Source organism: Oncorhynchus masou, chromosome 6 (genome assembly GCF_036934945.1).
Source record: "Oncorhynchus masou masou isolate Uvic2021 chromosome 6, UVic_Omas_1.1, whole genome shotgun sequence".
Taxonomy (NCBI): Eukaryota; Metazoa; Chordata; class Actinopteri; order Salmoniformes; family Salmonidae; genus Oncorhynchus; species Oncorhynchus masou.
The window spans coordinates 67101696-67209395 of record NC_088217.1 but is presented as its reverse complement, the minus strand read 5'-3'; the positions used below and the strand labels follow the sequence as shown (position 1 = coordinate 67209395).

General features: G+C 45.4%; 2 protein-coding genes and 2 pseudogenes across 2 annotated transcripts; 2 read left to right on the top strand and 2 right to left on the bottom strand.

Moving 5' to 3' along the window:
* Positions 1–2321: 2321 nt before the first annotated feature.
* LOC135541668 (carboxypeptidase B2-like) lies at positions 2322–13613 on the bottom strand (annotated as a pseudogene).
* Positions 13614–14702: 1089 nt separating this feature from the next.
* Positions 14703–21660, top strand: LOC135541667 (GDP-Man:Man(3)GlcNAc(2)-PP-Dol alpha-1,2-mannosyltransferase-like; annotated as a pseudogene).
* Positions 21661–22093: 433 nt separating this feature from the next.
* On the top strand, positions 22094–32154 carry LOC135542473 (secreted phosphoprotein 24-like). The gene is given in 7 exon segments (XM_064969431.1): positions 22094–22138; positions 22141–22207; positions 22621–22748; positions 25156–25278; positions 26158–26265; positions 31568–31619; positions 31793–32154. Coding segments are annotated over 7 exon segments (624 nt in total). The 5' UTR covers positions 22094–22108; the 3' UTR covers positions 31909–32154.
* A 1893-nt stretch (positions 32155–34047) lies between these two features.
* On the bottom strand, positions 34048–107308 carry LOC135541666 (ras-associated and pleckstrin homology domains-containing protein 1-like). The gene is made up of 17 exons (XM_064967983.1): positions 105856–107308; positions 85950–86035; positions 69970–70092; positions 69116–69221; positions 68293–68915; positions 66794–66868; positions 62028–62105; positions 57049–57208; positions 52875–52996; positions 52477–52542; positions 52210–52353; positions 48116–48226; positions 46623–46721; positions 46194–46326; positions 45406–45542; positions 38584–39597; positions 34048–38545 (listed from the first exon to the last, which is right to left on the bottom strand). Exons 3-17 carry the CDS (start codon positions 70090–70092, stop codon positions 36080–36082), a joined length of 5457 nt encoding a protein of 1818 aa, XP_064824055.1. The 5' UTR covers positions 85950–86035; positions 105856–107308; the 3' UTR covers positions 34048–36079.
* Positions 107309–107700: the final 392 nt, after the last annotated feature.

The following is a 107700-nucleotide window of genomic DNA, read 5'->3' as shown; positions in this document are numbered from 1 at the left end:
CAGGTTGTTGTGGCTGGTCTCTACTTGGTCTCTCTTTAAGTCAGGCTGTTGTGGCTGGTCTCTCTCTTTAGTCCGGTTGTTGTGGCTGGTCTCTAGTTGGTCTCTCTTTAGTCAGGTTGTTGTGGCTGGTCTCTAGTTGGTCTCTCTCTTTAGTCAGGTTGTTGTGGCTGGTCTTAGTTGGTCAGGTTGTTGTGGCTGGTCTCTAGTTGGTCTCTCTCTTTAGTCAGGTTGTAGTGGCTGGTCTCTAGCTGGTCTCTCTTTAGTCCGGTTGTTGTGGCTGGTCTCTAGTTGGTCTCTCTCTTTAGTCAGGTTGTTGTGGCTGGTCTCTAGTTGGTCTCTCTTTAGTCTGGTTGTTGTGGCTGGTCTCTAGTTGGTCTCTCTTTAATCAGGTTGTTGTACTCATCACAGTAGACACATAGGCCTATGATCCCAGCCAGTAGGACACACTGCAGCAGCTCCAAAGGGTCTCTTCCGTCAAATGAAAATATACTGAGGCACACATTGCTATTATAACATCAATCTGACAGATGTGTTCTTCTCTTGCAACCTCATCTTTATTTTTGTCTCAGCTTTGGTTACATGTTCAGTTGCTATTTCAAGCTCTGAGAATTCAAATATATATATTTTCTTCTGGTAAGAGATTTGATGTCTGTGTTTTGTATTGTTACATGAATGATGAGCACCAGCTCCAGCCATCTTGCTGGGCTTCAATGATCTCTCTGACATACACTACATGACCAGAAGTATGTGGACACCTGCTTGTCGAACATCTCATTCCAAAATCATGGGCATCAATATGGAGTTGGTCCCCCCTTTGCTGCTATAACAGCCTTGACTCTTCTGGGAAGGCTTTCCACTAGATGTTGGAACATTGCTGCGGGGACTTGCTTTCATTCAGCCACAAGAGCATTAGTGAGGTCGGGCACTAATGTTGGGCGATTAGCCTGGCTCGCAGTCTGGGTTCCAATTCATCCCAAAGGTGTATGATGGGTTTGAGGTCAGGGCTCTGTACAGGTCAGCCAAGTCCTTCCACACCTATCTCAACAAACCATTTCTGTATGGACCTCGCTTTGTAAACGGGGGAATTATCATGCTGAAACAGGAAAGGGCCTTCCTCAAACTGTTGCCACAAAGTTGGAAGCACAGAATCGTCTAGAATTTCATTGTATGCTGTAGCGTTAAGATTTCCCTTCACTGGAACTAAGAGGCCTAGCCCGAACCATGAAAAACAGACCCAGACCATTATTCCTCCTCCACCAAAATTTCCAGTTGGCACTATGCATTCGGGCAGGCAGCGTTCTCCTGGCATCAGCCAAACACTGATTTGTCCAATGGCAGCGAGCTTTACACCACTCCAGCCAACACTTGGCATTGCGCATGATGATCTTAGGCTTGTGTGCAGCTGCTCGGCCATGTAAATCGATGTCATTAATGTGCTAACATTGCTTCTGAAAATAGACTATTTTTACGCCCTACACGCTTCAGTGGTACCGTTCTGTGAGCTTGTGTGGCCTACCACTTTGCGGCTGAGCCGTTGTTGCTCCTAGACGTTTCCACTTCACAATAACAGCTCTTACAGTTGACCCGGGGCAGCTCAGGCAGAAATTGAACTGACTTGTTGGAAAGGTGGCATCCTATGACGGTGCCATGTTGAAATTCACTGAGCTCTTCAATAAGGCCATTCTACTGCCAATGTTTGTCTATGGAGATTGCATGGCTGTGTGTTCTATTCTATACACCTGTCATCAATGGGTGTGGCTGAAATAGCCGAATACACTAATTTAAAGGGGTGTCCATTATTTTGTATATATAGTATATTGCCCACATACTTTTGGTGATGCAGTGTATGTTCCCTGCACTGCTCTAGTCTGCGTGTGATTTATTGTGAACTATTTTACATTTTCAACTACAATGAACAGGAAATCAACACACTCTGATCACCTTATAACTCCTGCCAACCTTAGTTTCCCACGGTGCATTGTAGTTTTAAACATGCGATTGAAGAATTGAAGTCAATATGTATTAAGAGGAACCCCTGAAGTGACACATACAGCCATGACTGAGGTTTTTGACAGTTCGGCTTGCACGTGACCGGCCAACAATGGCCCTAAAGGGGTCCTTTATTCGGCCTGTATATGACAATGACATCTGTGTGAAGAGTATCCTGAGCAGTGCAATGATGGTATGTTTTCTTGTCATGCTTCAAACTGAAGGGAAGCCATTGGAAAACATTGGCATTCTCAGAAAAGGCCAGAACATCAACATTTAAATATCTAATTTCATTATTGTTTTCTGTTGGAATATTCATATTTGTTACACCATTAGAAGCCTACACACGGAGAACTGTCAACACAACTACAGTTTTAAGCTTCAAAACTGTAGGAGGATGATAAGAATAAGAAAGGAGCTGAAAGAAAGATTTCATTCGTGTCTATGATTACTTCGTACAAAAACATGAATGCTGTGCTAGAGTGACACTAGGCTGGACTGGCGGTCTAAGCTGCTGCCCGTAGAACACAGTTTGCTGCAGCATGGGTTCGATTCAGACCCATTTGCTATTTCAGCACTCTCTCCCCCATCTTTCCTCTCCTCCAACAAACAACTATTTATGTAATGATTGGGACTGCCCCACATGATGATACAATTTACAATCATGTTTGACAGACACGCACCCAAAACAGACTTTGATAAAAGGGATTACTTTGGACCAAATCAGACGTGAAACTGCTCGGGTTTACACTACCAACTTCTCAGGGGCATCAAAGGGTTAGGGTTGGATTTGTGTTTTCTGAGAGCGATACTCTTAAGAGCGAGGAGGGATTCATTGCAGGCCTTGGAAATGAATGATGGCGGTAGGAGGAAACCATATCGACCACGGTCCTCCAGCTCAAAGGTGAAGGAGTAGTGGATGCCCAGGTTGTAGGCCCAGTCGTCAGAACCTCCAGGGGCTAAGTCTGGAGAAGGACGAAGGAAGAACAAGGAATTTAACTTGTTTTGTAGTGACTGTTTATAAAGCAATAACTTATAACAGCTTTACAAAGCAATTGTCAGCATTTTATTATAAAACAGCCTGGTCTCATAGACTAGATGTAACATAGTGAATGTAAATTTGGGACACACAAATTAGTATATGTTGTGTTTGGTATATTTACATAAGTGATGGTTGCTTAATGCAAAAACTAAAGTAAGATGGTTGGTCAGGGTGGATTGGTGGGCTAATGAGAAACTTTTCAACTACTTACTACTTGTTTTCTACTTTGCAACTACTTAGCATTTTAGTTAACCCTTCTGTCAGGACCCGGTTACGAACCTGGGTCTCCGGAGTGAGAAACAGTCACTTAACCAACTGAGCCACGAATAGTCAGCAGAACCCAGAAGATGAGGCAGACACAGCAGTACTTAAGACGGTGTATTTAATAAAGTAAAAAAGGAGAAGTCCTTCAATACAAAATGGCAAATCCAAAAGGTGGTAGGTATAGAACAAAAAAGCCTCAAGAGATACTCAAAAACAAAAACAGAATTCCACAAGAGCATCCACCGGAAACGACAAGAATACACAGAACACTAGGGCTGGGTGCTAACATACAAACACAGAGCACAGAACTGAGGGAAACTAAGGGTTTAAATACAATCAGGGAAAACGAGGCACAGGTGCAAATAATAATGGGGAACAAGGGAAAAAACATAAGGTCAAAAAGCACAATGGGGGCATCTAGTGACCAAAACCCGGAACAACCCTGGCCAAATCCTGACACCTTCCTCCTAACCCTTTCAGCTAACCATTCCCTAACCCTAACCTTAACTCTTTAACCACATTCTAAAAATATTGTACATTTTGCACATTCGTAACATATTGACCATTTTGCAAATTCGTAAAATACAGTACCAGTCAAAAGTTTGGACACACCTACTCATTCAAGGGTTTATGTTTATTTGTACTAGTTTCTAAATTGTAGAATAATAGTGAAGACATCAAAACTATGAAATTACACATATGGAATCATGTAGTAACAAAAAGTGTTTAACAAATCTACTACATTTACATTTAAGTCATTTAGCAGACGCTCTTATCCAGAGCGACTTACAAATTGGTGAATTCACCTTCTGACATCCAGTGGAACAGCCACTTTACAATAGTGCATCTAAATCATTTAAGGGGGGGGTGAGAAGGATTACTTATCCTATCCTAGGTATTCCTTGAAGAGGTGGGGTTTCAGGTGTCTCCGGAAGGTGGTGATTGACTCCGCTGTCCTGGCGTCGTGAGGGAGTTTGTTCCACCATTGGGGGGCCAGAGCAGCGAACAGTTTTGACTGGGCTGAGCGGGAACTGTACTTCCTCAGTGGTAGGGAGGCGAGCAGGCCAGAGGTGGATGAACGCAGTGCCCTTGTTTGGGTGTAGGGCCTGATCAGAGCCTGGAGGTACTGCGGTGCCGTTCCCCTCACAGCTACGTAGGCAAGCACCATGGTCTTGTAGCGGATGCGAGCTTCAACTGGAAGCCAGTGGAGAGAGCGGAGGAGCGGGGTGACGTGAGAGAACTTGGGAAGGTTGAACACCAGACGGGCTGCGGCGTTCTGGATGAGTTGTAGGGGTTTAATGGCACAGGCAGGGAGCCCAGCCAACAGCGAGTTGCAGTAATCCAGACGGGAGATGACAAGTGCCTGGATTAGGACCTGCGCCGCTTCCTGTGTGAGGCAGGGTCGTACTCTGCGGATGTTGTAGAGCATGAACCTACAGGAACGGGCCACCGCCATGATGTTGGTTGAGAACGACAGGGTGTTGTCCAGGATCACGCCAAGGTTCTTAGCGCTCTGGGAGGAGGACACAATGGAGTTGTCAACCGTGATGGCGAGATCATGGAACGGGCAGTCCTTCCCTGGGAGGAAGAGCAGCTCCATCTTGCCGAGGTTCAGCTTGAGGTGGTGATCCGTCATCCACACTGATATGTCTGCCAGACATGCAGAGATGCGATTCGCCACCTGGTCATCAGAAGGGGGAAAGGAGAAGATTAATTGTGTGTCGTCTGCATAGCAATGATAGGAGAGACCATGTGAGGTTATGACAGAGCCAAGTGACTTGGTGTATAGCGAGAATAGGAGAGGGCCTAGAACAGAGCCCTGGGGGACACCAGTGGTGAGAGCACGTGGCGAGGAGACAGATTCTCGCCACGCCACCTGGTAGGAGCGACCTGTCAGGTAGGACGCAATCCAAGCGTGGGCCGCACCGGAGATGCCCAACTCGGAGAGGGTGGAGAGGAGGATCTGATGGTTCACAGTATCGAAGGCAGCCGATAGGTCTAGAAGGATGAGAGCAGAGGAGAGAGAGTTAGCTTTAGCAGTGCGGAGCGCCTCCGTGATACAGAGAAGAGCAGTCTCAGTTGAATGACTAGTCTTGAAACCTGACTGATTTGGATCAAGAAGGTCATTCTGAGAGAGATAGCGGGAGAGCTGGCCAAGGACGGCACGTTCAAGAGTTTTGGAGAGAAAAGAAAGAAGGGATACTGGTCTGTAGTTGTTGACATCAGAGGGATCGAGTGTAGGTTTTTTCAGAAGGGGTGCAACTCTCGCTCTCTTGAAGACGGAAGGGACGTAGCCAGCGGTCAGGGATGAGTTGATGAGCGAGGTGAGGTAAGGGAGAAGGTCTCCGGAAATGGTCTGGAGAAGAGAGGAGGGGATAGGGTCAAGCGGGCAGGTTGTTGGGCGGCCGGCCGTCACAAGAAGCGAGATTTCATCTGGAGAGAGAGGGGAGAAAGAGGTCAGAGCACAGGGTAGGGCAGTGTGAGCAGAACCAGCGGTGTCGTTTGACTTAGCAAACGAGGATCGGATGTCGTCGACCTTCTTTTCAAAATGGTTGACGAAGTCATCTGCAGAGAGGGAGGAGGGGGGGAGGGGGAGGAGGATTCAGGAGGGAGGAGAAGGTGGCAAAGAGCTTCCTAGGGTTAGAGGCAGATGCTTGGAATTTAGAGTGGTAGAAAGTGGCTTTAGCAGCAGAGACAGAGGAGGAAAATGTAGAGAGGAGGGAGTGAAAGGATGCCAGGTCCGCAGGGAGGCGAGTTTTCCTCCATTTCCGCTCGGCTGTGAGCTCGCAATGAGTCGTCGAGCCACGGAGCGGGAGGGGAGGACCGAGCCGGCCTGGAGGATAGGGGACATAGAGAGTCAAAGGATGCAGAAAGGGAAGAGAGGAGGGTTGAGGAGGCAGAATCAGGAGATAGGTTGGAGAAGGTTTGAGCAGAGGGAAGAGATGATAGGATGGAAGAGGAGAGAGTAGCGGGGGAGAGAGAGCGAAGGTTGGGACGGCGCGATACCATCCGAGTAGGGGCAGTGTGGGAAGTGTTGGATGAGAGCGAGAGGGAAAAGGATACAAGGTAGTGGTCGGAGACTTGGAGGGGAGTTGCAATGAGGTTAGTGGAAGAACAGCATCTAGTAAAGATGAGGTCGAGCGTATTGCCTGCCTTGTGAGTAGGGGGGGAAGGTGAGAGGGTGAGGTCAAAAGAGGAGAGGAGTGGAAAGAAGGAGGCAGAGAGGAATGAGTCAAAGGTAGAACGTGGGGAGGTTAAAGTCGCCCAGGACTGTGAGAGGTGAGCCGTCCTCAGGAAAGGAGCTTATCAGGGCATCAAGCTCATTGATGAACTCTCCGAGGGAACCTGGAGGGCGATAAATGATAAGGATGTTAAGCTTGAAAGGGCTGGTAACTGTGACAGCATGGAATTCAAAGGAGGCGATAGACAGATGGGTAAGGGGAGAAAGAGAGAATGACCACTTGGGAGAGATGAGGATCCCGGTGCCACCACCCCGCTGACCAGAAGCTCTCGGGGTGTGCGAGAACACGTGGGCGGACGAAGAGAGAGCAGTAGGAGTAGCAGTGTTATCTGTGGTAATCCATGTTTCCGTCAGTGCCAAGAAGTCGAGGGACTGGAGGGAGGCATAGGCTGAGATGAACTCTGCCTTGTTGGCCGCAGATCGGCAGTTCCAGAGGCTACCGGAGACCTGGAACTCCACGTGGGTCGTGCGCGCTGGGACCACCAGATTAGGGTGGCCGCGGCCACGCGGTGTGGAGCGTTTATATGGTCTGTGCAGAGAGGAGAGAACAGGGATAGATAGACACATAGTTGACAGGCTACAGAAGAGGCGACGCTAATGCAAAGGAGATTGGAATGACAAGTGGACTACACGTCTCGAATGTTCAGAAAGTTAAGCTTACGTAGCAAGAATCTTATTGACTAAAATGATTAAAATGATACAGTACTGCTGGAGTAGGCTAGCTGGCAGTGGCTACGTTGTTGACTTTGTAGGCTAGCTGGCAGTGGCTGCGATGTTGACACTACACTAATCAAGTCGTTCCGTCGAGTGTAATAGTTTCTACAGTGCTGCTATTCGGGGGCTAGCTGGCTAGCTAGCAGTGATGATTGCGTTACGTTACGTTAAAAGAACGACAATAGCTGGCTAGCTAACCTAGAAAATCGCTCTAGACTACACAATTGTCTTAGATACAAAGACGGCTATGTAGCTAGCTAGCTACGATCAAACAAATCAAACCGTTGTACTGTAATAGTTTCTACAGTGCTGCTATTCGGGGGCTAGCTGGCTAGCTAGCAGTGTTGATTGCGTTACGTTACGTTAAAAGAACGACAATAGCTGGCTAGCTAACCTAGAAAATCGCTCTAGACTACACAATTGTCTTAGATACAAAGACGGCTATGTAGCTAGCTAGCTACGATCAAACAAATCAAACCGTTGTACTGTAATGAAGTGAAATGAAAATGTGATACTACCTGTGGAGCGAAGCGGAAGTTAGTTGAAGTTCTGTTCGGTAGAGGTTGGCTAGCTGTTGGCTAGCTAGCTAGCAGCATCTCCTACGTTAAGGACGACAAATAGCTGGCTAGCTAACCTCGGTAAATTAAGATAATCACTCTAAGTCTACACACTCTAAACTACACAATTATCTTGGATACGAAGACAGCAAAGACAACTATGTAGCTAGCTAACACTTCACTAATCGAGTCGTTCAGTTGAGTGTAATAGTTTCTACAGTGCTGGTGGACAGTGGACGTTAGCTAGCTGCTTAGCTAGCTGCTGGGCAGATAGCAGTGTAGACTACGTTAGGACGACGAAATACGATAATTACGCAATTATCTTTGATACAAAGACGGCTATGTAGCTAGCTAAGAAGAAATTGCTAAGATTAGACAAATCAAACCGTTGTACTATAATAAAATGTAATGAAAAATGTAATGAAAAGTTATACTACCTGCGGACCGAAGTGTAGATGCGACCGCTCGCTCCAACCCGGAACCGGAAACTACTTACTAAATAGATTTTCTATTTGAGATTCTTCAAAATAGCCACCCTTTGCCTTGATGACTGGTTTGCACACTCTTGGCATTCTCTTTCAATTAACTGCTGTGCCTTGTTAAAAGTTAATTTGTGGAATTTCTTTCCACCTTAATGCGTTTGAGCCAATCAGATGTGTTGTGACAAGGTAGGGGTGGTATACAGACGATAGCGCTCTTTGGTAAAATACCAAATCCATATTATGGCAAGAACAGCTCAAATAAGAAAAGATAAATGACAGTCCATCATTACTTTAAGACATGAAGGTCAGTTTCTTCAAGTGCAGTCACAAAAACCATGAAGCGCTGTGATGAAACTGGCTCACATGAGGACCACCACAGGAAAGGAAGACCCAGAGTTACCTCTGCTGCAGAGGAAAAATTAATTAGAGTGAACTGCACCTCAGATTGCAGCACAAATAAATGCTTCATAGAGTTCAAATAACAAACACATCTCAACATCAACTGTTCAGAGGAGACTGCATGAAGGCCTTTATGGTCAAATTGCTGCAAAGAAACAACTACTAAAGGACACCAATAAGAAGAAAATAATTGTTTGGGCCATGAAACACAAGGAATGGACATTAGACTGGTGGAAATCAATCCTTTGGTCTGATGAGTACTAATTTGAGAGACTTTGTGAGACGCACAGTAGGTGAACAGATGATCTCCGCATGTGTGGTCCCCACGGTGAAGCATGGAGAAGGAGGTGTGATGGTGCTTTGCTGGTGACACTGTCTGTGTGTCACCAGCACTTATTTAGAATTAAAGGCACACTTAACCTGCATGGCAACCACAGCATTCTGCAGCAATACGCCATCCCATCTGGATTGCGCTTAATGGGACTAGCATTTGTTATTCAACAGGACAATGACCCAAAACACAACTCCATGCTGCATCAGTTGACCCGGCCTCCACAATCACCTGACCTCAACCTAATTGAGATGGTTTGGGATGAGTTGGACTGCAGAGTGAAGGAAAAGCAGCCAACAAGTGCTCAGCATATGTGAGAACTCCTTCAAGACTGTTGGAAAAGCATTCCAAATGAAGCTGCTTAAGATAATGCGAGAGTGTGCAAAGCTGCCATCAAGGCAAAGAGTGGCTACTTTGAAGATTCTAAAATATATTTGTTTAACACTTTTTTGGTTACTACATGATTCCATATATGTTTTTTCATAGTTTTGATGCCTTCACTAATATTATACAATGCAGAAAATAGTGAGAATAAAGAAAAACCTTGAATGAGTAGGTGTGTCCAAACTGTTGACTGGTACTGTATAAACTGAACAGAAAAATAAACTCAACATGTAAACTATTCTTTCCATGTTTCATGAGCTGAAAGAAAAGACACCAGAATTTTTCGCTACACAGTAAAATCTTATTTCTTTAAAATTGTGTGCACAAATCTTTATATCTGTCACGGATCCCTCTGGAACTGTCATTATGCACACCTGGTCCCTACCCCCTGATTAGTAATTGTATAAGTGTGCCCGTGGCTTACCATTGTCTGGTCGATTATTGTTCCCATGTCCGTTGGTTCGTGTGAGTACCTGTGCTATGTTGTTTTGGCTTTTGTGCCAGGTACAGTTGAAGTCGGAAGTTGACATACACCTTAGCCAAATACCTTCAAACTCAGTTTTTCACAATTCCTGACATTTAATTCCCTGTCTTAGGTCAGTTAGGATCACCAAATGTCAGAATAATTGTAGAGAGAATGATTTATTTCAGCTTTTATTTCTTTCATTACATTCCCAGTGTGTCAGAAGTTAACATACACTCAATTAGTATTTGGAAGCATTGCCTTTAAATTGTTTAACTTGGGTCAAACGTTTCAGGTAGCCTTCCACAAGCTTTCATCAATGCGTTGGGTGAATTTTGGCCCATTCCTCCTGACAGAGCTGGTGTAACTGAGTCAGGTTTGAAGGCCTCCTTGCTCGCACATGCTTTTTCCAGTTCTGCCCAAAAAAACTATAGGATTGAGGTCAGGGCTTTGTTATGGCCACTCCAATACCATGACTTTGTTGTCCTTAAGCCATTTTGCCACAACTTTGGAAGTATGCTTGGGGTCATTGTCCATTTGAAAGATCCATTTGCGACCAAGCTTTAATGATGTCTTGAGATGTTGCTTCAATATATCCACGTAATTTCCTCCTCATGATGCCATTTATTTTGTGAAGTGCACCAGTCCCTCCTGCAGCAAAGCATCCCCACAACATGATGTTGCTACCCCAGTGCTTCACGGTTGGGATGGTGATCTTTGGCGTGCAAGCCTGCCCCTTTTTCCTCCAAACATAACGATGTCCATTATGGCCAAACAGTTCTATTTTTGTTTCATCAGACCAGAGAACATTTCTCCAAAAAGTACGATCTCCCCATGAGCAGTTGCAAACCATAGTCTTGGTTTTTAATGGTGGTTCTGGAGCAGTGGCTTCTTCATTGCTGAACAGCCTTTTATAGATACGTTTGTACCTGTTTTCTCCAGCATCTTCACAAGGTCCTTTGCTGCTGTTCTGGGATTGATTTGCACTTTTCGCACCAAAGTATGTTCATCTCTAGGAGACAGAACGCATCTCCTTCCTGAGCTGTATGACGGCTGTGTGGTTCCATGGTGTTTATACTTGCGTACTATTGTTTGTACAGATGAATGTGGTACCTTCAGGCGTTTAGAAATTGCTCCCAATGATGAACCAGACTTGTGGAGGTCTACAATTATTTTCTGAGGTCTTGGCTGATTTCTTTTGATTTTCCCATGATGTCAAGCAAAGAGGCACTACGTTTGAAGGTAGGCCTTGAAATACATCCACAGGTAAACCTCCAATTGACTCAAATTATGTCAATTAGCCTATCAGAACCTTCTAAAGCCATGACACCATTTTCTGGAATTTTCCAAGCTGTTTAAAGGCACAGTCAACTTAGTGTATGTAAACTTCTGACCCACTGGAATTGTGATACAGTGAATTATAAGTGAAATAATCTGTCTGTAAACAACTGTTGGAAAATTACTTGTGTCATGCACCGACTTGCCAAAACTATAGTTTGTTAACAAGAAATTTGTGTTGTGGTTGAAAAACGAGTTTTAATTACTCCAACCTAAGTGTATGTAAACTTCCGACTTCAACTGTATGTCCATATGATGCACAGTGCTCGTGGAGAAGACCTTTTTTGTGTAGCTCAGATTGACATATTTGAAGGCACTGGCAGCATTCCAGACTGACTACATTGCAGAATCATGCCAGATCTCACTGGATCGTGGGATATGAGCTGACCACTTCATATATAAAATCTGACGCCCGACTGCGCAGTCGATGAGGTAGCACACGACTATCAACACCACGTGGTCAACACCACGTCTGCAATGTTGTCGTCCTGGAACGCAACCACTGACTCAATTTCGATACATCTCATTAATTGCCTTATTCTTTACCGTTGTCCATGTGTACTTGTACCCATCTGGGTTCATGACAGGCAGCACATAGATGTCCATACTGTTCAGCATCTCGGTGATGTCATTGTTTAGATTATAGAAATTCAAGGACTGAGGAAAGAGCACAGGGAAGATTCAACATTTTTATATAGCTGTCTATGTTCCAAATCAAAATAGTGGCTTTGTGATCATTACCAAAGCTAAGATGAATTTTCATTAGTGTAGTTAGACCACTGGGAATGGCTTTGATCACAGAAAAAAACTCTCAGAAAGGTATTGGAAAATCATTCAATGTTATAAATTGTTCATATGTAAGACTATTTCCCCTGATGTCAAAAACATCAAGAACAAAGTCAATATTCCTCTCATGCCAGCTGGGGTAGAACAATGACTTATTCCTTACAGTTATGTATGAATTATTCCACAAAAGAGCTTTATGTGGGGAAAATTTGTGCAGGAAACACATTTTAATATAGCTGTCTATGTTCCAAATCAAAATAGTGTGCAATTCGATTTAATACAATTCCAGAGCCATCATAAAAATGTTCAATTGTGCTTCATAACCAATGAGTTATGAAGATGCTATATAACCAAAGATCTATACTGTGTGGCCTATCAGAATAGAAAAGAGTATAAGTTGGTAGAAAAATCGGGGTTTTAGGAACATGGTACTGACATATTGCACAAACCACAGGCAGAAAGCTGGGGAGATCCACTCTCTAGCGTGAATGCCAGTCAATCCACATAGCTCTCTTTTCAGCTCTCTCTTGACGTCCAGACAACTGAAAAAGACAACAGAGAAATTCAATAATTTGATCAGTATAAAATGACTTATAAAATGACTATGACATTATTTAAAAATAGAATAATTGTATGAATCATTGCTAAAAAGGCAGCTTGGGGAACCTTGAGAACGTAGTGGGCGTTTTTCATACGATGAGCCAATCAGGATGACTTTGATCATGTCTGGGTGTTCCTGGGCAGTCTTGTTGATCCAATAGTATATCTATAAAAGAGACAGCATGATAACATTTTCATAATAAAAACATACTTGACATCTACCAGCTGGGATCACAAATGACCAGAGCCTTGTATTCATAAAGTGTTTCACAGTAGTATAACTGATCTAGGACCAGCTGCCCCTGGCCATATAATGGTACTATCTAAGAAGCATCATAACGATCCTAGATCAGCACTCTAACACTGAGACGCTGTATGAATATGGGCCCAGAATAGGTTATGATGTTAAAGTAATGTTAATGGGATGTTACATTGAGATTATGTTAATGTTACATTAAATTAAGGTTATGTTAATAACATTAGGTAATGACATGACACAGTCAGGTCTCTTATGTCCTCCAGAGAATGGTATCGATCATAATAAGATATGCTGCTTCGAGGGTCTGACGATTCATTCCTGGTCTGCATCTCGATCAGTTCCTCTCTGTTGTCCAGTAGCACTCTGAAACAAACACACATTCTTACTTACTCTTGGGGATTTCTCTGAACTATTAAAAACATTCTACATGCATTTCATAATACTGAAAGCTTATATCATGGATATGACCGTAAGGGCATAACATAACAAAATCAATATTGAAGTTTAAGCAAAGTTGGCTGGTAGTCCAAACCTGAGGCTTGAACTCAAGATCTTGCTACTGTAAACTCAACACCTTAGCCGTTAAGCCAAGAAATCTGAACTTTTTGACGAGGCAGTTAGGTGTTGTGTTAAAGTCGCTAAAATATGAGCATAGATCACATGACATACTGGCGTGGTAGGTGGTGTGTCTGCATCAGGTCTGTGACAGTCCCCAAGTTGTTGGCAGGAACAAACAGGTGCACCTTATTTCCATGGAGGGCCATATTAGAATATATTTTTGAAATCGTGGTCCAGAATCATATTACAGGGTTATACATAATGTGTATGACTGTGTTGACAGATATATCTACTATAAATCACATCCAGATATGCTACTTATTTTACTTTTTTAACATGAAGAGAAATAAAACACATCCCATGTTCTCCTTGTGCATTCAGCACCACGGACAGAACTCTTGTTAACAGGTATGCACAAAAACACAATAGAGCTCAACATTACATTTAAACTACTCAATCAGTGAAAGGAGTGAAGTCTCTGAGGGGCATTGACTAGAGCAGTGAAGTCAGGTGTAGTTTCTGACGTCACTATGCGCAGGATTGCTGAGAGGTGAGATTCAGTAAGAGATGATCTGTGCCTTGACTTGTTATATTTCATCACTGAAAATGTCTGTTCACATACATAGGTTGACCCAAACAGTATAAGCATCTTCTGAGCATGACTCCTAATCGTTTAAATGTTTTGTTCATTGAGAGATGCATAGAACCTCGCCAGTGACATTGTTTTGAATAATTCTCCAATCAGTGCATCAGACTGAAGATCGATAAGCTAAAGTTGCAGGTCAGTAGAAGCGTTATCCACATTGAAGGTGAAAGGAGAGGAAACCAACAGCATGTCATTTTCCAACACTTTGAAATCCTCAAAACGACGAGAAAACTCACCGCTCAATGCACGCAGCGCACCGATGTATACTTCTCCCGCTGGTCATCTAGTAGGGAACAGGCTAGTAGTGTTGGAAGGTGGGTGAGATTGTTGACTTCTACGGGAGGAGTAATTTTCCCTTGAAGGCTTTGACAAGGCTGTACATCTGATGTGCAAAAAGGGCCTTCCCTTGTAGTTTGTAATTCAGTTCATTCATGAAGGCCATGATGTTCACGGTGAAGGCCATGATGTCCACGGTGAAGGCCATGTCCACGGTGAAGGCCACGATGTCCACGGTGAAGGCCACGATGTCCACGGTGAAGGCCACGATGTCCACGGTGAAGGCCACGATGTCCACGGTGAAGGCCACGATGTCCACGGTGAAGGCCACGATGTCCACGGTGAAGGCCACGATGTCCACGTGAAGGCCACGATGTCCACGGTGAAGGCCATGATGTCCACGGTGAAGGCCAAATCAGCCAACCATTCTTTATCTTGCAGTTGAGGGAAATCCATATATTTTCCTTTCATTTGCAAAAACTCAGCAATCTCCGACTTCAGGTCCCACACCCTTTTAAGCACCTTCCCCAAACTCAGCCATCGCACGTTTGTTTTGTTCGGGGAAATCTGCATGACCCGACTCTGTCACTTCCAACATGAGAAACTGCCTGTGGTTGAAAGATTTAGCTCTTATGAAGTTTATCACTTCAGTGACCGTATCCACAACATGGCTCATTTTCAGAACACATTTACCGAGCACCTCCTGATGAATAATGCAATGCAGAAAAATAATGTTCTGATCTGGGTTAAGCTCATCTACTTGACCTTGTATCATTTTCACAAAGACAACGTTTTTTCCTGTCAAGTTTGGGCACCCATCAGTGGTCACACTGGATAACTTTTCAAAACTCAGTCCCAGCTTTGCCACACACTTATTAACCTCCTCCAATAAATATTTCCGTCTGTGGGAAGTGCTCGTTGTAATTTCAACGTCTGGGGTTATGCCTCGTTAGAATACTAACAACTGCACCGTGTCAAGTGCATCACTGCTCTCATCCAGGTACAAGAAATCCTTTACCTTGTCTTTCAACTGTTGTTCCATATTCTCTGTTATGCCCTCAACATGCCGTGTCACTGTTCGTCTTGACAGGGAAATATATTTTTTAAACTCTTTCTTGGCGGGGCGATGTATTGCTGCAGAGTCAATTAAACATTATTTAATGAATTCGCCCTCAGCGAATGGCTTGCTATGTTTAGCAATTTCGTGGGACAGTACATAGCCAGCTCCTGCCATCCCGTCGTTTGCAGAATGCAGTTTTGTGAAAAGTCCTTGCTGCTTTTGCAACGGAGAAAGTAACTCCTTCGATGCACTTGCCCTCTGATCAGAAGACATATTCCTATATTTCTCTGCTTCGTCTGGAAGTGTCGCGACAAGTTTTTTTTTTTTTTACCTTTATTTTACTAGGCAAGTCAGTTAAGAACAAATTCTTATTTTCAATGACGGCCTAGGAACAGTGGGTTAACTGCCTGTTCAGGGGCAGAACGACAGATTCTGTACCTTGTCAGCTCAGGGGATTTGAATTTGCAACCTTTCAGTTACTAGTCCAATGCTCTAACCACTAGGCTACACTGCCGCCCCAGTTGTAGCCTGTCAAGACAGCGATGCTCTCTTTGCACACCAAGCACACAGCTTTCCCTGATAACTCAATAAAGAAATCGTTCCATGTCCACTCTTGCTAGAATACCCTACATTCATTGTCTTCTTCCCTTTTTTTTGTTGAAAAATTCATTTTTGCGCAATGACTTTTTTTCTTTAAAAAAAAAAAAAAGATAAAATGTTTATTCATAATACAAAAATCAGCAACTTACATTGCTACATCAGACATGTCTAAAAAAAACACACGTATTAATTAACAAGAAAATACTAAAACATACAAAAAATATCAATAAAATAATAAAATTAATTTAAAAAAATAAACAATTCTAGTGCAATCATTTCTTAACAAGATAAATAAATTAAATCAAAAATATGTGTAATTTTGGTATAGAATTCTGAAATTTTTGTTTGTGTATAAAGTATTTGGCAACAAGAATAAAAAATCACAATAATTTAAATGGTCTTGCTATCATTGCAATAGTAACATATTATATTCTTCATGTCAAAAACATGGGTAGTGTTCATAATGCTAAATAAGTATTCTGCAAGGTTTTCCCAAAATGTTGACACAACTTTACATTCAAAGAACAAGTGAATCAGATTCTCACCTTGGACAACATCGAATTTCATGGATATATCTTATGTAGAATTTTAAAGTGCACTTCCTTAAATTTGCTTGGTATGCAATATTTGTAAGGCCTTAACCAAGCTTTTTCCAGTGGCAGGAATAAGCATGCTCCAGGAAAATGTTCCTCTAGACGTAAGTTGGTTCTGTGAATGGAGAATTTGTCTTATATATTTATTACAACAAGATTTTTCAAGTAAGCTCACACCTGCCAAACTTCTGGATAAGCTTTGTGATCATTACCAAAGCTAAGATGAGTTTTCATTAGTGTAGTTAGACCACTGGGAATGGCTTTGATCACAGAAATAAACTATCTGAAGGTATTGGAAACTCATTCAATGTTATAAATAGTTCATATGTAAGAATATTACCTTTGTTGTCAAAAACATAAAGAACAAAGTCAATATTCCTCTCATGCCAGCTGGGGTAGAGCAATGACTTATTCCTTACAGTTATGTCTGAAGTATTTCACAAAATAGCTTTATGTGGGGAAAATTTGTGCAGGAACATATTGTCCATGCCATTAAAGCTTGTTGGTGAAACCTAGCCAATATAGCGCGTAATCTTTCAGGAATATAATTACATTTCAGTAAAAATTGAAGACCTTCAAACTTATTAAACACACTATTTGGAATGAAATACCATATTGAATCAGCATTTATCAAACATATTTTTAGCCAGAGAGAGAGAGAGAGAGAGAGAGAGAGAGAGAGAGAGAGAGAGAGAGAGAGAGAGAGAGAGAGAGAGAGAGAGAGAGAGAGCGAGAGAGAGAGAGAGACAGAGAGAGCGAGAGAGACAGAGAGAGAGAGAGAGAGAGAGAGAGAGAGAGCTGTTTAATACACCATGACCACCCCCCCAAAAAAATTAATAATATATGTCTTTCTTTTAAAACATTTCCACATCTTGATTAACAAAATTATGTATTGTAATTTATTTGGGTTTAAACTTTATCCTTGAACTGCATTTAGACAGAAAATAATTTGCTTAAGATAGGCCTACTATTTGCTTTAGTAGGTCTACAGAATATTGTATGTATATTATGCAAAATCGGCCAGCTGACAGACAAATTCACTTTGCTACACCCAATGACGTATATAAACCCTAGATTGTATTTAGCTATTTATTGGCCATTGAGAGGCTTTGAAGCCTCTGGTCGGCCATATTGGCACTCCCTAGTAAGAGTAGTTCTCCATAGGAATGAATGGAATTCTACAGTATTTCAATTAAATGTTTCAAGGACATATTACATGTTTAAAAAATAAATAAATAGGTGGGACAGTAACATTAGTACTCTAAATGTTTTTTTTTATGTTTAGCACACATAATATAATTTAAAAGTATGCATTAAGGTGTCTGTAATAGAATACACTTTTCAAAAACGAATGTAAACATGAATAAATTACTTTCTATAGCTTCCAAAATATTTGGTACAATTGAGGAGTGCCAAGATAATTTTATACACATCACTGACTACACCAGGTGGCGTTATGCGCTCGCTTAGGTATAATAAGAACGGACGCGCTAACCTAAAATTAAAACCAAGTCAATTTACACACAAACACTTCCGGTTTAGATGTTGCGTTATTAAGCTGTCTGTCCATGATCAACTTGCTCAATTTTTGTGTGATCTAATCAGGTTGGAATCTTGTGTTTTATGTACATATTTGTTAAAATATGTTAGATATTAGTCCAGCTAACTAAACAAAACTTGCGACTGATTGCTTTAGCATTAAGGGGGTGGCAGGGTAGCCTAATCGTTAGAGCGTTGGACTAGTAACCGCAAGGTTGCAAGTTCAATCCCCAGAGCTAACAAGGTACAAATCTGTCATTTTGCCCTTGAACAGGCAGTTCACCCACTGTTCCGAGGCCGAACAAAAAATAAGAATTTGTTCTTAACTGACTTGCCTTAAATAAAGGGCACTACCCCACCATCAGCACAGACATGCTGTCAGTGGTGCGCGAGAGGAATCGTAGGCTAAGATCAGGATCAAATCAGGCTAAGGGGAATATGGGATTTGTTAATACATTGCTAATTTACAAGCACTAACTAACACGTTGCACTGCTATTGCTTTAACTGTCATCAAACCTGCATCAATAAGTGTTGTAACTTAGGTCCACTTTCCACTTTGACATCAATGCATGACTTCCTCTTGTTGTGCATGCTTCCTTTCACCTCACCTGATCCTATCACGTTATGTTTTACCCTTCCCCAACCAACCGCCCCGTATGTTTCTAGGTTCAACAACGCAGACTACATCTCCAACAACTGGGCGCAGTCAAGTTGGTCTACTACTGCCTGCTGGCGCTGCTCTATGGTCTGGCCGGCTCCTGCAGCGACGTGGTCATTGTCAACTTCAGTTGGACCCTGAACCACATCCTGACCCTGTGGCGAGCGACCAAACGCACCTACTTAGTCTACCCGCCCAGCGACACCCACGCCTTCCTCCAGCTCCCATTGGACGAGGACTCGAACCGAAAGTGCCATTCCATCGTTTCCATTGGTCAGTTTCGTCCGGAGAAGGACCATTGGCTTCAGATTCGCGCCTTTCCGGAAGATGCTGCAGAAGAAAGAGACGGGGCCGGGAGGAAGGGAGTCGCTGAGGTTGGTGCTGATTGGTGTATCCTGGTACTAAGAGGATGAGGATAGGGTGTTGATTTAAACTCAACGTGCGGTTTGAGGAGCTGAAGAGGGAGTTGGGGGAAGCTACGGTGGGACTTCACACCATGTGGAACGAACACTTCGGGATAGGTAAAAACAGAAATAGAATTACTATGATTCTATACTACTGTCATTATGTTTATATTATTAAAAACACCTGGAGTGGCTATTATTCCAATGCAAAGCGCTCGTTTTCTCTCTACATGCCCAACATTTAGTACTGTATAATCCTGTACTGAATGGAGTCCTCATACACTATTCAACAGCCCATTCTGAAATTGTAGTACATTGTTCTGTTGCAATATGCTTTTGTTAATCACCAATGCAAATACCTTGTTTGATTGCTTAACATCCTCTTTATAAATGAAAGATGAACGCAAACAGGTATTTTTACTGCACCATAGCAAGTTTCTCAAAATGGCTAGGTTGCAAGCCAGGTGGCTGTGGATACTAAAATGCTTGTCTACCTTCATCTTTCACTGTTCAATATAAATGCAGTCTTAGGTAATGCAATTATACGTCCAGTAATGTGTCTACCTAACTTTACAGCCAGCACTTACCCTGTACCCTCTGTTCTCCTCTGCTCTCAGGGGTGGTGGAGTGCATGGCGGCTGGGACCGTCATCCTGGCTCACAGGTCTGGAGGCCCCAGGCTATATATTGTGGTGCCCTAAGAGGGCGGCCAGACGGGCTTCCTGGCCGAGGATGAGGATGGCTATGCAGACGCCATTGAGCGGATCCTGGCCCTGTCACCCTCGGCCCGTCTGGAGATCCGACGCCACACCCGCCTCTCGCTTCTCCGACCAGGGGTTTGAGGCCTGCTTCCTGGCTACCATGGAGCCTCTCATGTGGACAGTGGCGCGATGAGGGGTGTGTGTGTGTGTGTGTGTCACAGGCTCATGGGTGTGTGTGTGTGTTGGTGGTTGAGGGACTAAAACTCATGCTTGTACTGCCATGGCACATTTTGGCGTACTAGCTATCCCTTTAGTTGACAAAGGATACCATTTGTGTTAAAGTGCACAAGGAAATACGTTGACTTAAATTAGAGTTGCATTTATTGACATGTCAGTCCAGGTGTCCACTCTCTGTCTAGAGGGTCTTGTTATATGTTTAGTATTTACAGTGCCTTGCGAAAGTATTCGGCCCCCTTGAACTTTGCGACCTTTTGCCACATTTCAGGCTTCAAAAGAACCAAGTCAAAGTCCAGACCTGAATCCAATCGAGAATCTGTGGAAAGAACTGAAAACTGCTGTTCACAAATGCTCTCCATCCAACCTCACTGAGCTCGAGCTGTTTTGCAAGGAGGAATGGGGAAAAATTCAGTCTCTCGATGTGCAAAACTGATAAAGACATACCCCAAGCGACTTACAGCTGTAATCGCAGCAAAAGGTGGCGCTACAAAGTATTAACTTAAGGGGGCTGAATAATTTTGCACGCCCAATGTTTCAGTTTTTGATTTGTTAAAAAAGTTTGAAATATCCAATAAATGTCGTTCCACTTCATGATTGTGTCCCACTTGTTGTTGATTCTTCACAAAAAAATACAGTTTTATATCTTTATGTTTGAAGCCTGAAATGTGGCAAAAGGTCGCAAAGTTCAAGGGGGCCGAATACTTTCGCAAGGCACTGTATGTTTTCAAGACACCATTCCATTTTTTCCAATGTGTTTGTACTTGAGGCACAACATTTTTAGTGTTCCTTCTAACCTCCTTCATGTTCCCAGTCTCAATTTTTAACGCATACAGAGAGCCGGCTGGTAGACTAGATTAGTGCACAACTGTGATTTTGATGGTATTCCAGGTTGGCTTTTTGCAGTCAAACTACAAATCTCTGAATATTGTTATAATAAGATGGGGTGCTTACATTTGTCTTATTTCACACATGTGAATTGGAAATGGTTTATTTTTCATACCCGCTCAGTCGGGGATCAGAAATTGCGGATCCCTGACTGAGCGGGTATGAAAAATAAACCATTTCCAATTCACCCATGTGAAACACAGGAGCAATTGCCTTGCTCACGGGTACATCAACATATTTTTCACCTCATTGGCTAGGGATTTGAACCAGCGACCTCTGCTACCGGCCCAACGCTCCTTACCGCTAGGCTACATACAGTGTTGATGTGAAACACTTCTCTAGACATTGTGAGATCTGATCTCTTGTGTAGTGTGACTACAAAAAAGACAACCTGGAATGCCAGCAGTGTCCGACTGACCTTTTGATGACGACCAAACTCTGATCTCTGACATCATTGAGAGAGAGGGTAGGGGCGAGCCTGTAGAGACTAACTTCACAATCCTGATGATGACTGCTGTAATAATTATATTGTTACTTAACTAGAAATACCGTTTTGTATCCTATTTTTTTTAAATGATAACATTTATAAAATACATTGTGATCTTTAGTGCAATGATAAATGATCAACAAGCATTTGAGCACAATAAACATGTGGATGACAGTCAGTGTTTCAGCTTGAATGATTCCCTGGGAAACGGACATTTTGTCCTATTTTCACCATGTAAAAACATGAATGGGACAATCAGAAAACAACTGTTGTACCGGTCTTCTTGCAAGCAAACTTGTCTGCTTTTGCTAGCACTGCCTTCGCTTACGGGGGCTATTTTGAAGGTTTTACTTGCAATTATTGTGATATGTAGTTGTTTGCACTGATTTGTAAGATTGTACGTGCGTCTGCTAAATGACTGAAAGGCAAATGAACATGTGGCAAGTTTAGTTCCAGGAAGAAGACCACTTCAAAGTAATGAGATTTCAGCCTGTAAGTCAATACTGTTGGCATTGAAATAAACCCAAAGAACTAAGGTCAGTCAGTCCTGTGGCAAGGAGGGGGGGGACAGGAGGGAGAGGGCAGGGTAGAGTCTGATCGTACTGTATTTAAGGAATGGGGGAGTTGATGATCGAGGTGCTTTGTTTTATGCTAGACAGAAGATGAAGTGGTGTGTTCTCATGCTGGCCTTGCTGCAGTCTTTGTGCTGCTCAGGTAAGTGATATACAATCCTTTCAGGTGTAGAACTCAGTTTTGCAGCTGGTTCTGATAGTGCTTCTACACATGTCTCAGTCCATTCGATTTGTCATTTGCGTCCAGTCAGGAAGTGAAGCCAGGGTCGTGTTTATTGGGCACCAAACTGAAGAAAACGAGTAAAATGGGGAGGAATAAGACATATTTATTTTTGTTTTCTGTTGCAAAACGTTTTGTTACAGTGAGCCCTAATGAACATGACCCAGTTCAAAGGTATTATGTTAATCTTTAATAATACAAATTAAAAAAAAAAAAAAATCTTGAATTCACAAAACAGGACGAGGGACCCAGGACAATATTACCTCCCAAATACCACGGATGTGAAATGTACTGTATGAGTGCTCAGTCTCCTCTTTCACCGTTGACCTCTGCAGGCTTGCCCCTGTACCAGTCAGAGTTGGCGTCCACGGCAGACAAGGCTCTCGTCGTGACCATGACCCAAGTCAACAATCTGTACGCTGGCCTTCGTCTATACCGAGTCACCCGTGGCTCTATCAAAAGGGTAAGTGTCTTCTCACCCCTGACCACCTTTTAGGATTGGCTACATTTACAGTGCCTTCAGAAAGTATTTACATCCCTCGATTTATTCCACATTAAATGTGATAAAATCTATTTAATCCATTTTGAATTCAAGCTGTAACATTTTTGTTGTGTTCCAGCTTGAATTCAAAATGGATGAAATATTCTTATTTTCTCAACCATCTACACAATACCACATGGTGACAAAGTGAAAACATGTTTTTAGAAATGTTTGCAAAATGATTAAGTACAGCAACTGAGTTAAGGACTCCTGTATCCTTAGTGACTGGGTGTATTGATAGGCCATCCACAGTGTAATGAATAACTTCACCATGCCCAAAGGGATATTCCATGTCTGTTTCTTATTGTCTTTTACCCATCTAGCAATCGGTTGCTCTTCTTTGCGAGGCATTGGAAAATCTCCCTGGTCTTCGTGGTTGAGTCTGTATTTGAAATTCACTGCTTGACTGAGGGACCTTACAGATAATGTGTGGGGTACAGAGTTGATAGTCATTCGAAAAACATTTGATTTTAATTTACAAAAAAAATTAAAACATAATTCCACTTTGACATTATGGGGTGTTGTGTGTAGGCCAGTGACACAAAATCGCAATGTAAATCCATTTTAAATTCAGGCTGTAACTCAACAAAATGTGGTAAAGATTAAGGGGTGTGAATGCATTCTGAAGACACTGTATGCTCTTAGGGCACTATTCAATCCACATTGCGGGAGTTCAGCTTAACAACGTGATTGAAATTTAAAGGCAATGTTCCCGCTTTAGTGCATATGTCGGCTCAATCGTAAATTAACTTCTATCGCAGAATCTGCAATGTTTCAGCTTTACAGATGGAATATAGCCCCTACTATAGGAATGTACTACACGGAACAAAAATATATGAACGCAACATCTGTTCTTCAATCTTCCATATGCACAAAAAGCTTATTTCTCAAAAATGTTGTGCACAAATTTGTTTACATCCCTGTTAGTGAGCATTTCGCCTTTGTCAAGATAATCCATCTACCTGACAGGTGTGGCATATCAAGAAGCTGATTAAACAGCATGAGCAATACACAGGTTCATCTTGTGCTGGGGACAATAAAAGGCCACTCTAAAATGTGCAGTTTTGTCACACAACACAATGTCACAGATGTCTCACGTTTTGAGGGAGAGTGCAATCTGCATGCTGACTGCAGGAATGTCCACCAGAGCGGTTGCCAGGTAATTGAATGTTCATAAGCCGCCTCCAATATAATTTGACAGATTTTGGCAGTACGTCCCAGAGGCCTCACAACCGCGGACCACGTGTATGCGAGTGGTTTGCTGATGTCAACGTTGTGAACAGAGGGCCCCATAGTGGTGGGGGGGGGGGGGGGTTATGGTGTGGGCATGCATAAGCTATGGACAATGATCACACTTGCATTTTAATCGAAGAATGCAGAGATACCATGACGAGATCCTGAGGCCCATTATTGTGCCATTCATCTGCCGTCGTCACCTCATGTTTCAGCATGATAATGCACAGCCCCATGTCGCAAGGATCCATACACAATTCCTGGAAGCTGGAAATGTCCCAGTTCTTCCACGCCCTGCATACTAAGCAGGTATGTAACCCATTGAGCATGTTTGGGATGCTCTGGATCGACATGTACAACTTCCTGTTCCTGCCAATATCCAGCAACTTCGCACAGCCATTGAAGAGGAGTGGGACAACGTTCCATAGGCCACAATCAACAGCCTGATCAACTCTATGCGAAGGAGATGTCACGCTCCATGAGGCAAAATGTGGTCACACCAGATACTGACTGCTTTTCTGATCCACACCCCTACTTTAAAAAAAAGAAGGTATTTGTGAGACCAACAGATGCATATCTGTATTCCCAGTCAATTGAAATCCATAGATTAGGGCCTAATGTATTTAAATTGCCTTTTATTTTTTAACCTTTATTTAACTAGGCAAATTCTTATTTACAATGACGGCCTAGGAACAGTGGGTTCAGGGGCAGAACGAGAGATTTTTATCTTGTCAACTTGTGGATTCAATCTACCAACCTTTCGGTTACTGGCCCAATGCTCTAACCACTAGGCTACCTGCTGCCCCTACTGTAACTCAGTAAAATATTTGAAAATGTTGCATTTTGCGTTTTATATTTTTGTTACGCATACATGAACAAGTCTATCTAGCCTACCAGTTCCCTCACGTGTAGACTTCTCCCTGAATGGCCTCACAGGCACCATCTCAATTCTGACAATGTTGCAAATCAAACTTGCTAACCTCTGCTCACTTGGGGAAGATAGTAGCAAGCATATCTAGGTAGGGGTTGTTACATGACTTTTTTTATTGTTTTCCTACACGTCATCACACAGATCTTAATGTGTCTTCTCTTCCAGGTTGTTCCTTTGGGATTGAACACCTATGACCTGATGATGAACTTTGGGATCAAGGAGACGGACTGTCTGAAGAGTTCTGGAGAAGACCCACAGAGATGTGCTTTCAGAGTGGGCTTCTTTGCGGTGAGACCTGATCCTCGATTATTGGCCAAAGAAAAGATTTGATTTGCCAAAAGACCAATTAGTGAAAAAAATATCCGAATTGGGCTGCCTTGTGTCATTGCAGCCTATGAAATCAGTGCAAGAAATAGATCAGGGGCTGTATGTATCTAGTACCTCTGAGTAAGGGTGATGATCTAGGATTGGTTTTCCCTTTTAGATCATAATTAATAAAAATACACTATGGACAGGGAGGACTTGATCCTAGATCAGTACTCTACTCTATACACTCCTTTGAGACTGAAATACACTGACGCAGTACAATAAATAATTTCTCCCCAATACGCAGCTGACAAAGGATTGGGACTGATAAATATAATGACCACATCTCTTTAGCAAATTATTTTCTTGACCCACAAATGTAATATCTTTTCTAAATCTAGGACCAGATGAACAGGAAAATTACCTACAAAAAACTGCAGTAGCTGTATTTTACATCAATACCGGATGACAATATGAGCAAATTGTTTGTGTTTGGTCCTGGGCATAGATTACTGTGATAGTCCACTAAAGGGTTTGTGGGGTTCATCTATAAACTGCTGTTTTTTTTCAGGACATTCTCTGTTGACAGACTCCACACACTGTTGATTTTGGCATGGGATGCTGTGTTTGCTGTGACAGACAGGGGAGAACAGAATGTCACCAAATGAGTTTCTCTCTCTGCCCTGATCATTCCAACAGGACTGGTGCCTGTTGTAAAACGCCAAAGATATAGATTCTTAGATTCATACTGCATTCATACTGTACTAGCATACTGATCAACGTGTGTAATTGTATGCCCATTTTCTTCTCTCTTAACTACCACTAATCCTCCTTTCCTCCCTTGTTCCCTCTCTCTCCCAGCCGGCCGCCTCCTGCACCGCACGTGTTCGCGTCACTGCAGAGCTCACTCAGGTTGTGTCCCTGAACTGTGGTCAGGACAGCTCCAGCTCCGAGTCCAGTAGTGAAGAGGTGAGAGAGGGAGGGACAGAGAGAGAGGGGGGGAATGCCCAATAGATGAAGAGAATATTAGGGTGTTTTCACATTATTTCCCTCTTTTAAAAGTACTTATCTCACTCTTCTTTAAAGTGAACTCTGGGGTGAAAAGAAATGACTCCGTTCGTTGTATTCACACTGCCCTTCGATTTGAATGAGGTCTCGGCTCTCTTACCAGTTCACTTCAACTTTTTTTCTGGTCTGAGTCCTCTTTGCATTCAAATTGCAATGCTTAGAAAATAACCAAAATATCCCCCCCCACACCCCACATTTACTCAATGCACTGTGGGTAAATACACAAGCCATACCATCTGAACCTGTTATTGGACAGCCAGGGGTGTCCCTGCATACATTTTGGGAGCTAATAAATGTAGTTTATAGTTCTTGGTGTGGAAATAATGATATGTTAACCTGGAGAGCTTTCTGTTCACAAAAAAAGTGAACCACCTCTTGAGATGGTCTCAGTTCGGTTTGTTTTGCGGGGTCTGAGTTCCTTTGAAGCATTGACACTGCACAAACATTTAAGAGAACCGGAAGAACCGGAGTCCCCAAAGATTTGCTGAAAGGGACCAAGTGTGAAAACGCCCTAAGAGATGCCCAATCCCAAAATCAACCCCTTTTAGGGCCTAAAGGCACTCGGGTAGATCTTTAAGGATTTAGTAGGTACACATGATATGACAACAATTCCACCAAGCCTATCAGAGGGCAAGGTTTAGTTAATACCATTCATCTGATATCTATCCAATCCCTTCAGATGGACATTGACGGATGGCCAAGAGGTCGAGGCTAAGGTTCCGTTTGGGATTGATCATCAACAGTTTATACCTGGTTCTAACTTAAGTTATTTGCCCTGATCTTGTCCACATTTGACAGGTGTAGACAATCAAGACACATTGTGATCTGATTGTGATTAGATCATCCTGGCCACCTCCAGAGGTAGTCAGATACACATTGTGTCTGGATATCTTACAAGTGTAGACAGAACTTGACAGAGAAACCATTTTAAGTCATTATTCCACCCTCTAAAGTCATTGACAGGTGCCACCATTGACTAATTACATGTCTTACAATTATATTATTTTTTAAGGTTAGCTGTGAAATAGTTTGCATAAAGGGACCAGGAAATCTAGTCACAATGCAGACACAGTGGACAGATAACAATCTATGGGGCGGCAGGGTAACCTAGTGGTTAGAGCATTGGACTAGTAACCGAAAGGTTGCAAGTTCAAATCCCCGAGCTGACAAGGTACAAATATGTTGTTCTGCCCCTGAACAGGCAGTTTAACCCACTGTTTCTAGGCCGTCATTGAAAATAAGAATTTGTTCATAACTGACTTGCCTAGTTAAATAAAGGTAAAAAAATACATTTTAATAGCATATATTTGTATTTATGGATCCCCATTAGCTGCTGCCAAGGCATCAACTACTCTTCCTTGGGTCTGGCAAAATTAAGGCAGTTATACAATTTAAACATTACAATACATTCAACAGATTTCACGACAAGCGTGTGCCCTCAGGCCCTTACTCCACTACCATACATCTACAAACACAAAATCCACGTGTATGTGTGTGTATAGTGCGTATGTTATCATGTGTGCGTATGCATGTGTCAATGTTTGTGTTGCTTCACAGTCCCCACTGTTCCATAAGGTATATTTTTGTTATTTAAATCTGATTCTATTGCTTCCGTCAGTTACCTGATGTGGAAGAGTTCCATGTAGTACTGTGCACCTCCCATAGTCTGTTCTGAAGAGACTTTTGGTGGCGTGTCTTGTGGGGTTTGCATGGGTGTCCGAGCTGTGTGCTAGTCATTTAAAACAGACAGCTTGGTGCTTTCAACATGTCAATACCTCTCACAAATAGAAGTAGTGATGAAGTCCATCTCTCCTCCACTTTGAGCCAGGAGAGATTGACATGCATATTATTCATGTTTGCGCTCTGTGTACATCCAAAGGCCAGCTATGCTGCCCTGTTCTGAGCCAATTTCAATTTTCCTAAGTACCTCTTTGTGGCACCTGACCACACGACTGAACAGTAGTCCAGGTGCGACAAAACTAGAGGCTGTAGGACCTGCCTTGTTGCTAGTGTTGTTAAGAAGGTAGATTAGTGCTTTATTATGGACAGACTTCTCCCCATCTTAGCTACTGTTGTATCAATATGTTTTGACCATGACAGTTTACAATCCAGGGTACTCCAAGCAGTTTAGTCACCTCAACTTGCTCAATTTCCAAATTTATTACAAGATTTAGTTGAGGTTTAGTGAATGATTTGCCCAAAATGGTTTGAAATATTTAGGATTAACTTATTCCTTGACACTCATTCTGAAACTAACTGCAGCTTTATGTTAAGTGTTGCAGTCATTTCAGTCGCTGTAGTAGCTGATGTGTATAGTGTTGAGTCATCCACATACACACTGGCTTTTGGCATGTGGTTAGTAAAGATTTAAAAAAGTAAGGGGCCTAGACAGCTGCCCTGGGGAATTCCTGATTCAACCTGGATTATGTTGGAGAGGTGTCCATTAAAGAACACCCTCTCGGTTCTTTTACAGGTAACTCTTTATCCACAATATAGCAGGGGGTGTAAAGCCATAACGCACACATTTTTCTAGCAGCAGATTATGATCGATAATGTCAAAAGCTACACTGAAGTATAACAGCCCCCACAATATTTGTATCAGTAATTTGTGTGTTTACTCTAAAATAGCATTGTATCTGGTCAAACACAATATTTTTGGTGATTGGTTGGCTATTTGAGCCAGTAAACGGGGCTTTACTATTCTTAGGTAGCGGAATAACTTCCCTCCAGGCCTGAGGGCACACACTTTCTAGTAGGCTTAAATTGAAGATATGGCAAATAAGAGTGGCAATATCGTCCGCTATTATCCTCAGTAATTTTCCATTTTTCCAAATTTTCCAAGTTGTCAGACCACGGTGTCTTGTCATTGATGGGCAACAATTTTTTTCACCTCTTCCACACTCACTTTACAGAATTAAAAATTACAATTCTTGTCTTTCATAATTTGGTCAGATACACTCGGATGTGTATGTAGTGTCATCTTGCCAATGAAAAACTAAAGTTGTTGGCAATATCAGTCGGTTTTGTGATGAGCCATCTGAATGAATGAATAAATGGAGCTGAGTTTGCCTTTTTTCACAATTTCATTGAAGGTGCTCCAAAGCGTTTTACTATCATTCTTTGTCATGTTATCTTTGTTTCATAGTGTTGTTTGTTCTTTTTATTCAGCTTAGTCACATTTCTCAATTTGCAGTATGTCTGCCAATCGGTTGTGCAGCCATTCCTTTTGCCTCATCCCATACAATCCCCAAAGATTTAACCGTTTTTAGTCATTTTCTTAATGGCTGCATGCTTATTAGTAACTGGGAGAACTAATTTCATAAATGTGTCAAGTGCAATGTCGGTTTGCTCCTCATTACACACCACAGATCGATAAATATTCTTTACATTAACAGGAATCACTGCAAAACCTATTCTATGACCTCTTATACACTATATTAGGCTTAACCTTTCGAACTTTAGATATGGCTACTATATTGTGATCACTACATCCGATGATCTGGATACTGCTTTCATGCACACTTCTTCAGCATTAGTAAATATGTGATCAATACATTCATTCCTGTGCTGTTTAACTACCCTTGTAGGTGGACTGATAACCAGGTTGCAGATTTTTCTTGAGTGGGCAGCTTGATGAAAGCCAGTCAATATTCACCCAGAAAATATACCTCTGTTTATCACATACATTATCAAGCATTTCACACGTTATCCAGATACTGACAGTTAGCGCTTGGTCGAAATCAGCTTCCCACCAGAATGGGCTTTAGGTGAGGCAGATGAACCTGTAGCCATATTACTTCCAACAGTATTTAACATGAGATCCTCTCAAATCTGTACAGGAATGTGGTTCTGAATATAAACAGCAGCAAAACCACAGTCATGTTTTTTTATATATATATAACCTTGTATTGCTACCCCCTGTATCAAATGCATTGTCTAAAAGTCAGAATATGAATCATCTGTTGCTAGCAAGTTGTTAATTTCATGAACCTTGTTTCTTAATAACTTATTATGGCTGGGGGGCAGTATTGAGTAGCTCGGATGAAAAAGGTGCCCGAAGTAAATGGCCTGCTCCTCAGTCTCAGTTGCTAATATATGCATATTATTATTAGTATTGGATAGAAAACACTTAAGTTTCTAAAACTGTTTGAATGATGTTTGTGAGTATAACAAAACTCATATGGCAGGCAAAAACCTGAGGAGAAATCAAAACAGGAAGTGAGAAATCTGAGGTTGGTATGTATTCAACACAGTTCCCATTGAAATCCCCTTGAGATATTAATGAAGATTCACTTCCTAAGGGCTTCCACTAGATGTCAACCGTCCATAGAAATTTGAATGAGGCTTCTACTGTGTTGTGGGACTGAATGACGTCACGAGCATTTCACATGATAGCGACCTGCGTTCCATGTCTCCTGAAGACAAAAGGAATACTTTGGTTGGAACTTTATTGAAGATTAATGATAAAAACATCCTAATGATTGATTCTGAAATGTTTCTTCGACCTGTAATATAATTTTTGGAAGTTTTTGCTGACCAGAACGAGCGTTCGGATATGTATACCAAACACGCTAACAAAAGTAGCTAATTGGACATAAACAATGGACATTATCGAACAAATTAAGCATTTATTGTGGACCTGGGATTCCTTGGAGTGCATTCTGATGAAGATCATCAAAAGGTAAGGGAATATTTAGCATGTAATTTATGGTTTATTTAGACTACAACATGGTGGCTAATTTGACTTGATTGTTCTGAGCGCCGTCTCAGATTATTGCATGGTTTGCTTTTTCCGTAAAGTTGTTTTAATTTTTAAATCTGACACAGTGGTTGCATTAAGGACAGGTATATCTATAATTCCATGTGTATAACTTGTATTATCATCTACATTTATGATGATTATTTATGTTGAATCGATGTGGCTATGCAAAAATCACTGGATGTTTTGGAACTAGTGAATGTAACGCGCCAATGTAAACTCAAGATTTTTTAAATATAAATATGAACTTTATCAAACAAAACATACATGTATTGTATAACATGAAGTCCTATGGGTCTCATCTGATGAACATCATCAAAGGTTAGTGATTCATTTTATCTCTTTCTGCTTTTTGTGACTCCTCTCTTTGGCAGAGTATACACAGAGCTAGTGTCCAGCTGAGCAATACAGAAAAATAACTAAATCCAGATTCTCTATCAACAGAACTTCACGAGGAAGAGGCAGCAGTTGAACGTGCAACAATCTGGGAACAGGGGTAAGAAAACCTAGCCTATTCCCAGATCTGTCTTTTTTATCTCCTTTGGTCCGTTGGCAAGATGGCACAAACAGCTCTAGGGACCAGGCTCAAGCAAAACTGCTTCAGTTGACACCAATGTATAGAACACACAAAATAATCACTGTGCTAACAAAAATAATGTATTGCTGCAGGCCCTGTCCTGCCTGGCTTCTCTGAGGCCACTCTCTTTCCCAGTCGCTCTTTCTCCAGACAAGTGGAGCCTCAACCGATCCCAAGGGGTGACAGCATCGGCAACCACCTGGAGTGACTCGGCACGACACACCCGGAGTGTATTCAATGATGTGAAACGTTACGAGTGTTGCAGATAGAATAGGGAATTGTCAGCTCTATACAGTACAATTCTGAATGACAACCATATCTGTTCTACACCATACATTTCTATCTGAATGTGACATTTTCCTTATCAGGCCCTGACAGTACTCGGAAAACAGGGAGGTTCTGATAGTGGCGCTGAAACCTAAAAGATCATTTCCAATTAAATTGATTACTCTTGTCTGAATGTGTCATCATTAATTTTCATGTTTTGTAAGTGGGACATACAAGTGATAATGTCTATTAATGATCCACTATCCATAGTGATTGAAAGACGCATACAGGGTGATCCTGTGTATGCAAGACATGTGGAGACCACAAGAGGGCATTCAAAGCCCATCAACACTGAACCCAGAGCAACATTCCATTTTATCAGATTACGTTTATACAGGCAGCCCAATTATTGGCCATAGAGCTGATTTGATAGTCAAAAGACCAACTAGTGGAAAAAAAAAACTATTGGGTGGCCTGTGTATAAACAGACTTTGTACAAGACATCAGGAACACCTTCCTAATATTGAGTTGAACCTCCTTTTGCCCTCAGAACAGCCTCAATTTGTCAGGGCATGGATTCTACAAGGTGTGGAAAGCGTTCCACAGGGATGCTGGTCCATGTTGACTCCAATGCTTCCCACCGTTGTGTCAAGTTGGCTGGATATCCTTTGGGTAGTGGACCATTCTTGATACACACAGGAAACTTAAGTGTGAAAAACCCAGCAGCGTTGTAGTTCATGACACTCCAACCGGTGTGCCGAACACCTACTACCGTAGCCTGTTTGAAGGCACAAATCTTTTGTCTTGCCCTTTCACCCTCAGAATGGCACACATACACAATCCATGTCTCAATTGTTTCCTGGCTTAAACATCCTTCTTTAACCCATCTCCCCTTCATCTACGTGGATTTAACAATTGACATCAATAAAGGATTATAGCTTTCACCTGGTCAGTCTCAGAAAGACCAAGTGTTCCTAAATGTTTTCTACAGTGTATATCTATGCTTATCATACCAGTGACAGGTCTACAAATGAGCTCTTCTAGAATACAACAGGACACTAAGCCTAAAAAAATGGGACCTTCTTTCCTTGAAGTGACCGATGATCTGACATCCCTGGACTGGTATGAGCAACCTTTCAATTGCATTGATTTCACTATGTATATTTACACGGTCCGGGACTTTTCATGGTTCGGGCTCGGCCCCTTAGTTCCAGTGAAGGGAAATCTTCAGCATACAATGACATTGTAGACAATTCTGTGCTTCACAGTTAGGGGAAGGCCCTTTCCTGTTTCAGCATGACAATGCACCCTTGCACAAAGCGAGGTCCATACAGAAATGTTTTTTTGAGATCAGTGCGGACGAACTTGACTGGTCTGCACAGAGCCCTGACCTCAACCCCATCAAACACCTTTGGGATGAATTGGAACGCTGAACCCCAACAATGCCCGACCTCACGAAATGCTTGTGGCTGAATGGAAGCCAGTCCCCAACAGGGGGGGGGACCAACTCCATATTATTGCCCATGATTTTGGAATGAGATGTTTGACGAGCAGGCATCCACATACTTTTGGTCGTGTAGTGTATGTCAGATCAGTGATTACTTCAAGGAAGGATGCATTAGAAGCTCTAGCCTCAATCTTTACGTTTCATTGTTTCACAACAGTAGAGATAAAGGTTAAAGGAGCAATCTGGGATTGGTACATCCAATTTTACTTTTTAAAATAATGATAGCAAGTTGATTCTTGAACTTACCACAATCAAAACTAAAAATATAAGCTTGTTTTACTCCATTGCATTCACGATAAACAATGTCGGCTCAATTTTAAAATGACCTTTAGATGGTGCAAGCGGATTGAATCCCATCCCTGGTTAATTGTTTGTGGTTAGATTGTGCCAGCCCCATTCCTTAGCTATTTAGCAAAAAAGTGTGTTTAAGTCCCAGATTGCCCCTTTAAGTTAACCAATAAATGAACCATAGAGTTGGTGATAAACAAGACAGCGATACATGGTCGAGGTATGATTACCAACATTTATATTGTGATCTTCGGGCAAGTAGAGACATTTAGTCTGCAATCTCCCCCCCCCGGCTTTTATTCATTTAGTTTCATATGGCCCCCAAAATCAGATACACAACACTTCAATAATTTAATGTCTACTTCAGTTTGACATACTGTTAACCAACAACCTGAAAAGGATGATATTCAAATCATGAAAATGCACAGGCTCTGGGGTGAAGTTTCCCCTTAGCTACAGATCTAGGATCAGCTTCCCCGCCCCCAACCTGCAAAAATGTGCAACTGACCCAAGATCAGCGTCTCGAGCCAACTTCACCAATACGGAGCAGAAGCAATGTAGATATAAGCAAGATTAATATGACAGCATGTTTTATGCGTCTAGCAGTGGCCCTCAACATTCATGGTCCACTTGAGTTCAGTACGGACATTCAGCTTTATTTGGTTATGGTCGCTATACTGTATCGATTGCTGAAAATGGTGGAAACCGAAGCTAATGCTTCTATCAATCCAATCCAGGATGGTCACACTTCGGGAGAAGAGTGGAGGATTGGGGACAAACCCTAGATTCAACTTTTAAGATGTCAGCACCTTGATATCCAGGCTTATTATGACAATAAGTACTAGCACCCCTGAAATGAAGGCATTGCTGCGAGAACCCCCCTCCCACCCCCTCTCTACACTGCACTTCGGCAGGAGAAGCAGGAAACTGCACCACACTGGGATGTTTAGGCCATAAAAACAGGATATAGAAAGCAACATTCAATTTTAATGCGAGCCAGACGGGAATTTGTGAATTAATTTAGCCAGTCAGGTCTAGTCTAATGCTACTGACAACATAATTCAATGATCAGTACCTTAAAGCAACAACGTGCCACCATGTTGAGAATAACTGAGTATATGGTAAACGGCACCTGGAGCAAAGCTGCCCCCACTCTGTACATTCTATTTCTATGATTTTTAGGCCATGTCATGTGACAATCTAAAGGCGGCAGGGGCCAATGGGAGGGGAGCAGAAGCTGTTACTGTATAGATAAACAGAAGCAGATGTTCATTAGGCACCAAATGTTTTAAAGCATGTCCCCAACGAAAATCTAAAATGTGTGTTTCTAATTGGACGAATCCAGTGAGTCCCCTCCCTGTTTCACAGTCCGTTTCTTCTGCTTGGTGCCTAATGAACCCGACTCAGATGCCGGTCAGGTCAAAGGTCAAACAAACACAGCACACAACCCACAGGGCATTCGAAAGACATACACACGACGTGCCGTTCCAGTCTTCAGTTAAGCAAAAAAAAGTGTATGCATTAAATTAAAAATTAACAAAAAAATTATTCCCAGTCACAAATGTTTCCAGTTGCACAGTCATGGTTTCGTGCCTTTGGGAGGAGAGAATCTCATTTTTTCCCCCCATTTGGAGATTCCTTCGAGAGAGTGCAATCGTCTGTGAAAAAAGGCGTCCTTCCGATTTGCGTGCCACCGAGTGAGACACTTGCAAAACATTCAGGGAATACTTAGGAAATGTCAAAACTCTGAGAATTCTTATCTCATTGGTTCAAGTTTTTCCATCTTATCCGCCTCTCTCCAACGTACTTGCAGCTTTTAAAAACGTAACTATAAAGAAAATCCTTTCACGTATTAAATAACTTCATATAAAACCAGAGGCAACATAACAATCCCTATTACAGAGGCCTTCCTTTATGGGCTGTCTCCCATTTCCCCTTTAGCTCTCGCTCTCACACACATGGATGCATGTGAAAACACACGGGTACGCACACAAAACGGGTATACACACACACACACACACACACACATAGAGCATCATGTTTTACAGCATGTCCATGCAGTACCAATGCAGAATGAATCCTAACGTCGTTATTATTGGTTTTCTGACTACGTGGCACAAACATACGGCGAAGAAGCTGATACGTGGTTTGGCGTTTCCTTATTTACATGGTTAAGTATTCACCATCATAATCATGGAACACGAGGAGTCCAGTTTGTCAATGTCCACTGACGGTCCTGTGTGATAGATAGAAGCTCCTCCCCAAGAGAGGTAAAGTAGGCATCATCCAACAGTCTCCTTTTCTACCACTCCCCTGGTCAGTGTGTCAGTTTTGTGTTGCCCCCCCTCTTGGGTGGGGCCGGTGGGGGCCCCCGCCGTAGCGTTGCATAGCCTGAGATGTTCCCCCCCGACAGCAAATCGGGCGGTGGAGGGGGCAGTGCCAACTCCATATCGTCCATGGTGCCCGCGGCGGGCTCCAGCTTGGGGCCGGACAGGCGGGACGAGGAGAGCGAGCCCTGCCGGCTCACCGACTTGCGCTTCAGAGTCCGGTTCAGGTCGTCCATGAAGTTGCCCGGCTGGGGGGCGCCGTTGTTACCGTTCCCCTTGGGGGGCGAGGTAGGCAGGGGCAGCTTGGGAGGCGGGGACGGCTGGTTCCTCTGCAGCATGGGGGGAGGGGCCTTCTTCAGGGAGCCCTTGCCCCAGGAGGAGTTGATGGTGGTGGGGGGAGGGGGACCGGGAGGGGCAGGCGGTACTTTTGGCTGGGGGTTGACCACTGCTACCTTAGGTGCCCCGACGTGGCTGTCACTGGGCAGTGGAGGAGGGGGGAAGAGATCAAAAGCCAGTGGGGGAGTGGGGAGGTAGGCCACGGCGCACTCCGCTGGAAGGGAGGGGAAGTCGGCGGTGGACTGGCGCTGCTGGCCCACTTGACCCACTTTGGCCTGTAGGGCCAGGTTGGCCAGGTTCAACTTGCCTGGCTTGGGGGGCGCCGGGGGGCCGGCCTGGGAGGAGGAGGGGTCCTTAGAGGGAGAACTACCCAAGGACACGGCAGGGAAGGATGGGAAGGTGGAGGGGGAAGAGGAGGACTTGGGGGCGAACTTGCTGAGAAGGTTCCTGCGGGACTCCTGGTATTCAGCCGAGGAGTTAGACTTGATGCTGGAGGCCTTCTGGGGGGTGGCGGGCGGGGGCTTCCTGCCCCCCCAGCCAGAGGAGCCTGAGGAGGGTGTGGAGGAGCCCGATGGAGAACTCTTCAGGGGCGAGCATAGGTTGCCGGGGGGGAGAGGGGGAGGCGGAGGGGTGGGGCCAGTGATGGGAGGGGGAGGTGGAGCAAGAGGGGCAAGGCCGGTGACTGGAGCAGGTGGGGGCGGAGGAGGAGGGGGAGGAGGAGGGAAAGACAGGCTGCTCTCAGAAGCGGGTGGAGGGAACTCAGAGACCTGTTGCTGGGCCTGTCCACAGCCTGGCTGCCATCTTGGTTTGGCCTTCACCGCAGGAGGGGAAAGGGGGGCTTTGGGGCTCTCAAGTTGATTGGTTGACAGTGTGGACCCTGGGAACTGGCTTGCCATCTGTTTGACCAGGGAGGTAGTGGTGGGCGGAGCTGTGAATGACATGAGTGGCGGCTTGGAGAGGCTGTGCTGCTTGGGAAATGTGGGAGGGGGCTGGTTGGGAGTGTGGACTACCTGGAGGCTGTGCTGCTTCTTCATTGACACCGGAGGAGGAGGGGGCGGGGGTGGGGGAGGAGTAGGGGCAGCAGGTGGGGCGGGGGGGAGAGGGGAAACAGGGTAGAGAGGCTTCCGGGCACCGTGGTGGAGCAGAAAGCCTGGGGAGAAGGTTTTGGGCAGGGCAGGGGGGGGAGCAGCTGCGGGCAAGTACTGCTGCTGAGGAGTTGGGGGAGGAGGAGGTGGGGGAGGAGGAGGTGGGGGAGGCACAGAGAGCTTCTGGGGAGGCGGTGGGGTAGGAGGGGGAGGTGGTGGGGGAGGAGGCGGTGCCGGGGGCGACTCTACTAGTCTGGCAGCGAGGGGAAAGAGGCCCTGGGGGGGACCGTTGTGGAACTTTTGGGCCAGTGCCTGCTGGAGGGCGTTGGCGCCGTAGGTCAATGGGCACAGACCTGGCATCGGGTCTGGGGGCGGTGGAGGGGGAGGGGGAGGGGGGATGTCGTTGCTCTCCGGCGGTGGTGGGATGAACTGGGGCAGGGCGGCCGGGCTGGGGGAACCGAGCCGGAGTGCGGCCATGGCCGACCCCAGAGCAGGCATGGAGGGCGGGGGAGGGGGCGGCGGGGGAGGCGGGACGTTGATGTTATTGACCAGCGGTTTGACAGCCGTCTGATGGGGAGGAGGCGGGGCTTGAGCTGACGCCCTGGGTGGGCTCTGGTGGTTGTTTTGCGCCCTGTGGTGATTGGCGGCCTGGTGGGCAGCGTTCTGGTTCTGCAGCCGGGTGATGGTGCTGTACTTGGCGAACACTGTGGGGCCCGAGTGGTGAGGGGTGCTGCTGGTAGGCAGGGGCGGCGGGGGAGGGGGTGGTGGCGGGGGAGGGGGTGGCGGGGGCACAGCTTGGTTGTAGCTGCTGTAGGACTGTGGAGACAGCTGTTGGGGTGGTGGAGGAGAGAGCTGGGGGGGTGGTGGAGAGAGCTGGGGGGGTGGTGGAGAGAGCTGGGGGGGTGGTGGAGAGAGCTGGGTGGGTGGTGGAGAGAGCTGGGTGGGTGGTGGAGAGAGCTGGGGGGGTGGTGGAGAGAGCTGGGGGGTGGTGGAGGAGAGGGCTGGGGCGGCAGGGAGGGCAAGACCTGGGTGTAACTACTGCGGATCTGGGGAGGCAGCTGTTGTGGCGGTGCAGGGAAGGGCTGTTGGGGAGGTGGAGGGAAGTGCTGTTGGGGCGGTGGAGGGAAGGGCTGTTGGGGCGGTGGAGGGAAGGGCTGTTGGGGCGGTGGAGGGAAGGGCTGTTGGGGCGGTGGAGGGAAGGGCTGTTGGGGCGGTGGAGGGAAGGGCTGTTGGGGCGGTGGAGGGAAGGGCTGTTGGGGCGGTGGAGGGAAGGGCTGTTGGAGGGAAGGGGGGCGGTGGAAGGGCTGTTGGGGCGGTGGAGGGAAGGGCTGTTGGGGCGGTGGAGGGAAGGGCTGTTGGGGCGGTGGAGGGAAGGGCTGTTGGGGCGGTGGAGGGAAGGGCTGTTGGGGCGGTGGAGGGAAGGGCAGGGAAGGCAAGACAGGGGTGTAACTGCTGCAGATCTGGGGGGGCAGCTGTTGGGGTGGTGGAGGGGAGGGCTGGGGGTGCAAGGAAGGCAAGACCTGGGTGTAACTGCTGCGGATCTGGGGGGGCAGCTGTTGGGGCGGTGGAGGGAAGGGCTGTTGGGGCGGTGGAGGGAAGGGCTGTTGGGGCGGTGGAGGGAAGGGCTGTTGGTGCAGGGTAGGCAAGACCTGGGTGTAACTGCTGCGGATGTGGGGGGGTAGCTGTTGGAGCGGTTGAGGGGAGGGCTGTTGTGGAGGGGAGGGCTGTTGGGGCGGTGGAGGGGAGGGCTGTTGGGGCGGTGGAGGGGAGGGCTGTTGGGGCGGTGGAGGGGAGGGCTGTTGGGGCGGTGGAGGGGAGGGCTGTTGGGGCGGTGGAGGGGAGGGCTGTTGGGGCAGGGTAGGCAAGACCTGGGTGGAACTGCTGCGGATCTGGGGGGGCAGTTGCTGTTGAAGTGGGGGGGAGGTACCCCCCTGTGGCTTGGGGGGTAGAGCGTGGGTGTAGCTGCTGCGAGTCTGGGGAGGCGGCTGCTGTTGTGGCGCAGCCAACGCAGGGGGCTCCAGTTGTGGGGTCTGGCGGTGCGTGTGGGCAGGGTGGGGGAGGGTGGCTCCTCGGGTGGACTCCCTCATCTGTGCGGGGACAGAGAAATACACACAATCAGTACAGGATCACCATGAACAATCTGTTGATAAGCGACGGCTTGAGTATAAGAATATTTTGAAGATAAATACACAACGCAGAGGATAAGAGGACAAGAGTACTAGAATTAACGCTCAATAGGGAATTGTCAATGTAAATAGGAGTTAGGTTTCAGTTCAACAGCTGTTTCGAATCTGTGGTATGTCACTCCTGAACTCAGTGTGCTATGTTCTGTACATTGAGTCTGGAGCAGGATACTTGTTATTTGGCCATTGGCCCAGTTGTACTGCAAGGACTTCTGATTGGTCAACCCCAGGCTAGGGTGGGGGGTTATAAATGGCATCATTTTCCTTTGTTCTGTGGAGAAAAGCTGAGGACAGGGGAGAATGAACATCTACCTCCCAGCATTACATTATGATTTGTCCTCTTTGAATAAACCTATTTTTCTCCCCCCGAGTTGCTTTGGAGTTTGTGTTATTGAAGAATAACATAAATTGCTAACAATAAGGGTACGGTTAGAATAAGGATTCGGGTAAGGGTTAGCATAAGGTTAAGGCTAGGGTTAAGTTTAGGATAAGGGTCAGTAGAAAGTGAAATCAGCCCCAGTCTTATGAGTGGGCATTAGGTGGCCTGGACCGCCCTACAGCACCTCCTCCCGTCCAAATAAAGTATTTAAATATTGATAATTTATTTCACCGAGATGAGCGGAGACAGAAAGACTCACCAATCTCAGATAAATCAGAGTGAGCGAAACAGCGCTCCCCTGTCTGAGTATGTGTAGCCCATGTATGTGATGTTGTCTGGACAACAATAGTGTGGCATGTGTTAAGGGAGTTTTTTGATCAGTAATGACTAATTATGTATACATTTCAATCAGGACTGACTAATCAGAATACTATTATGCTACAGTATAGATGTATGAATTTTGTTTTAATCCTAGTACTGAATATAATGTGTGTAATTATAATCAAGAATTAGAACAATGACTGTCTGTTCCTTGGTAGAAACAAATTAACTTATCGTCAGACAGGCTCGAATGCTTATCTACACAGGAAGACCGTGGCTTGGTTATAAATTATCTAAATTGGTGGGAGACGATGTAGGGAGGCTTGAGATCTATACTGCCATTGTACCGGAGTGGAGGAGAGACGGGACAGTTCGAAAACTAATGACGCCATTTTCAGTTTATAACCTGTGGTAAATTGTATCATGTTCAGTACTCTCGAGAACAAACGCTAGTGCCTGATTTTGAGACTGGTCTCCGCCCATTTTATGTAAATAAGTTTCTTACGTATCCTTAGAAATGGGCTGAGTGTATTAATTTAATTGGGTATTAAACATATAGGAATTGAATTCCTCTAACAGCATGTCATACTCTTTTTGGCCAGACAGCATCACATACTGTACATGGGCAAAATATATCAAATCATATTGGTCGCATACACATATTTTAGCCAGATGTTATTGTGGGTGTAGCAAAATGCTTGTGTTCTTAGCTCCAACAGTGCAGTAATATCGAACAATTCACAACAATACACACAAGTCTAAAAGTAAAATAAATGGAATTAAGAAATATAGAAATATTAGGACGAGCAATGTCAGAGTCCGGAGTATAAATATACATGTGATGGATGTATAGACATTATGGACAGTATGTGGATAGAATATTTAGTATATTTGTAGAGTACGTAGGATAGAATATTGTATATATATACACTGCAATCATTGAATAGGATGGCATTGACTAGAATACAGTATGTAAACATTATTGAAGTGACCAGTGTTCCAGTGAAAGTGACTAGTGAAGCCATGTCTATGTGCATAGGGCAGCAGCCTCAAAGGTGCAGGGTTGAGTAACCAGGTGGTAGCCGCCTAGTGATGGCTATATAACAGTCTGATGGCCTTGAGATTGAAAAACAGCTTCAGTCTCTCGGTCCCTGCTTTGATGCACCTGTACTGACCTCGCCTTCTGGATGATAGCGGGCCGAACAGGCCGTGGCTCAGGTGGGTTGATATACTTGATGATCCTTTTGGCCTTCTTGTGACATCAGGTGATGTAGGCGCCAGGCGGTGATACAGCCCGACAGGATGATCTCAAATGGTGCATTTGTGGGGGTCTTTAGGGGCCAAGCCAAATTTCTTCAGCCTCCTGAGTTTGAATAGGTGCTGTTGTGGCGTCGTCTACACCACAATGTCTGTGTGGGTGGACCATTTCAGATTGTTAGTGATGTGTATGCTGAGGAACTTGAAGCTCTTCACCTTCTCCACTGCGGTCCCGTCGATGTGGATGGCGGCAGTCTCCCTCTACTGTCTCCTGAAGTCCACGACCAGCTCCTTCGTTTTGTTGACTTTGTAAGACCGGGGCCAAGCATCGCACTGACGCTTTCTCTGGTGAGATAGTGGTTTCAGCCACTTGCACATTGAAGGAAAGTTGGCGGGTGCACAGTGCACTGTTTTGATGCTGGAATTATTTTTGGACGAACGTGCAAAAGGTAACCTACTTTTTGAAGTGATTTGTTTGACAAAAATCAGTTGAACACATCACGACTGGTTGTGTTCATGCCATATTTATAAAAGGTCATTTTTAATAAAATTACTCGGACGTTTTAAGTCATGCCTCCCTCGACTTTACCTAAATAAGTCTATAAAACACACTGCCATTGTTAAACTCTTAATATCAGAAACAGTGTGTTATAAACACTGTTAGGAGGGCATGTCATTTTCTTTATGGTTTTCCCCCCGCTGACCCCCACTACTCCCGACAGTAGGGCCTGCTTCCCTCCTTCTCCCGATAATTAAAAGGTGCCGTGCCCAGTTGACAATTACCCCGATAATTGCCTCGAAACTGAACATACACCAAAACTAATTTCACACAACCCGTTTGGATAGAAAAAGACGGAGACAATTCAACTGTCTGATTATCAGCACAATTACATCATCACAGAGAGCAGGCCCCTACATCTCAAGCAAAAAACAACATCAGCAACGAACCTCACTAGCTTTCGTTGTTTATGTGACATGCTCCAACTTATGCCATTGCGTGAAGACACACACCCTGGTAAGCACGAGCTGACAGTAATTGACCATTTTTGACTGCGGCCATATTTTTATTAGAATGCCATTTATATGCTTTTGTGCCGATTTTCACTATTTATCAAGCACACTTGGAGCTTAAAATAATGTTAAGGCAACAAATGTTTCATCATTTGACCGTGCATCTTGCTGACTGTGCATCTTGCTGACCGTGCATCTTGCTGACCGTGCATCTTGGTGGTCGGGGTATCATCTTTTTTTGCCGTCGTAGAAAGCTGTTACCAAGTTCCAACATATGCTTTCTGTTTTGCAGTGGTGGGCCGTCAGGGCCAGCAAGGCCTTCTCTGCTGGCCTAAACATCATCAGAATATATATATATTTTTTTTAAATATATTTTCCCACAAATATGTATTAAATTATTCCCCAGAGTAAGAGTTATACTCTTCATTTCATAGCTTTCCTCTTGGTTGCACTGCTTCCAGCCCCAGGTTGAGATTTGGAGGGCTGGTCTTTATGTTAGATCTTTTATCCAATCATATTCAGCCATCATGTGTTGCCAGGGGTCTAAAATCTGCCCTCAGGCCTTCAGAATCAACAGTGCGGGCGCTTGTAGCTTAAAGTGAATGGAAATGAAAATTTAGTGTCAACCAATCAGCTTTAGAGTTGGCTATTGTACACCTTCTGGCTGGCTCCAGTGTTACACAGGAGCCAGCTAGCAGGCGTAGTGCGTGCACATCTTTTGATTGGATTGCCAATATTGAAAGGCAGGTCCTATGGGCAGGTCTATGCAGAACCTCAGAACTAGGAAACTGAATTTGATAAACAAATTAATTTGCGTACTACTAAGCTGATTTGGTTGAGGATATAATTATAACGCCATTCTCAAGACAAACTTTTCAAGAAAAGTTAGACATTGTAAGGAGAGGTCACCCGACACCGACGCTACAAAGCCTGTCACAGGTGGGAAAGGGGTTCGTTCGCCACTTTCAAAGTTCCAACTACGAGCGCCATCAATGGCTCACAGGCTCCGAGAAGCACTGCAAACTGTACTACTGGAAATGCCTATTATTACAATTGAGCGAGAGAGGCGCAGGTTCAGTCAAATCTACGACGACACAGCGCGTATCTCAAGTTCACCCAACGCACGCAGAGGACCAGCACAAGGAGACCCTCGCACATACTACCAACAACTCCACAGCAATATTCTGGACAACATTCTTTGCCAGATACGAAACAGGTTTCAAGACCACGAAAAATTTATGTTTCTCTCCCTCCTGGAACCCCAGCACTTCCAGACCTACCGGAAAACAATTCCCGCAAACTGCCTTCTCCAGCTTAACAGAGAGTCACGGAACACTGTTCGACCTATCCAAGCTAAAAACAAAACAAAACAGAACTGACTATAATGTATGCTATGACTGATTTTGAAGGGAAAAGCCCCTCTGATCTCCTTGATTTCCTTAAGCAGAAGAATCTGAATGAGGACATGGGGCAACTTTACACATTGGCATGTGTGACAGTGACTATCCCTGTGTCCACGGCTTCTGTCGAGCGGTCATTCTCGGCCTTAAAGCGAATCAAAACGTATTCCAGAAATGCTACTGGACAGACTCGGCTTTCAGCATTAGCCTCCATGTCGATAGAAAAGGACTTATTGGTGGAACTAAAACGCACAGATAGACTGTACAACAGAGTCATTGAAGTCTTCTTGAGGAAAGAAAGGAGGATGGATTTTGTGTTCAAATAATCCGTCTTTGGTGAGTAGGCATACAATGCATTTTATTTTTTATTAAATGTGTATGTATGTTTCGCATTTTATTTCGTTAATATTAAATAACCTATATATTAACAATATAAAATGGCAAATAGCCTATATTACAAATGATTCTGTTTTCTTTTTCTTTTCTTTTCAGTGAATTGTTGTGTGTCTTTATCATCACGGTGAAACTGCTTTGGGTGCGACTCAACGCCTGGTTATACTGCGTTTCTGTCTAAATGTAGTGTCCAGAGCCATGGCATCATAATGATGGTAATAAGCGATGGTTTAATACCGGTGGGACTGTGTAGGACCTCACTGAAGGCCCAGGCCCCAGGCACGCCACTGCTGTTTTGTAGTTGTAACAAAGGCAACGCAACAAATAAAATGGTGTTTTTACATAAACAGTACCATAAACTAATGAAACACTAATTTTTTAGTTATTTTTACTTTATTTAACTAGGAAAGTCAATTAAGAACAAATTCTTATTTTCAATGACAGCCTAGGAACAGTGGGTTAACTACCTGTTCAGGGGCAGAATGAAAAAGCATTCGTGTGATTTGAAATATATATTTTTCATAGTCTAATGTGACCTTCATAACCACAACCAAATTATTATTTTTTGCAAAAGCATATATGAAATATATTAATTCAACTGTTAGAATGTTGCAGTCCGAATGACTGCTCATTAACTTGAATAGCAGTTCTAGTTTTCCCACGGAAGGAGGTCCTGCAACCAACAAAAAAAACAAACTTGCCCCATATGGAAATCAAAAAGAGTCCAACTGATTTGTTCTGGCGCCGGTCCTGGTTGAATTGTTACTGATAGTCTGTAGAGCATCTACAGTGCGACAGACAAAATCAATCATCACAGTAAAACAATCTGATGGAGACAAAGAGAAGAGGAGAAAGGAGAGATAATGGAGAGACATATCGAGAGATGAGAGGAAATACAAAGGAGGGATATATTGGCGTGAAGAGGAGAGGTCAAAGGGGAGAAGGACTAACCCTGGTGTTCTCCTCCATCTGCGTTCCTCTCTTCCAGGCCTCAGAGAAAATGGAGCTGACCACGCTCTGGGAGCGCCCGTGGCTGGAGGCCGTGTCCACTCCACTGTCTGACTGGCCCGAGTGGTTCGACTGGGACTCTGGGGGGCACACACACACACACACACACACAGCCATGGAAGAGAGCCGCTAGATGCTGATCTTGGGTCAGTGTTGCATTTCCCCACTAATGATTAAGGTTAGGATTGGGCAAGGGGAAGCTGATCCTAGATTTGTACCTTGGGGGAAACTTCACCCCGGAGCATATAAACACTAGATTTCTGACCTACACATTGGCTAACAAGAGTCTCTGAAGCCACCGAACTGCAATATTAGAACTTCCTCTTTTGCAGATTTGATTAATGGGAGTGGATGTGTAAAAAAGGGTGAATCCACATCTCTGTAGATAGAATAGAGCTTTATCGTGTACCCTCAAAGCCACAACAACTGATTCAAGATCAGAACTAGAATAAATGTACCTACTGCTAGACAGGGGTTGTGGTCAACTCCATCTGATAAATTGAATCAAAGTCGTCATTGAAAATAATGGCCAATTAATTAATAGCATATCAATCTCTACTCAATCAACATCACCTCAAATTGAGGTCAATTCGATTTGGTTACCAAGCTGATCCCGAATCTGTGCTTGTCTAATCACAGTCCCCCAGCCATTGCCATTAAGCCTCAGTGGACCACCGTGGACTTGAGCAGCTGATCCCAGACCAGTTGTAAGCCCAGGAAGGCTGACTCACCGGGCAGACTGGCTGAGCCGGAGCCGGAGCTGGAGCCAGAGCGGATGCTGGAGGTGGAGAGGGACGACCAGTCGTGGGCCGCCTCCGTGCGCTTCATGGCCTCCTGGTAGTTCACATACAGCTGTTTCCCGTACTACACCACCGCCACCGTGGGGGAAAGAGAGAGGTCACAGTTGTTTATTAAAAGAGAAGCGCAGTTGCTAATTGTTCACATTGAATGTTGTATTTTGGTTGCATGGTTCATATATAATTTAATATGGACCAATGTCTTATCTTGTAAAACACAATCTTAAGTTAAGGGAAACAAACTTTTTGTATTTTTTATTTTTAAGTCAGCTTTTAGTTTAGGAGACCCCTTTTGGCTTGAGAGAAAAAGTTATATAGTCTCTAATAGTCATGTTTAAGAGTGACGTGGATGTTAAGGTTTACCTTGGCGATGCGAATGCCGTTGAACCATTGGTGGAGGGTCCTGACGTCGTCACAGCACAGATACTTGATGTACTGGGACTTCTTCTGGATCTGGGGGTGCTGAACACACAGAGACATGCACATGATGTGTTACCATGACAACACAAAACGTGTAGTTTCACTTTGTTCCTAGGAGAAGGAATGGCCTACGCACAACCAGAAGTCCAGAAGTCTGGATCCCCATGGGTTAAATTGCCATGATCAGTGGTTTCAAGTTTGTATCCAAACCTTTTTTACGGGCTGATCAGAGCGAAAAAGGAAATAATTCTGCATTTCCCGCTGTGTAAACACATTGCAAATAGGTTCAGGATAACGCCTCCGGATAAAGTTGGGTATCTGATATTCAGAGTTTAAACAGCCAAATTGATTTCTCACTAGACTAATCGGGACTAATAAAGCCAATGCAACGGGCGTTTTATTTTTAACAAACCATTAGGCCTTCCACACGAACGGGCATTCCTAAAATTCCGTTGCTGGCCACATGGTCGGCTGCACCTCAGTAAGCCTGGACCGACACCAATGTCATTCTTAGATCCGTCCGGACCGGCCGTCTTATTTACAAGCGGTAGGCCCACCAGGTGGACATTCCTAAAATTCCATTTCAGGCGACACTTTCAGGGCGATACCTCAATAAGCACGGACCAACACGACGCTTTTTGGATTCGTTTTTTTGGCCCTGTCCAGGCGCGTTTTTGTGCAGTCTGGACCGGCCTGGATTTCCACCTACACAGGTTTTTGGTTCGGACCGGACCGAATCAAACCAATCATAGATGTCCATGTTCAGACTTTGTCCGGTCTAGACCAGCCTTGATTTGTCCTAAACATAGGCAGCTATAAATTCCGTCTTTTCAACTTTCATTCAGAACAGATTTCAACGTCCCCGGAAAATACATATATTTTCAATGTTCATTCAGCACCTAAAATGAACCTAACTTCAACGTCTGGAAAACACTTATTTTAGACGTCTTCTCAAAGTCATTTCCTTACTAGTACTATGAGTCTTACTGAGGGCAGCACATTTTCTGTCTCGCCTTGGGCGGCAGAGCGGCCAGGACCGGCCCTGATCGTTCCGTTCCAGTAAAGACATCGATTCCAAAACCACCCTTGAAAATTGCCTTTGTGCCTGTTAGTTTGACTACAGCTAAAGATAGGTGGGTCAACATTAATAATATAGGAGTGTGGCGCCTTAACACTTATTTTTGGTGTTTTTCAGGGTCTGTGCTTTTAGAAAGGAGTGGCCTCAAAGGATATCATTACCCAGACCCCCTCCGGGACCACATCCACTCACACAACAGATCCATCTTAATGGGCTTGTCCAGGCTCACTGCAACATCTCTACTCTAAAAATGTGCCACCCCTTGTCTAAAAATGAGTTAGCCCATGTTCCTAATCAATTCTCCACAAGGAGCAGAAGTGGAGTGCACCATTAGGTGAACGGGGGGGGGTTATCTTACCTTAAGGGCCAGGCAGTAGTCTGTGGGGGCCTTGTACTTGCTGCGGTAGTCCTGGCCGTAGTACACATTAACGTGGTCCAGCTGTAGAAAGCATACCAGGTCCCTGGAGGCCTATATGGAGGGAGAGACAGGATTCATATATGATTGATTATATCATATATTGCATGGGTAATCAAATACTCTTTGAGAAGGTCCGGTCCCACAATTTCCTGGTGACAGAAGGTCCGGATGGATATTGTTGTTTATCTGCATAGTAACAAACGTCAACCTTACAACCCCAAACTGTCACCACTCTTTTGCAGTTTTAAAGGTCATTTCCTGAAATTCTACACATTTTGTCATTGGGCAGAGATAACATTTCATAGTTTCAAAGCTAATTTCTTGCAATTCAACACATTTAGCCATGTCTTGTGTGTTGATATGATACCGGAGTGTCTAAACAAAATCAAAAAATGGGGGCTCCCTTGGGGTCGAGGCCCCTGGGCATGTAATCTGGCCATGAAAACTACAAGATTTAGATAGCTGGTTAGCCTAACTTACCTACCTAGCGAACATGGGACAGTTGAATAACTGGACATTTCTTGACAGGTTAAACAGCTCTGTAGGTCTGTCAGTGAATGACAGGAGGAAAACTGCCCATGTACTACCAAATACTACCAAATCTAAATACTCCGTGTGCCTTCTACTATTACAACTCAACAGCAGTAAGATAAAAGCTCGGCCAATTTTTGCAAAACTTTAAATAAATTGTCTGAGGCTTTAGACTAGAGAAGTCTACAGGGAGAGAGAGGAGAGTGAGTAGAGACATATTGACATATAATTGATAATATGATACTGGTTACAGACCGACAGAGGCCCATGCCTAGAGGCCAAACTGGTTTGATACGGTATTCATTCAAGTCGAGGTTGAAATACTCACTGTTTGGCCAACAACGTGACAAATCTTATCAGATTACTGGTTCACTCATTGCAGAATTAACATCACAGGGTGGCATTGTATATACATTTTTTTTTAAAGGAGACAACCGATGGGATAATCAGAGAGGACAAGAAAATGGAAACGGTGTGGGAGTGGGGCAAAAATTAAGGTTCTAACCTAACCTCAAAATGGGAAAACATTTTGAAAAAAACAAGTCCAAGGTTTACTTCCGTTTCATGGCCTCTGAACACAACCCTGGGCTAAAAGCTAAAGCATACACACACTCAACATGGGGCTAAATCAGTTCTACCAAATCTCTATCAACATGTTAAATGTGCAACCAGAGGGAAACAAATTCTAGATCACCTGTACTCCACACACAAAGATGCGTACAAAGCTCTCCCTCGCCCTCCATTTGGTAAATCCGACCACAACTCTTTCCTCCTGATTCCTGCTTATAAGCAAAAATTAAAGCAGGAAGCACCAGTGACTCGGTCTATAAAAAAATGGTCAGATGAAGCAGATGCTAAACTACAGGACTGTTTTGCTATCACAGACTGGAACATGTTCCGGGATTCTTCCGATGACATTGAGGAATACACCACATCAGTCACTGGCTTTATCAATAAGTGCATGGAGGACGTCGTCCCCACAGTGACTGTACGTACATACCCCGATCAGAAGCCATGGATAACAGGCAACATTCGCACTGAGCTAAAGGGTTGGGCTGCCACTTTCAAGGTGCGGGACTCTAACCCGGAAGCTTACAAGAAATCCCGCTATGCACTGCGACGAACCATCAAACAGTGGCAAAGCATCAATACAGGGCTAAGATTGAATCATACTACATCGGCTCCGAAGCTCGTCGGATATGGCAGGGCTTGCAAACCATTACAGCCTACAAAGGGAAGCACAGCCGCGAGCTGCCCAGTGACACGAGCCTACCAGACGAGCTAAATCACTTCGAGGCAAGCAACACTGAGGCATGCATGAGATCATCAGCTGTTCCGGACGACTGTGTGATCCCGCTCTCCGTAGCCGACGTGAGTAAGACCTTTAAACAGGTCAACATACACAAGGCTGCGGGGCCAGACGGATTACCAGAACGTGTGCTCCGGGCATATCCTGAACAACTGGCATGTGTCTTCACTGACATTTTCAACATGTCCCTGATTGAGTCTGTAATACCAACATGCTTCAAGCAGACCACCGCAGTCCCTGTGCCCAAGTACACAAAGGCAACCTGCCTAAATGACTACACACCCATAGCACTCACATCTGTAGCCATGAAGTGCTTTGAAAGGCTGGTAATGGCTCACATCAACACCATTATCCCAGAAACCCTAGATCCACTCCAATTTGCATACCGCCACAAACAGATCCACAGATGATGCAATCTCTATTGCACTCCACACTGCCCTTTCCCACCTGGACAAAAGAAACACCTATGTGAGAATGCTATTCATCGACTACAGTTCAGCGTTCAACACCATAGTACCCTCAAAGCTCATCACTAAGCTAAGGAATCTGGGACTAAACACCCCCCTCTGCAACTGGATCCTGGACTTCCTGACGGGCTGCCCCCAGGTGGTGAGGGTAGGTAGCAACACATCTGCCACGCTGATCCTCAACACTGGAGCTCCCCAGGGATGCATGCTCAGTCCCCTCCTGTACTCTCTGTTCACCCACGACTGCATGGCCAGGCACGACTCCAACACCATCATTAAGTTTGCAGACGACAAACAGTAGGCCTGATCACCGACAATGACGAGACAGCCTATAGGGAGGAGGCCAGAGACCTGGCCGGGTGGTGCCAGAATAACAACCTATCCCTCAAAGTAACCAAAACTAAGGAGATGATTGTGGACTACAGGAAAAGGAGCACAGAGCATGTCCCCATTCTCGTCAACTGGGCTGTAGTGGAGCAGGTTAATAGCTTCAAATTCCTTGGTGTCCACATCAACAACAAACTAGAATGGTCCAAACACACTCGTGAAGAGGGTACGACAAAGCCTATTCCTCCTCAGGAAACTAAAAAGATTTGGCATGGGTCCTGAGATCCTCAAAAGGTTCTACAGCTGCAACATCGAGAGCATCCTGACTGGTAGGGCAATTGCATCACTGCCTGGTACGGCAATTGCTCGGCCTCCAACCGCGAGGCACTTCAGAGGGTAGTGCATAAGGCCCAGTACATCACTGGGACAAAGCTGCCTGCCATCCAGGACCTTTACACCAGGCGGTGTCAGAGGAAGGTCCTAAAAATGGTCAAAGACCCCAGCCACCCCAGTCATAGACTGTTACCTCTACTACCGCATGGCAAGCGGTACCGGAGTGCCAAGTCTAGGATAAAAAGGCTTCTCAACAGTTTTACCCCCAAGCCATAAGACTCCTGAACAGGTAACCAAATGGTTACCCGGACTATTTGCATTGTGTGCCCCCCCACCCCTCTTTTACGCTGCTGCTACTCTCTGTTTATCTTATATGCAGTCACTTTAACTATATATTCTTGTACATACTACCTCAATTGGCCCAACCAACCAGTGCTCCCGCACATTGGCTAACCGGGCTATCTGCATTGTGTCCTGCCACCCGCCAACCCCTCTTTTACTCTACTGCTACTCTCTGCTCATCATATATGCATAGTCACTTTAACCATACCCACATGTACATACTACCTCAATAAGCCTGACTAACCGGTGTCTGTATATAGCCTTGCTACTCTTTTTTCTAAATGTCTTTTTACTGTTGTTTTATTTATTTCTTTACTTACCTACACACACACGCCTTTTTTTCCACACTATTGGTTAGAGCCTGTAAGTAAGCATTTCACTGTAAGGTCTACACCTGTTGTATTCGGCGCACGTGACAAACAAAAACTTTGATTTGATTTGCGGTTGAGAAATATTGGTCTCTGGGAGCAACCAATGACCCATGATGCAATAAGAGAAGAGGCACATGCTCGGTCGATCCCTGTGGAGTCCTGTGTCATCATATCCAGAAACAGGAAATACCAGAGAGATGGGGTGGATCTGTTTCTCATGAACATGTGAACCCCCAATACACACAATCAGGGACAACACACACACACAATCCAATCAATCAATCAAATGTATTTTAGAAAGCCCTTTTTACATCAGCAGTTCGATTGGCGTATTCAGTGGGTGGCTAAAATAACCTTAGCTTTGCTTTTCGGGACGTAGTAGATTCCTGATGCGCGCAGCAGGAAGTATCGCTTCTTCCACGACTTCTTCCCATCATCCTTCAGCCAGAGGATTCCCTCTATTTCTGGTACTGACACTGAGCTGCCACAGAAACACTCCTGCACAAACACATCATCGTTATTAGTGTAATCTAAAGAGCGCGAGAGAGGCGCGTGTGGTAGTGTGGGAGAGACCGTGTGTGTGTGTGTGTGTGTGTGTGCGCGCATGTATGTGTGTCTCACCTCTAGTAGGGCCTCTTTATTCCTATCGGCCATTTCAGAGGTCTCCTTCCTCCCCAACAAGTAGTTCTGTGAGTAAGCGGGGAAAATAGAGAGAAGGAGAAAGAGAAACAAGAGGAAAGCAAAGGAGAAATAGACACCAGTTGAAAACAGCAGATCACACACTCCTCCAGGCGAGCTGACTCGCCTAGCCTTCTCGCCTAGCCTTCTCGCCTAGCCTTCTCGCCTAGCCTTCTCATGTCCAATGCATTACTCAGTCACAACCTACTACTTAAACACACGCACTCTCAAGGGCTCTTAGCATGCATAAGAAATGTGTGTGTGTGTACTCTACACTAAAGCTGTGTGAGTAGTGTACACACAACACATTGGAAGGGGTTTTCCTAGTTCCAAGGTCTTACCTGGGGGTTCTTGAAGAGAGCATATTTCTCGATGCGCTCGATGAACATCAGTTTGTTATGGCTGTCTCTGGTCCAATTCAGTAGGTTCTCCACCAAGTTCTCATGGTCCTCAAAGATCCGCTCTGAGGACAGAGAAAGAGCGAGGGAGTGTGTGTGAAACATGGTTCAATCCATGGTCAAAGGTAGTGCACTATAGAAGGGAAAGGGTGCCATGTGTGACGCAGACTAAATAACCATGCTGCCTGCACCTTCCACGAGTGTTTCCTCTAGCAGCCTAAATAACCATGCTGCCTGCACCTACCGCGAGTGTTTCCTCTAGCAGCCTAAATAACCATGTAGCCTGCACCTTCCACGAGTGTTTCCTCTAAGCAGCCTAAATAACCATGCTGCCTGCACCTACCGCGAGTGTTTCCTCTAGCAGCCTAAATAACCATGTAGCCTGCACCTACTACGAGTGTTTCCTCTAAGCAGCCTAAATAACCATGTAGCCTGCACCTACCACGAGTGTTTCCTCTAGCAGCCTAAATAACCATGCTGCCTGCACCTACCACGAGTGCTTCCTCTAAGCAGCCTAAATAACCATGCTGCCTGCACCTACCGCGAGTGCTTTCTCTAAGCAGCCTAAATAACCATGCTGCCTGCACCTACCGCAAGTGCTTCCTCTAGCAGCCTAAATAACCATGTAGCCTGCACCTACCACGAGTGCTTCCTCTAGCAGCCTAAATAACCACGCTGCCTGCACCTACCACGAGTGCTTCCTCTAGCAGCTTAAATAACCATGTAGCCTGCACCTTCCACGAGTGCTTCCTCTAAGCAGCCTAAATAACCATGCTGCCTGCACCTTCCACGAGTGCTTCCTCTAAGCAGCCTAAATAACCATGTAGCCTGCACCTACCACGAGTGCTTCCTCTAGCAGCTTAAATAACCATGTAGCCTGCACCTTCCACGAGTGCTTCCTCTAAGCAACCTAAATAACCATGTAGCCTGCACCTACCACGAGTGCTTCCTCTAGCAGACTAAATAACCACGCTGCCTGCACCTACCACGAGTGCTTCCTCTAGCAGCTTAAATAACCATGTAGCCTGCACCTTCCACGAGTGCTTCCTCTAAGCAGCCTAAATAACCATGTAGCCTGCACCTACCACGGGTGCTTCCTCTAGCAGCCTAAAAAACCACGCTGCCTGCACCTACCACGAGTGCTTCCTCAAGCAGCCGAAATAACCATGTAGCCTGCACCTACCATGAGTGCTTTTTATAGCAGCCTAAATAACCACGCTGCCTGCACCTACCAAGAGTGCTTCCTCTAGCATTAGAAAGGCTGGGCGCCCGTCCCTGACTCACTCCATCACAGACAGATGAACAGCTGCAGAGACATTCACGGACAGTCTTGAAAACACAAACGGTTACAACACCAGCTACTACCTAGACAACACTACAAGTTGACACTGTCCGAGTGTCCACATTGGCTCAGTACGCCGCACTCTCTCCCAATATTCCGCCCCAAGTTTCCACCAGTATTTCACTCTCCTCCAGTATATTCCCAGTATCATCCTCAATCTCACTCAACTCCAGTATAACCCTGCATCTCCTCAATATCTCCCTCTCCCCCAGTATCTCCCTCTCCCCCAGTATAACCCTGTATCTCCTCAAAATCTCCTTCTCCCCCAGTATAACCCTGTATCTCCTCAATATCTCCCTCTCCCCCAGTATAACCCTGTATCTCCTCAATATCTCCCTCTCTCCCACTAAAACCCTGTATCTCCTCAATGTCTCCCTCAACCCCAGTATATTCCCAGTATCATCCTCAATGTCTCCCTCAACCCCAGTATATTCCCAGTATCATCCTCAATATCTCACTCTCCCCCAGTATAACCCTGTATCTCCTCAATATCTCCCTCTCCCCCAGTATAACCCTGTATCTCCTCAATATCTCCCTCTCCCCCAGTATAACCCTGTATCTCCTCAATATCTCCCTCTCCCCCAGTATAACCCTGTATCTCCTCAATATCTCCCTCTCCCCCAGTATATTCCCAGTATCATCCTCAATATCTCCCTCTCCCCCAGTATAACCCTGTATCTCCTCAATATCTCCTTCTCCCCCAGTATAACCCTGTATCTCCTCAATATCTCCCTCTCCCCCAGTATATTCCCAGTATCATCCTCAATATCTCCCTCTCCCCCAGTATAACCCTGTATCTCCTCAATATCTCCCTCTCCCCCAGTATAACCCTGTATCTCCTCAATATCTCCCTTTTCCCCAGTATAACCATGTATCTCCTCAATATCTCCTTCTCCCCCAGTATAACCCTGTATCTCCTCAATATCTCCCTCTCCCCCAGTATAACCCTGTATCTCCTCAATATCTCCCTCTCCCCCAGTATAACCCTGTATCTCCTCAATATCTCCCTCTCCCCCAGTATAACCCTGTATCTCCTCAATATCTCCCTCTCCCCCAGTATATTCCCAGTATCATCCTCAATATCTCCCTCTCCCCCAGTATAACCCTGTATCTCCTCAATATCTCCCTCTCCCCCAGTATATTCCCAGTATCATCCTCAATATCTCCCTCTCCCCCAGTATAACCATGTATCTCCTCAATATCTCCTTCTCCCCCAGTATAACCCTGTATCTCCTCAATATCTCCCTCTCCCCCAGTATAACCCTGTATCTCCTCAATATCTCCCTCTCCCCCAGTATAACCCTGTATCTCCTCAATATCTCCCTCTCCCCCAGTATAACCCTGTATCTCCTCAATATCTCCCTCAACCCCAGTATAACCCTGTATCTCCTCAATATCTCCCTCTCCCCCAGTATAACCCTGTATCTCCTCAATATCTCCCTCTCCCCCAGTATAACCCTGTATCTCCTCAATATCTCCCTCTCCCCCAGTATAACCCTGTATCTCCTCAATATCTCCCTCTCCCCCAGTATAACCCTGTATCTCCTCAATATCTCCCTCTCCCCCAGTATATTCCCAGTATCATCCTCAATATCTCCCTCTCCCCCAGTATAACCCTGTATCTCCTCAATATCTCCCTCTCCCCCAGTATATTCCCAGTATCATCCTCAATATCTCCCTCTCCCCCAGTATAACCCTGTATCTCCTCAATATCTCCTTCTCCCCCAGTATATTCCCAGTATCATCCTCAATATCTCCCTTTCCCCCAGTATAACCATGTATCTCCTCAATATCTCCTTCTCCCCCAGTACAACCCTGTATCTCCTCAATATCTCCCTCTCCCCCAGTATAACCCTGTATCTCCTCAATATCTCCCTCTCCCCCAGTATAACCCTGTATCTCCTCAATATCTCCCTCTCCCCCAGTATAACCCTGTATCTCCTCAATATCTCCCTCTCCCCCAGTATAACCCTGTATCTCCTCAATATCTCCCTCTCCCCCAGTATATTCCCAGTATCATCCTCAATATCTCCCTCTCCCCCAGTATAACCCTGTATCTCCTCAATATCTCCTTCTCCCCCAGTATATTCCCAGTATCATCCTCAATATCTCCCTTTCCCCCAGTATAACCATGTATCTCCTCAATATCTCCTTCTCCCCCAGTATAACCCTGTATCTCCTCAATATCTCCCTCTCCCCCAGTATAACCCTGTATCTCCTCAATATCTCCCTCTCCCCCAGTATAACCCTGTATCTCCTCAATATCTCCCTCTCCCCCAGTATAACCCTGTATCTCCTCAATATCTCCCTCTCCCCCAGTATATTCCCAGTATCATCCTCAATATCTCCCTCTCCCCCAGTATAACCATGTATCTCCTCAATATCTCCTTCTCCCCCAGTATAACCCTGTATCTCCTCAATATCTCCCTCTCCCCCAGTATAACCCTGTATCTCCTCAATATCTCCCTCTCCCCCACTATAACCCTGTATCTCCTCAATATCTCACTCTCCCCCAGTATAACCCTGTATCTCCTCAATATCTCCCTCAACCCCAGTATAACCCTGTATCTCCTCAATATCTCCCTCTCCCTCAGTAGAACCCCGTATCTCCTCAATATCTCCCTCAACCCCAGTATAACCCTGTATCTCCTCAATATCTCCCTCTCCCTCAGTAGAACCCCGTATCTCCTCAATATCTCTCTCTCCCCCAGAATAACCCTGTATCTCCTCAATATCTCACTCTCGCCCTATATATTCCCAGCATCGTTGCCATACCCATTTGCAGCTCGTTGATGGTCTCCACCAGTGACCAGTCGGGGCTGTAGCCACAGTGGGACTTGTCCAGCAGGCTGTCCAGCACCTGTCTGACAGTCTGTCTCTCATCCACCATCATGGTCTTGGAGCTCTCGTCCGACATGTGCACCCGGATCACCAGCTGGAGGACGACGACGAAGAGGGATGAGGAGGAAGAAGAGGTGCAGAACGGTCAGGCTCTTCGTATAGAACAGTTCTCTCACTAGCCTGAGTGCCAGTGTGCTTGCGCCATCATGCCAAATCTTTGTCATAACGAATGTTTGGCTTTGAGAATGACGGCAATGAAGTCAGCAAGAGCTTAACCTCGTCCACCAGCTGCCTCCCTCTCGGGTGAACTGTCAGGTTTTTACAGCGCCTCAAAACGGGACTTGACTGGAAGTCTATGGTGGGAGCGGACTAAACAACCGTTGGTTTTAATTGGCTGATCCATTTGTCCATCACCATCTAGCATAACCCTTAAAACCTCCCCCTTGCATTGTGGACTTCAAAGCGCACGGAGCAGAAGTGATTTAAACAAGGACAGGAGTTTGGAAAATCTGAAAGTACATATCTTACAAATAGTTCACACAAAAACGTTATATGCACCAACTCAAATTGGGCTTCCCCAAAACAATACGGTCAATGTGATATGTTAATTTTAATTGGCGATTTGCCATTTATCACAGTCCCATCTAATATTTTTCATTTATTTTTTTATTTCACCTTTATTTAACCAGGTAGGCTAGTTGAGAACAAGTTCTCATTTGCAACTGCGACCTGGCCAAGATAAAGCAAAGCAGTGTGAACAGACAACAGAGTTACACATGGAGTAAACAATTAACAAGTCAATAACAGTAGAAGAAAAGAGAGAGTCTATATACATTGTGTGCAAAAGGCACGAGGTAGGCAAATCACAATTTTGCAGATTAACACTGGAGTGATAAATGATCAGATGGTCATGTACAGGTAGAGATATTGGTGTGCAAAAGAGCAGAAAAGTAAATACATATAAACAGTATGGGGATGAGGTAGGTAAAATTGGGTGGGCTATTTACCGATAGACTATTAACAGCTGCAGCGATCGGTTAGCTGCTCAGATAGCAGATGTTTGAAGAAGGTGAGGGAGATAAGTCTCCAACTTCAGCGATTTTTGCAATTCGTTCCAGTCACATGCAGCAGAGAACTGGAATGAAAGGCGGCCAAATGAGGTGTTGGCTTTAGGGATGATCAGTGAGATACACCTGCTGGACCGCGTGCTACGGGTGGGTGTTGCCATCGTGACCAGCGAACTGAGATATGGCGGAGCTTTACCTAGCATGGACTTGTAGATGACCTGGCGCCAGTGGGTCTGGCGACGAATATGTAGCGAGGGCCAGCCGACTAGAGCATACAGGTCGCAGTGGTGGGTGGTATAAGGTGCTTTAGTAACAAAACGGATGGCACTGTGATAAACTGCATCCAGTTTGCTGAGTAGAGTGTTGGAAGCTATTTTGTAGATGACATCGCCGAAGTCGAGGATCGGTAGGATAGTCAGTTTTACTAGGGTAAGTTTGGCGGCATGAGTGAAGGAGGCTTTGTTGCGAAATAGAAAGCCGACTCTAGATTTGATTTTCGATTGGAGATGTTTGATATGAGTCTGGAAGGAGAGTTTACAGTCTAGCCAGACACCTAGGTACTTATAGATGTCCACATATTCAAGGACGGAACCATCCAGGGTGGTGATGCTAGTCGAGGGTGCGGGTGCAGGCAGCGAATGGTTGAAAAGCATGCATTTGGTTTTACTAGCGTTTAAGAGAAGTTGGAGGCCACGGAAGGAGTGTTGTATGGCATTGAAACTCGTTTGGAGGTTAGATAGCACAGTGTCCAAGGACGGGCCGGAAGTATACAGAATGGTGTCGTCTGCGTTGAGGTGGATCAGGGAATCGCCCGCAGCAAGAGCAACATCATTAATATATACAGAGAAAAGAGTCGGCCCGAGAATTGAACCCTGTGGCACCCCCACAGAGACTGCCAGAGGACCGGACAGCATGCCCTCCGATTTGACACACTGAACGCTGTCTGCAAAGTAGTTGGTGAACCAGGCAAGGCAGTCATCAGAAAAACCGAGGCTACAGAGTCTGTCGATAAGAATAATACAGCCATAACAGGCTCGCTCCCTCTCCTGCCTCGACTTTAAATCACACCTCTTTCAAGTCCCATCTAATACAGCCATAGCAGGCTCCCTCGACTTTAAAATACAGTCACAATCAACGAAACAGCGGTCATATCATTGGTGCACAATTATGTCATTACTTGTTGTCTTCAAATCGGTTTCTTTCAGTCAATACGTCCCGCGAAATGACCCACCAGGTTTGGTTGTGTTACAAACAAACCAGTTGATTGCAGTGAAACCAAACATGATTGAAAAAGTCACGTTTAGTGTGTGTATTTACGTCGAATGTGTCGTCGAAAATGGAATGAGACGGAATTCACGACACAAGCGGTTCACAAAATGTTTCGTGTTAGGCTATAAAAATGGATTTTATCAAACAAAAGACCATTCATTGTGTAACAATGAGCATTGGGATTGCAAACAGATGAAGATCGTCAAAGGTAAACTATTTATTTTATTGCAATTTGGGATGTTGTTACGCCTGTGCTGGTTGAAACAGTTTTTTTTAACGGGGCTCTATCCTCAGATAGTCACATTGTATTCTTTCGCAGTAAATCCTTTTTTAAATCTGACAACGCAGTTGGATTAGCAAGATTCTAGGCTTTCGACCCATGTGAGACACTTGTATTTTCATGAATGTTTAATATAACTATTTATATAGCGATCACAGAATGTTGTCGAATTGAATCCCGTTAACGGGTCCGGTGCGCAGACAGGACTTGAAAGGGGTGTGATTTAACCTGTCTAATACAGCCATAACAGGCTCGCTCCCTCTCCTGCCTCGACTTTAAAATCGCATCCCTTTCAAGTCCCACTTTGTGGCACAGTGTTACCAGGCTCTATGCACCAGATACTGGAGCCTGGGGACGAGGTTAGCAAGAGTATAAACAGATTTGGGGACCAGGCTACTTCATAACATAATTGTTGATATGAAACCAATTTCAGAGGGATGTTTCAGTGGCCCAAGGACAACTATTGAGGATGTGATATGAACCTGTGATATGCACCTTATGCCACAGTGTGTAGTATGGTGTCACAACATGCTGGTAAAATACAGGCTGCATCTGAAATGGCACCCTATTCCCTATATAGTGCATTACTTTTGAACAGCGCCTTTCAGAGGTAGTGCAACTACTGTGTATAGAGAATAGGGTGCCGTTTTGGACACAGACACCAGTGTATTTACCAAGTGGATCTAAAAATGGCACGGCTCCAAAGATTGAAACGGTCTTCAGTTGAACTTAGTCCTGTCTCCTTGCTGCCATCTAGAAAACATGTCTAAAGTATACAATGTTCAACAATGTTCAACAAATTCAGGCCCCTGTTCTACTGCAGTCCTGGTCTCCAGCGCTGTTTTGAATGCACCCCAGAGAGACTTAATACCACTGCGACAAAATCCCCTTGTGTCACATCCGGGCTCCCCTAGCCCCAGTAGTGAGTGTAGGCGGTTGGAGTGGTGGGCCAGTAACCAAAAGGTTACTGGTTCAAATACCAGAGCCGACAATGTGCCTTTGAGCAAGGCAATTAAACCTAATTTGCTCCAGGGGCGCCATAATTCTATGGCTGACGCTGTAAAACAACACATTTGGTTGCACCCTATCCGGTATACGGGACAATAAAACATTTGTTGTTGCGTGTGTACGTGCTTGTGAACATGTGTGACATGGTAGGGAGAAAAACACAGCCAGCACCCATGGGACTGCTCAGTAATCCTCTCCCACAGGGACTGCAACATCAAATCACTAAGTTAGCAGAGCCAATCAAATAGATCTCTAAACCAAACTGTAGCCAGAAAGCGGCTGTGTCCGAGACATGGGCATCCATTGAGTTTGACCTACATCCAGTCATGGGTTTAGTCCCAAACGGCACCCTATTCCCTATACAGTGTGTACTACTTTTGGTCAAAAGTAGTGCACTATATAGTCAACAGGGTTCCATTTGGAACGCTTCAATAGACCCCTCCCCAAAAAAATCCTCCCATTCTAAAATCATATGAGTCCAAATCCTGCCCTCCTAAAAACAATCCTAGCCTCTAGCAAAGTGGAGGTGGAATCGGTTTCAATGCAACGGTCAATCTTTGCTGCATTTTATATTGCAACACGGTAATATAGAGCAAATTCAACAACACACACAGTTCCAAAACAACATTCACAAAATGTCATATTTTTCTGTGTTCTACACATTTAACATACAGTGAGAGAGAGCGAGAGGACGACAAAGGGAAGAAAAGGATGAAAGAGCGGCCATCTTCGATTCAGCGTGTTTCTACAGTGACATTACATGCCAACATATTTGAAGAGGGCACAATCTTTGCATGCTAATATGTTGCGTATTTTTCTCCTGAAATGGATCAATTTAATCTAGAAGCTGGCTTAAATCAGTCAGTGTGGACCGAAATGGTGGGTCTACTCTCTCCATAATGTACTGGGAGAATAAGAGCACATCACTGTGTTCAATGGAGCCGTTTCATTCAGAGCAGTTGCACTTCATTCAAGCTCACCCACACTGGTGAAATGGCCCGATGGCCTGAAACCGGTGCCTGGTGTGGCTCACAGAACCAATTCACTGACTGGAACAGAGTGCAAAAGGACTCCAGTTGTTCACGAAAACAAGACTTGTTTATATCAACCCAAAGGACAAGGAGTCTTACAGATGCCAGTGAAAAATGTCTGATTGTATCTCGCTCTCCCTCTCAGACACGGGCATGAATGCACACCACACACAACTATGAATCACAGTGGGAACGGACAGCACGTACTGTAGAACAACACTGTATACGGGTGCACGTGGGTTGAGGTCAGAATCTTACCTTTTTGACTTGCGCCTCCTTGATTTTCTCCAGGGCCACTCGGATCTTCTCGGCCTTCACTTTGGCCCCCTGCTCCTCCTAGACACAGAGCAACAGTTAACACACACACACACACACACACAATGGCCAAACGTACACACACACAAAAACCAACAGGAGCCTTCAATACTGAGCCAACCTCCTCCTCAAGCACCTTCTCCTACTCTTTCCATACCTCTCTCCTCGTCGCAGGGCAGACAGTTGATGCCCTCTGAACTCTCTTTGCCAGATTTAGACCAAAACCGCTCACACCTCACCAGTCATTGACAAAGATGCTTAAGCGTACACATACTGTGCATTCCATCAATGGCTCTGGAATCGTTTACCTGGCTCCTCCAGCAAGACGACATCACCTCCATCTCTGGTATCGCCACCACAACACAGAACGCGCGTGTCCTCCCACACACAGATCAGCCCAACACGTCCGACTCCAACCCAACAGTAGATAGCCCTAAATCACCAGTGCTCCAATGCTCCATTGGTAAAAAAAAAAAAAAAAATGAAGAAAAAAAAAAGCTCTCAAAGATGGCCGCTCTTTCATCCTTCTCTCCCCATTAAATCGCCCTCTCGCTCTTTCTCTCGACGAGAGCAGAAGCCGAGATGCGGGAAATCCCTTTGGTCTCGCCACACGGCGGATGGGACACAATAGTGGAGGATCCCCCAAATGGCAAGAATCTGCGGAAGATATGAAGCCGGTCCTAAGTGTCAGATCCCTCCGCTACAAAACAACAACAACAACAACAAAAAACAAAGACGCTTAACATAGTACACAGAGAAAGCCTAGATACCACACAAAAAAATAGATAGTTTTCCCCGATGTCGGAACGTCACCATTCCAAAAATCCCGATCTTCTCCTTCCAAGACCCTAATTGAGTCAAGATGAATGGGACCATGAGACCAATGAATGTGACCAACGCAAAGAGACTTCAACCTGCTTCCACTCACTTCTCCTCTGACACGCTACAGCCAGGAAAGCAAGACCGGAGTGGAGTGTGTGAGAGATTACAGGCTCCTTGACACACGCACACACTGGCGCGCATGCACAAGATGAGCACAACTAACCCCCTCTAACTCAGAGACGAGACGCCCCTCCCCCTTCCATCCTCGCTCTCGCGAACAGCTGCGGAGTCCTGGGAGCGTGCCCAATCGCCGAAGCCATAATCCCCACACAAACAGGAGAACCCCTTCACCGGCTGGCGACAGAGAGGACCCCTCTGTCCAGTCACCCAATCACAATGTGTACCCGCTCTCCTCTCGCCAACCAGGGGGACCCGTTCGCCAGACCCTCTTCCCCCTTATCCAATCAGTGCAGGGGTAGCTGTGAGCAGCTTTGCCCCCCCCCCGACAACAGTAAACAGGGAGTGGTATTAGGGTAGTGACTATTTGGAGGAGGGGTTGGGGTATTAAGGTCCAAGCATCTTATCTGGGCACCCCCTCCATGACCCAGACTACCTTTCTGCATGAGTGGCGGTGTAATGCAAGAAAGGCAACACGCAGCGACAGGCTTTCAGTGTGGAGTGTGTGTGTGTGTGTCTGTGTATGCATCTGTGTGTGTGTGTGTGTATGTATCTCTGTGTGTGTGTGTGTGTGTAAGGGTTCAAAGGACCAATGGAGGATTAAAATATGGAGTCAATCCCAGTCACGCTTAATTTAGCTTTAGGACTGCGAAACCCCTTCTCCGTGTCCTCCTCCACAGCACTTTGCCTCCTGCATCCTCCTCAGTAAGTAGACATCTCTCCTTCTCTACTGCAAGCACTCTCCAACTGCATTTTCACAGGATTCCATGGAGGCTGAAAAAGGAATTTCTGCTGCGCCTATAAAAAGCCGGTCTTGCTCTCTCCCTGTCTCTTGTTCCTCTCCCTGTCTCTTGTTCCTCTCCCTGTCTCTTGTTCCTCTCCCTGTCTCTTGTTCCTCTCCCTGTCTCTTGTTCCTCTCCCTGTCTCTTGTTCCTCTCCCTGTCTCTTGTTCCTCTCCCTGTCTCTTGTTCCCCTCCCTCTCCCTGTCTCTTGTTCCCCTCCCTCTCCCTGTCTCTTGTTCCCCTCCCTCTCCCTGTCTCTTGTTCCCCTCCCTCTCCCTGTCTCTTGTTCCCCTCCCTCTCCCTGTCTCTTGTTCCCCTCCCTCTCCCTGTCTCTTGTTCCCCTCCCTCTCCCTGTCTCTTGTTCCCCTCCCTCTCCCCATCTACAGCTCTCTGTTCTTGGTAGTTCTATTCTGGCTCATGAAGCAGGGGAGAAGGGATAGTGTGGTGAAACATCTATCCGTCTCTGTGTGTGTGTGTGTGTGTGTGTGTGTGTGTGTGTGTGTGTGTGTGTGTAAAAGAGCAGTGTAACACTGACATACAAAACCTCCCATTGCCACCAACACCTCAGGCACTCTCTCGCTCTCCCTCTAAACCCATTTGGATGGCATTCTGAACACAGACAGATGGTTGGCTTAAAAACTGCTCATAAACAAATAGCCGTGTGCTACATTGGACTAGTACAACGTCATAATTAGTCAATTAAATCATATGGCCCCAAGGTCCTGGCCATGAAATTCGGGGGCAGACGAATTTTGTGTTTGTATGTGTGTTTAAGAATTTGAGATACTATGTCAGAAGACATACACAGGTGCGCGCCTCCTTCCCACAATCCTCCAGTGTTGGCATCCATAATATTCAAATGAGCAGCGATACAGGAAACTCCCCCTGAGAATGACTGCATAATTCCGTTCCCATACACATTAGGATAATTTAGGCCTTCCGCATAACTTAAAAAGTGCTTGACGAATTTGTTTTGGGTCTTCTTTTGAGTAGAGCCAATTGTTTAATAACAGATGTTTTCATACGTCGGGTGGCCTTGGCTAGCGTTTGCGCTAAATCAAGGAACGCCGAAAACAAACGCTTCTGGGTCTGTGCATCTAAAACAACGTCGGAGCATCACAACAGAGATAGATTTCGGGCAAAAACGGTGGTAATTTGCAGCATTGACAGATATACAGTACATGGCCATACTTCACCCTCGAAGACAGCATCTATCGCCAACTGCTCTCCGTGTATCCCAGGACGAGCACTTGGCTCAGCTGCTTTCGTTTTGAAGGCAAAAATCAAAATCACGATAGAAAGTGGCCAACTTTTACAATCCACCAAAGTCGACATCTGACACGCAACCATCAAACAAATGCCAAGAATGTACTTTACTGTGAAAAGCTGTGGGAGGGAGGGGAGAATGGGTTCTAGACTAAAGATGACAGATAAATAAAAACACACATGAGAGAGAGAGAGAGAGAGAGAGAGAGAGAGAGAGAGAGAGAGAGAGAGAGAAAGAGAGCGAAGGAATCGTGGAGCACAGAGAGGGGGAGAGAGCGACCTTTTCCAACCCTAAAAGAGGATTAGGCCATTCAAATAAAACAGGCCAGCAAATTGGCCAAATTTGGACAAATATCTTCAACAACATACTCTACACTGCTCTTTATTTTCTTCATGGAAATCTCCCTCAGTGTCACTTCACTGCACCAGACCAGTCAGTAAACCTATAAATGACTCGGCTTGTTATTTCTCTTTAGCTTTGGAGAGGAGGGTCGGGTCAGGTCAAAATCATTGACAAAAGGCTACGAAGCTGAAAACGTCAACCATGAGGAGGAAAACATGTAACCGCCTTGGCTCCTGTTAGTTTCAGAACAATGCTTACCATACCAGACAGGGTTGGGGTCAATTCCACTAACATTATTGCAATTCTGTAAGAAACAATGAAGAACATCGGAATCTCTGTTAACTTCCTGTTATGATCTAATTGAAGTGGAATTGACACCAACCTCGACACCAGTGTTTCTCAACCTTTTTTGGACCGGGTGGCTGCAAGCTCCTTTAATACGTAAAACGACCATTCTTCCCTGGTTGACCACTTCCATTAAAACGAGCACTGGAAAGTTGACAGAATCAGTGTCAGACAACTAACCGCCTGGGGGACTGCTGAGCAACAACCCAAGGACCAGACCCGGCCCGTGGACCGCAGGTTGAGGAACACCGGTTTATACCATAGCATTAGCGGCTCGCACATCATAGACATAATAGAAAAGGGAGCGTTCAGCGTTACACACACATCCAGCTCCATTTCTCTAAGCTCGGGCACATGTCAACCAGAGTCGACGCACGGCGTCATGCTCCAGACCCAGTGCAACTGAACGCAGCCCAGATGTAAAGGGGTTATTATAACCAAAACTCCAGATTCGGATCAAACACATGCCAAGTACATTCAAATTCTAACTCAAGAAAAGCCGTGCTTGATTTAGCACTTTCGGGATCATGCCGGTACTACTGTCCCAGGCAAATCAAGTCAAGAACATTTGAAAGTATTTCACATAAGTGTACATGACCCAGGTCTGTCAATACTGTCATGACAGTGAAGTTAGATAGAGTGTAAAATTGTACTGAGCCGCAGCGCCAGTTACCTGCCCTGCATTTCTCCCCCCCCCTCCCCCCTACTAGACAAAAGGAGTGCAGAGAATCAAATGTACACATCAGCACAGGGAGGAACAAGACAAAAACATGGATAACGGAAGAGATAAACGGGGGGGGGGCTGCATGCAGGAGAAAGGCGAGAGAAGAAAGCTCCGGGAGGATGAGATACAAGTGAAACAAGCCAATCAGGTCAATCGAGCATTGTGGGTGGGTGTTGGCACCGTGGGAGGAGCTTAGGGAGATGGTAAAAAGAGGTGTGGTTCAAGCACAGGCAAGTGAATGAGGTGTCACCTTGGTCAGCAGGTGAGAAGGCTTCCCTGCAATGCTTTTCAGAATGAGGGACGTTTCTCTGTCCAGATAGGAGTGCTTGGTGGCGCAGAGGTGAGGAGAGAAACAGGTAAGACAGTCAGGGCAATGATTCTCAATGGCTCATTAAAAAAATGCTTTTGAAGGGTGGTGGTGGTGGTGGGGGGGGGTTAAAGGGTGGAAGCAGGTGAGGTCCAATAGTTGGAGCACTGATCGTGGTGGTCATACTAGATAGCTGTGGACGGGGAAGAGAGAGAATTTATCAAAGGCACACTTTCTAAAGAGGATACTGCTGTGATCGCTGAAGGTGCTCGCTGACACTCACCTGTACACACACACACACACACACACACACACACTTACAGTGTCCAGATCCACTTCACCTTCCCGTGAGGTGAAGTCAAGCTGCTGTCTGGCCGGCTTACCATTGGCCCGTCGCAGTAGTGAGGCATGCTGGGAAACGGGGAGGTGCATTATGGGTGCAGAGAGGATGCAAACACACACAGTTAACATGCATGGGGACGGGGGGGGCTTTACTTTCCACTTCTTCAGTCTCCCCATCGCATACTGAGTCTATACGTGGTCATGTGTGGCACTAGCAATGCCAGGCTGTGGGTTCAATTGGTGACAACGTACTCCATACTGGATGTAAGCACGCACTGTACGGTTAGTCACTTTGGAAAAAAGCCTCTGCTAAGTGGCATATATATATATATATTTTCTCCTATCCGTCTTGTAAACCTAAACTAAGTTCCCGTACCTAAGTCAAGCAGGTTGAGTTGACAGCCAGACAGGTTCAGGAGATACATTGTAATCCACATCACACATGCAGACTTCAGGGATTTACAATGCATTCCCTCACTGTACTGGAAATACCACACTCTCCAATGGGTGGTGTATACACACACACGTGCAAAACAACGTGTGTTACGCGGATAGCAAACTAATGTAATACAATGACTTGTACGGTGCACATTAGGCATGCAGCAGGACTTGAAAAACAGCATGCAGTGTAAGTGCACCATGCAGGGAACTAGAGAGGGTGGTTTCCAGAGGGCGCACACACACACACACACACACACCATCCTACCATTCATCATATTCTAACAAACAAACCACAGCAGCAGTATATCTTCCCCCCTAACCAAACAGCCTTTCACGGTCATAACCCAAATAGTCTACCCACCCTTTTAGTCTGCATAAAGGAAGTCCCACAATGCCCCATTAACGGCAATCATTACCCTGACCAAACTAAAAGCCTGTACATGAAAAGGGACCTCTGATAGGCTGAGATAACTGGGCCTTGTTTGCAGGCTTGACTCTCATACAGACGACGACAGAGGATAGAGATGAACAACCTGTCAGCGGTAATGTTTCACTAAGGGATCATTCTGTTCATGGCACATCTTAGTTACTTTTTAGGAAATAATAGGGAAGACAGGGTTATGAAGATTGGAGTGTCGGTATGAGTGCGTGTGACTCACCTCGGTGCTGGCCGGGACCTGTGGTGGCTGGGGACTCCCTTGGGACTCTCTGTCCTGCTCGGCCCCTCCTGCTGTCTGAGACAGCACCTTGTCGATGTCCAGAGAGTCCATGCTGGACGCGGACGCAGAATTAACGCTGGACCTTGAGGAGTGGCCCCCCGCCTCGTGTTCACTGACCGCGCCCACCGAACCCGTCCTCCGGTGCTGCGAGGGCGAGGAACCCGCCGAGGGGCGCCGGAGGGTGGTAGAGGAGTAGGAGGACGAAGTCTGGTGCGCCGCCTCGTCCATGCTGAGCGACGCCTGCTCCAGCTGGGCCGTGATGTCGTCCAGCGAGAAGTTCGAAGCCGACGGGCGCCCGTGGGAGTTGGAACTGCCCCCTCGGACGGTGGAGGCCGGTGACGCCCGGGTACTACTGCTGGTGCTGCCCCCGCTGCTACCCCCTCCACCACTGGCAGTCTGCTTGGCACTGGCACCGCGACCCCCCAGGCCTCGCTGCTGACATTTAGCCTGGCGGGCGGTGCCGGTGTTGGGCTTGCCGATGGTGCTGAGCTCCTGTTCGATGGAGCACAGGTCAGCCATCAGGGCATCCAGGTCTACGGTCTCTGTCGTCTGGTTCAGAGCCTCTGTAAGGAGGGGGGAGAGTGAATCCACCTTCTGTCGTATACACACGCTAAAAATATTGATTTCATGAAAGCGTGACCGTTGAAAAGGTACTTTTGCACAGCAGTAAAGCAGTGGTGTCGTGGGTCACACAGGCAGGTCACAGACACCATGCTCTATGGGAAGTAGGTAGGGCATATAGGTCTGAGCGTGTGCGTCTTACCATTGATGTTGTACATGGAGAAGCGGTAAGAAAAATTAGCCATGTTGGTTTCCTGTCTGAGAGGGGCCTTCTGGACTGGCTTCTGTGGCTTCCCGTCATCCAGGCTCTGTAGAGGATAAATCACGCCATCAAAATCACCACCATCTTATAAGATATTTCTATGATACTTTTGTATACTTTTTCCGGCCACTAGTGCTGAATGTGGTGCACACTAGCCAAAAGTGGTCCAAAAAAATTGCCTGCTACGTCACATAATCATTGCCATCTCGCTCTACTGTCTGTGTGTCTTGCTAGCTGTCACTCAAATGGCGAGGGGCTGAAGCTCGTTGGCTGAAACTCAAATTGCTGGGGGACTGGCCCCACGTGGGGGTAAATGTAGGGGAAAAGGCCACCACAGATTCTAGGAAACAGTCGTTTTCATACTAAGGATTTAATGGCTGCTCATAGATTGTGCATGTATGAACTACACATGAAACAATCCAGCTCAAAGCAGGAGGTTTAAAAAATGCTTACTAATTGCCAAAGTACCGGCACATTGTCTTTAATCCATAACAACACAAAACCAGACTTTAACAGGCTTGAAGGAAGTGGAAGAAAGCTAACATGACTTAGCGAAAGGGTGGGAGGGGTGGTGACTAGGATAATATGGTTGCCTGGATACGGTTACCAGGATACGGTTACTAGGTTACAGTTACTGGGACATGGCTGCATGGGTACTGTTACTATGATATTGTTGCTAGAATATGATTACTTGGATATGGTTTGCTAGGACACCGTTGCCAAGATATGGTATCCATGACATGGCTGCCAGGATATGGTTGCCAGGATACGCCCATCCTCCCCTACTGCAATACCTGTGTGAGTTTGTCCAGCTCTCCCAACCAGGCTCCAAACATTTTGTCCAGGTCCTGGTCTTCCTTATCACTGTCTTCCTCCACTCCCCCGTGGTCCAGCTCGTCGTCAGACATATCTGCCATCTGGGAGACAGACACACACACACTACTTCATTTGACTATAGAAAAAAAAAAAAAATCACACTACAATCAAAACCAATTAAATATTTCAATTCATGAGCACGCATGCATACGTGCACACATTTACAGAGAGAGAATTCTAAAAATCGCACAGTGGCAGCGATGAAGCCACACCCTTCACCACGGCAACCTTCTAAAAGGTGTTACCGTGGCAACCGCCAAAAGAGCTCTACAACGTGGAGGGATACGGCTGCGCAGCGGCAGTAGGCTTATTCCCTGTTGTGTCTGCCAGAGGTACAGTATTCCACATGCTGGATGCTGTTGGAAGGCCTACTGAGTTGAGCCGAGGCCTATTCCCCACGAGTGGCTGCCTATACTGCTTGGGCTGTTTTGTACGGTAATGAGCACTGAAATGACCCTATTCCCTTTATAGTGTACTTGGGCATTGGTCAAAAGTAATGCACTATGAAGGGAATGGTGTGCCACGTGGGACGTAGCCATGGTATTCTGTATCACAGAGCCTTATCGTGCCGTCTAATGATAATGACAGAGCGCCCTCTTGTGGACAGATCAGAAAACAGGTGACGTTTGTAATAGATTTCCCACCTTTTCCACTGCTGGGATAATGACTCAAGTGTTTAAATCATGTGCAGGGTCGTGACTCAAAGCCACACCGGTAGAACTTGAGCCAGAGACACTACAAGCCTTTAAAGCCCCTAGGGGTGAGCATGTGCGTGCGCACGTACATGCGTCACAGAAGCCCGAACTTGAAGCCCCTTCCCTAACCACCACCCGCAATCTGTGGCTAAACCAATCTCGAACCCCACTCCTTTCTGATCCACTCAAACCTCGGACAGACAGAAGCATATTTGACTAACAGCTGACCCCTTCACATCCTCTTCTGATACCATTAAAAGTATGACCAGTGACCCCTTCACATCCTGTTCCTATTGCATCACTTCCTGTTTGGATAGGGAGACAGTTTAGTGGGGGGGGGGGGGGGGTATTAAGAACAAAAGCGGCATAGGATCTCGTCAGAGGAATCCAGTCTCATCTTAATCTACTGACAGGCTACATGAGGACATGGAGAGGCAGGGCCACGCACAGTGGGACACAAGGAAACACTCCCTCACACATGGTCACATCCACGAGCACGGACGCACACCCACCACCACTAAACCGTAACCACAGATTTCAATGTCCACGCCCCCCGCCGTCGTCTTTCTGCGCGCGCACACACACAATTCTCTGAGAGCACAACTAGTGAGGGGTGAGACAGAAACGAGCACACACACGGCAACACAGGATCCCAGGCTCAGTGGCATGGCAGCAGTGTGTGACAAAGCCACCTAAAGACACAAAAAGGCCCAGTCTTATACCCACAATATTACCCTGTGTTCCTACAGTACATTAACTCCTACAACAGCCAGACCTGGGTTCAAATAATATTTGAAATCTTTCAAATACTTTGAGCGTTTGCGCTAGCCTGCCTAGAGTGCCAGGCAGGCAGGGTTGGCAGTCTGGCGCCTATTCTATGGGTTCCATTGCACCAGAAGAGCTCAATCAAGCACAGATGAAGTATTTGAAATGATTTTCAAATAGTATTTGAAGCGGCTGATAGCAGCCCAGTCAGATGGAAGAGTTAGAAGCTCAGGCCTAATGTCATCTCATTGGTGTTCCAGGGGGTATAGTGTTTCCCCCTAAACGTGCAGTGAGCCCCTTGATGGGGGACTGTACCAGACAGCAGGACCCTCCATGGGTACATAGTTGACCCCTGCTTTTGATACGGTGTGAAAACTTGTTTTCCTGCCTTATCAGGAGCCCAATGTTATAACAATTCACCCAAATGTCTTGACAGGGTAGGAAAACATTATTTTAAAAGGCCGGACTTTTTTCATGTCCTGAATTTGTTCAAATGCTATTTTAAGCTTAAGGGTTAGGTTTATGGTTTTGGGGTTAGTGTTGAAGAAAATATGATTTTTAATAGTCAAACATTTTTAGTCACCAAAAATTCCTGATATGTCACGAAAATAAAGCTGTGTGCGCGCGCGCGCGCGACCCGCAAACTGAACCAATATCAGCATTTCGAGCTCAATTGAGATTGTATCTGTACAGTATCGTTATCTGCAGCATCATGTTGGAGAGTGTGTATGTGTGGTAGTGTAATATATCTGAAAGACAGGAGCACTGTGTTTAAGTGTGGAGAGAGCAGTGGAGAGGAAGGGCTGGCTTTGAAAAGCCACTCTCTTATTCCCCAGAGAGAGAGAGAAAAGAGATGATACGCTTCCCTGCATCTCTACCTCCAAATAGTTATTTTCTTCAGTGTTAACAGCTCAAAGAAAAAGTGATAGGAAGAAGGAGAGAGGGGGAAAAAAGGGCAGAGGAAGCAGGGAGGAAGGAAATAGGGAGCGAGCAGGGAGGGAGGAGAGTGAGGGAAAGAAGAGAGAACAGGGAGGGAGAAAAGGGATAAGGAGAAAGAAAAAAGGCTGAGTTGCAGTTAGAATCTTGTGGTTAACCAGCCTGTGACTTGGGCCGAGCTGTGTGTGTGTGTGTGTGTGTGTGTGTGTGTGTGTGTGTGTGTGTGTGTGTGTGTGTGTGTGTGTGTGTGTGGGCCTGGTGGGCACTGGCACAGGCCATAAACACTCAAAAGTTAATGCGTGCAAAATACGCACGCACACACACCATCTGGAAAGGAGTCTGGTTCGTATCATGCGCGGACACATTCAAGACAGCTAGCTTACACAGAACCACTGTTGTGTGTGTGACTGTGCAGATTTACAGGCATGCACAGTTACACGCACAGTCTTTCCACACCGTCTCTACAGCTGCCCAACCATCGCCACCCCTAAGACCCCCTGGCAATCCCAGTTAACCCTTTAGTTGGCATGGCCGCCATTTATGTGATACACAATGTACAGTGAACAGGACACACACCCGTGCGTGTGGATGTAGCAGCTGTGCGTGCGGACTGGGGGAACGGGACGGGGACGATGGATCAGAACAGGAAATGGCCTAATTTCCCCCCACGGGCTGTTCCATAACAACGCCCAAGCCCAGCTGTCAATCAAAAACCAGCATCGCCATGGTTACAGTGCCAGGGACAGGGCTTCTTTACAGCATGGTGAAACGAGGAGGACAGGAAGAGGAAAAGGACAGAATGAAACAAGCCTCCTTTCTGTTTGCAACCACGCTGGCCGGTGCCAACATATAGAGTACAGTGTCCGAAATGGCCCTGGTTAAAAGTAGCACACTATATAGGGAATAGGGTGCCATTTGGGATGCAAGTCATGGGATGGATTTCAGTCTTTCCTTGTAAATATGACCATAATATGACCAATATGACCATAAATACTGGCTAGAGGCAGCTCTCCAAGAGGGCTGGTTGATCTGCGTTTCCCAATGACTGGGGGGTTCGAACATGTTCATGTGACATTTGATTCCTACAAAATTACCCCACATTCAAGAAAAACCAAAGTAATATCAATCTTCAGGTGGTTGAGGATGATTCGCAAAACCTCGCCACCATTTTGACTCTACATAGGCAAGATATTTTTTTTTGCATTTATGCATAACGTCTCTGCCTAGCAGCTTGTTCACAATACTAAAATTACATTAACGGATATTTGAGGCAAGGGGCATTTCAATATGGCCCATTCTCATGACTTCGCCTACACTACCTGGCCAGTTTATTAGGTACACCACCCCGTTCACAAAAATGGATCGCTCCTACAGGCAGTGAGTCACGTGGCCGTGGCTTGCTGCATAAAGCAGGCAGACAGGCATCGAGGCATTCAGTTACTGTTCGAATGAGCAAAACGAGTGACCTCAGCGACTAATGAGCATGGTATGATCGTCGGTGCCAGGCGCGCCGGATCCAGAATCTCAGAAACAGCCGTCATCCTGACGTAACGGCGCGTAACGGCTATTGCAGCAGACGACCGCACCTCGTCCCACTGCTATGAGCTTAAAATCAAGAAGAAGCGGCTCCAGTAGGGCGCGCGATCACCAACACTGGACGACGGAGGGAAAACGCCACCCGGGTTCGACGAATCCCGCTTCCTGGTGTGCCATGCTAATGGCAGAGTCCAGATTTGGCGTAAGCGGTATGAGTCCATGAACCCGTCCAGCCTGGTGTCAACGGTACAGGCTGGTGGTTTATCGCCGTCCAATCTGCAGCAAGAAATCAGGCTGTTCCAGGAGGCAAAAAGGGTCCGGCCTGGTACCTAGATGGGTGTACCTAATAAACTATGATCCGGGTTAAAGCTATGTTTTGTACTGAGTGTACAAAAAAACATGATGAACACCTCTTTCCGTGACAGACTGGCCAGGGGAACGCTATGATCCCTTACTGACGTCCCTTGTTAAATCCACTTCAAAATCAGTGTAGATGAAGGAGAGGAGGTGTGTGTCAAGAACTGCAACGCTGCTGGGTTTTCAGAATGGTCCACCCCCCCAAAAGGACATCCAGCCAACTTAACATCTGCGGGAAGCATTGGAGTAAACATGGGCCAGCATCCCTGTGGAACGCTTGACACCTTGTCGAGTCCATGCCCAGACGAATTGAGGCTGTTCTGAGGGCAAAAGACTCAAGCTGGCATATTCGATTTCAAATAGCCTAATTACACCAGCAAAATTGGTAAGTGAAAATAATAAAAAGTATGTGGAATAACGGTAGTATTCCGGCTGGGATAAACACACTATTTAGTCTTCATCTTAGTCCATTGTAGGGGATGGGAATTGTTGTAACGACAACATCAGATATTGGGAAAGACCAAATATATTAAACGGGGTAATAAAAAATATCCTGAATCTAAATCTTATCAACTGTGCCTGAAAATCATTTTGAAAAATCAGATCATATGCGTTTGCCTTTCGACATCACGGGCATCGTAACCGTGGTTAACGCAAGTGGTGGATTAAATAACCATTGCATCAACTAATTAGGATATATTATCACGTGCTGTAATAGGGAAGCATTCTGCGACAGGGAAAGTAATGACAGCAAATGAGTTTGTTGAAAATGGTGTGCAAAACAGTGGTACAAGTTGCTGTGCTGCTCTTTTGGCAATTGAGTTCATTAAACTGCCTGTATCGTCTGCATTCCAGCCACAGCGTCGAGGGGCGTGTCTTTATAAAACGCACATCCAATCGCCTTGGCCCCAGACCCTTACTAAACCAATTACAAGCTTCAATCTGTCGCGGTGGCAGGAAAATGATGGATCTCCCAGGTGAAGCTGCCACGGTTACAAATCAAACTTGTAAAAAGTCCGGTGGCCATTTGATTAATTGTTCAGCAGTCTTATGACTTGGGGGTAGAAGCTGTCAAGGAGCATTTCGGTGCTAGACTTGGGTGCTCCGGGCACCACTAGCCGTGCGCTGGCAGAGAAAATGCAGTAAACCAAGGTAAGTTGCTAGCTAGCATTAAACTTATCTTATGAAAAACAATCAATCATAATCACTAGTTAACTACACATGGCTGATGATATTACTAGATATTATCTAGCGTGTCCTGCGTTGCATATAATCTGACTGAGCATACAAGCATACAAGTATCTAAGTATCTGACTGAGCGGTGGTTTCACTCTCCTTTCCGTGTCTCACTCTATCCCCCCGTGCCTCTCTCCCCCCACCGTGTCTCCCTTTCTCCCCCCCGTGCCCCCCTTTCTCTTCCCCTTTCTCTCCCTGCGTCTCCCCCTTTCTCTCCCTGCATTTTCCCCCCTGTGACCCTCTCTCCCCCGTGTCCCTCTCCTCTCTCATGTCCCTTTCTCTCCCTGTCTCTCCTCTCTCATGTCCCCTTCTCTCCCTGTCTCTCCCCAGGTCTCCCTCTCCCTTTCCCCGCGTCTCCCTTTCTCTCCCCGCGTCTCCCTCCCGCTCCCTCTTTCTCTCCATGTCTCTCCTTCTCCCTCCTTCTCTCCCCACATCTCCCTCTCTCCTCCCTCCCGCTCCTTCTCCCTCCCGCGCCATCTTTCTCTCCCTGTCTCTCCTTCTCCCTCCCTCTCCTTCTCATCTCTCCTTCTCCCCCTGTCTCCCCGTCTCTCCCTCTTTCTCTCCCAGTCTCTCCTTCTCCCTCTTTCTCTCCCCGTCTCTCCATCACTCTCTCTCCAGGCCAGTGTGTCTATGAGAAGCCTGAGCATGACAGTTCCTCATGTCTCACCACCGGGGTCAGAACTGGGGCCACCTCAGGGTTCAGAGGTCACCCCACTGGGGCTGTTGTGGTGCTAAGCCTCTGCCACAGTGGGAGGGGTACACAGGAAACACACACACGTACGTCTGCCCCACACTAGGCCACCAGTTTGGGTCGGCCTGTGCCTCCGAGGAGGGAGAGAAAAGAGGGACAGAGTGTGAGAAAAGGGGGCAGAGAGAGGAAAGAGAAAGGGGGGCAGAGTGCGAGAAAAGAGAAAGGGGGGGCCGTTCTGGAAAAGCACTCTAAATTAAAGGTAATGGCTGACTCCCAATGCTTAACCATGAGACTGGGAAGAGAGAACAGAACAAGCTGTCAAAGTACTCTTGAGTGCTCAAGCTGAGCAAAGGCGAAGAGCGTTTCATATAGAGAAGGGAACGGGATGTGATGTTGGCCTACGGGGGGGGTCAAGAGTCAGCGTCAAAGGTCATACACGGGATGCTCACTGACAGTCAAGTCAGGAGGTGTAGAACCCTAACCTGTAGCCAATGCATCTGTATAGAACCACACACACCCCCACAAGCTGTATAAAATGTGAATTGGAAAAACGACATATTTCGCAATGACAGAGATAAATGCAGGCCAAAGTTACGTAGCCTAGTAGAACAAGTTGAACAGTGTTTAACCAGGCTGTTTGGTTGACTTCCGTGTAATCTGAATAGAAAATCAGCTTGCCACTCATGCTTCCCATGCAAACCAGTTGACCCCTATATAAGTATACTTGAAAGGGGGAGGCACGGAGAGAGATAAGTGGCAGGTAGCCGAGCGGTTAAGAGCGCTGGGCCAGTAACCCAAAAGTCGCTGGTTTGAATGTCTGAGCCGCACGGTGGTTCAAATCTGTCGTTCTGCCCTTGAGCAAGGCAGTTAACCCCCAACAACAACAACTGCTCCCCCAGGTGCCGTGGACGTTGATTAAGGCAGCCCTCCCCGCAACAATCTGATTCAGAGGGTTCAATGCAGAAGACATTTCGATTGAATGCGTTCAGTTGTGCAACTGACTAGTTATCCCCCTTCCCAAACGAATGGTGAGAGACAGGGTGCAAGGAGAGGTGAGGACTGGGAGGGAGGGAGGGGGGAGGGAGGGGGAGGAGGGAGGGAGGGAGGGAGGGAGGGAGGGAGGGAGGGAGGGAGGGAGGGAGGGAGGGAGGGAGGGAGGGAGGGAGGGAGGGAGGGAGGGAGGGAGGGAGGGAGGGAGGGAGGGAGGGAGGGAGGGAGGGAGGGAGGGAGGGAGGGAGGGAGGGAGGGAGGGAGGGAGGGAGGGAGGGAGGGAGGGAGGGAGGGAGGGAGGATTAGGACAATTCCACACTTAGCAGAATAATAATGAAACTCAGATTTTTCCACTTTAAAAATGTATGCACTGAACGTGAATTAAAGTGGAGAGACGACAGAGTTCCAATTTCCACAGAGAACGTCACAAAAAACACATTTACTTGAAGAACAGAACAGAGATGCAAAGTTTGGTAACAGAAGGACGTTTTGTGCCGTTTGCGTCATCATTTTGTTACTGTGGAATGGCCCATTACATCATAGAGGAGACGAGGCGGTACCCTGCAGTCTCCTCGTGAACTCACTTTGCGTACGAGTAGGGAACCAGAACATTGTTTATTTGGTTTGTTCTCAGCCTTGTCCTGGGTCCTGTTCATTAGAGCTGACTGGAGCAGAATGTTTTGCAAACGGAAAAGGAGCGCTCCTTTCTTACTGAACAAGTTCAGATACTGCATCGCTTGGTTTTGGAACGTTCTCGGACATTGTGCCCACTGGACAAGACCATGATAAGCGAGAATGCAAGTGTGTGCGTGCACACACACACACACACAGGTCACCTTTCTGTACTAGCTTCACCCTCTCCAACACAGAGAATTGATAACCCTTTTGTGGTTCAAAAAGAGGAAGCAGTAGAGTCGGCGACTATGACGTAGGCTGTATGAAAACACCATTGTGCCATCATGAGTAATGGCTGAATAGATGTTTCCATAAACCAAACTTCTAAAAATGGGTGTGGGTGCAGTCTAATTTTGGCGTCGTACCCCACCCACCCACACAATGTTCTCACACACACCACCAACTCCCTTGTGTGTGTGTGTGTGTGTGTGTGTGTGTGTGTGTGTGTGTGTGTGTGTGTGTGTGGAGGACTGAGGGGCTAATAAAACAGAGGCAGCAGTGACACGTCGTCTCAACGGCTTCCTCCGTAGAAAAACATGACAGCCAGCCAGACACACAACAACCCATAATACTGTGTCTCACTCCGCAACTCATTTCCCCCGTCTCTCAAACTTAAAACTCCATCCGCACCCCAAATGTCGACGAGAGCCCTTTTCAAGTCCAAAAAATACATCAACATCACATCGTATCACGATGAATTCTCCAAAAGGAGAAAACTAATCTTATTACAATGGTAACATTTCATGACAATCAGCAACAGGGGAAGTTAATAACAATAAATGCCAATTCGAAGACGCTTTTATCCAAAAATACTTAGTCATGCGTGTAAACATTCCCCCGGGAATCGAACCCACAATCCTGGCGTTGAAAGTGCCGCGCTCCGCCAACGAAGCCATACAGGATGAGTAACTGTCTAGAATTAAGTTGTCTTACATTAAGAGGTCAAATGCTGCATTTTCACCTTTAACCCCACTAGGCCATCCTGTAGAGGTAGGTGGAAAGGAGAGGGGCGTTCCTGAGCGTTTGGTAGGGCTCAACTGTAGTCTCTCGAAGGGGTGGACCAAAAATGAACACCAAGAACAAATAAAACATTTAGGGAGGCCTGCTGGGTTAAGAATAGCACTCCAGTGTGTGTGTGTGGTAATGGCACATTACAGAGTGGGTCCCATATTCCCAGCACCGCTTAATTGTCCCCTGGGAAGTGTGCGTCTCAAACTAAAGGCTACTATAGATGACAGTGGTTTGTTTTTCCTTACCATGAACACATGAATCTAGTCTATAACATTTAACACTGACTAAATTTAGAAAGTCTGCTTCAACAGCTATCGACCCCCCCCCCCATGCCACAATACCCCCCACTGTTCCTGTGGGGGAGTCAACCCTGGCCTTGGGTCCAGTTCTGGAACATGGATAAGTGTGTGGCCGGACTCTCCCAAATGGTAGGACGGGGGTGGGGTTATATGAGTAGGCCAAACACAGTTGGTATTACTCAAGTGCTTTGACTGCCTGTGCGACAAAGCAGGCAGGTGAGTGTGGATGGATGAATGGTGGCTATTTCAGAGCACATGGCAGCGCTCATTTCATTTCACCCCTCTCTATCCCCTCTAGGCAAACAGGCCTCATCCACCATGCTCAGTCAGTCAATGAAAGGGGCCATTGGCACAGTGAGGGTGGGGCAAAGAGATCGTTAAAACGTGGGCTGAGAACGCCATCAGTTCAACACTGTAAGACTACTGTATATGGCCTAGCAGGCTACAACCCCGCACAGCGTGCAAAAAGGAGAACATCGTCTCCATACGGGCTCTGAAAGAGATCCACCGACAAGGCCACTGCAACAGTCTAAAGTACATTCGGGTGAGGAGGCCCCGTATTCAAAAAGCCTCTTGGAGTAGGAGTGCTGATCTAGGATCGGTTTTTCCCTTTTTAGATGACAATGACTAAGATTACATGGACAGGGAGGACCTGATCCTAGATCAGAACTCCTAGTCTGAGACGCTTTATAAATATACATGCCCTGGGCCCTTTGTGTTCGGGAGAGTAAATCGAGAGGAACTTACTCCAGGCCAAGGTTGTGTTCATTAGGGCACACTGTAAACATGTTCTGATGGTACCCAAAGGTTTAGTGCCTAACGAACATGACCCTGCCCTGATTAAACACCACACAATATATCAACATCCCTTGGTGACATCCTCAATGGGGGGGGAATGCATAAATGACATACAGCCTCAATTTAAAATCAACTAAATGCATACAACGAAGCAGAGATCCAATCCAGAGACATTTTGCCACCTTTTGTTCCTTTAAAAGAAAGCTAGGCCAAAAACACTTCCTACAATAGGCAGATAATGGGAAGGATGGGGGAAGTGGGAGAGAGAGGAGGACAGAGACGGAGAGATGATGGGGGAGGGAATAGACCATTAGGATATGAGTAGGGGGGCGGGAATAGACCAGTAGGATATATGAGTAGGGGGGAGGGAATAGACCATTAGGATATGAGTAGGGGGAGGGAATAGACCATTAGGATATGAGTAGGGGGGAGGGAATAGACCATTAGGATATGAGCAGGGGGGAGGGAATAGACCATTAGGATATGAGTAGGGGGAGGGAATAGACCATTAGGATATATGAGTAGGGGGAGGGAATAGACCATTAGGATATATGAGTAGGGGGGAGGGAATAGACCATTAGGATATATGAGTAGGGGGAGGGAATAGACCATTAGTATATATGATAGGGGGGAGGGAATAGACCATTAGTATATATGATAGGGGGGAGGGAATAGACCATTAGGATATATGAGTAGGGGGGAGGGCCAGACTGACAAAACGGCACCGGTCAAGCACGACTGACAGCCAGCAGGCAGCGGAGGTAAAGAGGAGAGCAGAGCGAGTAGAAGATCACACAGAGTGACTCTGGCATACACAGACAATTAAAAACAGGAGGGGGGAGAGAGAGAGAAAACAGAGATAAAGAGGAGAGAAAGAGAGAGAGATATGTGAAGGGAGGGAGAGAGCAAGACAAAGACAGGGGGCGACGGGAAAAGAATGAACGACAGAGAAAAGGAGAGAGGAGCTGACCAGATGATACGCTCCCACACCCAGAGGCAGCAGCAGCTAGAAGTCAGCTGGTGTTTGCAGCAGTCAGCAGGTTGCTCCATAGCAACAGCAACAGCCCTACCAACAGCCCTACCCCCATAGCAGCCACGGAACTATGCAAATACAGTGCCTTCAGAAAGTATTCACACCCCTAGACCTTTCCCACATTTTGCTGCGTTACAGCCAGAATTTAAAAATGGATTCAATTAAAAGATTGTGTCACTAATCTATACAAAACACCCAATAATGTCAATGTGTAATTATGTTTTTAGACATGTTTACACATGAATAAAAAAAAAAATCTATAGAGTCAATGTATTTATTTATTTTCATTTCACCTTTATTTAACCAGGTCGGCCAGTTGACAATAAGTTCTCATTTTGCAACTGCGACCTGACCAAGATAGGGCAAAGCAGTTCGACAAATACAACACAATACAGATGCACAATCGAGAGCATCCTGTCGGGCTGCATCACCGCCTGGTACAGCAACTGCTCCGCCCACAACCGTAAGGCTCTCCAGAGGATAGTGAGGTCTGCACAACGCATCACCGGGGGCAAACTACCTGCCCTCCAGGACACCTACACCACCCGATGTCACAGGAAGGCCATAAAGATCATCAAGGACAACAACCACCTGAGCCACTGCCTGTTCACCTCGCAATCATCCAGAAGGCGAGGTCAGTACAGGTGCATCAAAGCAGGGACTGAGAGACTGAAAAACAGCTTCTATCAAGGCCATCAGACTGTTAAACAGCCATCACTAACACTGAGTGGCTTCTGCCAACAAACTGACTCATCTCTCCAGCCACTTTAATAATTAAAAATTGGATAGAATAAATGTATCACTAGTCACTTTAAACAATGTCACTTTATATAATGTTTACATACCCAGCATTACTCATCTCATATGTATGTACTGTACTCTATACCATCTACTGCAACTTGCTTATGCCGTTCGGCCATCGCTCATCCATATATTTATATGTACATATTCTTAATCATTCCTTTACACTTGTGTGTACCAGGTAGTTGTTGTGAAATTGTTAGATTACTTGTTAGATATTACTGCACGGTCTGAACTAGAAGCACAAGCATTTGGCTACACTCGCATTAACATCTGCTAACCATGTGTATGCGACCAATAACATTTGATTTGATCCATCTTGTGATCTTGCTCGATTTTTTTAAAATTTGACCTTTATTTAACTAGGCAAGTCAGTTAAGAACAAATTCTTATTTACAATGATGGCCTAGGAACAGTGGGTTAACTACCTTGTTCAGGGGCAAAACGACAGATATTTACTTTGTCAGCTCGGGGATTCGAACTTGCAACCTTCCAGTTACTAGTCCAACGCTCTAACCACTAGGCTACGCTGCCGCACCCTTTGATTTGATTGTTTACAGTAAACGTTGTGCCACTGAGCCATTACATAGCTCTGCTAAATAGCATATGATATCATTCATTTCCGTTGTGCATGGTCCTTGGAAAAAGCTAACTTCAACGGAAATGTATGACGCAGGAACAAATAGACATTTACTTATGGTGATAACCAGTAGCTCTGCAACCATAAACATTCTGATATCAGAATGTTTATCACTAATATCCTTGGGTAATGAGTAACATATCGTTTCCAGGCTCGCAACAACCATCAGTTCATCGCTGGCAGATATCACTGCTGGGTTTAATTTTCATATCGGGGCAATCATCGTCAAGCCAATTAGACAGAGAAAGATACTATTCACGAGGGTAAAAAAAAAAAGAAACAGTCACACACACACACACACACACAATGGAAGTGCAGTCACCTAGCACAGAAATAACCCACTAATGTGTTAAAAGTCCTCAAATCTCCTTGCAGAGTAACACTGGCTTGGCAGCTAGCATAGCGGCTCAATAAGAACTCCGCTGTACGTTTATATTCGTACTAGGTCGGTCTCTCTTTAACTAGCTATCCTAATATTTCAGGGTCAGCGTCTAACCGTGGTGTGTCCGTAGTAGACATCTTGTGCGTAACACACACACACACACACCTGTTAGGGAACATGGAGCACAGTGGGTATAGTGCTGTCCAATCCACACCTCACCTTTCCCTATAGGCCGACAGACAGCACAGACTGGCACCACAGCACAGACCCCAGAACAGCTGGGAATGTCACCATTCATCCCAGCAGCCCCAGCTCCTGCCAGCTGCTCCAGCCAGCCTCTGACCTCTTGACCTCTGACAGCTGGCTGGGAATTGGTTACTGGTAACTGGCACATTGCACACACATCCACGTCCACATGCGCACACGCCAAACACACAGTCTTGTTTCGTTAGGCCTCCTGACTCTAGCAACTATCGGTAGTATGTCTGTCTGTCCGTCAGCCGTGCCACCTTCACGTCCGCCGTGTCACCTCCGGCCTTCCGACCATTCTCTGGCATAATATTCAGGAATGCCAGCCTGCCCCTGAAGGGTGTGCAACAATCACAGGGAACTTGGGACGTACCCGTATACACACACAAACAACTGTACTGTTCCCCGCTAGTTCATTTTCATCTCCCGAGGGCCGACTCTCCATCTTCAAGAGTCAGATTCCCTCACCACCAAAGGGGATGGTTAGCTTTTAAAGGACAGACGCAGTCACACACACACACAGTCAGTCACACACACACATCTCCATGGAGACCGTAGCAACAATAGCATCCTGCCAGTCAGTAGTACATGGTCTATAGTGACACACTTCACCCCAAACCTCCCATAGTTAAGAGGGTTTTTTCTCCCGTAGGTACAGATCTAGGATCACCTTCCCCTCCCCAATCCTAACCTTATCCATTAGTGGGGGAAATGCTAAACTGACCCAAGATAAGCATCTAGATGCAACTTCACCCTGCCTCCTATATACCCTTAGAGGAAGCTGGAGTATGGGTTGGTTGGTTGGTGTAAATTACAGGCCACCGTCCCACTTATAAACACCAAGACACACGCCAACTAATTAGCCGGCCTAGACCAAAACACACAACGATCACGAGTGCTTCTTCCCAAACAAACAGCGGCTGAGTAGATTGAGTGTGTGCGGTCACATGCACTGGAGCACACACACCCACACACACATCACCCTACACACACACAGAGGTCCACTTCCGATGGCTGCTTGCGTGTGTCTGTGTGAGACGCTCTGCGAGTCGACCCTCATTCCCACAGTGAAAGCATCTCATCCTCAAGGAATGAATATAAGTCTCGAAATACACTGACATGGCACATGACTAGCCTGCCCCCCTCAACCCCGATTTGTCACGGTTTCCAACCTACTATTCCCCCTCCCCCCATCCTACTGCTGTATTCGTCTCTTTATTCCGTTAGGAATGTAGATGTAGGCTAAAGGTTGTAGAAGGAAGAAAGTGTTTGGGGTAGGATTCCACGTTGCTCCTGGACTAAATGTGCTTGGTGGACTGCAGCACTACCGCTGAGCCACACCGCTTTCCTACCTCCTACCTCCACTGTCTCGGTTCTTGGGGACCCAGAGGGGTGCACGGTTTAGTCCAGTGCGAAGACACCTGATTCGACTTATCAAAAGGCTCAATGACTCGTTGGGTTGGTTGTGTTCGTGAGGGGCGAGAACAAAAACGTGCACCCCTCTGGGTCCCCCTGGATGACCAGGATTGGGAAACACACACACACACACACACACCGCAATGAGGGAAGACAAGTGTGACTGCCTGGAGACACGAGAGAGCAAGCTCTCCACAGTGGTGGTGAAGGGGACAAGACAACGCAGGACACAGACACTGAGGACACGTGACAAAAATCACTTCAACGGTACTCCTCCACTTCCCGGGAACAGGCCGGTGCGGAGGGGGGGGGACTTGTTCCCTACACCCCTCAGGCAGCCACACAGACTACGTCCCAAATGTCACCCGATTCCCAACACAGTGCACTACTTTTTGACCAGGACTATGTCGGGAATGGGGTGACATCAGGGACACGCAGCCCCTCTCTCTCCCCCTAACTCCCTCCTCGGTCGTTCCTGTCCTCTGTCTTTCTTCCTTCAACTTACAGAAGAAGAAGAAAAAAACAGGCACAGAGCAAGAGCATTGAAATAGAATAACATTGTATTTTTTTTTAAATTTTCCCCCCTTGTTCGTGGTATCCAATTGTTAGTAGTTACTATCTTGTCTCATCGCTCGGGAGAGACAAAGGTTGAGAGCCATGCGTCCACCTGAAAAACAACCCAACCAAGCCGCACTGTTTCTTAACACACCAATGTGTCGGAGGAAACACCGTGCACCTGGCAACCTTGGTTAGCGGGCACTGCGCCTGGCCCGCCACAGGAGGGCACGATGAGACAAGGATATCCCTACCCGCCAAACCCTCCCTAACCGGGACGACGCTAGGCCAATTGGTGCGTTGCCCCACGGACCTCCCGGTCACGGCCGGCTGCGACAGAGCCTGGGCTCGAACCCAGAGTCTCTGGTGGCGCAGCCTTAGACCACTGAGCCACCCGGGAGGCCTAATAGCACAACATTTTGAATAGGAATGGCCATTCTAGTCATTCTATTTCAATGAGCAAGAGCCTCTCTTTCACTGTGGAGATTCTGTCAGAAGAGTCATGGTACATCCATGATTTTTTTTTTAAGTGTCCATGACTGTTTTCAACAGCTCACTGAGTTCGAGCATGGTGCTGGCAACACCAGGGTAGTGGGTTCCATCTTCTAAAAATGTCCATATTGTTATACAACTACAGGGGTCAGGTTGGCTCCCATTCCAATTCTTTCGATAGAGTCCGTGTACTGGCTCGCCTGGTCGTTCCAGATTAGTTTGTGCCGTCTTGCCAAGTCCTATTGCCATCAACTAACATCTACGACCACCTAGCTATGTAGTGGTGGCAGGTAACTGACTAAAACAGCAGACTGAAGGAAGGGGTTAAAGGTGTCTCTTACCTCTGGTGTGTCTCTCCCTTTGTCCCACTCAGGTCAAAGGAGGTCAAATGAAGCCAACGCAACAGTCAGGACCAAGCTTTTATGTCCTGGAGAGGAGAGAATAGGAGAAGAAAAATAAATAATCCGATTTGATTCACCATCTATTTTTTTGTTTTAAAGTGGAGACAAAAAGAAGATGGCTGAAATTCAGCTCAGTAAGGGCCATTACCCGAGTGACAAATGGGACCTATGGATTGATGATGCTTGTTCTCATAGCACTGTAGGGAAAGGTTTGAATTTGGCCTTCTGCCCGTTGACACAATCTTTCCCCACGGTCTTCCTCTGCCTGTTCAGTAAAGTGCCCCAAAAAATATAAACCGAACCAGTGAAAAGTTGGGACACACCTACTCATTCAACGTTTCTTTATTTTTACTATTCTCTACATTCCAGTATATAATAGTGAAGACATCAAAACTATGAATAACAAATATGGAATCATGTAGTAACCAAAAGAAGTGTTAAACAAATCAAAAATGTATTTGTAGCCACTCTTTGCCTTCACAACAATTTTTGCACACGCTTGGCATTCTCTCAACCAGCTTTAATGAGGTAGTCACCTGGAATGCATTTCTATTAATGGGTGTGCCTTGTTGAAAGTTAATTTGTGGAATTTCCTTCTTAATGCGTTTTAGCCAATCAGTTGTGTTGTGACAAGGCAGGGGTGGTATACAGAAGATAGCCCTATTTGGTAGAAGACCAAGTCCATATTATGGCAAATAACCAAAACAGAAATGACAGTCCATTACTTCAAGACATGAAGGTCAATCGATGTGGAAAATGTCAAGAACTTCTAAAGTTTCTTCAAGTGCAGTCGCAATACCCATCAAGCGCTATGATGAAAGTGGCTCTCATGAGGACCGCCACAGGAAAGGAAGATCCAGAGGTACCTCTGCTGCAGAAGAGAAGTTCATTAGAGGTAACTGCACCTCAGATTGCAGCCTCAATAAATGCTGATGAGTCCAAATTTTAGATTTTTGGTTTCAAACGCCGTGTCTTTGTGAAACGCAGAGTAGGTGAACGGATGATCTCTGAATGTGTGGTTCCCACCGTGAAGCATGGAGGTGGTGGTGTGATGGTGCTTTGCTGGTGACACAGTCTGATATATTTAGAATTCAAGGCACACTTAACCAGCATAGCTACCACAGCATTCTGCAGAGATACACCATCCCATCTGGTTCGCACTTAGTGGGACTACCATTTGTATTTCAACAGGACAATGACCCAACACACCTCCAGGCTGTGTAATGGCTATTTGACCAAGAAGGAGAGTGATGGAGTGCTGCATCAGATGACCTGGCTTCCACAATATCCCAACCTCAACCCAATTGAGATGGTTCTGGATGAGTTAGACCGCAGAGTGTAGGAAAAGCAGACAACAAGTACTCAGCCTATGTGGGAACTCCTTCAAGACTTGGAAAAGCATTCCAGGTGAAGCTGGTTGAGAGAATGCCAAGAGTGTGCAAAACTGTCAAGGCAAAGGGTGGCTACTTTGAAGAATCTCAAATATATTTTGATTTGTTTAACACTTTTTTTGGTTACGACATGATTCCATGTGTTATTTCATAGTTTTGATATCTTCAATATTATTCTACAATGTAAGGAAATAGTAATAAAGAAACACCCTTGAATTCGTAAGTTTGTCCAAACTTTTCACTGATACTATAGATCTCTATATCTCTGGTGTGAAAAATGCTGACTCGTTGTGTGGTGAACATGGCCACACAGTTGGTGTTTGTTTGCCTCCGAGTCCACACACACTCCAGCCTTCGTTATCCCAGTTGGCCTCAGCTGTCCCTTTGTAGAACTATGCAGACGGACAGTCCACACAAAGTATGTGGCTCTACTCAAAACACAGGGGGGGGTGAGTTCTTTCATGGTGTGTGTGTGTCTGACTGACACACACACACACACACACACACACACCATCTGTTTCTAATATTACCACTCAGCTTGACTTACAGTGAGTGATCAAGCCTTCCCTGCATGATATCTGCCCAGCAATTATGCCTGTCAGTCAATACAGACATTGTAATGGAGGTGACATGTGGGTTTGAACAGCTGTATGCGCTGCAGTAGAAGCAGTGATGCCCAAAGTGGGCGCCACTTCTCTCTCAGCACACAGGTAGTAAACAAGTGTGACATCATTACCCCAGGTGCGAGAGAGGGAGGATGTGTGCATAGAGGGGGTGGACATTTCTCCCGGGATCCACAACAGCAGGACCTCCACTGTCAATCTCTTACACTGGGTGGATTCTAAGTGCAGGAGTTGCGTTTCAAGGGCCAAAGCCAAGGTTAGAGAATCAAGTCCTCTAATTTGGGAGAGGGTTTAAAAACTCCTGAAAAAGATAACACACTACCAGTAATGATCCCCTACAGCCAATAAGGCTGCACCTTTTGTCTCGGTTGGTTTCTATTGAGACGAGTGTTGGTGTAGGCTTCTGCGCTCTGCTGAAAATGAAAAAATGTAGAGGAAACACTGCTTCCTGTACTGTATATTCAAATCTCCCTAGGATACAGGTGTCCTTCTCCCACCCATACTTCCTGCTCTGGCCTAATCCCACATTTCCTGTCTGAGCAGGAAGTGGGAAAGAGGGCACTTGGCAGAGGTGATGTCAGAGGATAATAAAAACGAGTATTGCTACAGAGAGGAAACAGAGATAAAAACAGACTGTGTACAGTAATGGACATTATCCACAACTAACGCAACCCCAACATTTACATTTTTTACATTTAAGTCATTTAGCAGACGCTCTTATCCAGAGCGACTTACAAGCCATAAGACTCCTGAACGGGTCATCAAATGGCTACATGGACTATTTGCATTGTGTGCCCCCCCCCCCAACCTCTCTTTTTATGCTGCTGCTACTCTCTGTTCATCATATATGCATAGTCACTTTAACTATACATTCATGTACATACTACCTAATTGGCCCAACCAAACAGTGCTCCCGCACATTGGCAAACTGGGCTCTTTGCATTGTGTTCTGCCACCCACCACCTAACAACCCCTCTTTTACTATACTGCTACTCTCTGTTCATCATATATGCATAGTCACTTTAAAATCATAGCTACGTGTACATACTACCTCAATAAGCCTGACGAACCGGTAGCCTCGCTACTTTTATAGCGTCGCTACTGTGTATAGCCTGTCTTTTTACTGTTGTTTTTACTTACCTATTGTTCACCTAACACCTATTTTGCACTATTGGTTAGAGTCTGTAAGTAAGCATTTCACTGTAAGGTCTACCTACACCTGTTGTGTTCGGCAAACATGACAAATAAACTTTGATTTGAGGCAAAAAAAAACATTTGGGAGTGCGTGTGCATGAGTGCAACACATCCAAACCGGTGACCTCAGCCACACAGATCACATTGCATACACAGTAGTTAGGACATCGGTCACACTGCCTCATGTATTCTCTAATGCTCCGTTTACATTGTGACGTATTTCATTACAGAGTCTTGCCCTGGATTGTGAACGGACAACTCTGCCGTTTAACGCAAGCTGGAGGAGAGCCTGTCTCTCGTCAGAGATCACAATTATCTTGGAAGATCGCAAAATGTGACCTTTTCAATCAAGACAGGATAAATACGCCGGCACAATAAAAACGCAACATGTGACAATTGCAAAGATTTTACTGAGTTACAGTCAAGACATTGGCAGTCATGAAGTTTCGCCATCCGGCAAATAACTGTCGGTCTCATTGTAATAGACTCTAATTAACGTAAACACATTTAGCATCTGGCTTCCACACACAGCCCATACTGATGCAGGCCTTTGGAACTGGCTATTAACTCCATGTAATATAGCTTACACCTTCAGAATATATCCATTATTTATTTTAGACAGGTCTAAAGAAACATGATATGACGAAAATGTAGTCTATTTCAGAAGAACAGAGTAGCATACTCTGAGTTGTCCTTAGGTTAGGTCTTGATGTGGCTATGCCAAATGGCTGTGGGCTACACTAGTTCCTTTAGCAGACAAGATTTAGTTAGAATTCCATGGCATTATTTTATACTATGAAGAATACAATTGAAGATAGCTGAATAAAATAGAAAGGATATTTTCTCCAAACGATTTGAGGGAGTACACACGTGGCTATTCTGTGTTGAGCAGTTAACAAAGAAACAGGTACTCCTATGTGCTTAATTTAGAGCTATTTATGTAACTTTAGTTGCGATACAAATGTTGGCCTATATGTTTTGCATGATGCGACTAATGCTGATTTTAAAAAAGGTTGCATGAAAGGCATGAGCTCTGCATAGTTTTTTTGCGCAGGCTGTACACACCTCTAGTCTCTCATTCACTATTTGACAAGCACTTGATAATGCCTCTAATTTCCGGGCGGGATCCCCTTTGTGGCCGTAATCCACCCTAAAAAAAAAATCAATGCTTCTTTGTTGTGCCCTTCTACCCGAGTGCTTTGCACTCTCCATCACATGTTGAAGTCTCTCTTACAGGCTACAAGTTTTAGACAGACGCATTGGGGATGCAACTGCCCGTGTCCGTTATCAAAAGTGACTGCAAATGTGATTAAGCGTCGGTCGAATGCGTCTATAAGGTGCATTTGTATGATGAGAATTATCTTCCCCACGCCTGAAACTCACGCGCTGATTATATATATGCCTGTTAGGCTCCATACCCCTTGTAAAGCGGATTAATGTGCTTCATTTTAAAATATATATGTTGTTTTTTTACCACTTTAGTTGTGATACTAACCTTATTACAATATACAGGCCTATGGCCGATTTTTTTCGATCACATTTCCATTGATGTCAGAGTGATTAGAGGGACAATAGAGTGAAAAGTACTAGGCAGTTAGCAACTTTGGTAGGCTACTAATGACCAGCAGGATCAGAGCTTGGAGAATCCTAATTACCGTCACGTGGTTTTTGACTGCCTTTATGACTCGTGACCGCCGGTTTGGCGGTAATATGGTCAGCGCAACAGCCCTAGTTACAGTTCAAATAAGGAAATCAGACCATTTAAAAACATTCATTAGGCTCTAATCTATGGATTTCACATGACTGGGAATACAGATTTGCATCTGTTGGTCAGATAACCTTTAAAAAATAAAAGTAGGGGCGTGGATCCGAAAACAAGGTAGTATCTGGTGTGACCACTATTTGCCTCATGCAGCGCGACATCTCATTCACAGAGTTGATCAGGCTGTTGATTGCGGCCAGTGGAATGTTGTCCCACTCCTCTTCAATGGCTGTGCGAAGTTGCTAGATATAAAACACATGTTCTGTAACGGTAACAGGTAATGTGAACGAGGCTTAAGAAGATGAGTAGGCGAAGTCTTTCAGAAGAGCAAATCACACAAGTGACCATAGAGGATGAGTCATCATGACCAGGTCCATCGTGCAACCAGAGCAATGCATGGCCATCAGAGTAGGGTGAAGTTACGCTGATCTGAAGTCAGTTTTGAGACCACCCTTAATGATCAAACCACACGAGTTGTTTAGTTCACTCCGAGTGCGTATAGAGTGTTCACACTGAGGGGGTAAACGCACCAGAGTTCAGAAAACCTGCACCAAAACAATTTAGTGAGAAAGACCCCTCAGACTAGGAGTGCAAGCGTCAAGCCTTCCCTGTCTACTATTCATTATGACAGAAAAGGCTAAACTGATCCAAGGTCAGCACCCCTACGTAGATGATTCATGAATATGGGCCTTGACCCTCTCCCTCGCTGTAAACTTCACTTTTGTTGCAACAGGTTCATGTTGGCTGACCCTGGACATGCGAGTAGCCCTCTGATGGCTCACATAACCAATAGGGATGCCAAGCTCGGCAGCTGATCTGGAACCAGGCCGCTCTACTACATTTGGCACGACAGTGGTGTAATCAGGTTCACGACACAACAAACCAGGCCCCAGCCAAGAAGATTAGCCCAGTGGGTCAGTCAGGGAGTTAGGAGGAGTTGGAGAGACACTCACATACACCCACTTAACATGAGCTGGTGTTCATACGCAAACGTGCACATAGGTCACAGAAACTAGCGCGGGTGGACTGTGTGAGAGTGGTAAAACACTCACACGTGCCTCCAGTATGAGTGACCAAAGCTGCAGGTGTTGGTTTGATTATGAGTCACCATCTATTTTTTGGGGTGGGATAGGTGCATAAGTTGAAGTGAGATATCTACAGTCGGCTAGCCAAAGCAGTTGCAAACTTCTCCAATGACATTATTGGCCTGGTCCACCTATATTCAAAGCCCTGGGGACATGTTTTCTGCAAGGGAACTGCACACGGCTGCATAACATTTAACACAACAGACGTTGACCAGTATAACTCCGTCTGAAGTTAGGACTACAGTAGTGTGCCGCGGTCATATTCGTTCGGCCCTAAATGCGAGAAAACAAGACTTGTTCAATAAGAAACCCTCGTTTTCAGGTTGAAAAGCTATTTGCACAGAGTTCCCCTAAAGAACATGGGTGTTAAAGCAGCAAAGCATTACAAAGTGAAACTGCTACACAGCCAAGTGTTCCAGATGTTGACTGTGGGAAACAGGTCAAACGAATTGAGGAAAAATGACGAGAATGAGCTCAGTGTTTCCAAGCACGCATTTCCGGATGACATCATTGACACTAAGAGCAGCACAGTCGTCTCTTTCATTCATTTATTTCTCTCTGCTCTCCATCCGATCACTAGGGTCATTTTCATTAGGCACCAAACTGAAGAAAACAGATTGAAACAGGGAGGGACCATTTGGACATGTCCACTAGGAAACGTTCATTTTCCTTCTCCTTTTCAAAATGCTTTAAAACGTTTTGCGACGGTGCGCCCTACTGGAAATGACCCAGTTTCCCCCAACCACTGCCTTCAGTCTTGTAACGATTGTGTTGGCAGCTGGACAGCTGAAGGTTGAGGAAAGGTTAGCCAATAACCTCACTAGGAGCTCGATGATGTGCGTCGACCCGCCGCCCTTGGCTCGCTGTAAAATGGGCAGTGTGACAGGAGATGCTGGCTACATCCCGATTCGACAACCCTTCTCCTAAACTGTGCACTAGTACACTTCCCGTCATGGATTTAACAAACGGTGGAAACTCCCTCCGGCCAATGCGTACACCAACCCAATGACGGGGAGTGTGCAAGTGCACACTATGGCTGAAGGGGTGGAATATTGGGACAAAGCCGCATTTTCTCCCCTTTTTACTAGTCTCACAGGTCCAGAAAAAAATTCTAGGAAACGTACAGTATTATACAGAGCCATGATTCCATGGAACTCCCGTCCTTCTCATATAGCGCAAGTAGCACAGCAAACCTGTTTTTTTACGAATAAAGCAACACCTCACGGCACAAGGACTCTACCCCACGTGATCCACTTGTCGCGTGTATTTACTGACATGTATGTGTAACTGACAGATGCAAACGCACACCACATGTTCATGATTTTAAATGCATGTCAATTGTAAAGTATTTTGTCTGTTATGTCGTTTTCATTTACGTGTCGGACCCCAGTTGGACTAGCTGTCGGGGATCCTAATAAACAGGGATCCTAATAAACTGGGATCCTAATCAAATCAAAACCACTCCCATCCGTATGCACCTTTGCAATATCTAGGAAGTGAAAGCTTTTCTACAACCGATGTGAAGAGAGTAATGTGTGTAATGCATCTTTTAGGTTATATCCTTCCTGTTTGGCCCTGTCCGGGGGTGTCCTCGGATGGGGCCACAGTGTCTCCTGACCCCTCCTGTCTCAGCCTCCAGTATTTATGCTGCAGTAGTTTGTGTCGGGGGGCTAGGGTCAGTTTGTTATATCTGGAGTACTTCTCCTGTCCTATTCGGTGTCCTGTGTGAATTTAAGTGTGCTCTCTCTAATTCTCTTTCTTTCTCTCTCTCGGAGGACCTGAGCCCTAGGACCATGCCTCAGGACTACCTGACATGATGACTCCTTGCTGTCCCCAGTCCACCTGGCCGTGCTGCTGCTCCAGTTTCAACTGTTCTGCCTTATTATTTGACCATGCTGGTCATTTATGAACATTTGAACATCTTGGCCATGTTCTGTTATAATCTCCACCCAGCACAGCCAGAAGAGGACTGGCCACCCCACATAGCCTGGTTCCTCTCTAGGTTTCTTCCTAGGTTTTGGCCTTTCTGGGGAGTTTTTCCTAGCCACCGTGCTTCTACACCTGCATTGCTTGCTGTTTGGGGTTTTAGGCTGGGTTTCTGTACAGCACTTTGAGATATCAGCTGATGTACGGAGGGCTATATAAATAAATTTGATTTGATTTAAAATAGGTCATATTTGCCTGGGCCTGGAAAGCAAAGAACGTGAAGGCAAGTTGTATATCTTTATTGGATAATTCAGGTTTTCTATTCTATACTGTCGGAGCCCAATCTCAGCTCATAATATACAGGCTATACTATAAGAGAATCAGTGGACAAAACTAAATCTTTGAACAGACAAGAGGATTTTGTCACCCACCATCTAAGATTCTGAAATCGTTTCTGTAGTTGGAAATGGATGAGATCATTCCTGAAACATTATTTTGTTTTAATGTAATTTGATCAGAGAAATTAAGCTGATTGATTGCACCCAAAAAAGGGGCCATTTTAAAAACGTATAGGATTCATCTAATCAAAAAAATACATACGAGTACCTAACATCCAATTTGGACCATAATTCTTCCCAACAATAAGTAAGAGTGAGTAATGAGGAATACAATAAAATGATCACTAACCACCCACAGAACTCATACTGGTTGTAAGGCAAGTAAGTATTGAGCTGCTGCTGTGAAACATTTTTTTAAACGAAAATTTCCATCCTGTTCAATTTCGGTTGCAAAACGTTTTGCTAAAGTGTACCGTCACTGGATATCACCCATATTGCTAATGTCTAGGTGCTATGGTAAGAGAGAGTCGCCCATACATACTCAGCATAATCACACAGGCGAACCACCAATAGAATAGAGCAGAGGGTCTCAAAGAAAGACAAATTGCGCGCTCATTTTTCCTTGAAACACAAACACACGTCTACAAAAATGCATGTGTTCACGGTTCAAAAACAGTTCCCTGAGGATTTAAAAGGAATGTGACCAAGAGAACACTCAGGGGGAACAGAGAAAACACAGCGATGGGTAGGAAAAATAGCAGAGGACTTCCGCAGAGGGGTGAGTGGAAGAACTAGCTTAATCTGCACCGCCAATGACCTGATACTAGAGTTCAGAGTCCGCGCACACAGTCAAAACGCAAGACCTGGCTTCTCTCTACCACTCCATATCAACACGACACAGTCACACACACCCTGTGCATGTTCTTTCTCCTCGTCTCCTTCTCACGTCAAGACCTTGCTTCTCTCTACCACTCCATATCAACACAGTCACACACACCCTGTGCATGTTCTTTCTCCTCCCTCTCCTTCTCACATCAAGACCTGGCTTCTCTCTACCACTCCATATCAACACAACACAGTCACACACACCCTGTGCATGTTCTTTCTCCTCCCTCTCCTTCTCACGTCAAATCTTGGCTTCTCTCTACCACCCCACACATAAAGACGCACGTCAGTGCTGCTGTCAGTGTTCCATGAGAACCAGCTGAACTTTGGGAGGGGAGAGCAGCGAGCACACAGGATGGGAAGGATAATGATGTCAATCCCACCTGGTTGATGGGAGACAGCCCATTTCCATGGCAATGAAGAAAACATCACAGGTCATGTGAGGTCACTCAGAACTTTTCACTGGAGGGAAACAGGACATGCTGCATCCCAAATGGCACCCTATTCCCTACATAGTGCAATACTTTCCCCCCGGCCCCATAGAGCTCATTTGGGACACATCCAGATCGGAGAATCCAGCACAGGCTGGGCTCGAACACTTCAACTAGACCCAATGGACCAAATCATTGGTTCCAGGCAGAGCTCAATCTAAGGCCATCAAAAGCTACATCCACGCCATTTCACATAACTGCCAATGGAAATCAATAGAACACTGGCTAGGCTAAAAATAGAACTTTGTATTTCGTTTCCCGTACTGGTTAGGTGAAAGCAATACGGAAGAGCGCAACCTTTAGGTTATTAGGCCTATGCTATGGTGGGAAAGCAGCCATAATGCTTACTCGGACTTGGCCATGGGTCAAGGCTTCCTTGCTTCTTGAGCTACCGTGCCTTGAAGAATCAGTGAGGTAAAAGAGATGGGCCATAGGAGAGACCTTTTTCAGTTTTGGAATGCAGCCATTCTGTACTTCAGACCTGGATCGTACTCGTTCGTGCAAACCGTAGCAAAACGTTTTGCAAAGAAAACCTGAACTTGTCCAATAATTAAATGGTTTCAGTCAAATTTCCACAACATCCTGTCACACGACACTATTGCCAACACTGACTGGACCACAGCAGGAGCGGGCAGAGTCCATCTGCCTGTAGCTAACAGAGGCTTTGAGGACACAGGCTAAATGCGTCTGCATGCTTCCTATCCGAAGCGGTTTGTTCATATATGATGACGACATTTTGGTCTTGGGTAAGGTTTTTTTTTCGGGTGGTTGTACACACATTTTTTGCTTGAGGCAAGCTGAGGTTCAGAGCCGAAGTCTACTCCCCCTCGTTGGTCAACAGTAGGGATTCTTCAATGAAGTGTTTTGTCATTCAACGATAGACGACTCATTTTCAAGCACACTTTCTTCACTTGAGAAATACTGCACCAAACATCTTAGTTAGACGTAAAATTGAGCAACTAAGATCTCTCCCACAAAAATGTCCAAATTAATGACCGGTTTGTGTTCTTACACTGAACAAAAATATAAATGCAATCATTTCAAAGATTTTACAGAGTTACAGTTCATAATCAGTTATTTGAAATAAATTAGTCCCAGAGCATCCCAAACATGCTCGATGGGTGACATGTCTGCTGAGAATACAGGCCATGGAAGAACTGGTACATTTTCAGCTTCCAGGAGTCATTTACAGATCCTTGCGACATGAGGCAGTGCATTATCATGCTAAAACATGAGGCGATGAATGGCACGACAACGGGCTTCAGGATCTCTTCACAGTATCTCTGTGCATTACAATTGCCACCGATAAAATGCAATAGTGTTCATTGTCCATAGCTTATACCTGCCCATACCATAACCCCACCATGGAGCACTCAGTTCACAACGTTGACATCAGCGAACTGCTCGTACACACAGTCTGCCATCGGCACAGTACAGTTGAAATCTGTGGAAAGCACACTCTCCAGCATGCCAGTGGCCATTGAAGGTGAGCCTTTACACACTGAAGTCCGTTACGACGCCGAACTGCAGTCAAGACCCCGGTGAGGACGGCAAGCACACAGATGAGCTTCCCTGAGACGGGTTCTGCAGAAATTCATAGTTTGTGCAAACCCACAGTTTCATCAGAAGCCGGATGCTGAGGTCCTGGGCTGGTTACACGTGGTCTGCAGTTGAGGTCGGTTGGACAAATTCTCTAAAACGAGGTTGGAGGGGGCTTATGGTAGAGAAATTAACATTTAATTTTCTGGCAACCGCTCTGGTGGACATTCCTGCAGTCAGAATGCCAATTGCAAGCTCCCTTAAACCATGAGACATCTGTGACATTGTGTTGTGTGACAAAACTTTAAATTTTTGGCGGCCTTTTATTGTCTCCAGCACAAGGTGCAACTGTGTAATTATCATGCTCTTTTTTTAAATCAGCTTCGTGATATGCTACACCTGTCAGGTTTATCTTGGCAAAGGAGAAATGCTCACTAACAGGGATGTAAACAAATGTGTGCACAAAAGTTGAGAAATAATATTTTCGTGTGTATGGAAAATATATTTTATTTCAGCTCATAAAACATTGGACCAGCTGAACCGAAGCGTACAGAAGCCTTAACCAGCCACCATGGTGCTCATGCTTCTGACTGATTAATAACTACCTAAGCTGCTTATAATGACACTACATAGAGGGAGGTAGGAAGGGACAGAGAAGGTAGAGAGAGGGGGGGTGGAGAGAGAAAGGACTTATGGGGTAGAGAGAGGGCAGAAAGCATTTCCTTTCATTGTGGGACAAGACTTTGCATCACTTTGTTCATCGCACCTGTGAGGCCTGCATAGCATCACCTGAAATCTCCTGTTAAATGAGGACCCAGATGTATTCCCCTCAACACAGGCAAGGGTGCCCTCTTTCTGCCCGTTCCAATCAGACAGAACAGAGTCTGAACACCAGCCATCCAACAGTCTGAAAACATGATCTAGACATGGACCCACAGATGTGTGCTTGTGATCCATTTAAAACACTCAGATAAGAACCCCCTGTTCATTTCTTATTGCAAAGAAATCAAACGACACACATGTGACTTACTTGTATCAATCAAATAACATTATGCAAACAAAAAAAACACATTGACTTTCTTGTTCATTTCATGGAGTCATCTAGATTTGGATTTTGTACATTTCTGTGAACAATCGGTCAGTGAAAATCTCCTTCTCCATCTTGGTCCATAGGAGATGACCCGGGGCAGGCAGGCAGGTGGCTGGCTGCCTTTGTTCCAAAATGGCAGTTGCAGCTGTCGTCAAAGGTCAAGAAAATGCTCTATGAACACTAAGGGACCTATGGAGACAGAGGACAGGACCAGGACAGACTATAATAGGGGAAACTCACGCCTAGAAATGGCAGGGTGGGCCCTGGTTGGTATATGAGGGTGGCACTCGGTCGGGCACCATGGCGCCAGCTGCCCTTCTCAGGCTCCTACCACACCCTCTCCCAAACCCAGAACCCTGCCCAAGGCACTTGCAGCAAGGATACCTCCTTTATCAGCAGGCACCATCAGAGGTTTCCCTGCCCCCCCCCCCCCCCCTCTAGCTCTTTATCACAGTAAGTTATGAGTATCTTTGAAGTGCCCCCGCCACCCTACACCCCCTCTGGGTGTAACAGATCCTGGTTAAACCTACACCAATCATCTCAATGCCATTGCTGCTCTTTGTGTTTTAGCTCGTCGGCTACCTTTTGTGCCCAAGGACCTGTGGTGGGGCATTGGGCCTTCTACACGTGCAACACCCCACTCCACCCCTAAGGAAACAGCCTTTACCCCCTCCCCTCCTCCGTCCCTAGGGATCATTAACCAAGCTGGGACTGCTTTTGTCATCTGATCAGCAGCTTCACTACTTTCACTGGAACACTGGGATATGAAAAGGCAAGAGGGAGTTAGTTATATGTGGATTCCTTGTCCCTACTGTATAGCACCTTGTACACAGAAGCCTTTCCATTATTTTTGTATATTTGAAAAGGGGTAGGTGGGATATTTTTTTTTTTTTTTTAAACAGGTGGTACCTCTGATACCACTAAAAACTGCTTTCACTGGGACATGAAATGGAAGAGGGTGAGATAAATATGGGAGCAGACAAGGAAAATAACATGTTTTTTTAAACAAAAGTAGCGAATTAGAAAACCATGCTGTAAACTGTGTGGATTTTGTTGTGGTCTGCAGTTCTCTCAGACATGCGGTCTCTCATTTACCTCCCACTCTTCTCCCTCCCTGGCCTCGGGAAACAGTGGAGCACTGAACTCCCTTACATCTGCCCTTAAAAAAAAAAAAAGAAGAGGGAACTAAAAATAACACCTGGCTTGCATCCCAAACGGTACCCTATTCCCCATATATTGCACTACTTTTGATCAAAGCACTATTGGCCCTGGTCAAAGGTAGTGCACTACATGGGAAATAGGGTGCCATTTGGGACACTAACTAGCTCCTCCTGGCAGATGGTCCCCCCCCCCCAATCAATGGAAAACAAACCATGACTGTGCTGTTTATGTGCACAAAGCCTGGGTTGTGTTCAGTAGGTACTAAATTTAATGGGAATGGAGTAAAACGGGAATGGACTACCTGGATTTTTCAAATAAGTGCATTTACATTTGTTGCACAACATTTTGAACTAATGAACACAACCCAGGCTACATCAGCCCCAAAGAACACAGCTAACACAGTGCTTTGGCCATTCAAAATAAATGTGGCCACACCGCTGCAAGTTGCAATGCGATCCTTCATTCAATTCTTCAGAAACAAAAACCACACAACATCTATTGGTGAGACTGACTGAAGATCCTGACAATCAAGCCACCATCTCAAGTCAACCAGCCACTACCCCTAGACCAGTGGTACCCTTAATTTGCAGCGCACAGTGACTATCCTATTTTCCATTCATAACACATAACAATGATACAATTTCAATTCAATGTGTTTAATGCAGGGATGAATCACTTCATTGAATACATCTATTGTTCCCTGGACGGCAGATAGATGGCAGTATAGCGCAGCTGTTGAACAGAAAGGCCGAAATAGAACGTTTGCTAAAATAGAACGCAACTGCACAAGCTACAGCGACTGACCCATAGTTAATTTTGCAGTCTGGTAGACATGGATCGATTTATTGTGTACAAAAAAAAGAAACGTAAATCTATTGACAATGAAAATGAGGGGGAGAGAGCTGGAGAACAATGTGACAGCTGTGAACGAACAACCCCCGGAGAACCAGGAAAAAATACAAATCAGGAGGATGGCGGCGGGGAAACGCAGCTAGCTAACGTAGCTCCGGTGGCTAAGAGAAGGATACGGTCGATTCAAGAAGAACACAGAAAGTTCCAAGAGAAATGGACAGACAAGTATTTTTGTACTGCATAATGGGACTAGCTCACGGTCTTATTTTCCAGAAGGCAGTCAATCATTTTAAACGAGCAAATTTCCAGTCACACCGTGCCCACTTTGACAAAACATATCCGCCACAAAGCAACCTCAGAAACAACAAAATAGTGCAAATCAAAGGACCGCTCAAAGAACAGCAAATGGACAGATCTAGCACTGTTGCAGAGAAAACGACAGAGGCAACATATGAGATTGCTTGGATACTCACGAGAAACAAGAAGGCCTTCACAGACACGGAGATAGCCAAAATATTGTATGCCGATTTCACAAACAAGGAAGCTATTTTAAAGAAAATTAAGGGACTGCAACTCTCAGACTCAACCATAACAAGACACATAGAAGACATCAGCAAGCAACTGATTACTGACATATCCGTCGCCGTGTTTTAGGTATTGCGCTTGACGAAAGCGCTGATGTGACTGACATTGCCCAATTATGTGTTTGGGTCGTTTTCCCTCAAAACGGGTCGATCAGAGAGGAACTTTTGTGTTTACTGCCCCTTCAGGGACAAACACGAGAGGATATTCTGAAAGCCCTTGTTAAAAAATTTTTTTAATAATATTGACTGATCAAATCTGGCACCTTTGCTCACTGACGGCACCCCAAACATGCGAGGGAAGGAGAAGGGACTCAACAAATGAACATTGTGAAACAAGAACAGAGAAACGCTGACCAATGCACACCTGGATTGCCTCACAAGGATAGCAACAGACTATACCTTTTGAATTAATTCAGTCAAGGAGCAGAAGGCATATTTTCACTCATCCAGCTACTGAACTAAACCTTAGTAAATGAAGGTAATGGGGCGGCAGGTATCCTAGTGGTTAGAGAGTTGGGCCAGTAACCCGAAAGGTTGCTATATCAAATCCCCGAGCTGACAAGGTAAAACTCTGTCATTCTGCCACTGAACAAGGCAGTTAACCCACTGTTCCTAGGCCACCATTGTAAATAAGAATTTGTTGATATAGCAACCTTTCAAACTGACTTGCCTAGTTAAAGGTTAAATAAAAAAACGAATAAATACGATGGGCCTTTACATACATAACATACATACATACATGATGTACATCAAAACAATTGCGTGTTCCATTGCTCTCAATTAATAATATTTGAAGAAAAAGTACAACAAATTAAATATAAGTGCGGCTCTCTGACAAAGTTGCCCCCATACAAAGAACAATGAGTAACACTGCCCTAGACACTTGTGGAGATCTGTGAGGACTGGATAGGCATAAGCAATAATTACAAAAATTCAATCTAGCCTATTGAAAGGCAAGGTGGAGCTACTACAAGTTCTTTCAGAACTCCAAAAGTGAACGGGAAGTAGGGCTCAACTTTCGAAAGGATACGTCTTTGCTGTGATATGCACAACACCTCACTTATGCAATTCCTTACATTATTTTCCCTCTGTTCTTTTGGCATGACAGTGAAATCGCTGTCATGCCATAAGTGAAACCACAACTCCTGCTACTTGCTGTCCTTTGTAAATGTAAACAGTGTTCACTAGGAAACTATGAAACCACCTACTGGATAGTTGGTTGTCGTCATCATCATCTGGCCCACAACTGGGGTGTATTCACCAAGAACCAAACTAAAGCATACAGGCCCAAATGGGGAGGGACCTACCAGAATGTGTCCAATACAATATCGTTTTCGTTTTTCATTGCAAAACATTCTGCACTAATGAATACACCCATGTTCTGTTGGCGAATTTACTTTGGTGATAGGTCTTTATTTTACCAGGTAAGTTGACTGAGAACACATTCTCATTTACAGCAATGACCTAGGGAATAGTTACAGGGGAGAGGAGGGGGACGAATGAGCCAATTGTAAGCTGGGGATGATTAGGTGACCGTGAGGGTATGAGGGACAGCTTGAGAATTTAGCCAGGACACCGGGGTTAACACCCCTACACTTACAATAAGTGCCATGGGATCTTTAGTGACCACAGAGAGTCAGGACACCCGTTTAACATCCCATCCGAAAGACAGCAACCTACACAGGGCAATGTCCCCAATCACTACCCAGGGGCATTGGGATTTATTTTACATTTAGACCTGAGGAAAGTGTGCCTCCTACGGGCCCTCCAACACCACTTCCAGCAGCATCTGGTCTCCCATCTGGGGACTGACCAGGACAACCCCTGCTTAGCTTTAGAAGCAAGCCAGCAGTGGGATGCAGGGTGGTATGCTGCTGGCACTGCCTATAGAAAGGTTACTGCTCTGTCTCCCAACACAGAGATTATGGTAGTTTCAGTGTTTCCAGGGCCTTGTAGAGGTACGGTAAGATACATTACAAGCTTGCCTGAAAAATACTATATGGTCATAAAATATTGGACAGATAGTCATAAGTTCTCATCAGCGTCACCCAGTAGGCCTCATTTCACTAGCAATCTTACCGCGTTCCAGCAGAGCCTGTGCCTCCTTGCAAGAAGAAAGAGCTCATCAATAAGAAACCTCTAGTAGGGCTGGGAAAACAGAGTAAAAAATGCCCACCCAACAAATGTTTGTTCTGATATTTTAGCAGGCATTGGCAACCTGGGTACATATGGCATCCCGTGAGAGGCCTTGCACTCTGCTCCTTTTTGCAAAGAGGAGCAATGAACTCTACGTTCATTGAAGGGTCATTAGTTTAACAGTGTGAATGTCTGTCTGAAGCGAAGAACGGAGAAACCCAGTCATACTCTCAATTCTGTGTTTGTCTTTGAACCACAGGCTCTATTTAGCCAAGAAACACTCATACACATACATTAACAGTCAAAAGATGACACACCTACTCATTCCAAGGTTATTTTGACTATTTTCCACTTTGTAGAACAATGATTCCCTATGTGTTATTTCATAGTTTTGATGTCTTCACAAATATTCTAAAAAATGTAGAGTAGTAAAATAAAGAACAACCCTTGAATGAGTAGGTATGTCCAAACTTTTGACTGGTATTGTACACACACCGCTTTAGGAAAGTATTCAGACCCCTTGACTTTCCCCCAAATTTTGTTATCTTACAGCTTTATTCTAAAATTGATTAAATAGCTTTTTTTCCCCTCAATCAGTTTGGGTTACACACTTATGACCCCTCTTTGGAAAAGGTGAGACTCAAACACGTCGGTTCTGATGGCCACAATCCTCACAAGACTCGCCTGAAGGAAGCTCGGTACCAGTAATAAAAAAAAATGTTAGTACTGTAAATATAGCGCATTTGTAAAATATTCAGACCCCTTGACTTTTTCCACATTTTGTTACAGCCTTAGGCTAAAATGTATTTTTTCCCTCATCAATCTACACACAACACCCCATAATGACAAAGCAAAAACAGGTTTAAAAAACTGAAATATCACATTTACATAACTATTCAGACCCTTTACTCAGTACTTTGTTGAAGCACTTTTGGCAGCGATTACAGCCTTGATTGAGTGTTCTGTGGTTTGATGCTACAAGCTTGGCACACCTGTATTTGGAGAGTTTCTCCCAGTCTTCTCTGTAGATCCTCTCAAGCCCTGTCAGGTTGGATGGGGAGCGTTGCTGCACGGCTATTTTCAAGTCTCTCCAGAGATGTTCGATCGGGTTCAAGGCTGATCGAAGGACACTCAGAGACTTATCCCGAAGCCACTCCTGTGTTGTCTTGGCTGTGTGCTTAGGGTCTTTGTCCTGTTGGAAGGTGAACCTTCACTCCAGTCTGAGGTCCTGAGTGCTGACACCACCATGCTTCACCGTAGGGATGGTGCCAGGTTTCCTCCAGACGTGACACTTGGCATTCAGGCCGTAGGAAAGTATTCAGACCCCTCGACTTTTTCTACATTTTGTTATGTTACAGCCTTATGCTAAAATTGACTAAATAGATTTTTGCTAGGTAGCTGGATAATGTTAGCTCAAGGGGTTAGGTTTAGGAGTTAGCTAAAAGGTTTAGTATTAGCTAAAAGGTTTAGGGTTAGCTAACATGCTAAGTAGTGGCAAAGTAGCTCAAAAGTAAGTAGTTGCTAATTGTCCATGATGAGAGCTGTACAGACAACATGTGGGTTGCGAGACGTTTGCGTTATATGTCCAGTATTGGGAGACAATATATCCACAGGGAACATATAATTACATCCATTTTTCAAAGTGATGGTATTGCATTCAGATTTCAATCAGCTGAAGCATGTGCAGAACCATGTAAGCACGTGCACGAACTCAGCAAGTGTGCATTCATTTGTATCTACTGAGCATGCTTCAGGTGATATAAATACGAATGCACAAGCAATGCTTTGCATAGTTCAAGCAATTATATTTTTCTGTGGATGTATCATCTCACATTCCTACCACCGGAAGGACCAGACAAGAACCGGTAAAAGTATGTTAATATATAATTGTATTCAACATTATAGATTGTAGAAATCGTGAGAGCAAACTTTCCTGATTCAAACGCTAATTTCTGCCAGACACAGAATTCAATGCAATTCAACCTCGCGTATCCACGCGATACATCCACATCCACATTTGGTGTCCCAGATTTACGTGTACTATTATGTCTAGTCCGAGACCCGTCTGAACAGGGTGGGGACACTGGCATCAATATCGTTGTTCAACGAGGCAATAGGCCTATCGTGTCGCTGAAAATGACATTGCGCAGTAGGCTATTCTCCGTTACACAAATCGACTTGGATGAGAGACGATGAAGTCATAAAATTAGCATGAAAGCATTTTACCCATCCTTGACCATCATCAACTGACATTCATATAGGCAATTCACACAGACAATGCTACAGTGCTATACCGGCCTGTTTTTTTTTTAAACAGTCAGTAGTATAATGACCTAACAGCAGTTGTCCATTTATCGTTTTCAATAGGTCATGGTCAGTCTGTGGTGTTCCCTAGTCTGGCCAGCCAAACACACACCCTTTATCCAAGGAGTATTCAATGGCCGCATAAGAACACCGCAAAAGCATATAACTCTTTCAAACAGACCACTAGCTTTGACATCATAGGGTTTATAAAAAGGTAGATGTTGATCTAAAAACACAGCGATATTTTAAATATTAGGTCCTATACAACCAACTACCCTTCCTCAACAAACAATTCACACCCAGCATTCCCTGTCTCCCGGCCCTTTCTTCGTGGGAACGCTACAATAAGGATCACCTAGGCTGGTACACCGTAACTCGTTTAAGGTATTTTTTGTTATTTAAGTAGATTGTTAGGTTTTATCAATAAATAAATCAATCCTAATCACATCTGGAGGTGAGAAAAGCTGTTTTCAAAATCCACTTACAGTCAAATTGGGATTTAACAGCGGCTCCTCTTCTGTGTTCACCCCAATGGATGATGAACACCAAAGGCAATAATGATCGAAATAACACGCTTCTGTGAATCAGTTGAGAGAATTGTAGTGCCCGTTGTCCTCATATTTTTTGAACTAACAGCTCGGCATGCAAACACATACATACTCCCATCCTCGTTCTCTTTCTCAGGATTGTTGCGTGAAGCACGCTATGCGTCTCCTGTTTCCTGTCCAGCCCAGAATAAGGCTCGAATCATCTATCCTGGGAGTGAACAAGCGCCTCTCCAACCAAGTGTACGAGAATGCAATTGCAGCACGCAAATCGGGGCGTTCCTGCTTGTGGGCATTTCTGCGTCTGTAGGAACACACCTCTCGAGCATCCCATTGGTTCCTTCATGAACACCCCCCATCGAGTATCCCATTGGTTCTTTCACGAACACTCCCCCCTCTCGAGCATCCCATTGGTTCCTTCATGAAAACCCTCCCTCGAGCATTACATTGGTTTCTGCATTAACGCCCTCCCCACACCCCTCGAGTACCCATTGGTTCCTGTATGAAGGCCCCCGTCCATGCTTGGGTATGTCTTGCGGCACTTTCGAATGTGGGTCAAAAGGGAAATATTTTCAACCACGCCTCCTGTGTACCGGAGTCCTCTTTTCCAGCTGGACAGTGTCCTTCCCTCCCAGTCGTTAACAGAACTGCAGGAAACCGTGCAGCTGACACACGGTGTCGCACCTTTCTCCCGCCTGCTGTGTACCCAAGAAAATCATGCCTGACAGGCGGGGGCCAAGGACACTGTTACTAGCACAGGAGGAGGCTGGGGCGACACCGTGTGTTAGCTAAGTTGCTTGCTTACTAGTTAGCTAACACGACGTCACACCCACCTGCTGCGTACCCGAGAAAACCGAGGGCGAAGGATACGTCTCCATGTGTCGCTACCGCCAGCTACTCCGGGAAGCGGAGGCAACACCGTGTGCCGTTAAGACTAAGCAAGCACACATTTGTCCTTCGCTCTCGCCTGCCCTCTCCGTCATTAACAGAACTTCTTGAAAACAGTGCCCGACAGGCGGGGGTGAAGGACACTCCACCTGCGGCCCCCATTTTGAAGGCCCCCCGAAACATTTTTTTTGGAACTCAGTCGGGGTCTCAACTTACTTTTGCGAGTTAGAATAGTAGAATACAAGGTATAATTTCGAAATTTGGTTGTGCATCAGCAGTTATCTTATGTCAGCTAACATTGAAATTATTATTGCTAAGTTAGTTTTGCAGCCAGCTATCAAAACGTGTTATAATGGTCGAAATACTCCCATTGATTTTGTTAGTCAGACTCACTCAGGTATCATTAAACTGCATTTGTCTCCACTTTATGGCAAACATTTTTGTGCCCCCCATCAAAGTTTCGATCCCTAAGCTAACAGCTAGCTACGGTTATCTGCCTCACCTCTTCTTCTGTTGGGTGTATCAGCGGTTGACATTCGACATTATGGTGCATTACCGCCATCTACTGTATTGGAGTTCTCATTCGCCTCCTGCCTATGTACTTGAATCATAGCTTAAAATTTTTTAAGTACTGTATAAAGAGGGGCATGAACGCCCTGAATTGCGGGGTGCCGTTCTCGACCCATCTTATTAACCAGACTGCTGAAGAAGCCAATTCCATGTACAAATTCATGGGATTGTTATGCAAATTCATATGGACTGATTCATGTTTGTTAAACCTCATACATTATCCTGTCAAGTTAGAATTAAAATAAACTTTTTTGCAAATTCTTTCTAATCTCTTACATTAATTCCACACACAAATTATTTACCATTTGTTGGTGCTCCTATTCTACC

Coding starts and splice junctions, on each gene's coding strand:
- LOC135541666 (XM_064967983.1), bottom strand. CDS start 70,092: ATGGCAGATATGTCTGACGACGAGCTGGACCACGGGGGAGTGGAGGAA. Junction 68,916..69,115: donor CTCCATGTACAACATCAATG/GTAAGACGCACA, acceptor CCCTCCTTACAG/AGGCTCTGAACCAGACGACA. Junction 52,543..52,874: donor CTCTCTTCAAGAACCCCCAG/GTAAGACCTTGG, acceptor GCTTACTCACAG/AACTACTTGTTGGGGAGGAA.